Consider the following 144,179-nt stretch of genomic DNA (forward strand, 5'->3'; position numbering starts at 1 on the left):
CAGATTCGGACTGCCATAGCCAATCAGGGCATTTTACTTGGCCAACATGATACCTTGTTTAAGACTATTTCGGAGAACAGTCAGGTGCTGCTTAATCAGGTTCAATTACTCACCAATCAAGTGTCTGCCCTTACTACTCAAGTTAATAATGCACCCCTCGTGCATGGCATACAAACTGTTCCTTCTCCTGCTCCGCCTGTTTTTCCTGCCCCTCCAGCCCAGATCAGAGAGCCTTTTGTTCCTGCTCCAGAGCGCTATGATGGGAACATGGGAACCTGTGGTGATTTTTTGACTCAATGCTCGTTGGTGTTTGAACAACAGCCCCTCACCTACGCCTCCGAAAGAGCCCGTATTGCCTACCTTATCAACTCTACTAGCGGTTCCGCTTGTTCCTGGGGATCCGCGGTCTGGGAGAGCCAGTCGGACATTTGCAACGCTTACGTTGCCTTCACCACTGAGATGAGGAAGGTTTTCGACCACCCCGTACGGGGCAAGGAGGCTGCTAAACGTTTGTTGTCTCTTCGGCAGGGGTCTCGCAGTGTGGCGGAGATGGCAGTGGAGTTTCGAACTTTAGCGGCAGTGAGTGGTTGGAATGACGAGGCATTACAAGGAGTGTTCATTAATGCTTTGGCTGAGACCTTGAAGGATGAATTGGTGTCATATGATGAATCGCCTACGCTGGATAATCTTATTTCACTCACCATCAGGTTGGATAATCGGATTCGGGAGCGCTGCCGGGAGAGGAGTGGTAGTTCCAAGCAACCTGTCTGTCGTCAACCAACTCCTCCCCGCCTCTTCCCTACGGAGAGGGCCGAGTCTTCCCGAGTCGATACTAGGAGCACTGAACCCGACGCCATGGAGGTGGGTCGTGCACGGTTGTCCTCAGAGGAGCGTGCACGTCGTATTCAGGCTCGGGTCTGCCTGTATTGTGGAGAAGCTGGTCATTTCGTTCCTTCCTGCCCAGTTCGTCCGGGAAAAGGGCCGGCTCATCATTAATGGGAGAAGTTTTGGTGAGCCGAGCAGCGGATTCTTCCTCTTCTCCCCGCATTCTGCTCCTGGCATCCCTCCAGTGGCAGTCCCAGGATTTCTCTGTTAGTGCACTGGTTGACTCTGGTGCCGATGAAAGCTTTTTGGATCGAGAGTTGGCTCAACAAATGGATTTAGAGACTGTACCTATGGACCGTCCGCTGCAGGCTAAGGGTCTAAATGGACAATTGTTGACCCGTATTACTCATCAGACTGTGCCTGTTTGTCTCAGAGTGTCGGGTAATCATCAGGAGAACATTCAGTTTCACATCATCGACTGCCCTCAGACTCCCCTGGTCCTTGGTATCCCCTGGCTCATAAGACACAATCCACATATTACATTTCACATTTACATTTTAGTCATTTAGCAGACGCTCTTATCCAGAGCGACTTACAGGAGCAATTAGGGTTAAGTGCCTTGCTCAAGGGCACATTTACGTCATTTAGCAGACGCTCTTATCCAGAGCGACTTACAAATTGGTGCATTCACCCTATAGCCAGTGGGATAACCACTTTACATTTATTTTTATTTTTTTTAAAAAAAATTTTGGGGGGTAGAAGGATTACTTTATCCTATCCCAGGTATTCCTTAAAGAGGTGGGGTTTCAAATGTCTCCGGAAGGTGGTGAGTGACTCCGCTGTCCTGGCGTCGTGAGGGAGCTTGTTCCACCATTGGGGTGCCAGAGCAGCGAACAGTTTTGACTGGGCTGAGCGGGAACTATGCTTCCGCAGAGGAAGGGGAGACAGCAGGCCAGAGGTGGATGAACGCAATGCCCTCGTTTGGGTGTAGGGACTGATCAGAGCCTGAAGGTACGGAGGTGCCGTTCCCCTCACTGCTCCATAGGCAAGCACCATGGTCTTGTAACGGATGCGAGCTTCAACTGGAAGCCAGTGGAGTGTGCGGAGGAGGGGGGTGACGTGAGAGAACTTGGGAAGGTTGAACACCAGACGGGCTGCGGCATTCTGGATGAGTTGTAGGGGTTTAATGGCACAGGCAGGGAGCCCAGCCAACAGCGAGTTGCAGTAATCCAGACGGGAGATGACAAGTGCCTGGATTAGGACCTGTGCCGCTTCCTGTGTAAGGCAGGGTCGTACTCTCCGAATGTTGTAGAGCATGAACCTGCAGGATCGGGTCACCGCCTTGATGTTAGCGGAGAACGACAGGGTGTTGTCCAGGGTCACGCCAAGGCTCTTCGCACTCTGGGAGGAGGACACAACGGAGTTGTCAACCGTGATGGCGAGATAAGGGAAGGGCAGTCCTTCCCCGGGAGGAAGAGCAGCTCCGTCTTGCCAGGGTTCAGCTTGAGGTGGTGATCCGTCATCCATACTGATATGTCTGCCAGACATGCAGAGATGCGATTCGCCACCTGGTTATCAGAAGGGGGAAAGGAGAAGATTAGTTGTGTATCGTCAGCGTAGCAATGATAGGAGAGGCCATGTGAGGATATGACAGAGCCAAGTGACTTGGTGTATAGGGAGAAAAGGAGAGGGCCTAGAACTGATCCCTGGGGGACACCAGTGGTGAGAGCACGTGGTGCGGAGACAGCTTCTCGCCACGCCACTTGGTAGGAGCGACCGGTCAGGTAGGACGCAATCCAGGAGTGAGCCGCGCCGGAGATGCCCAGCTCGGAGAGGGTGGAGAGGAGGATCTGATGGTTCACAGTATCAAAGGCAGCAGACAGGTCTAGAAGGACAAGAGCAGAGGAGAGAGAGTTAGCTTTAGCAGTGCGGAGAGCCTCCGTGACACAGAGAAGAGCAGTCTCAGTTGAATGACCAGTCCTGAAACCTGACTGGTTTGGATCAAGAAGGTCATTCTGAGAGAGATAGCAAGAGAGTTGGCTAAAGACGGCACGCTCAATAGTTTTGGAAAGAAAAGAAAGAAGGGATACTGGTCTGTAGTTGTTGACATCAGTGGGATCGAGTGTTGGTTTTTTGAGAAGGGGTGCAACTCTCGCTCTCTTGAAGACGGAAGGGACATAGCCAGCGGTCAAGGATGAGTTGATCAGCGAGGTGAGGTAGGGGAGAAGGTCACCGGAGATGGTCTGGAGAAGAGAGGAGGGGATGGGGTCAAGCGGGCAGGTTGTTGGGCGGCCTGCAGTCACTAGTCGCAAGATTTTATCTGGAGAGAGAGGGGAGAAAGAAGTCAAAGCATAGGGTAGGGCAGTGTGAGCAGGACCAGCAGTGTCATTAGACTTAACAAACGAGGATCGGATGTCGTCAACCTTCTTTTCAAAGTGGTTGACGAAGTCATCCACAGAGAGGGAGGAGGGGGGGGGAGGATTCAGCAGTGAGGAGAATGTGGCAAAGAGCTTCCTAGGGTTAGAGGCAGATGCTTGGAATTTAGAGTGGTAGAAAGTGGCCTTAGTAGCAGAAACAGATGAAGAGAATGTAGAGAGGAGGGAGTGAAAAGATGCCAGGTCGGCAGGGAGTTGTGTTTTCTTCCATTTCCGCTCAGCTGCCCGGAGCTCTGTTCTGTGAGCTCGCAATGAGTCATCAAGCCACGGAGCTGGAGGGGAGGACCGAGCCGGCCGGGAGGATAGGGGACACAGGGAGTCAAAGGATGCAGAAAGGGAGGAGAGGAGGGTTGAGGAGGCAGAATCAGGAGATTGGAGGGAGAAGGATTGAGCAGAGGGAAGAGATGATAGGATGGAAGAGGAGAGAGTAGTGGGAGAGAGAGAGCGAAGGTTGCGGCGGCGCGTTACCATCTGCGTAGGGGCAGAGTGAGTAGTGTTGGAGGAGAGCGAGAGAGAAAAGGATACAAAGTAGTGGTCGGAGACATGGAGGGGAGTTGCAGTGAGATTAGTAGAAGAGCAACATCTAGTAAAGATGAAGTCAAGCGTATTGCCTGCCTTGTGAGTAGGGGGGGACGGTGAGAGGGTGAGGTCAAAAGAGGAGAGGAGTGGAAAGAAGGAGGCAGAGAGAAATGAGTCAAATGTAGACGTAGGGAGGTTGAAATCCCCCAAAACTGTGAAGGGTGAGCCATCCTCAGGAAAGGAACTTATCAAGGCGTCAAGCTCATTGATGAACTCTCCAAGGGAACCTGAAGGGCGATAGATGTCAAGGATATTAAGCTTAAATGGGCTAGTGACTGTGACAGCGTGGAATTCAAATGAGGAGATAGACAGATGGGTTAGGGGAAAAATTGAGAATGACCACTTGGGAGAGATGAGGATTCCTGTGCCACCACCCCTCTGACCAGATGCTCTCGGGGTATGCGAGAACACATGGTCAGACGAGGAGAGAGCAGTAGGAGTAGCAGTGTTTTCAGTGGTAATCCATGTTTCCGTCAGCGCCAGGAAGTCGAGGGACTGGAGGGTAGCATAGGCTGGGATGAAGTCAGCCTTGTTGGCAGCAGAACGGCAGTTCCAGAGGCTGCCTGAGACCTGGAACTCCAGGTGTGTGGTGCGTGCAGGGACCACCAGGTTAGAGAGGCAGCAGCCACGCGGTGTGAGGCGTTTGTGTAGCCTGTGCGGAGAGGAGAGAACAGGGATAGGCAGAGGCATAGTTGACAGGCTGTAGCAGATGGCTACAATAATGCAGAGGAGATCGGAATGAAATGAACTAAACATCTGGGAAAGGAGAGAGCAGGGCCTCCCACACCAAAAAAATATAACTCTCCCAACTTCCACCTCAGAAACTATAATTGTTTCACTGAACCACCCGAATAAAACTCTCCCAACTTCCACTTTAGAAATTAGAATTGTTGTAAACTACAGCGGTTCAATGTTTCAAGGAATGGACTCAACTTACTTTATTCAGCTAGCTGACTATGACGCCATAGCTAACTAGCATGCTAGCATCCAATAACACACAGTTTAGCACCAATACTTGGTTACAACAAACTACCAATAGTGTGTTAACACACTAAACAGATAATTCGTGTCCGTGTCTAGTTCTTTCATAACGCAGCAATAATTAAACGTTGGCTAGCTAGCACAAAGATATTGTATTTAGCTACTACAGTACAGCTAGCTGGTAGTGTTGGCTAGCTAGCAATGGCTGCTGTGTTGACTTTGTTTGAAAAATGGCGTCGCTGCGAACGAATGTAGCTGGCTAAAAGGATATTGTATTTAGTAGCTACCGTTGCTAATAGCTACTCGCCAGCTAGTTCAGGAGGTGAGTTAGCTAGCTAGCTTCGTGCTACACCCGGCACCGCCGAATACAAAAGTAACCTACAATAACTACATACAACAACTACCCACAACAGCCCACGATGCCTACCTATAATACCTAATAATATACAGCCCACGATGCCTACCTATAATACCTAACTACAATCTAAATGCATAGTTTAAGCCTTACTCGACAAAGCCCAAGCTATGTATAAAGCCAAACTTAGCTGTCTGGGTGGCAGACTTCAATCAGTAGCTGTAATTAAGTACAGCAGCTACCAACCACCTAACGTTAATGCCTCGGATAATGAGGTTAGAAACACAGTTGAATGGTAGGCAGCTAGCTGGCTCAATCACAGGTACTCTTAAGCGTGAAATAACATTGGAAACAACTAACCACAGTTGCTAAAAGTTACCAGTAGCTACCCGCTAGCTAGCTAGCTTTGTTGGTCCAAGTAGTGGGTTAGCTAGCCTCGTGCTTCGCCGGGGTCCGCCGAATACAATACTTACCTACAATGATTACCTACAATAACCTACAATAACTACCTAAGTAAGCTACCTATAATACCTAACTACAATACCTACCTAACAATCTAAATACATGGTTTAAGCTTTACTCAACACCATATAAGAAGCCAAGCTTACCTCCTGCTAGAGAAAACAAACTACCTCACTGGTATTGATTGGGTGACAGGTAGAATTGTTTCATGGAGCACATTTTGTCATGTGAATTGTTTGTGTTCTGCTCAGACCCCTGCCAGCACTGTGCCTCAACCTCCACTGGAGTCCATGGATCTCTCTGCTGTCCCTGACGTGTATCATGACCTGGCATCCGTTTTCTGCAAACACAGAGCTACTTCTCTTCCTCCTCACCGGCCTTACGACTGCGCCATTGACCTCCAGCCAGGAGCCCCTCTCCCCAGCAGTCGCCTGTACAATCTCTCCCGCCCGGAGACGGAGGCTATTCGGGACTCCTTGGCGGCAGGTATTATTCGTCCTTCCTCGTCACCTGTAGGAGCGGGATTCTTTTTTGTTGGAAAGAAGGATAAGACCCTCAGACCCTGTATTGATTTCCGTGGACTTAACATCACCATTAAGAACAAATATTCTCTGCCTTTAATTAATTCTGCTTTTCCCCTCCTTCATGGTGCAACTATCTTTACCAAACTGGATCTACGAAATGCGTATCACCTGGTGCGCATTCGTAAAGGTGATGAATGGAAGACTGCCTTCAACACACCCTTGGGACATTTTGAGTACCTGGTTATGCCTTTTGGGTTGTCCAATGCCCCTGCTGTTTTTCAGGCACTAGTCAATGATGTCCTTCGGGACGTTGAATCGGTTTGTTTTTGTCTATCTGGATGATATCTTGATTTTTTCAGAGTCCTCCCAGGAACATGAACTGCATGTGCGCCAGGTGTTGCAAAGGTTGTTGGAGAACAAACTGTTTGTGAAGATGGAGAAATGTGAATTTCATGTGTCTGAGACCTCTTTTTTGGGTTACATAATAGCTCAGGGGGAGTTGCGGATGGACCCAGCTAAGATCTCTGCTGTCACGGACTGGCCAGCCCCCTCCACCCGCAAACAACTTCAACGTTTCCTGGGGTTTGCGAACTTCTACAGGAGGTTCATCAAGGACTACAGCCGCATTGCGGCGCCACTCACCGCTCTCACCTCCATCTCACGACCGTTCGCTTGGAATGAAGGGGCCGAATCAGCGTTCGAAGAACTGAAACATCGCTTCGCCTCGGCTCCCATTCTGATGCAGCCGGACCCCGACCGCCAGTTTGTCGTGTAGGTGGATGCATCCGACACTGGGGTAGGTGCGGTGTTGTCTAACGTTCTCCTGAAGATAACAAACTGCATCCCTGTGCTTTTCTTTCACGGAAACTTTCTCAGGCAGAGAGGAATTATGATGTTGGCAATCGTGAACTGCTCGCCGTTAAGCTGGCTCTCGAGGAGTGGCGGCATTGGTTGGAGGGGGCGGAACAACCCTTCATCGTTTGGACGGATCATAAAAATCTGGCATACATCCAGTCAGCGAAGCAGCTCAACCCCCATCAAGCCAGGTGGGCACTATTTTTTGGGAGATTCAATTTTTCTCTGTCTTACCGTCCTGGGTCACGCAACATCAAGCCTGACGCCCTGTCTCGTGTTCATTCGGCTGTTGATACTGGTAGTAACCGTGAACCCATCTTGCCTCCTACCTGCATTATTGCGGCCATCACATGTGACATCGAAGGGATTGTTAGACAGGCTCAACATCATCAAGCTGACCCTGGGAGGGGTCCTCCTAACCGGTTGTTTGTCCCTGAGTCTGCTCGCTCCCAGGTACTTCAGTGGGCTCACTCGTCTCCCCTTACCTGTCACCCTGGAGTTACGCGGACCCTGGACTTTGTGCGACGGAAGTTCTGGTGGCCCAGGATGGAGGCGGACACTCGAGCCTTCATTGCTGCTTGTACAGTATGTGCACGAAGTAAGAACTCCACCCAGGCCAGCGCTGGTCATCTACGACCTCTGCCAATACCCAGCCGGCCCTGGTCGCACATTGCTATGGATTTTGTCACTGGACTTTCCCCCTCGTCTGGAAAGACTGTCATTCTTACTGTGATTGATCGTTTTTCTAAGTTCGCTCATTTTTTGGCCCTACCTAAACTGCCCACTGCCAGAGAGACGGCTGATATTTTGGTTGAACATGTGTTCCGCTCTCATGGTCTACCCACTGATATTGTCTCTGACAGGGGTCCCCAGTTTGTCTCCCAGGTATGGAAAGCTTTCTGTAAAGCTTTGGGCATCACATCCAGCCTGTCCTCTGGATATCACCCCCAGACCAACGGGCAAGCCGAGAGGGCGAACCAGGAGATGGAGACCGCTCTCCGCTGTGTCACAGGGTCTAACCCTGGGTCATGGAGCTCCATGCTCCCCTGGGTGGAATATGCTCATAACACCTTGACTAACGCTTCCTCTGGTTTGTCTCCCTTTCTGTGTGCTCTGGGTTATCAACCTCCCCTGTTCCCTTCTCAAGAGAGGGAACTGGCGGTACCCTCGGTGCAGTCCCACATGCGCCGCTGCTTCAAGGTCTGGAGGAAGGCCAGGGTAGCTCTGTCCCGAGCTTCGTCGTACATGCAGAGGCAAGCCAACCGTCACCGGTCCCAGGCTCCCGGTTACTCTCCTGGTCAAGAGGTATGGCTTAAGTCACGTGATCTTCCATTGAAAGTGGAGTCTAAGAAGATGGCGCCACGTTTTATAGGACCGTTCAAGATACTGTCTATTGTTAACCCCTGCACAGTTAAGCTACAGCTTCCTGCCTCCCTACGGGTTCAATCCACTTTTCATGTTTCCCAGATTAAGCCTGTGTCGGTTAGCCCTCTGTGCCCGCCCTCTCCTCCCCCTCCTCCGCCCAGGATCGTGGGTGGGGGTCCTGTCTACACTGTCCGGCGACTTCTGGATGTTCGCCGCCGGGGTCGTGGTTTCCAGTACCTGCTGGATTGGGAGGGTTATGGTCCTGAGGAACGTTCCTGGGTGCCCAGGAGCTTCATTGTGGATCCTGCTCTGGTCCGTGAATTTCATAGGTTACATCCCGACAAACCCTGTCGGCCGCCAGGTGGCGTCCGTAGAGGGGGGGGTACTGTTAGGCCTACTGCTGCTAGGTAGCTCTCTCTCTGCTCTCCCCCTCCCCTCTGTCTGTCCTTGATTGCAGGAGTGAAGTCTGGTGTGCGGGAGTCAGGGTTCCAGCTGCAGCTCATTCACCATAATCACCTCAGCCTTTAAGACCCGGTCAAACTTGCCACTCATCGTCAGATCATAGTCAAGACGACCATGTTAGTCTCGCTGTTGACTCAACCTGCTTGTTTTCGCTCTCTGTGTTTTTTGGCCTGTTCTATTTACTTTTTCCCTGTGCCACAGATTATTGGAACCTGACTCCTGCCACCACCATCCTGCTTTCCACTACCGGACCTCCCTTTTGGACTCACCACGGACACTAGGACGTTACGGTACCACTCCTGCTCAGAACCTGGATCTGTTACCATCCCTGTAAACCTGGACTTGCTCTTCCCCTATTTTTGGAAACCTGGACAATTGCACGTTGTAAATAAACCTGTTAAACCTTCTCTGGCTCGGTGTAGTTGTCTGCATTTGGGTTCATATCTAGTTAAATCGTGACAATATAGGTCTGTAACAGTTTGAATCTAGAGTGTCACCCCTTTTGAAGAGGGGGATGACCGCAGCAGCTTTCCAATCTCTGGGGATCTCAGACGTTACAAAAGAGAGGTAAAACAGGCTAGTAATAGGGGTTGCGACAATTTCTGCGGCTAATTTTAGAAAGAAAGGGTCCAGATTGTGTAGCCCAGCTGATTTGTAGGGGGCCAGATTTTGCAGCAAACGGGAGCAGTGGTCGGGAGAGGTTGTGTTTTCTCTAGCAGGAGGTAAGCTTGAGGTAAGCTTGGCTTCTTATATGGTGTTGAGTAAAGCTTAAACTATGCATTTGATCGTAGGTAGGTAGTTGTAGTTAGGTATTGTAGGTAGTTTATTTAGGTAGTTATTGTAGGTTTCCGTAGGTAATTATTGTAGGTAAGTATTGTTTACGGCGGAGCCCGGAGAAAGCACGAGGCTAGCTAGCTAGCGGGTAGCTACTGGTAACGTTTAACAACGGTGGAGAGTTGTTTCCAATGTTAATGTGCTAGCTAGCCAACGTTTAATTTTTGCTGCGTTATGAAAGGAACTAGACACGGACACGAATTATCTGTTTAGTGTGTTGGTGCTAAACTGTGTGTTATTGGATGCTAGCATGCTAGTTAGCTATGGCGTCATAGTTATGGCGTGGTCCTCTGTAGCTCAGCTGGTAGAGCACGGCGCTTGTAACGCCAAGATAGTGGGTTCGATCCCCGGGACCACCCATACACAAAAATGTATGCACGCATGACTGTAAGTCGCTTTGGATAAAAGCGTCTGCTAAATGGCATATTATATTATTATTATTATAGTTAGGCATCGTGGGCTGTTGTGGGTAGTTACTGTAGGTTGGCATTGTCTTCGGTGTAGCACGAAACTAGCTAGCTAGCCGTTTTTCGAACAGAGTCAACACAGTAGCCATTGTGTGCAGTACTGTGGCAGCTAAATACAATATATTTGTGCTAAGCTAGCCAACGTTTAATTATTGCTGCGTTATGAAAGGAACTAGACACGGACACGAATTATCTGCTTAGTGTGTTAACACACTATTGGTGGTTTGTTGTGACCAAGTGTTGGTGCTAAACTGTGTGTTATTGGATGCTAGCATGCTAGTTAGCTATGGTGTCATAGTTAGCTAGCTGAATAAAGTGGGTTGAGTCTACTCCTTTAAACATTGAACCGCTGTGGTTCACAACAATTCTGATTTCTAAAGGTGGAAGTTGGGAGAGTTTTTGTTCGGGTGGTTCAGTGAAACAATTATAGTTTCTGAGGTGGAAGTTTTGGTGAGGGAGGCCCTGCTCTCTCTTCTTCCAGATGTTTAGTTCATTTCATTCCGATCTCCTCTGCATTATTGTAGCCATTTGCTACAGCCTGTCAACTATGCCTCTGCCTATCCCTGTTCTCTCCTCTCTGCACAGGCTACACAAACGCCTCACACCGCGTGGCTGCTGCCTCTCTAACCTGGTGGTCCCTGCACGCACCCCACACCTGGAGTTCCAGGTCTCAGGCAGCCTCTGGAACTGCCGTTCTGCTGCCAACAAAGCTGACTTCATCCCAGCCTATGCTAACCTCCAGTCCCTCGACTTCCTGGCGCTGACGGAAACATGGATTACCACTGAAAACACTGCTACTCCTACTGCTCTCTCCTCGTCTGACCATGTGTTCTCGCATACCCGAGAGCATCTGGTCAGAGGGGTGGTGGCACAGGAATCCTCATCTCTCCCAAGTGGACATTCTCAATTTTTCCCCTAACCCACCTGTCTATCTCCTCATTTGAATTCCATGCTGTCACAGTCACTAGCCCATTTAAGCTTAATATCCTTGTCATCTATCGCCCTCCAGGTTCCCTTGGAGAGTTCATCAATGAGCTTGACGCCTTGATAAGTTCCTTTCCTGAGGATGGCTCACCCCTCACAGTTTTGGGGGATTTCAACCTCCCTATGTCCACATTTGACTCATTTCTCTCTGCCTCCTTCTTTCCACTCCTCTCCTCTTTTGACCTCACCCTCTCACCGTCCCCCTACTCACAAGGCAGGCAATACGCTTGACCTCATCTTTACTAGATGCTGCTCTTCTACTAATCTCACTGCAACTCCCCTCCATGTCTCCGACCACTACTTTGTTTCCTTTTCTCTCTCGCTCTCCTCCAACACTACTCACTCTGCCCCTACACAGATGGTAATGCGCCGCCGCAACCTTCGCTCTCTCTCTCCCACTACTCTCTCCTCTTCCATCCTATCATCTCTTCCCTCTGCTCAATCCTTCTCCCTCCAATCTCCTGATTCTGCCTCCTCAACCCTCCTCTCCTCCCTTTCTGCATCCTTTGACTCTCTGTGTCCCCTATCCTCCCGGCCGGCTCGGTCCTCCCCTCCAGCTCCGTGGCTTGATGACTCATTGCGAGCTCACAGAACAGAGCTCCGGGCAGCTGAGCGGAAATGGAAGAAAACTAAACTCCCTGCCGACCTGGCATCTTTTCACTCCCTCCTCTCTACATTTTCTTCATCTGTTTCTGCTGCTAAGGCCACTTTCTACCACTCTAAATTCCAAGCATCTGCCTCTAACCCTAGGAAGCTCTTTGCCACATTTTCCTCCCTCCTGAATCCTCCCCCCCCCCCCCTCCTCTCTCTCTGTGGATGACTTCGTCAACCACTTTGAAAAGAAGGTTGACGACATCCGATCCTCGTTTGTTAAGTCTAATGACGTGCCGTCTTTAGCCAACTCTCTTGCTATCTCTCTCAGAATGACCTTCTTGATCCAAACCAGTCAGGTTTCAGGACTGGTCATTCAACTGAGACTGCTCTTCTCTGTGTCACAGAGGCTCTCCGCACTGCTAAAGCTAACTCTCTCTCCTCTGCTCTTGTCCTTCTAGACCTGTCTGCTGCCTTTGATACTGTGAACCATCAGATCCTCCTCTCCACCCTCTCCGAGCTGGGCATCTCCGGTGCGGCTCACTCCTGGATTGCGTCCTACCTGACCGGTCGCTCCTACCAAGTGGCGTGGCGAGAAGCTGTCTCCGCACCACGTGCTCTCACCACTGGTGTCCCCCAGGGCTCAGTTCTAGGCCCTCTCCTTTTCTCCCTATACACCAAGTCACTTGGCTCTGTCATATCCTCACATGGCCTCCTTCCTCCCGGGGAAGGACTGCCCGTTCCATGATCTCGCCATCACGGTTGACAACTCCGTTGTGTCCTCCTCCCAGAGTGCGAAGAGCCTTGGCGTGACCCTGGACAACACCCTGTCGTTCTCCGCTAACATCAAGGCGGTGACCCGCTCCTGCAGGTTCATGCTCTACAACATTCGGCGAGTACGACCCTGCCTTACACAGGAAGCGGCACAGGTCCTAATCCAGGCACTTGTCATCTCCCGTCTGGATTACTGCAACTCGCTGTTGGCTGGCCTCCCTGCCTGTGCCATTAAACCCCTACAACTCATCCAGAACGCCGCAGCCCGTCTGGTGTTCAACCTTCCCAAGTTCTCTCACGTCACCCCCCTCCTCCGCACACTCCACTGGCTTCCAGTTGAAGCTCGCATCCGTTACAAGACCATGGTGCTTGCCTATGGAGCAGTGAGGGGAACGGCACCTCTGTACCTTCAGGCTCTGATCAGTCCCTACACCCAAACGAGGGCATTGCGTTCATCCACCTCTGGCCTGCTGGCTCCCTTCCTCTGCGGAAGCATAGTTCCCGCTCAGCCCAGTCAAAACTGTTCGCTGCTCTGGCACCCCAATGGTGGAACAAGCTCCCTCACGACGCCAGGACAGCGGAGTCACTCACCACCTTCCGGAGACATTTGAAACCCCACCTCTTTAAGGAATACCTGGGATAGGATAAAGTAATCCTTCTACCCCCCCAAAAAAAAATTGTAAAGTGGTTATCCCACTGGCTATAGGGTGAATGCACCAATTTGTGAGTCGCTCTGGATAAGAGCGTCTGCTAAATGACGTAAATGTGCCCTTGAGCAAGGCACTTAACCCTAATTGCTCCTGTAAGTCGCTCTGGATAAGAGCGTCTGCTAAATGACTAAAATGTAAATGTAAATGTTTCAGAACATCAGCTGTCTGAATTTGGGTGAAGGAGAAGAGGGGGGGGCATGGGCAAGTTGCAGCAGAGGGTGCAGAGCTGGTGGCCGGGTTAGGGGTAGCCAGGTGGAAAGCATGGCCAGCCGTAGCAAAATGCTTGTTGAAATTCTCAATTATCGTAGCTTTATCGGTGGTGACAGTGTTTCCTAGCCTCAGTGCAGTGGGCAGCTGGGAGGAGGCTCTTATTCTCCATTGATTTACAGTTTCCCAAATATTTTTGGAGTTAGTGCTACAGGATGCAAATTTCTGTTTGAAAAAGCTAGCCTTTGCTTTCCTAACTGATTGTGTATATTGGTTCCTGACTTCCCTGAAAAGTTGCATATCGCAGGGGCTGTTCGATGCTAATGCAGTACGCCACAGGATGTTTTTGTGCTGGTCAAGGGCAGTCAAGTCTGGGGTGAACCAGGGGCTATATTTGTTCTTAGTTCTGAATTTTTTTGAATGGGGCATGCTTATTTAAGATGGAGAGGAAAGCACTTTTAAAGAACAACCAGGCATCCTCTACTGACGGAATGAGGTCAATATCCATCCAGGATACCCGAGCCAGGTCAATTAGAAAGGTCTGCTCGCTAAAGTGTTTTAGGGAGCGTTTGAGGGGTGGTCATTTGACCGCGGACCCATTACAGACACAGGCAATGAGGCAGTGATCGCTGAGATCCTGGTTGAAGACAGCGGAGGTGTATTTAGAGGGTAAATTAGTCAGGATGATATTTTACATTTTAGTCATTTAGCAGACGCTCTTATCCAGAGCGACTTACAGTTAGTGAATACATATTTTTTTATACTGGCCCCCCGTGGGAATCGAACCCACAACCCTGGCGTTGCAAACACCATGCTCTATCAACTGAGCTACATCCCTGCCGGCCATTCCCTCCCCTACCCTGGACGATGCTGGGAAAATTGTGCGCCGCCCATGAGTCTCCCGGTCGCGGCCGGCTGCGACAGAGCCTGGATTCGAACCAGGATCTCTAGTGGCACAGTTAGCACTGTGATGCAGTGCCGTAGACCACTGCGCCACTCAGGAGTGATATCTATGAGGGTGCCCATGTTTACGGATTTAGGGTTGTACCTGGTAGGTTCCTTGATAATTTGTGTGAGATTGAGGGCATCTAGTTTAGATTGTAGGACGGCCGGGGTGTTAAGCATATCCCAGTTTAGGTCACCAAGCAATACGAACTCTGAGGATAGATGGGGGGCAATCAATTCACATATGGTGTCCAGGGCACAGCTGGGGGCTGAGGGGGGTCTGTAGCAAGCGGCAACAGTGAGAGACTTATTTCTGGAAAGGTGTATTTTTAGAAGTAGGAGCTCAAACTGTTTGGGCACAGACCTGGATAGTATGATAGAGCTCTGCAGGCTATCTCTACAGTAGATTGCAACTCCGCCCCCTTTGGCAGTTATATCTATCTAGACGGAATATGTTGTAGTTTCTGAATTTTTGGTGGCCTTCCTAAGCCAGGATTCAGACACTGCTAGAACATCAGGGTTGGCGGAGTGTGCTAAATAAAACATTAAATCAGAGACTCAGATAAATAGAGAAAGATAAACATTTCTCAATGAGCTTTAATCAAAGTTTTCAAGGCAGGCGGCCAGACTGGGCCAGTTCCTCCACCTCCTTGCAGGCCTCGTTGAGTGCCCGATCTCTGGCCTTGGAGATCTTCTCCTGCTTTGCAGACATCTCAATCTCCAGCTTCTGTCCTAGTCTGTTCCGCTCCCTGGCAAACGCATCACACTGCACCACCTCCTGTAGGAAGGACAAAACCGGTATACACAGACACAGGTCGGGTACACACACAAGTGTCAAAGGGAGGACGATACTGCAAAAAATAAAAGTCTCACAAAACAAAATACTTTTCTTATTTTTACCACTGCTATATTTCTGAAACAATGTACGGCATCTTATAAACCTCACTGTTGCAAAATAGAGTTTATAGTTTCATATACAGTGCATTGCAAATGTATTCATATCCCTTGCATTTCTTCACATTTTGTGGTACAAAATGGGATTCAAATGGATTTAATATATATATATATTTTTTTAAGGTCAACAATCTACACTAAATACGCAAATGTCAAAGTGAAAGATTATTATATTTTTTTTAAAGATTGATAAAAATTAAACAATAAAAATATTGTCATTGCATAAGTATTCAGCTCCCTGAGTCAATACATGTTAGAAACATATTTGGAAATGTCTTCTTGGGTCAGTCTCTAAGAGCTTTACACACCTGGATTGTGTAACATTAGCCCATTATTGTTTTCATAAATCTTCAAGCTCTGTCAAGATGTTGGGGATCATGGCTAGACAGTAATGTTCAAGTCTTGCCATATACAGTATTTTCAAGCAGATTTAAGTCAAAACTGTAACTTGGCCACTCGCTGTCTTCTTGGTAAGCAACTCCAGATAAAGGCTTTGTGTTTTAGTTTATTGTCCTCTTCCAGTGTCTGGTGGAAAGCAGACTGAAGCAGGGTTTCCTCTAGGATTTTGCCTGTGCTTAGCTTTCCATCCCGATGTCAAGCATACTCATACCACGATGCAGCCACCACCATGCTTGAAAATAAGGAGGCAGTTACTCAGTGATGTGTTGTGTTGGATTTGCCCCAAACATAAGGCCAGAAAGTGTATTCCTTTGCCGTGTTTGTTTGCAGTATTACTTTAGTGCCTTGTTGCATGTTTTGGAATATGGCCACGCATTGGTCTCTAGGCTACAATGTTACACAAACCATAAACCTGGGAAGGCCCAAAATGAATACATTTTTTGAATATCAGGCACTTTTTCACATGACATAGTTTAGGGGGTAAGTGAATTACAGAGGAGGCAACTTGAATTAACTGATTTGTTTCATTCTATATATTTGTATTCCTCTTTGTCATTTAAGTCATTATTGTTGATCCATCCTTAGTTTTCTCCCATCACAGGCATTGAACTCTGTAACTGCTTTAAAATCACCAATGGCCTCATGGTAACATCCCTGAGCAGTTTCAGTCCTGTCCTGCAGCTCAGTTCAGAAGGATGACTGTACCTTTGATGTGTCTGGGTGGTTTAATACATAATCCACAGCATAATTGACCATACTTAAAGAGATATTCAATGTCTGCTTTGTTATTCTTACCCATCTACCAATCACTGCCCTTCTTTATGAAGCTTTCAAAAAGCTCCCTGGTCTTTATAGTTGAATCTGTGCTTGAAATTCAATACTTGACTGAGTTACAGATGTTGTACGTATGGGGGACAGAGGAAGGGTTAGTCTTTCAAAAATCATGTCAACCCCTATTATTTCACACAGAATGAGTCCATGTAACTTATGTGATTTGTTAAGCTAAATTTGACTCCTGAAGTAATTGAGCCTTTCTAAAATAAAGGGGCTGAATAATTATGCAACAACTATTTTTAGTTATTTAATTTCTAATCATCTTAAAAATAATAATACTTATTACAATTAAATTAATTTGAATCCCACTTTGTAACATAACAAAATGTGAAGAAATCCAAGGGGTATGAATACTTTTGCAAGGCACTGTATTCTATTATGTACAGAGGGGTCAAAGCCATTAATGTGTGTAGTTGAGGAGCCGGACCAGTAGATGTCGCTGTTGCTCAGTAATGTTCCATCAGTGAGTGGTTGTCTGACACCCTGGTTTTCTCCAGGTTGGCCTCAGCCAGTTTGACCTGCTGGTAGGCAGCCCACTCCCTCTGCTGGGCCTCGCTCTGACTGGCCCTCAGAGAGCACAGCACATTCATCAGCTCATCACACTCTATGTGGGTAACACACACACACACACACACACACACACACAGTATTGTACAACTAACCTTGTGGGGACACACAATTCAGTCCCATTCAAAGTCCTATTTTCGCTAACCCCTAACCTTAACCCGTACCCTTACCCTAGCCTGAAAACCTAACCTTAACCCTAACCCTAGCTCCTAACCCTAACTCCTAACCATAACCCTAATTCTAACCTTAACCCCCTAGAAATAGCATTTGACCTTGTGGGGACCAACAAAATGTCCCCAGTTGGTCAAATGTTTGTTTGTTTACTATTCTTGTGGGGACTTCTGGTCCCCACAAGTATAGTTAAACACGTACAAACACACACACACACACACACACACACACACACACACACACACACACACACACACGCAGATTTCAATGTGGGCAAATAAAATATCTGTTCATCAATAATCATTCTGGTGTAAGGATGCTTGTTTTCTAACAATGTCACTTGTAGACATGCCATGCCCTATCAAAGCCAGATGTATAATTTGTGATTGACATGGAGACTCAATTCTTGACAACCTTGCTAAAGGGGGGCGATAATTGATTGCTTTATGTCAGATGCCAACTAGATTGGTTGAGATGACATCTCAATGTGAACATCCTTCACATTCAGTGTGATCAATGGCAAAGCCTTAGGCGTCAATGGACAGGAAAAATGTCCCTTGGTAGTTTGCTGTTATGAGGGGGAAGAAAGCTTGAAGGAACCCAAATACTCTAATCAATAAAGAACAAAAGATCAGGAGACAAATCCATGATCACACTGACTTGGTGACTCTCTAGCCTGGATGTGCATGTTGGAGTGTCTCTGCCAGCACCACCTCGTTCTGGGTACACTTCAGACAGAGGTCGCCTATGCACTGCTTGGCACTGCCCGCCGCTGCCATCGCCTCCTTATGTCTCAGACGACCTTTCACCTCCTCACACTCCTTCTGACTGTTGGCCAGGTCCTTCCTGAATGGAATGATCAAAACAACATAAACAGGATGTACGAATAGAGGATGATGAAAAATGAAATCCTGATTCATCAGATATGTAAGATCTCTGTGCATTAATGCTCATCTCTAAAGTCATACAGTTCACTTGCTTCAGTGACCTTATTTGAGCCTCCAGTGTCCCTGTCTGGGCTAGATAGAGGGATTTGCTCCTGTGGCCAGGTTGAAAATGTGATGTTAGAAAGGAGATTAGCTGTGAACTCACCTTAACATGCAAATCCTAGGTAATAAAGGCTACATTATCAAATGCTGGTAGCTTTATCACTGTACTCAGTATGGAAGGAGAGAGATGACAGTATGGAAGGAGAAAGGTGACAGTATGGAAAGAGAGGTGACAGTATGGAAGGAGAGAGATGACATTATGGAAGGAGAGAGGTGACAGTATGGAAGGAGAAAGGTGACAGTAAAGAAAGAGAGATGACAGTATGGAAGTAGAGAGATGACAGTATGGAAGGAGAGAGGTGACAGTACGGAAAGAGAGATGACAGTATGGAAGGAGAGAGGTGACAGTATGGAAGGAGAGAGATGACAGTATGGAAGGAGAGAGGTGACAGTATGGAAGGAGAGAGATGACAGTATGGAAGGAGAGAGGTGACAGTATGGAAGTAGAGAGATGACAGTATGGAAGGAGAGAGGTGACAGTATGGAAAGAGAGATGACAGTATGGAAGGAGAGAGGTGACAGTATGGAAGGAGATATATGACAGTATGGAAGGAGAGAGATGACAGTATGGAAGGAGAGAGGTGACAGTATGGAAGGAGAGAGGTGACAGTACGGAAAGAGAGATGACAGTATGGAAGGAGAGAGGTGACAGAATGGAAGGAGAGAGATGACAGTATGGAAGGAGAGAGGTGACAGTATGGAAGTAGAGAGATGACAGTATGGAAGTAGAGAGATGCCAGTATGGAAGGAGAGAGATGACAGTATGGAAGGAGAGAGGTGACAGTATGGAAGTAGAGAGATGACAGTATGGAAGTAGAGAGATGACAGTATTGAAGGAGAGAGGTGACAGTATGGAAGGAGAGAGATGACCATTGTGATACAGGCCCACCAGTTCATTCTTCCACTTGTGTTCCTCTGCTTGTGGAAAGACACTGAGCTGGTATGGATGTTGGTGTTTGAGCATTGTCTGCTCTAGGCTCGTTTACCTGGGAGGGAATACAATCATTCATTGCCATGACAATTTGAACAACAAATAATTGGGGGGTAGCTGTATGGAAGAGACATTTCAAACAAAAGCCAACTCCTGTTTCTCTTTGGCAGCTTTAGTCACCTCCATTTTTCCTCTCTCAGCTTTGTGCTACACATCAAATCCAATTGGTATCAGTACTGTTAAAATTTGAACTCAATTCCGTCAACACTTTCAATTATTTTGATTTCTCTATTCAAGGTCCTGTATGTAATAATCCCTTCTTCCTTCCAGCTGAACTGGATTCAGCTTTTAGGCTGTGGCAGAGGAATGGCCTTACTACGTTTTTTTACCTCTAGATTGATGGCATCTTTGCCAATTTTGACGACTTTGCCATTAAAATGTTATCTAACCGTTTAAGTTTATTTAGGTATTTCCAAATTAGCCAGTTTATTCGCACTCAAAGCCCCACCTTTCCAATTCTACCACCCGGATCGGGTTTGGATGCCCTTTTGAAAACACAATTTCAACTAAAGGGACTCATATTTTTTAGATAATCATGTCCCTTGACAACTCATCACTTAGTAAAATCTGATCTGAGAGGGAAAATAAACTTGGTGGAGAGATCTCTGACGACGTCTGGAATAGTGCCTTCCTTAGGGTAAATGGAAGTTCTACTTGTGCCCAGCTCAGCCTTGTACAGTTGAAGGTACTTCACCGTATCCATTACAGTAAGGCCAGATTATCCAAATTCTACCCAAATATTGATGGTACATGTGACAGGTGTAAAAGCTCCTTGGCGGACTTGACCCCCACTGCATGTTCTGGTCCTGTCCCCGTCTGGCAGATTACTGGTCCACTACATTCATTCTTATGTAAAGAAGGTATTTCTGTTTTTTTATACATTTGCAAAAATGTCTAAAAACCTATTTTTGCTTTGTCATTATGGAGTATTGTGTGTAGATTGATGAGGGGGAAAAAAAGTATGTAATCCATTTTAGAATAAGGCTGTAACGTAACACATTTTTGAAAAAGGGAAGGGGTCTGAATACTTTCCGAAGGCACTGTATATCAAATACTTCAGAAAGTACTGAGAAACAGCAGAAACAGAGCAGAAACAGCTATTTGTGGAGTACCAGCAGACAACCTTCCCAGTCCAATGGACAGCTAGATGCCATTGCCTTTGACTCCTTGTTAGCCCACAGAAGGATTTTATTGGATTGGAAATGTGTCAATCCTCCCTTAACCTCTCTTTGGCTCAAAGATTTGATGCTATTCCTAAAGTTCGAAAAACGTATACCATTTGAGGGTCACCAACATTGTATTCCACCTGGGATAAGATGGTATCCTATTTTGACCAGCTCCAAAGACTTCCTCTAGATTAGTACTCTTGGCCCCACCCAGATACAGCTACAGTGACAAACAACAACAGCTACAGTCACAAACAGATACACAGTCCCAAACAACAACAGATACACAGTCATAAACAACAGATACACAGTCCCAAACAACAACAGATACACAGTCATAAACAACAGATACACAGTTACAAACAACAACAGATACACAGTCATAAACAACAGATACACAGTCCCAAACAACAACAGATACACAGTCATAAACAACAGATACACAGTCACAAATAACAACAGATACACAGTCATAAACAACAGATACACAGTCATAAACAACAACAGATACACAGTCATAAACAACAGATACACAGTCACAAACAACAACAAATACACAGACCTACAAACAACTTTGGTTTCTTAGGACAGTAGACACTGGTAGAATCTTTGTGGGTTATAAATGTCCAACAAGATGAACATCTACCACTGTAATTCATTACATGTCATGAATATCCATTGGTGAATAAATTGAGTAAGAAGAACTTTCATGAGAGTCAGTGGTAACGAGACTCTTAGGTGCGCTCATCAGACAGACAGACCTTGCAGAACTTGACCTCTGCCTCCAGGTGCTGGATGTACTCTGATTGGTTGTGCAGAATGGGGACCAGGTCTTGAACGGCAGGCATGCTAGAGCTCACATCATCTTGACAACTCTGGTAAAATTGATTAAAGAGGGATTGCCTGTGTTAGTCATGAACACGTTCACAGTGGGCCAATAACACTGCTGCACCCACCAAAATCGGTGGAAAAACCTAGTTAGTCTGCCACACCACCAGTGTCTGAACTCAATAATGCAGTGTTTTTTGGTGATCAATAAATATATTGCCCTAGGATGGAATTGATTAAGTTGAGTTCATCTGATCTATGTAGGCTAATAAAGGGAAAGGACATCTAGACATTTGTGTTGTGTTAATTGTCTTAAGTCTTATCATAGATGCTTATGCATAGTCTTGAAGATAGTACCTTTGGAAAATATTTTCTCTTTGGAGGAAAAGTTTCTATTTTTGTTTCTTTTGCAGGAGTGATCGCAGCTGATTGACTGAAACACAAAATAATTCATTAGTATATGTACCTGTACAAATACAAAGGTAAAACTAGTTACAAAACATCCATGGAGATGTATAATGAAGTGAGCATGTTATTCTGGGAAATCAGTGCTGATGGATGATTCCACGCCAGCATGGCCAGAAAATATTTTTGGTATCTCAGACTGTTCTGGTAATTCTCACATAAAAGCTTCTGCAAATAAAGTACACTATGAGCAGCACAATGACACCAAGTTGTTGTCTTTATCATGTATGGTTCACAGATCATTGGGTTGTACAGGAAACATGTATAGATCTAAAAGGGGCCGAAGATGGCCACTTTATTAATTATTTTCTCAAAAATGGTGTGTTACAAATGTAAAAGGCATATCAAACATCGATACACCCAGTGAAGTTTCTACACGAGAACTCTCAGAACAATCCGATATACCAAAAATATTTTCGGTCTATCCTGGCATGGAATTGCCCTGATCCATGATGCTTTGTGTCTATTGCAGGGTTCTCCAACTCCAGTCCTGGAGAGCAGCAATAGGGGAGCAGGTTTTTGCTCCAGCCCATCCCTTACACATCTGATTAAAGAATTCAGCTAACCATAGTCCTGAGTATGGAGTATGAGACTCCTCAATCTGGACTATGATTAGTTAAATTAGCTAGGTGTGTTACTGCACGGCTGGAATGAAAGCCTGCACACCCAGTAGCTTTCCAGGACCGGGGTTGGAGACCCCTGGTCTATGGGACTGAAGTGATGACATTGATCACAGGCAGTGAGTGGGGTTGTGGTTCCTGAGTCCTCTCCAGCCGTGCTGTCTGTGTCTCCAGCCCTGCCTGGTTGCATGCCTTCTGCATCGGAGCTGGGCTCTGCCAGTGCACTGCTGAGCTGCTGGATGCTGCGGTTGGCTCTCTGTGGGGGTCAAATCAAATATTTCCGTAAACCAAGCAATGGTTCTTGGAACTTGTAGTTTTATGTGATGCCCAACTTTTGTTGAACGGTTTAAAATAAAAATAAACTACAACCACAATATCGCGTTGGTAAGCCTATCAGATTGGTATGATCGCGAGATCAGCCTTCACATATCACATAAAATAGCTTTTATTCGGCCAAAACAATGTACACTAATACATATGTATCGAATTTATTAGCAGAATGTCACAATATTTTGGAACATCTTTGGTTTTTCATAGTTGCATTTATTGTATTTTCCAATCAATCTGGAAAAACACGCCCACCGGGTCGAGCTGGAGCTGCAGACGCTGGCGACTCGTGGAGGATGTTGGAAACTGCTATTTGTAAGGAAAAGCGTTATAGCTGAGCAACTGAGAGAAGACCAACGCACATAGGCTACTAGGTCTGGGCACCGAGATCAATGTACAGTTCCATTGGATATTGCAAGCCTCCACCATAAAAGCCAGCCAAATAGAGCAGTAAAGAAAGGGTAAGTGAGAAATGCATGATAATAAAACGTTTTCCACAGCTGTATGATTGTCTTGGAGAGAATGTTGTATTGCTTCCAAGTAAACCAACTGTACAAATGAATAAATAAATGCAGATCTTGGAATTCCCACTCTACCTTTTCTGTTTTTAGGCCTACTTTCTGACAATGTAACTGGAACCATGATAAAATAGGCTACAACGTTTTAATTCCAGGGCATATTTGTGCATTATGAAAGAACAGTTGAAAGTAAGGCCTAAATTATACAACTCAACATTCACAATGGACCTGTGCAGAATGATTAGCCTATAAAGGCTGATGTTTTATTGGCTAACGATATGTAGAGAGAGAAAAGGTAGTGAGACTGGCTAGGCTAGTGGCAGTGTATTGTCATGCTGCATGCATGACCACTTCTCCAGCTTTTGTGGGCTTGCTGCATTGTTGCAAATATCCCTAGAAGTAATAAAGATAACGCTGAACTGTAGCTACTGTAAAGTTTAATTATTTGCTACATTTCCTTTAGTTGATACAATTTGATAGTCTAACGCTTGCCTTTAGCTTTAGCCAACCAGGCTATGCTCAGGCTAGGCAGTGCTGGACCGGTCGGGAATCGGAATGTCCTGTAGTTCCCAGTTAATCAGTGGAGGTTACGGCCCGGGGCTTTCATCAGATTGGTTCGTCTATTTGTAATGTCAGAGGGTTTTTCTGGGAATAGCCATTTATTTTCGGTTAGTTGTTTCTTTCCCGAGATGTGTTTTCTGTAGTGTGGGGGCTTTATTTTCAAGCCAGACAGCTTGCCTCAGTGACCTGGTTTACTTCGCATCCGCTCTCTTTGTGTAATGTATATTTTTTTTCACCACACAAGACTTCAACTTAAAAAGTGCTGCCAATGCATCTGAATAGTCCTCTCCATGAGACAATCTCGAACCTCTTTCAAGATGTCACCTAATGTCAAACTCCCATGAATTAATTAGAGGGGTGTTTTGGTTAGAGCTCTCTCTTTTTTTATCAGAAAAGCTCGAGATTTTGCTTTGTCCATATGCTCATGAAAAGTGATAAACTAATGTGAATCAGGCAGGCGGTGGTCTGTGAAATAATACTATATAAACCTTTTATAAACACAATAGTCAGACAAATTGATTGGCAATAATAGCTAGAACCTTAAACCGATTTATTAAAGCTATACAGCACTTCTGGTACAGCTCCTGCATTAAACAGCCATTTGTCTGTGTGAAACAGACTGGTATTCTTTGAGAGCGGGACAGTGATCATCTGCTTTTGGATGGTTGTCTCTTCCTGCAGGAATTCAAGTGTTGGACCTGTGTCACTGATAATCATAGCCAGCACTCCTCCAACTGTAACCGCTTGTTGTAGGCAGATGTGTCAGACTCATTGGATGACAGGACAGGCAGCACACAGAAGTAGCCTATGCCTAAGTACTGACACATTTGACCATGCTGTAGTTAGAATACTTTAAATATAGTTCTGCATCAATTATACAGTATACTGTACATTATTATCAAGGTTATCATGCCACTCATGAAGCTCTTTTTGGAGTCTAGTCTCAATGACCTCCTGGTAACAACAATGTTTATGGAGGGTGTTTAAAAAAAATAATAACTTAATTTTTTTCTGTTTGAGGACTTTGTTGTCCGGCCCTGCCATTGTATCTTAATAGCCAAGAGGAAGCTTGGGAAATGAGTTCACTTTACTACGGCATTTTGTATGTTGTTCATGAAACCCTGCCTGCTTCACTCTACCATAGACACTGCCATGAGGCCAGTTCCCTTTTCAGTGTTGTTATATTAGTGTTGTTATACACACTAAGAATAGAACTGAAGCTTCTACCAGGTCTGTATTTAATAGAGGTTTATGGGCTAATTGCCTGAAAGAATAATGGCCTCTTGTTTTCAAGGAGAGGGATCATTTGAGTTATACCATAGGTAGGCTACTTTTCATCTATTTCATCAGCTATGTTATAGAACAACAACAGCGTCCACTTTTTCCACATGTAGAATAAGTGTCTCAAATAATATGCAATCTACTTCACATCCGTTTTGGGGTGTGACATTGGCCTATTGTCTTTGCCAGTATGTAACTCTGTGTTGTTTTTATTGCACTGCTTTGCTTTATCTTGGCCAGGTCGCAGTTGTAAATGAGAACCTGTTCTCAACTGGCTTACCTGGTTAAATAAAGGTGAAATAAAAAAAAAAAAGTATGGATGATATCTTTCCATGTGCCAGTCTCTGTTTCTGTGTGAGCGACATGGCTATTTTTATTGTTCTGTGAAAATAGGAAGGTTATCTCTGGACAACATTATAGGTGGTGTCATAGTTAACTTGGCATGGCTAGTGAAGTGCTAATGTCACTAGTAAGGTAGAGTTAATGTTTCAGCCTCACTGGCTGTGGTCAGTGTGTTTACTGAACCAACATACATGTACTTTTGTGTCTGGAGAAATTTCGCCTCCTTTCACTGCTACCGCCCTGTATGGACCAGATCCTAGATGGTGCATGACCTAGATGGTGCATGACTGTGACCAATGAATTCAGTGTCCCATGTTAACTATTGATAAAATAAATCCTTGATGTCCACATTGATGCTTATGTCTGGCACCATTAGTGCATGTTCCTCATATCCCTAGAAAATTTTATGATTAAATCCAGCATGACAATGATGCATGTGTGCTACATCACCAGTGACCTATATCAATATAGCTTATAATAATAATAAGATGATTAATAATAGTAATAATAATGATTATTATATAATATATAGCTAATAGCTCATAGCTGGTCATTTTTCCGTGCTGCTTTTCAGAAGGCTACCACTACTTGAGGCAGTATGTTATGTTAAACGGTTGAATTAGGGATTTCTATGAACATCTATCAATGACATTGTAAAAGGACAATGGGGATCTATTGTTTGATGTGAATGGATTTGAATGGATGTGAATGGATGCCCAATTGGGACTCAGTTGAATATAAGTTTTCATTGCTATTTGTAATGTAAACAAGTAAGCCGTGCTGCACCTAAACATGTACTGTAAGACATGTTAGTATCAATAGTATTACAGGCATCAATTAAGTCTATACAGTGAAGCCTATCTGAGTAAAACAGTACTTCCAGCATTTATTTCCATATGTAGGTCATATGGATCATTAAGTTCAATGAGCATGTGCATTAAATAAGGCTTTACATACTGATCAAAATCAGGCTGAGTTTAGGATGCAGGATTATTGCAGGGTTTGGTTTTTCTCACCAGCTGCTAAAGTGATAGATGTCTTGTCTATGTGCTGTCTGGGTGCTGTCTATGTGCTGTCTGGGTGCTGTCTATGTGCTGTCTGGGTGCTGTCTATGTGCTGTCTGGGTGCTGTCTACGTGCTGTCTGGGTGCTGTCTACATGCTGTCTGGGTGCTGTCTACGTGCTGTCTGGGTGCTGTCTGGGTGCTGTCTACGTGTTGTGTATGTGCTGTCTACCTGCTGTCTGGGTGCTGACTATGTGCTGTCTGGGTGCTGTCTACAGTGAGGGAAAAAAGTATTTGATCCCCTGCTAATTTTGTACGTTTGCCCACTGACAAAGACATGATCAGTCTATAATTTTAATGGTAGGTTTATTTGAACAGTGAGAGACAGAATAACAACAACAAAAATCAGAAAACCGCATGTCAAAAATGTTATAAATTGATTTGCATTTTAATGAGGGAAATAAGTATGTGACCTCTGCATAACATGATTTAGTACTTGGTGGCAAAACCCTTGTTGGCAATCACAGAGGTCAGAGGTTTCTTGTAGTTGGCCACCAGGTTTGCACACATCTCAGGAGGGATTTTGTTCCACTCCTCTTTGCAGATCTTCTCCAAGTCATTAAGGTTTCGAGGCTGACGTTTGGCAACTCGAACCTTCAGCTCCCTCCACAGATTTTCTATGCGATTAAGGTCTGGAGACTGGCTAGGCCACTCCAGGACCTTAATGTGCTCCTTCTTGAGCCACTCCTTTGTTGCCTTGGCCGTGTGTTTTGGGTCATTGTCATGCTGGAATACCCATCCACGACCCATTTTCAATACCCTGGCTGAGGGAAGGAGGTTCTCACCCAAGATTTGACGGTACATGGCCCCGTCCATCGTCTCTTTGATGCGGTGAAGTTGTTGTGTCCCCTTAGCAGAAAAACACCCCCAAAGCATAATATTTCCACCTCCATGTTTGACGGTGGGGATGGTGTTCTTGGGGTCATAGGCAGCATTCCTCCTCCTCCAAACACAGGGAGTTGAGCTGATGCCAAAGAGCTCGATTTCGGTCTCATCTGACCACAACACTTTCACCCAGTTCTCCTCTGAATCATTCAGATGTTCATTGGCAAACTTCAGTCGGCCCTGTATATGTGCTTTCTTGAGCAGGGGGACCTTGCGGGCGCTGCAGGATTTCAGTCCTTCACGGCGTAGTGTGTTACCAATTGTTTTCTTGGTGACTATGGTCCCAGCTGCCTTGAGATCATTGACAAGATCCTCACGTGTAGTTCTGGGCTGATTCCTCACTGTTCTCATGATCATTGCAACTCCACAAGGTGAGATCTTGCATGGAGCCCCAGGCTGAGGGAGATTGACAGTACTTTTGTGTTTCTTCCACGTGCAAATAATCACACTAACTGTTGTCACCTTCTCACCAAGCTGCTTGGCGATGGTCTTGTAGCCCATTACAGCCTTGTTTAGGGCTACAATCTTGTCCCTGACATCCTTGGAGAGCTCTTTGGTCTTGGCCATGGTGGAGAGTTTGGAATCTGAAGCTGTCTGGGTGCTGTCTACATGTTGTCTATGTGCTGTCTGGGTGCTGTCTATATGCTGTCTGGGTGCTGTCTATGTGCTGTCTGGGTGCTGTCTATGTGATGTCTACATGTTGTCTATGTGATGTCTGGGTGCTGGCTATGTGCTGTCTGGGTGCTGTCTACGTGCTGTCTGGGTGCTGTCTATGTGATGTCTTTGTGCTGTCTGGGTGCTGTCTACGTGTTGTCTATGTGCTGTCTATGTGCTGTCTGGGTGCTGTCTATGTGCTGTCTGGGTGCTGTCTATGTGCTGTCTGTGTGCTGTCTGGGTGCTGTCTGGGTGCTTTCTATGTGCTGTCTATGTGTTGTCTATGTGATGTCTGGGTGCTGTCTATATGCTGTCTATGTGCTGTCTGGGTGCTGTCTATGTGCTCTCTACATGTTGACTATGTGCTGTCTATATGCTGTCTATGTGCTGTCTGGGTGCTGTCTATGTGCTGTCTACATGTTGTGCTGGGTGCTGTCTGGGTGCTGTCTATGTGCTGACTACGTGTTGTCTATGTGATGTCTGGGTGCTGTCTATGTGCTGTCTACGTGCTGTCTACGTGCTGTCACAAATTAACTTTTAGCAAGGCACACCTGTTAATTGAAATGTATTCCAGGTGACTAACTTGAAGCTGGTTGAGAGAATGCCAAGAGTGTGCAAAGCTGTCATCGAGGCAAAGGGTGGCTATTTGAAGAATCTCAAATATAAAATATATTTAGATTTGTTTAACACTTTTTTGGTTACTATATGATTCCATATGTGTTATTTCATAGTTTTGATGTCTTCACTTTTATTCTACAATGTAAAAAAATAGTAAAAATAAAGAGAAACCCTTGAATGAGTAGGTGTGTCCAAACTTTTGACTGGTAGTTTATCTCACCTAGACAACCATCTAAGTGCTATGATAGTTATTTTGTTCTGTCACCAAATAATAATCATTGAATTTATGAATATAACCATGTTATTACGGATCCATAGTCTAACTGAGATCATATAAGGATATGCTGATTAAAATACTATTCTATGTGAGCAGTAGGCATAGTAAAACATTGTGGTTTGGTAAGTGAGTGACACATCAATATGCTTTTCATGTATGAGCACAGGAAAAGTAGGCCATTCTGGTACAAACGTCAAAGTGAATGACGACTACTAACAGAAGAGTACTATATAAAGGGTGTGCAATCAAGGGAGTAATGAAGTCCAGGTGTGACTGATGATGAGACGGAGGTGTGCGTAATGAGGGTTGCCAGGTGTGCGTAAAGATGGGTTACCAGGACCGGTGGTTAGTAAACCGGCGACGTCGAGCGCTGGAGCGGGGGAGCGGGAGTAGACATGACACCTATTTAATTATTACATTTATGGATCAAGGCTTAGCAGTCATTCTGATCTTGTTCCCAGTTATCAGTGCTTTAGTTTATTATGTTGCTGTCCAGCGGTTCTGAATATGCGATGCACACGACTGTCCACGTTTTTCTGTGCAATAAGCTTTTGATTTGAACATTTGAAAAGTTTTAGCGTGTGTACTAGGCTATTTGATTTAATTTATATACAGTACCTGTCACGTTCGTTCATGGACGGGTCAGACCAAGGCACGGCGTGATATGCATACATGTTTATTTAAACTTAATAAACGCTCGACAAAACAATAAACGAAACGAAACGTGAAGTCCAAGGTAGACACCAACAACATACCTCATACGGAACAAGATCCCACAACCCACTAGTGCCAATAGTCTGCCTAAGTATGGTCCCCAATCAGAGACAACGAGCGACAGCTGCCTCTGATTGGGAACCACACCGGCCAACATAGATCTAGACATACTAGATCCAAACATAGTAAATACAACATAGAAAATCACACCCTGACTCAACAAATAAGAGTCCCCAGAGTCAGGGCGTGACAGTACCCCCAAAGGTGCGGACTCCGACCGCACAACCTTTACTTAACAGGGCGGATCCGGCTCCGGGCGTGACAACCACCTATTCTCCGCCTCCCTGTTGCGCCCCTGGTCTGGTCTGGACCTCGGCGTGCTGCTTCCCCTCTCCTTCCTCCCACTATACTCCAAGCCCTGTCTGGACCCTGGTGTGGGAGACCCCGAACCTGGAGAGGGGCTGACGTCTGGGTCTGGACTGGAGCCGCTGACCGGAGCTGGACCGGGCACCGGTGGAGCGGACTCCTCAGGCTCCGGACTGGAGCCGCTGACCGGAGCTGGACTGGGCACCGGTGGAGTGGACTGCTCTGGCTCCGGAGTGGAGCCGCTGACCGGATCTGGACTTGACCCCGTTGGAGCGGACTGCTCTAGCTCCGGAGTGGAGCCGCTGACCGGAGCTGGATCAGGCACCGTTGGAGCGGACTGCTCTGGCTCCGGAGTGGAGCCGCTGACCGGAGCTGGACTGGACCCCGTTGGAGTGGACTGCTCTGGCTCCGGAGTGGAGCAGCTGACCGGAGCTGGATCAGGCACCGGTGGAGCGGACTACTCTGGCTCCGGACTGGAGCTGCTGACTGGTGCCGGACCAGGCACCGGTGGAACGGGCACGGGCCGTGCCGGACTGGACACACTCACCACTGGTCTGGTGCGAGGAGCAAGCATGGGCCGAACCGGACTAGGAACATGCACCACTGGCTTGGTGCGAGGAGCAGGAACAGGCCGGGCCGGGCTGGGAACACGCACCACTGGTTTGGTGCGAGGAGCAGGAACAGGCCGGACCGGGCTGGCGACGCGCACCACTAGCTTGGTGCGAGGAGCAGGAACGGGCCGGACCGGACTGTGAAGGCGAACTGGAGGTCTGGAGCGGAGAGCTGGCACAACCCGTCCTGGCTGGCTGCCCACTTTCGCACTACACGTGTGGGGCGCTGGCACAGGCCGCACTGGGCTGTGCACGCGCACTGGCGGTACAGTTCGTAGAACTGGCGCAGGATATGCGGGACCGAGGAGGCGTACTGGAGACCAAGAGCGTTGAGCCGGCACACCCCGTCCTGGCTGGATGCCCATCTTCGCACGGCACGTGCGTGGTGCAAGCACAGGACGTACAGCTCTGTGCCGGCGCACTGGCGACACAGTACGTAGCTCCGCATAACACGGAGCCTGCCCAGTCATACGCTTCCTCGCGTGAGTACGGGGAGTTGGTTCTGCTCTAACCCTAGGCTCCGCCAACCACCCCGTGTGCCCCCCCAACATTTTCTTGGGGCTGCTTCTCGGGCTTCCTCCTCGACCGGCCTCCTCCGTGTTGCCGTTGCTCCTCTCCTGCGTGGGCATCTATCTACCTTAGCCCATGGTCCTTTCCCCGCGAATATCTCTTCCCATGACCACAATTTGCCCACCTGTGACATGGCTATTTGCTCCGCCTGGGCACGCTGCTTGGTCCTCGTTTGGTGGGATCTTCTGTCATGTTCGTTCATGGACGGGTCAGACCAAGGCGCAGCGTGATATGCATACATGTTTATTTAAACTTAATAAACACTCGACAAAACAATAAACGAAACGAAACGTGAAGTCCAAGGTAGACACCAACAACATACCTCATACGGAACAAGATCCCACAACCCACTAGTGCCAATAGTCTGCCTAAGTATGGTCCCCAATCAGAGACAACGAGCGACAGCTGCCTCTGATTGGGAACCACACCGGCCAACATAGATCTAGACATACTAGATCCAAACATAGAAAATACAACATAGAAAATCACACCCTGACTCAACAAATAAGAGTCCCCAGAGTCAGGGCGTGACAGTACCAGTCAAAAGTTTGGACAAACGTACTCATTCAAGGGTTTTTCTTTATTTTTTACTATTTTCTACATTGTACAATAATAGTGAAGACATCAAAACTATGAAATAACACATATGGAATCATGTAGTAACCAAAAAAGTGTTAAACAAATCAAAATATATTTTATATTTGAGATTCTTGAAAGTAGCCACCCTTTGCCTTGATGACAGCTTTGCACACTCTTGGCATTCTCTCAACCAGCTTCACCTGGAATGCTTTTCCAACAGTCTTGAAGGAGTTCCCACATATGCTGAGCACTTGTTGGCTGCTTTTACTTCACTCTGCGGTCCAATTCATCCCAAACCATCTCAATTGGGTTGAGGTCAGGTGATTGTGGAGGCCAGGTCATCTGATGCAGCACTCCATCACTCGCCTTCTTGGTCAAATAGCCCTTACACAGCCTGTAGGTCTGTTGGGTTATTGTCCTGTTGAAAAACAAATGATCGCTGCAGAATGCTGTGGTAGCCATGCTGATTAAGTGTGCCTTGAATTCTAAATAAATCACAGACAGTGTCACCAGCAAAGCACCCCCACACCATCACACCTCCTCCTCCATGCTTCACGGTGGGACCCACACATGATCATCCGTTCACCTACTCTGCGTCTCACAAAGACACGGCACTGGTTGAGTGAATGCCAAGAGTGTGCAAAGCCAGTGTCTGCGATATCTGTTTGTATTGTTATCAGGTCTAATATTAGCAAGGGATGGTGTCTGAGGCCATGACACCCTCAATGAATGGATACACAAGATCAATCGATTTTGTGGTTATATAAAATGTAGCCTGCTAGTGATGAGTAATCACTTCCATACCAAAAACATAAAAGAGTTAGATGGGAGTGCTGTGCAGCCTAGCTGTACGTCGTTTAAAGAAAGGATCCTTGTGTTTGATCTCTCCTTTTGTGAAGAGTCAGATATATACCTCTCTGTCTGCTGGTCTGGTCTGGCCTGGTCTGGCATGTCTGTAAATAATATTGCAGTCATCTGGGACCAGAATACTACCTTGTTTTATCCTGGTTGATGCAGTCCTTTTTGTTGTTTAAGGCCTGGGCTTGCCTCCCTATGCTTTCTGACTGTCGATGCAGCCATTTATCAAAGTAAAGGGCTCTCATTGGCTCTGGGCCTGCTGAATCAAAGAAGAAGATCAGACAAGTCATTTACTTTATGACGTTTTACAATCTAGTTCATTTTAGTTGACAATAGGCCACATTTTACATGGCAGCCTTTACTGAAACACCTGCCTCAGCATCTTGGATATACAGTGGGGGAAAAAAAGTATTTAGTCAGCCACCAATTGTGCAAGTTCTCCCACTTAAAAAGATGAGAGAGGCCTGTAATTTTCATCATAGGTACACGTCAACTATGACAGACAAAATGAGATTTTTTTTTCTCCAGAAAATCACATTGTAGGATTTTTAATGAATTTATTTGCAAATTATGGTGGAAAATAAGTATTTGGTCAATAACAAACGTTTCTCAATACTTTGTTATATACCCTTTGTTGGCAATGACACAGGTCAAACGTTTTCTGTAAGTCTTCACAAGGTTCTCACACACTGTTGCTGGTATTTTGGCCCATTCCTCCATGCAGATCTCCTCTAGAGCAGTGATGTTTTGGGGCTGTCGCTGGGCAACACAGACTTTCAACTCCCTCCAAAGATTTTCTATGGGGTTGAGATCTGGAGACTGGCTAGGCCACTCCAGGACCTTAAAATGCTTCTTACGAAGCCACTCCTTCGTTGCCCGGGCGGTGTGTTTGGGATCATTGTCATGCTGAAAGACCCAGCCACGTTTCATATTCAATGCCCTTGCTGATAGAAGGAGGTTTTCACTCAAAATCTCACGATACATGGCCCCATTCATTCTTTCCTTTACACGGATCAGTCGTCCTGGTCCCTTTGCAGAAAAACAGCCGCAAAGCATGATGTTTCCACCCCCATGCTTCACAGTAGGTATGGTGTTTTTTGGATGCAACTCAGCATTCTTTGTCCTCCAAACACGACGAGTTGAGTTTTTACCAAAAAGTTCTATTTTGGTTTCATCTGACCATATGACATTCTCCCAATCCTTTTCTGGATCATCCAAATGCACTCTAGCAAAACTTCAGACGGGCCTGGACATGTACTGGCTTAAGCAGAGGGACACGTCTGGCACTGCAGGATTTGAGTCCCTGGCGGCGTAGTGTGTTACTGATGGTAGGCTTTGTTACTTTGGTCCCAGCTCTCTGCAGGTCATTCACTAGGTCCCCCCGTGTGGATCTGGGATTTTTGCTCACCGTTCTTGTGATCATTTTGACCCCACGGGGTGAGATCTTGCGTGGAGCCCCAGATCGAGGGAGATTATCAGTGGTCTTGTATGTCTTCCATTTCCTAATAATTGCCCCCACAGTTGATTTCTTCAAACCAAGCTGCTCACCTATTGCAGATTCAGTCTTCCCAGCCTGGTGCAGGTCTACAATTTTGTTTTTGGTGTCCTTTGACAGGTCTTTGGTCTTGGCCATAGTGGAGTTTGGAGTGTGACTGTTTGAGGTTGTGGACAGGTGTATTTTATACTGATAACAAGTCCAAACAGGTGCCATTAATACAGGTAACGAGTGGAGGACAGAGGAGCCTCTTAAAGAAGAAGTTACAGGTCTGTGAGAGCCAGAAATCTTGCTTGTTTGTAGGTGACCAAATACTTATTTTCCACCATAATTTGCAAATAAATTCATAAAAAATCCTACAATGTGATTTTCTGGGTTTTTTTTCCTCATTTTGTCTGTCATAGTTGACGTGTACCTATGATGAAAATTACAGGCCTCTCTCATCTTTTTAAGTGGGAGAACTTGCACAATTGGTGGCTGACTAAATACTTTTTTTCCCCACTGTATGTGGGAGTGCACAGATTGCCTATGCATTATTGTGTGTGTGTGTGCAGCTGGCTGTGATAGGTGGGCTGAGTCAGTAGCCCTGGCCTATGATGGGGTAAGGTGGCTGAGGGACTATTGCATCATGTGGCCATGGCGCTACGTGGAGGATCCATGGTCACAGGAGGGAAACACATTAGAGACACCCGGAAGAGAACGCTCCCTTCCAATGTCACTTCCTCTCAGAGGGAGCCTGACATCTGATTGGCTTAAAGAGGAGGGAAGGATTTTGAATGGCTGGAATGAGAGCACCATACTACATTTACATTTACGTCATTTAGCAGATGCTCTTATCCAGAGCGACTTACAAATTGGTGCATTCACCTTATGATAGCCAATGGGACAACCACTTTACAATTAATTTTTTGTATAGTTTTCAAAGTTTTATTTTTTTTAAATTTTTAGAGTATATTTTTAATTTTCATTTGTTTTATATATATATATATTGTTTTTTTATTTTGTTTTTTAAAATTTATTTATTTATTTTTGTGGGGGTGGGTAGAAGGATTACTTTTATACTATCCCAGGTATTCCTTAAAGAGGTAGGGTTTCAAGTGTCTCCGGAAGGTGGTCAGTGACTCCGCTGTCCTGGCGTCATGAGGGAGCTTGTTCCACCATTGGGGTGCCACTCTAAGCGTTTGTATAGCCTGTGCGGAGAGGAGGGAACAGGGATAGACAGACACATAGTTGACAGGCTACAGAAAAGGCTACAATAATGCAAAGGAGATCGTAATGAAATTAACTAAGCATCTGGGAAAGCGAGAGAGCGGGGCCTCCCTCACGTTTCACTGAAACACTCAAATATAACTCTCCCAACTTCCACTTTAGATTAATAGACTTTAGTTAGTGTCTGATCGGTTAGCGATGTTACCAAACAGACTAGTTCTGTCTCTTACCTCTAGTTAGTGTCTGGTCTGTTAGCGATGTTACCAACATACTAGTTCTGTCTCTTACCTCTAGTTAGTGTCTGGTCTATTAGCGATGTTACCAAACAGACTAGTTCTGTCTCTTACCTCTAGTTAGTGTCTGGTCTATTAGCGATGTTACCAAACAGACTAGTTCTGTCTCTTACCTCTAGTTAGTGTCTGGTCTGTTAGCGATGTTACCAAACAGACTAGTTCTGTCTCTTACCTCTAGTTAGTGTCTGGTCTGTTAGCGATGTTACCAACAGACTAGTTCTGTCTCTTACCTCTAGTTAGTGTCTGGTCTGTTAGCGATGTTACCAAACAGACTAGTTCTGTCTCTTACCTCTAGTTAGTGTCTGGTCTGTTAGCGATGTTACCAAACAGACTAGTTCTGTCTCTTACCTCTAGTTAGTGTCTGGTCTGTTAGCGATGTTACCAAACAGACTAGTTCTGTCTCTTACCTCTAGTTAGTGTCTGGTCTATTAGCGATGTTACCAAACAGACTAGTTCTGTCTCTTACCTCTAGTTAGTGTCTGGTCTGTTAGCGATGTTACCAAACAGACTAGTTCTGTCTCTTACCTCTAGTTAATGTCTGACTCTGAATTGTTTAAAAGGGTGTGTTTATCTGCCAGAGGAAGAAATATGTAACAGCTAATCATACACATTGTGAAATCTTATGAGAGTACCTGGCTTAGTGGAAAAGAGGGGGGAGATGGGCTTTCTACCAGCCAAAACCATGAAGTTATTCCTTAAAGGTCCAATGCAGCAGTTTGTATCTTATTATCAAATCATTTCTGGGTAACAATTAAGTACCTTACTAGCTAGGTTTCCATACAATTGGCGATAGATTTTCATAAAAACAATATGCACATTTTCCCATGTGTTTCCATCAATTTGAGTTCTTGCAGATAAAAGGCTGTGCGTGATGACGCAGTGCACATAAAAATAACTTTTGCGCTGAAATTCCCATGTACTGAAAAAAAATACAAGTGAAATGTGTTTTCAACTCTAGTGATGATTTTGTCACAAAAACCTTTGCGTGATATAAATGAGTCATTGCAGATGGCACGGATAGACATGGCCGCCTGGTTTCAGGCTCCTAAGCAACTTGACAATATTATTTTTAATGTTATTCCTCAGGTTATTAGCCCAGAACGTCCTTTGCATTATTACATACAGCCGGAAATAACTTTTGGATATCAGAAAGGCGGTAACTCACCAGCATTTCGACCAGGAATACGACTTTCCTGAATTGGATCCTTTGTTCGTACCTTCCAAGGCGATTGAACTTATCCCAGAGGCAGCTCCAAGACACCATCGGCGGAGAAGAGGTATTTGGAGTGGACTTTTAGTCCGACTCTGGAGGCGTACACACCATCCACCGCTTCCAAGTATATTACTCGCTAATGTTCAGTCCCTGGACAATAAAGTTGACGAGCTCAGGGTGAGGATCTCCTTCCAGAGAGACATCAGGGACTGTAACATACTCTGTTTCACAGAGTCATGGCTCTCTCCGGATATACTATCCCCGTCCATTCAGTCAGCTGGGTTTTCAATACATCGTGCGGATAGGAATAAAGAACTCTCCGGTAAGAAGAAAGGCGGAGGTGTATGTTTCATGATTAACTACTCATGGTGTGATTGTGGTAACGTACAGGAACTCAAGTCCTTTTGTTCACCCGACCTAGAATACTTCACAATAAAATGCAGACTGCATTATCTCCCTAGAGAATCTTCTGACTGAGTTCATCAGGAAGTGTATAGGGGATGTTGTTCCCACTTTGACGATTAAAACCTATCCAAACCAAAAACCGTGGATAGATGGCAGCATTCGCGCAAAACTGAAAGCGTGAACTATCGCATTTAACCACGGCAAGGTGAATGGGAATATGATCAAATACAAACAGTGCAGTTATGCCCTCCGTAAGGCAATCAAACAGGCAAAACAGTCAGTATAGAGACAAAGTGGAGTCGCAATTCAATGGCTGAGACATGGCAGGGACTCCAGACAATCACGGATTATAAAGGGAAAACCAGCCACGTCGCGGACACCGATGTCTTGCTCCCGGACAAGCTAAACACTTTCTTCGCCCGCTTTGAGGATAACACAGTGCCGCCGACACGGGCCGCTCCCGAGGACTGTGAGCTCTCGCTCTCTGTGGCCGACGTGAGTAAGACGTTCAAGTGTGTTAACCCTCGCAAGGCTGTCGGCCCAGACGTCATCCCTAGCCGCGCGTAGACGGCATCCCTAGCCATGCACAGACCAGCTGGCTGGAGTGTTTACAGACATATTCAATCTCTCCCTATCCCAGTCTGCTGTCCCCACTTGCCTTAAGATGTCCACCATTATTCTTGTACCCAAGAAAGTGATGGTAACTGAAATAAATGACTATGGTCCCGTAGCACTCACTTCTGCCATCATGAAGTGCTTTGAAAAGCTAGTTAAGGATCATATCACCTCCACCTTACCCAACACCCTAGACCCACTGCAATCTGCATACCACCCCAATAGATCCACAGATGATGCAATCGCCATTGCACTGCACACTGCCCTATCCCATCTGGACAAGAGGAATACCTATGTAAGAATGCTGTTCATTGACTACAGCTCAGCCTTCAACACCATAGTACCCTCCAAGCTCATCATTAAGCTTGGGGCCCTGGGTCTGAACCCTGCCCTACGCAACTGGGTCCTGGACTTCCTGACGGGCCGCCCCCAGGTGGTGAAGGTAGGAAACAATACCTCCACTACGCTGATCCTCAACACAGGGGCCCCACAAGGGTGCGTGCTCAGCCCCCTCCTGTACTCCCTGTTCACCCATGACTGCGTGGCCAAGCACGCCTCCAACGCAATCATCAAGTTTGCAGACGACACAACAGTGGTAGGCCTTATTACCAACAACGACGAGACAGCGTAAAGGGAGTAGGTGAGGGCCCTGGCGGAGTGGTGCCAGGAAAATAACCTCTCCCTCAACGTCAACAAAACGAAGGAGCTCATCGTGGACTTCAGGTGACAGCAGAGGGAGCACCCCCCTATCCACATCGATGGGGCCGCAGTGGAGGTAAAAAGTATCAAGTTCTTCGGCGTACAAATCACTGACAATCTAAAATGGCTGAAGACATTTGGCTTGGCCCCTAAGACCCCCACAAAGACCCTTTACAGATGCACCATTGAGTGCATCCTGTCAGGCTGTATCACCGCCTGGTACGGCAACTGCACTGTCCACAACCGCAGGGCTCTCCAGAGGGTGGTGCGGTCAGCCCATTGTATCACTGGGAGCACACTGCCTGCCCTTCAGGACATCTACAGCACCCGGTGTCAATGGAAGGCCAAAAAGTTCCTCAAGGACCTCAGCCACCCGAGCCACGCCCTGTTCACCCCGCTATCATCCAGAAGGCGAGGTCAGTACAGGTGCATCAAAGCTAGGACTGAGAGACTCAAAAACAGCTTCTATCTCAAGGCCATCAGACTGTTAAATAGCCATCACTAGCCGGCCTCACCCAGTACCCTGCCCTGAACTTAGTCACTGTCACTAGCCGGCGAACACCCAGTTACTCATCCCTGCATCCTAGAGGCTGCTGCCCTATGTACATAGTCATGGAACACTGGTCACTTTAATAATGTAACACTGGTCACTAATAATGTTTGCATACTGTTTTACCCATTTCATATGTATATACTTTATTCTAGTCAAGTCCATCCTATTTAACTATTGCTGTACATATACTATTCTATCCACGTATTCTACAGATATACTATATATTCTATCCACATACTGTCCATAATGTCTATACATCCCATCACATATATATATATTTCTACTCCGGACTCCGACATTGCTTGTCCTAATATTTCTATATTTCTTAATTCCATTATTTTACTTTTAGATTTGCATGTATTGTTGTGTATTGTTAGATATTACTGCATTGTTGGATCTAGGAACACAAGCATTTCGCTACACTCGCAATAACATCTGCTAAATATGTGTATGCGACCAATAAAATATGATGTGCCCACTTTGGTCTTGGCACGTGCGCTCTAGCGAACAGATCGCCAGATACAGTGCGGCTATAGCCTACATGATGATATTATTATGGACAAAAGAGCCAGATTATTTTTATTTGTCAATTGGTAGTCAAAACATCGATCACCATGTCACCAGTATAAGACCCTCAATATTTATTGGAAAGGAGCATCAAGCTCATCACCATACACTTTCACCACCCTGTGAAGTTCATCATCATTTATTTAATCTGTAGCCTAATCAACTGCATGGTTTCCTGAGTCGTGGGAGGACCACACAACATATCATCGCGTGACTCCAAGTTTACTTAGATATGATGGTTATTATATCAATATTTGCGTTTCCACCGCCACCCCTCCCACCAAAACAGGCTGACATTTCAGCCGGTCTTTTCAATCAGCTCTTACACTAAAAGGGCATTATCATAATTTTCACAATTTCACAGTATTATTCCAAACTCATAGTGTAGAAATATACATGAAACACAAGGAAATCACATTTTTGACTGCACTGGGCCTTTAAACCACAACAAGGATGTTACAGGATGATAAGGGGGCAGAGATGAGGATTTTGCAACAACTCAGCTGTTTTGAAATGGCATGAAATTGTCTAGCAATCCACAGTCCTCACAGGACATTACAAACAAGACCAACATATTGTACAGAATCAGTGTTAGAAGTCTTGCAGTGTAGAGGACTACTCTGCCAGAGATCCACCTGGCTTGCAGGCCTGCCTCATGTCTCAGCCTTTGAAACATTCTCCCCCCAGATCCAACCACTTTAAGCCAATGGCAAATCAACATTGGCATGCATGCAGTGGGTTGTGGGTTGTAGGTTAGGCGTTTAGCAGGGATTGAGTCCTGTCAGAGCTGCATGTGTGCTGCAGGAGAGATACAGACAGACAGACAGGCAGACAGCTCTAACCCAGTACAGATGTTGGACCTTAATTTGATCACTCGCTGAGAATTTTCCTGCACCACAGGAAATGCAGATGAGCTTTGTGATTTACCTAAATTCACTGAAAACCCACATTAACACATGGTTATATTAACAGTATTGCACTTTTCATGTAGCCTACTTTTGGCCAGCTAATAGCCTTACCACTGATCAAACAACATTATGGACTAAACATTCAAATCCTGTTGCTGCAGGATTATTTTGCTATGACAATACTGGTCAAATTAAGATCCTACACCTGTATATTCCCCAGCTGTGAAGACTCTTTCATGTGGGATTAAGAGGCTTTTCTTTATGGTGGTTGTATTGAGCCTCCTGGTTGTACTGAGCCTCCTGGTTGTACTGAGCCTCCTGTTTGTACCTCCTGGTTGTACTGAGCCTCCTGGTTGTACTGAGCCTCCTGGTTGTACTGAGCCTCATGGCTGTACTGAGCCTCCTGGTTGTACCTCATGGCTATACTGAGCCTCCTGGTTGTACTGAGCCTCCTGGTGATACCTCCTGGTTGTACCTCCTGGCTGGACTGAGCCTCCTGGCTGTGCTGTGCCATGTTATATTCTCTATAACCCTGGATTCTGCGCTGGCTTCTCCTGGACTAATGACTCCCTGTGGTTAGGCCTTTGATTCCTGGGCTCCAGTGGGGAGAAACACTACACAGTCATGCTATCCTGCTACAGTCTATGTAGGCTACAGAAAAGGTTATTCCGTCATTCTTAATCCCAATTGGTGATTTTAATCTTCCTTTGACCAAATAACTCGACATTGAAACACTCTTACTAGGATATGCCTTTTATATGGGCTCTTATGCAGTATATTTTTTGGGAAATTACAGAAATTCATTAAAATTGTATGAAATGGGAGACTAACTGGCAAGCACATGCACACATATTTTCTACTCCATCCAAAGCAATGTGAATTACTTTGAATACAGAACAAAATGTTGAAGGTCAGGTAATATTACAATAAAACCCTTTGGTGCAGGATGGGCACCCAATAAACACTTTCTACAGTGTGCCAAAGCTTCTTCTTTGATCGGGATAGTAATTGATCGGTACAGTAATTGATCGGTACAGTAATTGATCTGTACAGTAATTGATCGGGACAGTAATTGATCGGTACAGTAATTGATCGTGACAGTAATTGATCTGTACAGTAATTGATCGGGACAGTAATTGATCGGTACAGTAATTGATCGGGACAGTAATTGATCTGTACAGTAATTGATCGGGACAGTAATTGATCGGTACAGTAATTGATCGGGACAGTAATTGATCTGTACAGTAATTGATCGGGACAGTAATTGATCGGTACAGTAATTGAAAACCCATGACCACATCCCAGATAAAACCTACAATACTGTTTCGTCCATTCTGGAGATGTGGGAAAACAAGCCGTGTGTCAAGGGGTTTGTCTCTGAAACATGATCAAATATTAATGGCACTCTTTCATGAACACTCCAACAAATACCGAAGCAGTAAATCGTTTGAGGAATATTTTACAGGCTAATCTGTAGGCAGACATATAATCTGGGCTCATGTTCTGCAAACACTCTGACGTGGGAGATGCACTCATAACTCAGATATAAAATATGATACTGCATGCTGTCACAGTGATACACCATTAAGTTGTGCATTCACTGCATGCTTATTTGATGGTCAGGGGTGGATAGGGGGGTCTATGAGGGATTGGGAGGGATTGGGAGGGAGCGAGATCTATCAGTTTTAGCACTATACAATATTTGGCAGAGCAGGAGAACAGTGTCTCATCACTAAGTGTGAAGAGGGGCTGTCACATTGTCACGGTTACTTGGCTCTTGTTTCAATGCCTTTGTTTATAAGAGGAATGCATGAATAAAGGATTTTAAATTGTTTATTTTGCTCTTGCTGTGCTAATTGAATTAGCCCTTCGTGTATTTTTAATGAGCATTTATTAAGTAGAGTTACTAAAGAGGTCAGAGAAGTAAAAGTTGAGATAATTATTAAGTGTTTAATCTATCCTATGATTGACGTTACTTGGCATTAGAGGCTGCAAAATGGCAGTGAGCTCTTCCAGTTTCTGGTGTCAGCATGCAACCCTCTCTGTAGCCGGACATTTCTGTTTAAACAAACAGTTAAACACAGCACGCAGAAGGGAGTATGGAACTAACAATGGTAAGTTGGGTACCTTTCCCATAGTCACGGTAAATTAAAGATGTTTCACAGTGTTGTGACTTTCAAGAGGTCATGGAGGAGGGGGTTTGTACATTTGTATGTCAGGCAGTTGTGCCCTAAACCCTGAACAGTTGGAACTTGGAACTGCTCTATCTGACCTCCTTTTCAGTCCAACAGAAGAAGAAGAAACAGCATCTTGGGGTGGGTTGCTCACGCTCAGCCAAGATTCTTACATTACTTACTGTAGCATCTGGCAATGATCAGGGCCAACCAGGGTAGACACAGCTAGGAGGATGTATCTTTCTCAGACTGACCTAGCGCCCGTCAACACATGGCTACTCCAGACCCTCTCTGCTTGAGGGGGATGCAAGAATGTTTTTGGGACAGAGCTGTTTTGTATATACATTTTACTTCTTCTCTCTCGCTCTTCTTCTTTCCTAATTTACCCCTATATTTCCGTCTCTCTCTCTCTCTCTCTCTCTCTCAGTTTGACATATGGTTGGAGTGAGTAGCGTAGAGCCGTAGCAGAGATGAGTCTCACATCATGGTTCCTGGTAAACAGCGGGGGCACTCGTCACCGTCTGCCCCGGGAGATGATCTTCGTCGGCCGAGACGACTGCGAACTCATGCTGCAGGTGAGCATGGCTCCAATTTATACAACACAATATGATACAACACAACATGATACAACACAATATGATACAACACAACATGATACAACACAACATGATACAACACAACATGATACAACACAACATGATACAACACAAAACAACATGATACAACACAACATGATACAACACAACACGATACAACATAACACGATACAACATGATACAACAAGATACAACACAACACAACCTGTTACAACACAACATGATACAACACAACATGATACAACACGATACAACATAACACAACCTGTTACAACACAACATGATACAACACAACATGATTCAACACGATACAACATAACACAACATGATACAACACAACACAATACAACACAACACGATACAACATGATACAACAAGATACAACACAACACAACCTGTTACAACACAACATGATACAACACAACATGATACAACACAACACAACATGATACAACACAACATGATACAACACAACATGATACAACACAACACAACATGATACAACACAACACAACAAGATACAACACAACATGATACAACACAACATGATACAACACAACACGATACAACACAACATGATACAACACAACATGATACAACACAACATGATACAACACAACATGATACAACACAACACAACATGATACAACACAACATGATACAACACAACACAACATGATACAACACAACATGATACAACACAAAACAACATGATACAACACAACATGATACAACACAACACAACATGATACAACACAAAAACAACATGATACAACACAACATGATACAACACAAAACAACATGATACAACACAACATGATACAACACAACACAACATGATACAACACAAAACGACATGATGCAACACAACATGATACAACACAAAACAACATGATACAACACAACATGATACAACACAACATGATACAACACAACACGATACAACACAACATGATACAACACAACACAACATGATACAACACAATGTGACACAACACAACACAATGTGACACAACACAACACAACATGATACAACACAAAACAACATGATACAACACAACATGATACAACACAACACACCATGATACAACACAACATGATACAACACAACACAACATGATACAACACAACATGATACAGCACAACATGATACAACACAACATGATACAACACAACATGATACAACACAACATGATACAACACAACACAACATGATACAACACAAAACAACATGATACAACACAACACAACATGATACAACACAACACAACATGATACAACACAACATGATACAACACAATGTGACACAACACAACACAATATGATACAACACAACATGATACAACACAATGTGACACAACACAACATGATACAACACAACACGATATAATACATACACCCTAGTGTGTGTGTGTCTACGTCTGTGTGTGTGTGTCTGTTTGTGCATGTGTGCGTGTGCAAGTGTGCGTGTGTGTATGTGTGTGTGTCAGACAGATATTTATAGAAAGTGGGGCAGATACATGTTGAGTTAGGTCCATCCAGACAGGAGGGCTCCATAGGAAGTAGAGTGGCTGCTGGAGAATGGGTGTAGTGTAGCAGCATATATCATAGAATATTATTAGAGCTCTATTCAATCCATATCGCGGAAGATCCATGGTATTGCACGAGTCAAATTTAAAGGCAAGAGACTGCATTCACTGTAAACGCTTCATATGTCAACTCATTTGGGAAATTACCTATCAATTTAAATTGCGCTACAGTGTGGATCTTCAGCGTTACGGATTGAATCTAGGCCTTAGACATACACTACCGTTCAAAAGTTTGGGGTCACTTCGACATTTCCTTGTTTTCGAAAGAAAAGCAATTTTTTTGTCCATTAAAATAACATCAAATTGATCAGAAATACAGTGTAGACATTGTTAATGTTGTAAATGGCTATTGTAGCTGGAAACTGCTGATTTTTAATGGAATATCTACATAGGCGTACAGAGGCCCATTATCAGCAACAAACAGTCCTGTGTTCCACTGGCACATTGTGTTTGCTAATCCAAGTTTATCATTTTAAAAGGCTAATTGATCATTAGAAAACCCTTCTGCAATTATGTTAGCACAGCTGAAAACTCTTGTGCTGATTAACTGGCCTTCTTGAGACTAGTTGAGTATCTGGAGCATCATTAATTGTGGGTTAGATTACAGGCTCAAAATGGCCAGAAACAAATAACTTTCTTCTGAAACTCGTCAGTCTATTCTTGTTCTGAGAAATGAAGGCTATTCCATGCGAGAAATTGGTAGAAACTGAAGATCTCGTACAATGCTGTGTACTACTCCCTTCACAGAACAGAACAATTCTGGCTCTAACCAGAATAGAAAGAGGAGTGGGAGGCCCCGGTGCACAACTGAGCAAGAGGACAAATACATTAGTGTCTAGTTTGAGAAACAGACGCCTCACAGGTCCTCAACTGGCAGCTTCATTAAATAGTACCCACAAAACACCAGTCTCAACGTCAACAGTGCAGAGGCGACTCCGGGATGCTGACCTTCTAGGCAGAGTTGCAAAGAAAAAGCCATATCTCAGACAGGCCAATAAAAATAAAAGATTAAGATGGGCAAAAGAACACAGATACTGGACAGAGGAAGATTGGAAAAAAGTGTTATGGACAGACGAATCGAAGTTTGAGGTGTTCGGATCACAAAGAAGAACATTTGTGAGACGCAGACCAAATAAAAAGATGCTGGATGAGTGCTTGATGCCATCTGTCAAGCATGGTGGAGGCAATGTGATGGTCTGGGGGTGCTTTGGTGGTGGTAAAGTGGGAGATTTGTACATGGTAAAAGGGATCTTGAAGAAGGAAGGCTATCACTCCATTTTGCAATTCCATGCCATACCCTGTGGACGGCGCTTGATTGGAGCCAATTTCCTCCTACAACAGGACAATGACCCAAAGCACAGCTCCAAACTATGCAATAACTATTTAGGGAAGAAGCAGTCAGCTGGTATTCTGTCTATAATGAAGTGGCCAGCACAGTCACTGGAGCTCAACCCTATTGAGCTGTTGTGGGAGCATCTTGACCATATGGTACGTAAGAAGTGCCCATCAAGCCATTCCAACTTGTGGGAGATGCTTCAGGAAGCATGGGGTGAAATCTCTTCAGATTACCTCAACAAATTGACAACTAGAATGCCAAAGGTCTGCAAGGCTGTAATTGCTGCAAATGGAGGATTCTTTGACGAAAGCAAAGTTTGAAGGATGGTAGTAAAGCAAAACGTTTGAATGGTAGTGTAGGTTTCAAAGCAACAGCAATGGTAGTAAAACAAATTGTTAAACCTATTGGTTGTAGGTCAACCCTTAAAAAAGTAGTCACAGTACAACTTAAATAGAAGATATGAATGTACTTTCCGTGCTCCTTGATGTCAACTCTGAATCTAACTAAATTACACATTCCACGGCAACTTAAGTAGTTGATTACTCACTGGCCAGGTTTACTTATTGCCTGTCCTCTTTCTGCCAGGCCCTGACTCTGTATAACGACGAGTACATTTATTTTCAAGGAACTGAGTTGCCTGTGTGTGGCAATACCGACAATGCTTCAGTCCTTAACTCTGAGACACTTGAAACCCTGCTTTCACAAACCCTGGCTTCACAAACCCTGGCTTCACAAACCCTGGCTTCACAAACACTGCCTTCACAGACCCTGGCTTCACAAAGCCTGGCTACACAAACCCTGCCTTCACAAACCCTGGCTTCACAAACCCTTTCTTCACAAACCATGCCTTCACAAACCCTGGCTTCACATACCCTGGCTTCACAAACACTGCCTTCACAAACCCTGGCTTCACAAAGCCTGGCTACACAAACCCTGCCTTCACAAACCCTGGCTTCACAAACCCTTGCTTCACAAACCCTGCCTTCACAAACCCTGGCTTCACAAACACTGGCTTCACAAAGCCTGGCTACACAAACCCTGCCTTCACAAACCCTGGCTTCACAAACCCTTTCTTCACAAACCCTGCCTTCACAAACCCTGGCTTCACAAACACTGCCTTCACAAACCCTGTCTTCACAAACCCTGGCTTCACAAACCCTGGCTTCACAAACCCTGGCTTCACAAACACTGGCTTCACAAACACTGGTTTCACAAACCCTGGCTTCACAAACCCTGGCTTCACAAACCCTGGCTTCACAAACACTGTTGGAGACACTAATCAAAGAGTCCTCATTCAACCTCCTCAAACCTCAGTTTGTCCCTGTCTACTAATAAGTCTATAATTAAGCAGCAGGTCATTAATACATCAGCACATCTCCAATAGGAGTTAGAAGGTACCAATGGCTAAATGGCTTCTAAAGAACAAGCAGTTCAGAGTGCCAGCACTACTAGTTAGTAACAGTCAAATCTGGACTACTCCCACTAGGCCACTACTAGTTAGTAACAGTCAAATCTGGACCACTCCCACTAGGCCACTACTAGTTAGTAACAGTCAAATCTGGACCACTCCCACTAGGCCACTACTAGTTAGTAAAAGTCAAATCTGGACCACTCCCACTAGGCCACTACTAGTTAGTAAAAGTCAAATCTGGACCACTCCCACTAGGCCACTACTAGTTAGTAAAAGTCAAATCTGGACTACTCCCACTAGGCCACTACTAGTTAGTAAAAGTCAAATCTGGACCACTCCCACTAGGCCACTACTAGTTAGTAAAAGTCAAATCTGGACCACTCCCACTAGGCCACTACTAGTTAGTAAAAGTCAAATCTGGACTACTCCCACTAGGCCACTACTAGTTAGTAAAAGTCAAATCTGGACCACTCCCACTAGACCACTTCTAGTTAGTAAAAGTCAAATCAAAGGGTCATGTTTATGTTTGAAATGATTTATTCCACGAAGGCATTCATCTCTCATGCTGTTTTCTACAATAGGCTATGCTATCTACAGTAGACTTATGTTAGTATAAACACTGTGTTATATTTTACACTTATATATAACAAGTCATTTTCACCATGACACTTAGTTACTTCAAATCCAGCACTGACATGCATGCTTTAGTATACACTCCCTCTCGCTTCATTCTCCTGAATCACATGTTTTCATGCTCTGAACAGAGAGAGAACAGAGAAGATTCCAGTAGGCCTGCGTGTGGATGATGTAGCTCTCTGTGTGGATGCTTGATATGATATCTCCTCTGCAGTGTGGAACTGGGAGAAACTGTAGGTGAGCGGTTGCATGCTTGCAGGGCTGTGTGTCTTCATTACAGATAGGCCAGATCAAACGAGCCCTGATATCAGACATGCAGTGTGGCACACAGAGATTAGTTGCAGGGGGTTGGAGATGAAGCTCCCAGCAGGCCTCTCTTTTTCTCTCAGTTCAGGTTGGGATCCTTATTCCAGATATGTGAGCTTACAGTAACTTGATGATTGTGAGTCATGCATTGATGTCAATGGAAGATTTGTGTGAAAACTCGAGTTATGCACACAGAATTTTGGATATCTGCCACACATCGGTTAGCCATACCTGCAGTTAAACATATAACCACTTATTTCCTTACAGCTTCGAAACGGACTGGTTTATAAAGACCGTATTATTCAGACCTAGGCTACTTGGCATGGAGCGACATCAGAAAGGCCTCTTCTCTCTGTTTGTATCTGCTCTGTGTGAGAACTCTCCATGTGTCCTTCATCCATAGTGCTATTATGATGGTGCCATGACTCATGACAATTTGAATTGTGAGCTGAATTTGGCATTGAATCTAGAGATGCTGATAATTTGGCATTGAATCTAGAGATGCTGATAATTTGGCATTGAATCTAGAGATGCTGATAATTTGGCATTGAATCTAGAGATGCTGATAATTTGGCTTTGAATCTAGAGATGCTGATAATTTGGCATGGAATCTAGAGATGCTGATCATTTGGCATTGAATCTAGAGATGCTGATAATTTGGCTTGAATCTAGAGATGCTGATAATTTGGCATTGAATCTAGAGATGCTGATAATTTGGCATTGAATCTAGAGATGCTGATAATTTGGCGTTGAATCTAGAGATGCTGATTGTGTTGTTTAGTGCACATCCCTGATCCATTCCATAAAGGTGGTAGTATAGACGCTTTAAATAAATCCCACTCTACTGAGCTGATGAGGCGCTCTCTGGAGAAAACATCTATACTATCTCTCTTCCTCCCTCCACTTCCCCTACATGTTGTATCTGTCTTGGTGTGTGTTTGTGCTTCCATCTCTGTCTGTGGGAGAATAAAACAGGGCCTAACTGCCTTATAAATGGAAATATACATACCTCTGTGTTGCAAAAATATAATCTGACCTCAAAGCAGAATTGTGTTAACAATAAATGTTATTCCTCCTCCAAACACTGACATTGCCACAAGGTTGATGTTTAAACTATCACAGCACACACTGTTATCATCATAGCAAAAACATTTCAAGTTCAGCATTGATATCAAGTTACCATTCAACAATGTGTAACACCATTACTGACTGGGACTGTTGGGTTTGTGTTTACAGTCGCGGAGTGTTGACAAGCAGCATGCAGTCATCAACTATGAGGTGATCAGCGATGAGCACAAAGTCAAGGACCTGGGCAGCCTGAACGGGGTGAGTTAAAGAAGGGTGAACGGGTAGAGGAGGAGAAGGCATGTAAAAGGGTCAGAGGTTGTGCTACATCTTTAGGCCAATACATTTTGCTCCAGCTTTGACTTGAGAGGAATTGACAGGGCTGTTTATTACCTCACCTGTAAATGTGTGTCACATGGCATTAACATAATGCATTTTCAAATGACGTGCCCCTTTATTCTACACCATAAACTTTTCACGGTAGAGTTAAACCATGTTTTAGAGCTCTTCCTGTCACATGGTGTGTGTGAGTCATGTGTTAGTTGTCCTAGTTCTGCTGATTGCTCAGTGTGTAGGCTAACCCACTAGCCTGGAACAACTGTGAAGCATTCTCCCAAGCAGGAAGCTGGAGTCATAAGCTCTTCCTCCTGAGTCATGCTTCAGGATTCCTCCCCCGCCATCCGAGGGCCCGTGGCGACAGGAAGTAGCACTACATCCCATGCTGGGCCAATCAGAGCCTGACTGCTGAATGCCCTGCACATCTTACTCATCTTTAGGATAGATCTTGAATCATAAGGGAAGTCAACAGTGTATGTTCAATCTGTCTGTCCAGGACACTGTTCTGATAAATTCTGATAGCAACAACAGCTAGTATACAGTCATAACTGTATCTTCTAACTATACACTGTAACCACCTCTCAGCTAACACTTAGACTACCCAATTTAGTTTAACTTTTAGAGTGACTTTAAACAGGACTTGTGACTATTTAAAAAATATGGTGATTTTTCTTTTTATACTCTCCATGAAGGACCCAGGTAGAAAAAAGTACCTCTTGTCCCCTTCATCAAATTCTGTCACACTATTTAGAGGTCAGACAGAGACAGGCACAGAGTCAGGAAACTTAATCAGTGTCAGTGATGATTGAAAATGCTTGGTCAGTGAGGCCAGAGCTGCCAGTGTTTTCCTGGCTCTGCTCTGCACCCATCATCTGACATACCTTCCATAAATAGGCCCCATCAGCCGACATACCTTCCATAAACAGGCCCCATCAGCTGACATACCTTCCATAAACAGGCCCCATCAGCGGACATACCTTCCATAAACAGGCCCCATCATCTGACATACCTTCCATAAACAGGCCCCATCAGCTGACATACCTTCCATAAACAGGCCCCATCAGCGGACATACCTTCCATAAACAGGCCCCATCATCTGACATACCTTCCATAAACAGGCCCCATCAGCTGACATACCTTCCATAAACAGGCTCAATCATCTGACATACCTTCCATAAACAGGCCCCATCATATGACATACCTTCCATAAACAGGCCCCATCAGCTGACATACCTTCCATAAACAGGCCCCATCATCTGACATACCTTCCATAAACAGGGCCCATCATCTGACATAACTTCCATAAACAGGCCCCATCATCTGACATACCTTCCATAAACAGGCCCCATCAGCTGACATACCTTCCATAAACAGGCCCCATCATCTGACATACCTTCCATAAACAGGCCCCATCATCTGACATACCTTCCATAAACAGGGCCCATCATCTGACATAACTTCCATAAACAGGCCCCATCATCTGACATACCTTCCATAAACAGGCCCCATCAGCTGACGTACCTTCCATAAACAGGCCCCATCATCTGACATACCTTCCATAAACAGGCCCCATCAGCTGACATACCTTCCATAAACAGGCCCCATCATCTGACATACCTTCCATAAACAGGCCCCATCAGCTGACATACCTTCCATAAATAGGCCCCATCATCTGACATACCTTCCATAAATAGGCCCCATCATCTGACATACCTTCCATAAACAGGCCCCATCAGCTGACATAACTTCCATAAACAGGCCCCATCAGCTGACATACCTTCCATAAACAGGCCCCATCATCTGACATACCTTCTATAAACAGGCCCCATCAGCTGACATACCTTCCATAAACAGGCCCCATCATCTGACATACCTTCCATAAACAGGCCTCATCAGCCGACATACCTTCCATAAACAGGCCCCAGCTGACATTTTTCACATCACCTGAGTATTTAAGGCAATCTTTCCTTTTATAATGGCACTATGGCTGGTTGTTATGGGAGGTTGGAGAGACCTGCAAGAAAGCCAGAAATCACATTTACTTAAGATTTTTACAGTCCTGATGTAATACAACCCTGATCCAATTTCTAGCCATCACCTTTTGCCTGCAGGTTTGTGATGATTTGTAACTGAGAATGAAAGGTAATTTGATTATATTCTGGATTAAGTGTAGCCTGAAATGAAGTGTAATGGGAACAGTTTCCCTAAATTCATTATGTAACTCAAGTCTGAGCCACAAGGGTTTTAAGCAATGAAAACTGGGCTGGCCCGCCTTGCACTGGAGAAAGTCAAAGGGCAGTGAATTTATCATGTGCTATTTATAATGTGCCTCAAATCCTTACAAACATGTTTTTCCTATTTTCTCTCCACACAGACATTTGTGAATGATGTCCGAATCCAGGAGCAGATGTATATCACTTTAAAGATTGATGACAAGCTGAGGTTTGGATATGATATCCTTTCAATCATTCAGTCCTTAAAACTTTAATGACACAACATTACTGCAATCTAAACAGACATGAAGCATCTGTTCATTTAATTGCTCTTGTCCACTGATCATTTGTCAAGATGTATAATCTGTAAATGTCAATCTGTCATCCACTGTGGCTTCGGCCTGACTGTTGTGTGTATAATGAAGTGGCTGTGAGGATAGATGCAAACAGTGTGAAAGTGTATTCCCTTAACCTGTTTCACATATCAACCTGTTCACGGTGGTGCGAGGGGAGATGACTGTCCCAGACGAGGCTCTGCAGGTAGGACACTACACACAATATACGACAAACTACATACAACCCTTTACATGTTGTGCTGGGATTGCATGTATGTAACCTTTTCACACTTTGTAACACATCAGAATGTGGAAAAAGTAAAGGGGTGTGAATACTATTTGAAGGCGCTCTATATCATAATATATATGTTATACTCAATACCAGGGGTATCAGGGGTGCTAATTTCTGATAAATATGAAATAGCAACAGTTATACCATAGTATAACAACATGTCTGTAAGTACAGTGTCTTCAGAAAGTATTCACACCCCTCAACTTTTTCAACATTTTTGAATGACTACCTCATCTCTGTACCCCACACATACAATTATTTGTAAGGTTCCTCAGTCGAGGAGTGAATTTCAAACAGATTCAACCACAAAGACCAGGGAGATTTTCCAATGCCTCGCAAAGAAGGGGACCTATTGATAGGTAAAAAGTTATTAATTACATGCTGAAGTTATTAATTACACTTTGGATGGTGTATCAATACACCCAGTCACAACAAAGATACAGGCGTCCTTCCTAACTCAGTTGCCGGAGAGGAAGGAAACCGCTCAGGGATTTCACCATGAGAATAATGGTGACTTTAAAACAGCTACAGAGTTTAATGGCTGTGATAGGAGAAAATATTCCAAAACATGCATCCTGTTTGCAACAACTAAAGTAATACTGCAAAGAATGTGGCAAAGCAATGAACTTTTTGTCCTGAATACAAAAGTATTATGTTTGGGGCAAATACAATACAACACATTACTGAGTACCACTCTTCAAATTTCAAGCATAGAGTGGCTGCATCATGTAATGGGTATGCTTGTAATTGGTAAGGACTGAGGAGTTTTTCAGGATAAAAAACAAACGTAATGGAGCTAAGCACAGGCAAAATCCTAGAGGAAAACCTGATTCAGTCTGCTTTCCACCAGACACTGGGACTTGCTTACCAAGAAGACAGTGAATGTTTCTGAGTGGCCAAGTTACAGTTTTGACTTAAATCTATTTGTAAGTATGGCAATACATGAAGAATTTTGAAAATAATAATGGGCAAATGTTGCACAATCCAGGTGTGGAAAGCTCTTAGAGACTTAACCTGAAAGCTCACAGCTGTAATCGCTGCCAAAGGTGCTTCTACAAAGTATTGACTCAGGGGTGTGAATACTTATGTAAATGAGATATTTCTGTATTTCATTTTCAATACATTTTCACTTTTTCATTATGGAGTATTGTGTGTAGATGGGTGAGAAAAATATCAATTTAATCAATTTTGAATTCAGGCTGGAACACAACAAATTGTGGAATAAGTCAAGGGGTATGGATACTTTCTGAAGGCACTGTAGGTTCATGAGATTATATCATGCAAATATAACTTTGAGCTGTGTGTGTGTCAGCATTAGATGAAATATGATATTTTGGGCTCTGACGGTGTTCCCCCCTCCCTCCCTCCCTCCCTCCCTCCCTCCCTCCCTCCCTCCCTCCTTCAGCATGAGAAGTTCACCAGCCAGCTCCAGCTGGCTATGAAGCCCTCCAAGGTTGAGCCTTCCAAGTCACCTGCCAAGTCCCCTACTAAGACCCCCAGACCAGCCGAGAGCAAGGCAGCCGAGGGGACCACCATGGAGCCATCGGCCAAACCTGCTGAATCACACAAGGGAGATGACAAGATGGCAGGTGAGAGCAGGAAGCACATATAAGAGATGACATGTATATTGTACGGTATGACCCAGTCATTTCAGGGAAATAATGAATGGGATATTTCAGGGTATTCAATCATGACACAGTATTTGGAAATAAGAAATATCTGCATCCGAGTCGTGACTAGATTCATAATTCCATTTTATAAGGATAGCATTTTAGAATCAGTATTCTGAATGAGGAAGCAATGAATGTCCTGATCCTACCATAGATTGGACAGTAGATACACATGAATGGACTGTCAGTCATCTAAAAGACTAATAAACATTTCACTGCCTGTCTCTTATGGAGACTTTTCTGTTGATCTATTGTCTGTAATAAAAGAGTGAGGGTTTAGGGCACATTGTCATTAAAAACATCACACTAATCTGAGCTACTGTCCTGGACCACTGGGGTGTCGTATCTGATTGGCCAGCCCAGCATGCTCCTGGTCCCACTATCAGTAGCCACTGGGCAAAGACGGCAATTCAACGTCTTTTGGTTCAACGTAATTTCATTGAAATGACGTGGAAACAACATTGATTCAACCAGTGTGTAAAGAGCTATATGTGTAAATAGCTATATTTATCTACAGGATGCAGTAGAGAGGCTGCAGGTGCTCCCATCTCTCCCTGTGCAGTAGACAGGCAGAATGTCTCCTACACTTGCATCGTTTATGCTCTATAGTCAAGTCACTCAGCTGGAGGGAGAGCTTATGCTGGTGTTGGTGTGGGTAGCAGTGGATATTTTTGTGGTGTTCAGTACGCTTACAGTAGTTAGTACAGCTGTGGGAGTTGAATAGCTACTGTATTACAGAAGGACTTTAACAGGGGAACCATGGCTTTTGGATTGTGACATACAGTACATGGTTCATTGTCATTACATTAGGAATGTCAGAGGGCTCCTTTGCTATGCATTGGCCTTTTAGGTTACCTGAGGCGGCAGTAGTGGGGCAGTGCCCCCCTTTGGAATTAGAGATTTTTGTGTTTTTGAACACCTGTAAATCCCATTTCCTGCAATCTAGAGCAAGACATTTGCTTAAATTATAACAAATAAAGTGGTGCAGCCAGTCCACAAGGTGGTGCAGCGCCCTCTTATATTCTTTGGGGAAAACCCTAGTCGCTGGTTCGAATCCCTGAGCTGACTAGGTGAAAAATCTGTCGATGTGCCCTTCAGCAAGGCACTTATCCCTAATTGCTCCTGTAAATCGCTCTGGATATAAGCGTCTGCTAAATGACTAACATTTAAAGGAACATCCAAACGGTTTGATCCCTATGGATTGAGTAGTTTGTTCTGATACATGAGAGGATGTCCTTAATTAATGACTTTAGCCATGGCCATAGTCTCTAGATCATCACCTAGATTCAGCCACGGGCTGATTTTTTTCTTGAGCGGATGGTCAGGGGGCTGGAAAATAATTACAAATCATTTGTAGACTGCAACTTCACCGCAAGAAGCCCAAACAGATATAATATTTGACTAAAACATAATCATTTCAAACCTTGCTTACATTTGTATACGATCACGTGTCTCTCTATTATGCGTGGGAATAATTGGGAACATATTTCCAAAATAAGAATCACTTGGAGATGATTTCCTGGTGTTTTTACAGTCTTTTATGTCCAACAATGAAAATTATCTCTAAAAATAATATACACTACCAGTCAATAGTTTGGACACACCTACTCATTCAAGGGTATTTCTTTACTTTTACATTGTAGAATAATAGTGAAGACATCAAAACTATGAAATAACCCATATGGAATCATGTAGTAACCAAAAAAGTGTTAAACAAATCAAAATATATTTTATATTTGAGATTCTTCAAATTAGCCACCCTTTGCCTTGATGACAGCTTTGCACACTCTTGGCATTCTCTCAACCAGCTTCACATGGAATGCTTTTCCAACAGTCTTGAAGGAATTCCCACATATGCTGAGCACTTGTTGGCTGCTTTTCATTCACTCTGCGGTCCAACTCATCCCAAACCATCTCAATTGGGTTGAGGTCGGGGGATTGCGGAGGCCAGGTCATCTGATGCAGCACTCCATCACTCTCCTTCTTTGTAAAATAGCCCTTACACAGCCTGGAGGTGTGTTGGATCATTGTCCTGTTGAAAAACAAATGATAGTCCCACTAAGCGTAAACCAGCTGGGATGGCATATCGCTGCAGAATGCTGTGGTAGCCATGCTGGTTAAGTGTGCCTTGAATTCTAAATAAATCACTGACAGTGTCACCAGCAAAGTACCCCCACACCATAACACCTCCTCCTCCATGCTTTACGGTGGGAACTACACATGCGGACATCATCCATTCACCCACACCGTGTCTCACAAAGCCACCGCGGTTGGAACCAAAAATCTCAAATTTGGACTCCAGACCAAAGGACACATTTCCACTGGTCTAATGTCCATTGCTCGTGTTTCTTGGCCCAAGCAGGTCTCTTCTTATTATTGGTGTCCTTTAGTTGTGGTTTCTTTGCAGCAATTCGACCATGAAGGTCTGATTCACACAGTCTTCTCTGAACAGTTGATGTTGAGATGTGTCTGTTACTTGAACTCTGTGAAGCATTTATTTGGGCTGCAATTTCTGTAGCTAGTAACTCTAATGAACTTATCCTCTGCAGCAGAGGTAACTCTGGGTCTTCCATTCCTGTGGTGGTCCTCATGAGAGCCTGTTCCATCATAGCGCTTGATAGTTTTTGCGACTGCACTTGAATAAACTTTCAAAGTCCTTGACATTTTCCGGATTGACTGACCTTCATGTCTTAAAGTAATGATGGACTGTCGTTTCTCTTTGCTTATTTGAGCTGTTCTTGCCATAATATGGACTTGGTCTTTTACCAAATAGGGCTATCTTCTGTATACCCTCCCCTACCTTGTCACAACACAACTGATTGGCTCAAACGCATTAAGACGGAAGTAAATTCCACAAATTAACTTTTAAAAAGGCACACCTGTTAATTGAAATGCATTCCATGTGACTACCTCATGAAGCTGGTTGAGAGAATGCCAATAGTGTGCAAAGCTGTCATCAAGGCAAAGGGTGGCTATTTGAAGAATCTCAAATATAAAATGTATTTTGATTTGTTTAACACTTTTTTTGGTTACTACATGATTGCATATGTGTTATTTCATAGTTTTGATGTCTTCACTATTATTCTACAATGAAGAAAATAGTAAAAATTTAGAAAAACCCTTGAATGAGTAGGTGTGTCCAAACTTTTGACTGGTAGTGTATATTTTAATTTTTTTGCTCAGAATCTTGGGGGGGGGGGGCAAAAATAAGACCACCCGTGGGCCGCCAGTTGGGGAACCCTGGTCTAATATGATCAGGATCAAAACAACAGATGATCTAACACTATCATATGGGGCATCAGGCTTAACCCATGAGTCCAGTGTACCAACATTACATTTAACCCGCCTTGCCACCCACTATGTGTTTAATTACAACATCTGCAGTGGGGGCCTCCAGCAGAGGGCCTATAACGATAGGGGAGCCACATCCACCCATATGTCTCCTTTATTACCCGATGCAGGAAGCGTTTACATGTGTTCCTCCTTCTCTTCTTCTCTGCCACCTGGATATTGTAGCCTGCTAATTTTCCTTTTAATGCTAATGTGTTATTCCCCCCTGCCGATTCAGAGGCAGGCAGTCACCGTATGTTCCCTTTCCTCTCTGGAGTCAGACAGTCACTGTATGTTCCCTTTCCTCTCTGCAGTCAGACAGTCACCGTATGTTCCCTTCCCTCTCTGCAGTCAGTCAGTCACCGTATGTTCCCTATCCTCTCTGCAGTCAGTCAGTCACCGTATGTTCCCTTTCCTCTCTGCAGTCAGACAGTCACTGTATGTTCCCTTTCCTCTCTGCAGTCAGACAGTCACTGTATGTTCCCTTTCCTCTCTGCAGTCAGTCAGTCACCGTATGTTCCCTATCCTCTCTGCAGTCAGTCAGTCACCGTATGTTCCCTATCCTCTCTGCAGTCAGACAGTCACCGTATGTTCCCTATCCTCTCTGCAGTCAGTCAGTCACCGTATGTTCCCTTTCCTCTCTGCAGTCAGTCAGTCACCGTATGTTCCCTATCCTCTCTGCAGTCAGACAGTCACCGTATGTTCCCTATCCTCTCTGCAGTCAGTCAGTCACCGTATGTGCCCTATCCTCTCTGCAGTCAGACAGTCACCGTATGTTCCCTATCCTCTCTGCAGTCAGTCAGTCACCGTATGTTCCCTTTCCTCTCTGCAGTCAGTCAGTCACCGTATGTTCCCTATCCTCTCTGCAGTCAGACAGTCACCGTATGTTCCCTATCCTCTCTGCAGTCAGTCAGTCACCGTATGTGCCCTATCCTCTCTGCAGCACACCACCATAGGTTAACTGGAGATATTATGCAGGCAGGCAAAGCTCCTCACCAAGCTTGCAGCAATAATAGGCATTTCTAGGCATTTTGAACACAGTCCTCTGTGAATGTGCACTGCAATTAGTGCATGCTCTGGGTTTTGTTCATATGCAAAGTCAGTGCTTGCTTACACTGCCAAACCAGTGCTCCAAGTCCCATCATCCAGGACAGATTAATTAAAAGACACAGTGCAGCTGCTCAGGAACAATCACAGTAGCTACTGGCCAGTTACTGTGTCGATTGACTTCATTCATTTATCTTGTCAAACATCCCTTGATGAATGTCATACATTAAATCTACATTTAGTGAAACCTCTTGTGTTTGTGTTATAGGGGACATAGCAGCATCGCACCGGGGAACACCTCTGTATGGACAGCCATCTTGGTGGGGGGATGGGGACGCAGACGACGAGAACTCCTTCAAGCAGGAGACCAAGACGTGTGGGAAGAAGCATGACAGCTCTGCAGCAGGTAAGAACCAACATAACCTCATCATATCTCAAGTATGAAATGATATGTTTCAAATGTTGGCAAAATGATCAGATACATGCACACATGTACAGTACATTAGATGAGCTACTCTAGGACATGATTAAATGACATTCCTGATGGCTTGAGGTCAAATCAACATAAACTATCTTTTTACCTGGGATCTCTTTTTCTGAAGTGGCAGATGTTCCTGGATGATTATTGTCCATCCAGACCTCTTAGACTACTAGACCATAGAGCTGTCCTTACACTAACAACAGTCAGAGTGCAGTGCAGTCAGTCCTCTGCAGCCCTTAGGAACAACAACATTTTGGAATACATTGAGGCTTGTGATCGGAAAGCCTGGAGGACTTTTATTTTAATTCAAGTATTCAAGAGGTTGCATCTACCATGGAGCTCAGTAAGTTGAAGCAATTTGATAGTTTATTTGTGTGATCATTGACATGTGTAGACAATATGCATAGTGTAGGCCCTACCAGAGCATGTGAGCGGAGTGGAGCGGGAGCGGGTGGATTTTGGACAGAGCGCAGAGCAGCATTTTTAAAAGGACGGAGCGTTGCCCTATGGCCCGCTCCAATTTCGCACCGCTCACACCACGAGTCTGAAGCATGCTCAAGCCTGACTCAGAATCCATCTGTGTCTTGCACAGTCATCAACAGTAGACTATTTTCAGTCAAAATTGGGCTCAATAATGGAGTTCACCAAGTACTTCAAAAAGGAAAATGAGAAGTCATACAGGTGTACTATTAATATAAAACTAACTAACAATGATAATGTGGTACAAGAAAAAGAATGTGGTGACATCGTTTCAGTCAGTAAAGATTCATTTTGGAATCTAAAAAGACACATCTCTCGAAAACACGAAAGTGTGCTACGTGAACACGCTGGGAAGAAAGCAAAAGGTTAGCAAGTTGAATACGGTAACTTGTAACAAAAGTGTAAAGTAAATATAGCCTAATATTCAAACAAATTAGTTTTGTCATTCAAAGTAGGCCTAATATATGGTTCGTTTAATTTAATTTGTGTCGTCCATGAATTTGTATTTTATAGAGCGAGAGGAGCAGCAGCAGCAACAAGAGAAAAGGGTTGAGGAATTCAAAAGTGTATTCACTGCACGCAAAGGCCCAACCATAACAAGGGAGAGAAAAAGAGAGCTGGATGTAGCATTTTAAAAAATGATTTACATGGACTATGAACCGCTGAGTAAAGGAGAATGCGAAGGGATGCAACTCTTCGCCAGCGCAGCTCAACCGGGCTACACCCCCCCATGCTACAACACCGTACGGGACACGCTCATGCCACATGCCCTGGAAAAAATGGAAGCCAAACTGCAAGTCCTACTGCAAAATGGTGATGGGCTCGTTCTGTCAGCGGCCATTTGGACCAGTAGAAGAGGGCACAGCTTCCTTGGCATCGTAGCCAGTTTCATTGATGGGACGTTCTGGGGGCACACGGTTTTGTTGGGCTGTGAGCACATACAGGGGCACCATACCGCAGATCGTATTTACCAAAAGTATGAAAGTGTACTGAAATATTGGAATGTGCAACGACGTGTGATTCGGGTTGTCACTGACAGTGCCAGCAACATGATCAATGCGTTTAACCTCCTCCCTGGCACTGAAGAGGAGGCGGAGGGTGAAGTGACCGCGGATGCCAGCAGCAGCGCAGAACATGAAGAGGAGGATGAGGGACCACCTGCGCCCTCGCAAGTCCATGTGGAAGTGATAACCACTAATGTAGAAGGTATGATAAATCAGTACTTTACTGTGTCAAATTTACATCTGAGATGCCCCATTCACATGCTTCAGCTGGCGATCAAAGACGCCGTTAACGAGCACGCCAACATGAATTGGCTGTTAGTGAAAGTCGGGCACCTGGTGAAAAGTGTACGCAAGAGCACCCTGAACACAGAGGAAACCGACCAATTAGGTGTCCGCCCCACAAATGCCTGCGCCACTCGATGGAGCAGCCAGCTGCGGATGATTCAGTCGTTCATCCGGTTGTTCCAAAAAGACCCGTTATGGCAAAACAAACTCAAGTCTAATGTTGCTAACATCACCCTGAATCAAGTACGGCAGCTGACGCACCTTGTCAGTGTGCTGACACCACTGGCAGACCTCACAGACAAAATGCAGAAGGAGCTGGGGAACCTGGGTATGATCCTCCCTGCTGTCACAGAAATCAAATCCCTGCTCACCGATGACACTCACGCTGCACTTCCAATGGGCATCGCTGCTTTTGCAGAAACATTGGCAAACAACGTGTCAATTCGCTATGGAATATACTATACTGATAAACATCTAATTTTAGCATCAGTGTTAGATCCCCGTTTCAAGACAGAATGGATAATCCGAGATGAGTCTGTCCGCGACCTCCTCATAAAAGAAGCTGAGGAAATGAACGCTCCCAGCGGGACACCCGAGACCGACACCCCACCCGCCGCTGACCTGAATCCCGAGCCTGAACTAAAAAGAGCTTGCCTGTTCGGGTCATACTTCAGCGAGCAGCTACGCATAACCGGAGACGCCAAAGGTGAAGTCGAAAATTACCTCTCATCCCCGAGACAGAACCCGGACGCAGATGTTATTCGATTTTGGAAAGAAAACTCCACGTCGTTTCCCTGCCTGGCTAAAGTAGCTCGCATTGTGTTCAGCATCCCAAGCGGGTCTGCGAGCGCAGAGAGGGTTTTCTCCGCTGCTGGCCTGCTGTCAAGAAACCACCGCATGAGTCTGAAGCCTCAGACATTGGCCAAACTTGTGTTCTTGAAGGTGAACTCAAAAGAACTGTAGATAAGAAAAGCAATTAATTTTTGTTATTTTATTTTAAAGTTTGACAATGGATATAAGCCAATTAAAATTTTAATCCACGTGCACGCTGCGCAAAAGTTCAGTTATCAGAATTTTGGCCTAATAGTTCATTTACTTTTAAAACTTTGATGTATATTTTTATTTATATAATTAGGCCCATTGATTCATTTAATTTTACAGGACTTTTTGTGTATTCCTTCTTACATAGGCTAGGCCTAATTTGTAATTTGAAATAAAACATTTATATTTGGAAAATGTTGTCGTTGCTCTTTAGTTCTTTGGGAGGTAAGGCTGTGGTTTAAGCTAAAAGTGAAATACATGCAGATTTTTTTCATTTTTTGGAGCAAGCGGGGGGGGGCGATTTGAGTGGAGCGCGATGCAAACTGTGTTGAGCGCTGAGCGATAACGAGCGGACTGGCCTGATGTGGCTTTGAGCAGGGGGAGCGGAAGGGTAAACAGCTCCGTGAGCGAGGAGCTGAGATTCTCACCGCTCCACTCCGCTCATATGCTCTGGAGGCTACCTTTGAATTAAAGTTTTTTTACATTTACATTTTACATTATTTAGCAGACGCTCTTATCCAGAGCGACTTACAGGAGCAATTAGGGTTAAGTGCCTTGCTCAAGGGCACATCGACAGATTTTTCACCTAGTTGGCTCTGGGATTAGAACCAGCGACCTTTCGGTTACTGGCACAACGCTCTTAACCACTAAGCTACCTGCCGCCCATACGTTAATCCATTAAATTACAATGGATTAACGTATGGATGTTGGTATTACTACTGTGTTCATTTTACTTATTGAAGCAGTGCTCTAGGTAGGTAGCATGTAGTGACCCACTGACCTCTCCTTATCTCGGTTATTGAGAGGCCCACAGTAGAGGACAGTGGACTGGTCTGTCAGACGTTGTAAATATGGACAGCATCCCCAAGGAATGTGTCACACACAGTGGGCCTACCTGACCAGTCTTTCACAGTGACAGCCCTTATGGGTCCCAAGTGTCAACAGAGTACACAGCCATGTTATGTAATTGTAAGCCATGTCTCCATGGTGGCATTAAAACAGATCTGGCGTTATAATCATGGTCATTAAATGGAAATGATATGTGTGCAATGCAGACAGCTTGCAATGAGCTTGGGTGGTATGGTATTATAAGGTAGTATTGGGAGCTGAAGTCTGTAGGATGCATAGATAATGTTAAGAAGTTCTATATGATTAGATATAAACTGCCCCATCTTCTCATTCAAACTGCACTGAATCTGAACACACTCACACCCTCCGCCTCAAGTGCCTCTTGAGTTTATCTAGTCAGGGAATCTTCATAATGAATCAGCATTATAGTCTCTTGGGAGCCCAAATAAAGCACACAATCAGGGTACAGTTCCCCACATCAAAGAGCCAGTGTTACACGTTACAGTTCCCCACATCAAAGAGCCAGTGTTACACGTTACAGTTCCCCACATCAAAGAGCCAGTGTTACACGTTACAGTTCCCCACATCAAAGAGCCAGTGTTACACGTTACAGTTCCCCACATCAAAGAGCCAGTGTTACACGTTACAGTTCCCCACATCAAAGAGCCAGTTTATTATCTTCTCCCATAGCTATTTTTAGTAGTGTGAGGAGGGCATATGTCCCCCACTAGTAGAGAGACTTAATTTGAGCCAGTTTGCTACAGAAGGAAAATAATCCTGCAGCAACAGGAAAATGTGTATTATTATGTGGATTATAATTAATGGACATTTTCATAAGGGAAAATCAAGACTGAAATTCCAAAGTGGAAATTATACACTTCAGAAGCCTCAAATACACTGCATTACAGGAAAGCTATCCTGCAACAGGGTGATCAAATTAAGATTCTACATCTGTAGTGTAAAGGAACGGTCTCATGTCCTGTTGAATAGGCTCTGTTGTAGCTGGCCCCAGCCCCCCTCCTTATGTATTGTCACTCTGGGCTATTGGGTTACGCCATTGCACCAGCTTTCACATAGCGCTGAAACAAACCGCTTTCTCCAACACTGGAACTCTCATTACCTAGATTGTCTGTAGTAAGTATCTTGCTGAAGTCCTTTCTTTAGCTAATTACTCAATTTAAGGACATAGTTTGCTGGGATTCCAAACTGAGGCTTTCATTTTGAAGAGGGAGCCACCTCTGCCTGAACTTTGGTCACCTGTGGCTTTTCAGGAGGATTTTCAGTCATACGTATAAACCAGATGGTCTACACATCCCATAGTGCCTTGCCACATAATCAAATGAAGTCACACAATCATTATTAAGTAAGTAGCCTAAAGGGTTTTGATTGGCTTCCTCATCAGTTCTTCTCAAAGTGACACTACATGGCTTTGTGCCTGTCTGCCAGTGCCACAGCACAGCCTGACCTGTTTTGTTTAGAGGGCTGTGTTCTGCCAGTGCCACAGCACAGCCTGACCTGTTTTGTTTAGAGGGCTGTGTTCTGCCAGGGCCTCAGACACTGATTCAGACTAATGGTGAGACTCAGAACAGACACAGCTGAATGGCCCATGTGGGGCCAGTGACCTCTGACTGCTAAATACTGATCCCCAGTGTTCTCCTCTCCTCTCTATGAATCTACAGACGACAGAGAGCCTAAGAGGAGTGAGAGGCCTATGGAGGATGGCCTGGGTCCTGAGCCCAGCTACTTTGAGATCCCCACCAAAGAGGCTCAGATGGCAGAGGACAGCATTCATGAGATCCCCACCAAAGACATTGAGGGGGCTGCTGCTACCCCCTCCACCCCCACCAGCGCTCAGGGCCACGCCTCACCTCACGCCTTCACCATCGAGTTTGATGACACCTCCCCTGGCAAGGTCAGGATCAAGGACCACGTGTCCAACCTGACTCTAGACCACCGGCCCCGGCCTAAGAAGGCCCCCCAGCCGGGCAGCAAGGACCTCAGCACCCTGCAGGCCGCCATGATGGCCTCTGAGAGCAAGGTGGCTGATTGGCTGGCCCACAACGACCCCCCCATGGTGTGCAGTGAGTCCACGGAGGAGGACAGAAAGAGCATCAAGAGTGATGTCCCCATCCACTTCAACAGGCTCAAAGGTGAGGGCCACAGCCTGCCTGCTCTCCTCCCTCTATCCCTGCCTGTCTTTCTCTCTCCCTCAGTTTCTGTTGCCAGATCAGCACTTATTTCCTCCCTATAGCAACACTACAGTATCCTCTACTAACTGTTGTACATCTGGCCTTGCTAACCTCACAATTAAGCTGATCTGATCAACATGTGTTTTACTGCTAAGAGCCGTGAGCGTTTAAGTTAATTTGGGTGTTTTTTTGGGAGATCCTGTAAAATGCATCCTCTTAATAAAGCTCATCCCTTACTCGCTAAAAACAGAGCCTAAAATGTTTTGTTCTTTTTGTATCTTATCATCTAAAATAAGACTAGTGTTTGACCCAGTAACTCCTAGAATAGCGGCTCATTAGATGCAGTAATGACCATTAACCATCAACCAGACTTCACTGACCCATACCTGTCGCTGTCCTCAGGCTGGTCATGGAACCTACTCTATGGTCCATACCTGCCACTGTCCTGATATGATGTCATTATTTAAAGGTTGCTTATATCAAATAGTGTCTATTTATGTACAGTAATTCAATAAAAGTCCCTTTTATCAAATATTATCTGTTTATGTAATTCTATAAAGGTCACTTATATTAAATAGTGTCAGTTTATGTAATTCTATAAAGGTCCCCAGCCTGAAGCAAATATAAGTCCAACCCTCCTGTGTACTGTATATCAGTGACAGAGACACACCCTTATGACTCTCTATGTACAACCTACCACTCTGATTCTAGTGATTCTTCATACTTAAATCTCTCAGCCCTCCATGTGGTCCTCTGTAGCTCAGCTGTTAGAGCACGGCGCTTGTAACGCCAAGGTAGTGGGTTCGATCCCCGGGACCACCCATACACAAAATTGTATGCACGCATGACTGTAAGTCGCTTTGGATAAAAGCGTCTGCTAAATGGCATATTATTATTATTTACAGTAAACCGAGAGAGACTAGACTCAGCAGTCAGAATTTTCTGCCACATTTGCTACTTCCTCAGGATTAGTCCCCAGCCGTCTCCCAGCTCTGACACCCATTGACTGAGCTTTGCATGGATGGCACAGTAGGCTACCTGTGTGCCTGCCTGCCTGCCTGCCTGCCTGCCTGCCTGCCTGCCTGCCTGCCTCCCCATTCTCCATTCTGCCTGCCTAAGGCACTCATTTTCTGCTGTACACCAAGGAGCCAAGCCACATCCATCCCATCTCCTTAATGATTCATCCACATAGTTGTGCTTTTCCTTTGTTTCATATTTTAATTGGAGCCTGGACACTATCTCTGTCTGGTAAGGCACTTTTCAGGTAGGTCTCTCTCTCTCTCTCTCTCTCTCTCTCTCTCTCTCTCTCTCTCTCTCTCTCTCTCTCTCTCTCTCTCTCTCTCTCTCTCTCTCTCTCTCTCTCTGTGTGTACCTCTTCTAACTGCTGAGTATGGTCATTTTGCTGTGGGACGCTGTTTGAAAGAACTCAGGAGAGAGTGCTACTCTTTGGAGCTGGCTAATTAAATGGGTGCTAATTTGTGGTGTGCGATAACTGTGTCTGGGGGGTGGGGTGCAGACAGAGTGGAATAAATGGAGATTTATGAAGCACATAGCACATATAAAGGTGAAGTCAGAGGCTGAGCTACACTACATACTGTTTTAGGCTCCTGTTTATTCTGAAGCTGTATCTTCCAGAGGCTGTTGTGGGAGTCTAGCTGTGGGATCAAGGGGAGGGAGAAACAGGGGTCGGTGTTGAGGTTGGAGTTCTCGTGCTGCAGGCGGTCAGGACTGTGAGCTTTGGAGGTGTGTGTGAGGCATGCTCAGTGGTGCTCAGTGCAGCCATCAGCCCCAGGGACAGAGAACTCTGTGTGTGAAGCAGGTTCAGTGCAGCCATCAGCCCCAGGGACAGAGAACTCTGTGTGTGAAGCATGCTCAGTGCAGCCATCAGCCCCAGAGACAGAGAGCTGTGTGTGTGTGAAGCATGCTCAGTGCAGCCATCAGCCCCAGAGACAGAGAGCTGTGTGTGTGTGAAGCATGCTCAGTGCAGTCATCAGCCCCACGGACAGAGAGCTGTGTGTGTATGTGAAGCATGCTCAGTGCAGTCATCAGCCCCAGGGACAGAGAGCTGTGTGTGTGTGAAGCATGCTCAGTGCAGCCATCAGCCCCAGGGACAGAGAGCTGTGTGTGTGTGAAGCATGCTCAGTGCAGCCATCAGCCCCAGGGACAGAGAGCTGTGTGTGTGTGACGCATGCTCAGTGCAGTCATCAGCCCCAGGGACAGAGAGCTGTGTGTGTGTGAAGCATGCTCAGTGCAGCCATCAGCCCCAGAGACAGAGAGCTGTGTGTGTGTGAAGCATGCTCAGTGCAGCCATCAGCCCCAGAGACAGAGAGCTGTGTGTGTGTGTGGACGGGAAAGCAAGACGAGCCTGAAGCTGCTGAGTGTTAATATTCATGTTCTCAGGTGGGTCTCTGAAACACAATGGATGGAGAGGGGGCCGGTCGGTGCATGGGGACCGCTTGAAGATACTGTGTAGCTTTTACACTACAGAGTAAGGGTTAACTTTGTTGTTTGTGACGTAAATGAACCAACAGGTTAATAACTGTTACGTTTTGGTGGTTTTAGTCTCTGTTAACCTGTTTGTGTTGTGAATGTTGTGTGTTTTAAAACTGTGATGGAGATTTGACATTTGACAGTTGTCTGTGTGTTAGAGTGTTTACTCTGCTGTGCTGTATACTATGGTTAACTGTTGTTTTGTTGACTGTCTTCTACATTTTATATTACAGTTAACTATGTTATTTGTCGGTAAATTGTATATAGTATGTATAAGCTAGAAGTAGAAGCCTAAGTGTTGTTGTCCATTAGTTTACTCCAAATTAGGAGAGGGATGGTAGGGTTAGGGGAACATACTAAAGAAGGAAAAATGATATATACAGCACCAGTCAAAGGTTTGGACACACCTACATATTCAAGGGTTTTTCTTTATTTTTACTATTTTCTACATTGTAGAATAATAGTGAAGACATCACAACTATGAAATAACACATATGGAATCATGTAGTAACCAAAAAAGTGCTAAACAAATCAAAATATATTTTAGATTTTAGATTCTTCAAAGTAGCCACCCTTTGCCTTGATGATAGCATTGCACACTCTTGGCATTCTCTCAACCAGCTTCACCTGGAATGCTTCTCCAACAGTCTTGAAGGAGTTCCCACATATGCTGAGCACTTGTTGGCTGCTTTTCCTTCACTCTGCGGTCCAACTCATCCTAAACCATCTCAATTGGGTTGAGGTCGGGTGATTGTGGAGGCCAGGTCATCTGATGCAGCACTCCATCACTCTCCTTCTTGGTCAAATAGCCCTTACACAGCCTGGAGGTGTGTTGGGTCATTGTCCTGCTGAAAAAAAAATGATAGTCCCACTAAGCGTAAACCAGATGGGATGGCGTATCGCTGCAGAATGCTGTGGTAGCCATGCTGGTAAAGTCTGCCTTGAATTCTAAAAACCATCACACCTCCTCCTCCATGCTTCACGGTGGTAACCACACATGCAGAGATCATCCGTTCACCTACTCTGCGTCTCACAAAGACACGGCGGTTGGAACCAAAAATCTCAAATTTGGACTCATCAGACCAAAGGACAGATTTCCACCGGTCTAATGTCCATTGCTCGTGTTTCTTGACTCAAGCATGTCTCTTCTTATTATTGGTGTCCTTTAGTAGTGGTTTCTTTGCAGCAATTCGACCACGAAGGCCTGATTCACGCAGTCTCCTCTGAACAGTTGATGTTGAGATGTGTCTGTTACTTGAACTCTATGAAGCATTTATTTGGGCTGCAATTTCTGAGGCTGGTAACTCTAATTAACTTATCCTATGCAGCAGAGGTAACTCTGGGTCTTCCTTTCCTGTGGCGGTCCTCATGAGAGTCAGTTTCAAAATAGCGCTTGATGGTTTTTGCGACTGCACTTGAAGAAACTTCTTGAAATTTAGTAGAGTTAACTGTGTTGATTGTCTCTGTACTGTGTAGTAGAGTTAACTGTGTTGTTTTTGCTAGATGTGTCTGTGTGCTGTGTGTGATGAGGTGGCGTGGAGGAGATGCAGTCTGACTCATGTGGGGCCGGCGGGGTTGGTCATTCAGAGACAGGCAGCGCTGTGAGGCTCCTAACAGACTGTTTGTCTGCTGCTGCATGAAAGGCCTCTGTCTCCAGAGTGGCCTGGTGATTTCTGTCTCTGAACCCACCACTGTCATGTCTGATTGCATGCTCTGAGCCACCGCTAAAGAATACTCCCTTCCTTCACCTGCTCCACCCTCAAACATCCTCCTCTCTCCCCCTTCCTTCTCCTATTCCAGCCTCCAACCCCTTCCTCTCTCCCCCTTCCTTCTCCTACTCCACCCTCCAACCCCCCCCTCTCTCCCCCTCTACCCACTGAGGAGGCAGGGCTAGTAGTACTGTGGCTGGGTGAAGTCTGGAGACATTAGATTCCATCATAGAGGGCTATGGAGGTCTATCTGTCCATCTCTCTCTAGGTCATGATTAGCAGTTGAAAGGTCAGAGGTTATAGGTTGTGTGTTTCCTGTATGTGCAGTAACTCAGGTCTGTGCTTTCCTCCTGTCTTGGTCCTCCCAGGCAGCAAGCATGAGGACGGTACCCAGAGTGACTCTGAGAACGGGATTGGCCTGCGCTGCGACAGCCGGCATCTGGCTGTGGAGGAGAGGCTGAGGTCGGCGCAGGGAGGACAGGGGGGTCAGGGAGGACAGAGGGGTCAGGGGGGCCGGACCAACAGGACTACTTTCATGATCGAATTCTACGACGATGACAACCCCCGCAAGCGACGCTCCTACTCCTTCTCCCAGACTGCACCGCTGCTCAGGGGCGCGGCCGGGGAGGCTCTGTGCCCCACACCCCCCTCCCACTCTAAGGCCCCCACCATGACCACAGCCAGTGACTTCAGTAAGGCCCCGTTATCAGCGGCCCTGATAGCGGGAGCCCCCACGGCCGCTCGAGTGCTGATGAAGCAGCGGTCTGAGGACCACAGCATAGGGAGGAGCTCGGTCAGTGCAGGCCACCAGACCACTGAGCCCAGCCCCAGTGAGGAGGGTCAGAGGACCCCTCGGTCCCAGGGGGACAGGGAGCAGGAGGACAGGGAGCAGGAGGACAACCAGAGTGATAAGGGAACCTACACCATCGAGCTGGAGAACCGCAACCCTGAGGAGGAGGAGGCAAGGCGCATGATAGACAAGGTATGGTCAGCTTTCTGATGTATATTCACAGTCAGCTCAAGGATTTATCATTGTGGGTTGGGTTGCTGTGAAAAACGTAAGGAATACGAATGTTATTTAATTTTTTATATTATCTGAATTGCATGTAGGAAAGCTGACTTGGTTTGAATGTAAGAATGGCCAAGTTCTACGTGTCTTGAATTAACGTAATTTAATTAACTTTATTGAGCAGGGCATTCAAAGGGCATGTTATTTTTCTTCAGTTTTCTGAAATATCCGCCCACTAAGCATGCTGAGCATTTGAGCTGTAATGATCTGTCATAATGATTTATTACATCGCTATTTTCCATATGAAAAGCATTTGACTATGTCCTCTGATCCTCTGTGACCCATGGGTAAAGGGAAATTGGATTTCATTTTGTAATGTATTTAATTTCCAACTGAATGTGGTCATTACGAGACTATTTAAAATACAATTACAATATTTAATCAAAAAATCCTTTCAAATTTTTGTACACTGAAGGTCTTGATCAGGCACTTTCACTAATACACACATTTTCAATGGTATAGAAATAAAGAGATGTTACTGTTAGGATTAGGAAATGGTATGTCTCACCCTGAGATGGAGATCTATTTCCCTCAAGTCTCTCTGTTCTAATTAGGATTAGCTCATTTGAACAGCCATACACATTGAGAGTGGGCTATCATACACTCTTAGAAAAAAGGTGCTATCTAGAACCTAAAAGGGTTCTTCGGCTGTCCCCATAGTAGAACCCTTTTTGGCTGGCACAATCCAGTGTAACAGCTGCCATCATTAAAAAACACAATTAAAACCACATAAGACTCATTCATAAATCCTTTAAAGGAATAATCCACTCAAAAATTATATTTTTGTATTTTTTTCATTAGTCCACTGTTCATACAGTCCCAAAATGTTTTGCATGTCAGCAATCAAGCTGTCAAGATATAAGTACATTTGAACTTGCCACATCATCATGCGTTTTTCATCATATGATGCATTTTGCATCATCATGTGGCAAGTTACAATTAGCTTTTTGAAAGTCCAATATCTTGAAAACTTGATTGCTGACATGCAAAACATTTTGGGACTGTACCCCTTTAAAAGAACCCTTTTGGGTTCCCTTTCCACAGAGGGTTCTACATAAAACCAAAAAGGGTTCTACCTTGAACCAAAAATAGTTATCCTATTGGGACAGCCAAATAACCCTTTTGGAAGCTTTTTTCTAAGAGTGTAGTGCTCAGTCTGATCACAGCATGCCATGTTACATACTGCTGTAGAGCTAATCTAATGGGCTCCAAATGGCATTTTGAGGCTCACCATCAAGCTCTCTCCATGATTCGATAGTGCTCCAGGGATTTGCTCATGTTACAACTACCTGCATGCTTTCTCATGCTGAATGAAAATATTTCTAAAAGGGAAAGTCTCGGAAGTAGAGAAGGGTTTACTGCTGGGGCGGGGCTTAAGATTCCCCCAAATAAACTCAGTTTAAACTCTTAAACATGTAGCCCTGATATGTAAAATTTAAATTCATTAAACATGTATATGGGACTTAAAATATGGTATTTGGGGCCTGGATTGAGGGGAGTGGGTTGGGGGGGGGCAGGCATTGGTTGTCAGTTTTATGTAGAGCTTAGACTGGGTAGTCTTCTCTAAACTAGAAGTGTGATTATGGTAATTCCTATAATTAGCTAACACACTAATTGGCACACTGCTCCCTGTCTTTCTACATGGCTGTAATGTGTGTTGTTTCCAGTGCCGTTACCATAGCACTGGCCTTGTGTGGATGTATGAAGTGTGTGGGGCAGTGCTTTAATCCAACTGGCCCTCATGTTGGTCCAATATCAGCCACCTTTGTCTATGGAGTAGACTACACTGAAAAGTCATGTAGCCCTTTATTACCTTGATACTCAGGTGTTTGGGGTGGAGCAGAACCAGGATCCGTCTGTCTCAGGACCAGTAGAACTCCAACAGGGAGGAGGAGGAGGGAAGGAGAGGAAGGCCACAGAGACGGGAGAAAGTGTGAAACCAAGCTGCCTTCCATCCAAGGTAAAACACCCCTTCCATAGAGACAATAATGATTACACCCAATCTCATCATCTCATCATAGTCACCAGGCTACCAAAACCTGATAGCATGTATCTCATTCAGTGACGTGATGCTTGAGAAATGGAACCATCACTGAGATTCATTATTATGGCCCTGACATACTTGGGTAGAGTCACTCGCTGTCTCTTTCCCTGACCCTCAGATTCCTTCTCAGGGACGGGACAGCCTCTGAAGACCATTGTTTAAATTTTCTGAGGAGAATGATGCACAAACCACCCACTGGACACACAGTGGTTGAATCAATGTTGTTTCCACGTATTGTCAATGAAATTACGTGGAACCAGTGTGGAATAGACGTTGAATTTGACGGCTGTGCCCAGTGGGCAGGAATGAGAGGCAGAGATCACAAAAAGTGACCAATGCTAGTGCTGATTTCCTCATAACAGAGCAAAAGAAGCCTGTCTAAAGAGGCCTATGTATACTGAACAAAAATATAAACGCAACATGCAACAATTCATAGAAGGAAATCAGTCAATTGAAATAAATTCATTAGGCCCTAATCTCTGGATTTCACATGACTGGGCAGGGGCGCAGCCATGGGCGGGCCTGGGAGGGCATAGGCCCACCCACTGGGGAGCCAGGCCCAGCCAATCGGAATGAGTTTTTCCCCACAAAAGGGCTTTATTACAGACAGAAATACACCTCAGCACCCCACCTCCCCTCAGACGATCCCGCAGTTGCAGAAGCCGGATGTGAAGGTCCTGGGCTGGCGTTGTTACACGGGGTCTGTGGTTGTGAGGCTGGTTGGACGTATTGCCAAATTCTCTTAAACAACATTGGAGGCGGCTTATGGCAGAGAAATTAACATTCAATTCTCTGGCAACAGCTCAGTTGGACATTCCTGCAGTCAGCATGCCAATTGAACGCTCTCTAAAAACTTGAGACATCTGTGGCATTGTGTTGTGTGACAAAACTGCACATTTTAGAGTGGCCTTTTATTGTCCCCAGCACAAGGTGCACCTGTATAATGATTATGCTGTTTAATCAGCTTCTTGATATGCCACACCTGTCAGGTGGATGGAGTATCTTGGCAAAGGATAAATGCTAACTAACAGGGATGTAAACAAATTTGCGCACACAATTTGAGAGAAATAAGCTTTTTGTGCATATAGAACATTTCTGGGACCTTTTATTTCAGCTCATGAAGCATGGGACCAACACTTTACATGTTGCATTTATATTTTTGTTCAGTATATTTACAGTTGACCAGTTTCTCACAGGAGGATAATAATCCTGCAGCAACAGGAAATGTGAATTATTGTGTGGATTATAATGAATGGACATTTTTGTAGGAGTTTATACATTTTTAGTTGGTGCAAAGGAAGTCTGACATTTTAAAGTGGAAATTACAAACTTTAGAATCCTTTTTAAAACGTGAATGCCCTACAGAAAATGTCCTGCAACAACAGGGTGATCAAATTAATATCATACATCTGTACTATAAACATAGGAAAGCAAGAGCTCCAGATTGCATTAAGATGACTCTGTTGGAAGGGGAGTAGTGGAGTGTCAGCCAAGCACTCCCCGCTTCCTTGTTATTCACAGAGTAGGCCACTCAGTGTCTGACCTAGTTCATAGAGAGATGAGAAAGGATGCTCTGTCCCCTCCTGGCAAGTTCTATACAAGCACAAGGGGAGGAAGGAGACTGTATATAGTCTACAACAGTCTAGTATAGTCCACAATAGTCTAGTATAGTCTACAACGGTATAGTATAGTCTACAACAGTCTAGTATAGTCTACAACAGTATGGTATAGTCCTCAACAGTCTAGTATAGTCTACAACAGTATGGTATAGTCCTCAACAGTCTGGTATAGTCTACAACAGTCTAGTATAGTCCACAACAGTCTAGTATAGTCTACAACAGTCTAGTATAGTCTACAACAGTCTAGTATAGTCTACGACAGTCTAGTATAGTCTACAATAGTCTACAACAGTCTAGTATAGTCTACAACAGTATGGTATAGTCTACAACAGTCTGGTATAGTCCACAACAGTCTAGTATAGTCCACGACAGTCTAGTATAGTCTACGACAGTCTAGTATAGTCTACAATAGTCTACAACAGTCTAGTATAGTCTACAACAGTCTGGTATAGTCCACAACAGTCTAGTATAGTCTACAACCGTCTGGTATAGTCTACAACAGTCTAGTATAGTCTACAACAGTCTAGTATAGTCTACAACAGTCTAGTACAGTCTACAACAGTCTAGTATAGTCTACAAAGTCTATCTGATATATATTGGGATCCATTTGTGGTCGGTGCCGTTTAAGATGAGGGAGGACGATCATTTATTTTTTATGAACATGGCCTTATTTCTATTACAGCATATTGGATGACTGTCATTCATATTCCATTCACCCAGTTCAATGTAACATCGATAGGTTTAGGCTACGACATGATACTCAAATCTTCCCTATACACATCATAAGGTTGCTACAACCTAGCCTATGAATGAAAGTTTACAACGTAGTTGCACACAGGTTGAGAGAAAGATTTGAGGTATTTAGCGCCTCCATCATTCCTTCAATTCTGACCAGTTTCCCAGTCCCTGCCGATGAAAAACATCCCCACAGCATGATGCTGCCACCACCATGCTTCACTGTGGGCGGCCCTCTCTTGGCAGGTTTGTTGTAGTGCCATATTCTTTCAATTTTTTAATAATAGATTTAATGGTGCTCCGTGGGATGTTCAAAGTTTCTGATATTTTTTTATAACCCAACCCTGATCTGTACTTCTCCACAACTTGAATATGATAACTCCTCAGGCTCATCACTTAAACATAAGACCATTCGGAAGTGAACGAATGGCAGAAGAGTTGTCGTCTGTGTTCTCCGCTACATGTGAATACTCCCTCCAGCTCTAGGTGACCAGTAGCAGTGATCCGGTTGATTTGCTAGGTTAACTGTAGTCTTTTCCCACAGCCGCTGTTTCTCTAAATGAGTCTGACAAGAGACTAGGCTAACTGTGTCTGCGCTCTCTTCTCTCCTGTCAGAGTATGTCTGAGGACCCGGTGGCAGTGGGCAGTAGTCACTGGGTGTCTCAGTGGGCCAGTCCAGCTGCTAACAACACCAGAACCGACCCAGAGGGGTCTGGTGCGGAGTCACCTGCCTTCGTCCATCAGCAGAGAGGTACAGTAGGGCTCCTATATTTACCAAAATCAGGCTAATGTGGATCTGCATCAGTCTTAGCTAAGGTGTATTTTCTTCACATAATGACACTAAATTACTATGGTTGAGTTGGGTGAAATATTTATTTAATTTGATTAAGAAATGTAGCTTTACTATTTCTTCCAGAAGCGGATGCCTTTGAGTCGGGCGTGTCCATCCGAAGCGCCAGCTCTGCCACCTCCAGTCTCACCGAGCGTAAACGCAGGACCCTCCCCCAGCTCCCCATCGACGACCCCCGGGCCAAGCCAGGGAAGAGCTTGTGTGGCCTGGGCCTGCATCGCTCAGAGATCGGGGAGAAACAGGACACGGAGCCCCAGGAGAAGGAGAGGCAGGTGGAGCATAAAGGAGTCGGGGCGTGCTTCACCTCCATAGAGGAGGGGGATATGATGAACCAGACCAAGGCCCCGCTACAGGCATCCTCCAAGCCCTCTCTCAGACCTATGAGCAGCAGTGAGAAGAGGTCAGAGGAGAGGAGGAGGCGGGCGGAGGACAGGATTCAGCACCATAGCAAAGGAGGAGGGGACGGGGGGGAGAGGTCAGGGGTCAAGCCCCTGGTCCGCCAGGGCAGCTTCACCATCGAGAAGCCCAGTGGTGTGGTGCCCATCGAGCTGATCCCTCGGATCAAAGGTGGTGCCGGTAACCTGGGCCACGAGCGCAGCATGGACACAGCCACCCTGCTGAAGGACACAGAGGCTGTCATGGCCTTCCTGGAGGCCAAGCTGAGGGACGAGAACAAGCTGGACAGAGCCAAACGGGCAGGCTCCATCTCCCCTGAGTCAGACGTGGACACGGCCAGCACCTACAGCCAGGCAGCAGGAGAGGGAGAGAAGAAAGCAGCCCACCAGAAACGCCGCTCCCTCAGCAGCCTGCACAAGGAGAAGAGCCACCTGAGCTCATCCTCCAAAACCGCTGCCAGCACCAACGCCCGCGAGCGCCTGGAGAGAAAAACCAAAACTAGCCGGCCAGATGCCCGCCGCTCCGTCCAGCCTGCCTCCTCGCGGGCACGCCAACCCTCCCAGGACCTCACAGATGACGACCAGACCTCTTCCTTCCCCATCTCTGACATCCTCTCCTCTGACCAGGAGAGTTTGTATAGTCACTCGCACGGCCGCAGCCACTTCACCTCTACTGATGACCTGCTACATTCCAAACTGGAGGCCAAATCCAGCAGCAAGACCAGCTCCAGTAAGACCAGTAAGACCCTCCAGGCCGCCACAGCTTCCTCCCTGGGGAAACAGGCCTCTCTGCCCCAGCCACGGCCTACCAGAACCTCCCTGCTCCGCCGGGCCCGGCTGGGGGACACATCCGACACGGACCTGCCCGATACAGACAGGATGTCTGTGGCCTCCGAGGTGTCCACCACCAGTTCCACGTCCAAGCCTCCATCCGGTCGTAAAACCACCTCGCGGCTAGACATGCTGGCCCAGCCCAGGAGGACGCGGCTGGGCTCCATCTCTGCCCGTAGTGACTCAGAGTGTATAGTGGGCCGGAGCAACACATCCTCCCCTCGCCTGTCTGCAGAGACCGCCCTGCGCCTGGGCCTCCGCTCCTCCACCCCCACCGACAACAAACTGGCTCATCGCATGAGGGCCAACAGTGTGTCCAAGCTGACCGAGGCCAAGGCCAGAATCAGCTCCTCCGTCCACAGCACTCCCTCAGGTGAGATCATGTTCTCATCTCCTTGTCCATGTGTGTGTTGTGGTCAGTGTTTGTCCTTGTCCGTGTGTGTGTTGTGGTTAGTGTTTGTCCTTGTCCATGTGTGTGTTGTGGTCAGTATTTGTCCTTGTCCGTGTGTGTGTTGTGGTCAGTGTTTGTCCTTGTCCATGTGTGTGTTGTGGTCAGTGTTTGTCCTTGTCTCTGTGTGTGTTGTGGTCAGTGTTTGTCCTTGTCCATGTGTGTGTTGTGGTCAGTGTTTGTCCTTGTCTCTGTGTGTGTTGTGGTCAGTGTTTGTCCTTGTCCTTGTCCGTGTGTGTGTGTTGTGGTCAGTATTTGTCCTTGTCCATGTGTGTGTTGTGGTCAGTGTTTGTCCTTGTCCGTGTGTGTGTTGTGGTCAGTATTTGTCCTTGTCTCTGTGTGTGTTGTGGTCAGTATTTGTCCTTGTCTCTGTGTGTGTTGTGGTCAGTGTAAATCACTCTCATTGTCTGAGTCCTGTTCAGAGAGCCCTCAGCCTGAGCCTGACCCTTCAGAGGAGGAGCTCATGGGTACTGTACCAAAGAGAGCTCTGTGTGTTTAGTGTGTGTGTGTGGTGTGGTGGTGTTTAGTGTGTGTGTGTGTGTGTGTGTGTGTGTGTGTGTGTGTGTGTGTGTGGTGTGGTGGTGTTTAGTGTGTGCTCCCTCCCCTCAATCTGCCACTACAATGATGAGCCTAATGCTGTACTCCAACCTTAAAACTTATTGGAACTGTCTAAGTCAGTTAGACTTAGTTAGCCTAAACCAGGGCTCTCCAACCCTGTTCACGGAGAGCTACTGTCCTGTAGGTTTTCACTCCAACCCTGTTCCCGGAGAGCTGCCGTCCTGTAGGTTTTCACTCCAACCCTGTTCCCGGAGAGCTACCGTCCTGTAGGTTTTCACTCCAACCCTGTTCCCGGAGAGCTACCGTCCTGTAGGTTTTCCACTCCAACCCTGTTCCCGGAGAGCTACCGTCCTGTAGGTTTTCACTCCAACCCTGTTCCCGGAGAGCTACCGTCCTGTAGGTTTTCACTCCAACCCTGTTCCCGGAGAGCTACCGTCCTGTAGGTTTTCACTCCAACCCTGTTCCCGGAGAGCTACCGTCCTGTAGGTTTTCACTCCAACCCTGTTCCCGGAGAGCTACCGTCCTGTAGGTTTTCACTCCAACCCTGTTCCTGGAGAGCTACCGTCCTGTAGGTTTTCACTTCAACTCTAATCTAGCACACCTGATTCTAATAATTAGCTGGTTGATAAGCTGAACCAGGCTAGTTACAACTGGGGTTGGAGCGAAAACCTACAGGAGGGTTGCTCTCCAGGAACAGGGTTGGAGAGCCCTGATCTAAATACTATGGCCACAAGTTTCAAATTGGCTAGAAGTGACATTGTTATTGGCCAAAAGCTGACTGATCTTTTAGTGAATATTAATTGGCGATACAGAGCCAAACAGATTAAGCCACTTGTTACTGAGGGAATCTAACCTCATTGCTGATGCAAGACATGAGCAATGTTGTGATCAGCACTGGGCTCTGTTGTTTAGGGACTTGTCATGTAGTTATTAATATGTTATTACAGTGAATCCAATTGATATATTTGAAATCTAGAGAGAGTGCATTTGGTCAACACTGTCCAGGATACATTTGGCGCAGATGTGACTTTGTAAGAAACAATGGCTTAATATGTTATCCAAGATGTCCATCCCTTCCTGTTTGATGCTTGGGTAAGGGGGCGCCAGATGACCATCCCTTCCTGTTTGATGCTTGGGTAATGGGGGCCAGATGATCATCCCTTCCTATTTGATGCTTGGGTAATGGGGCGCCAGATGACCATCCCTTCCTGTTTGATGCTTGGGTAATGGGGCGCCAGATGACCATCCCATCCTGTTTGATGCTTGGGTAATGGGGCGCCAGATGTCCATCCCTTCCTGTTTGATGCTTGGGTAATTTTTATTTATTTTTTACCTTTATTTAACCAGGTAAGCCAGTTGAGAACAAGTTCTCATTTACAACTGCGACTTGGCCAAGATAAAGCAAAGCAGTGCGATAAAAACAACAACACAGAGTTACATATGGGGTAAAACAAAACATAAAGTCAAAAATACTACAGAAAATATATATACAGTGTGTGCAAATGTAGCAAGTTATGGAGGTAAGGCAATAAATAGGCTATAGTGAAAAATAATTACAATTAGTATTAACACTGGAATGATAGATGTGCAAGAGATGATGTGCAAATAGAGATACTGGGGTACAAATGAGCAAAATAAATAACAATATAGGGATGAGGTAGTTGGGCGGGCTAATTTCAGATGGGCTGTGTACAGGTGCAGTGATCGGTAAGGTGCTCTGACAACTGATGCTTAAAGTTAGTGAGGGAGATAAGTGTCTCCAGCTTCAGAGATTTTTGCAATTTGTTCCAGTCATTGGCAGCAGAGAACTGGAAGGAATGGCGGCCAAAGGAGGTGTTGGCTTTGGGGATGACCAGTGAGATATACCTGCTGGAGCGCATACTACGGGTGGGTGTTGCTATGGTGACCAATGAGCTAAGATAAGGCGGGGATTTGCCTAGCAGTGATTTATAGATGGCCTGGAGCCAGTGGGTTTGGCGACGAATATGTAGTGAGGACCAGCCAACAAGAGCGTACAGGTCACAGTGGTGGGTAGTATATGGGGCTTTGGAGACAAAACGGATGGCACTGTGATAGACTACATCCAATTTGCTGAGTAGAGTGTTTGAGGCTATTTTGTAAATGACATCGCCGAAGTCAAGGATCGGTAGGATAGTCAGTTTTACGAGGGCATGTTTGGCAGCATGAGTGAAGGAGGCTTTGTTGCGAAATAGGAAACCGATTCTAGATTTAACTTTGGTAATGGGGCGCCAGATGACCATCCCTTCCTGTTTGATACTTGGGTAATGGGGCGCCATCGTTGGATGCTTTTGTTGTCTGTCAGCTGACGGAATCAGTCTGACTTTTTAACTGGTGTTTATCATTGTTCCTAATAATGACATTATTAACACGAACTCGTCAAATGATAGCCTTTCATTTCAGATACAGTCTCGAAATTGCATCATTTATATTATTTGCATCATTATGGAAATAGAACACCTTCAACTGAAAAGCCTACAAACTATTACGAACACGATGGTGTTCTCCATTTTACTCTACGACCCCCACAAGTGTCACGGGACTCGTCTGAAGGTAACCCATACAAATGAATGGAAGTATGGAGGTAGTTTTGTGACAACAAAAGTAATGGGTTAAATATGTGTCCAAAAAAACAAAAATATTTCCTGAGCTTTCTTATATCTCCTAGATAGAGGACAGACACTTCAAAATGAATGTGTTATTCAATGCGTTTCTATGGGCTATAGTAGTAAAGGCCAATGTGAGCATCCGGTGCTTTCTGAATGACTGAAATGACCTCAAATGCAACACAATTATCTCTTGATAACGGTATCTTTCTCCCTGACCTTAGCGTCTAACAGGTGGAGACGGCTGCCCCCAGAGTATGGATCCACCTCCGAGGAGGAGTTTGGCTCCAACAGGAACTCCCCCAAACCCGGGCGCCCCCTGCGCCCACACCCGGTCCTGAGGGGTACCACCAGCAGGCTTAACTCTGGTCAGGATAGCCCTGGAGGCGTGGTCCTCAAACACCGCATGAGAGAACAACAGGAGGAGTACGTCAAGGACTGGAGTGCTCACAGCGAGGAGATCGCCAGGTACTCATCTACTGAAACGTATACAAACTCACACATGCATACACACGACTGCATGGGTACACACACACAAACACACAGAAAATAACCCACCTACTTTTACTCATTCATATTACAAATATTTGTATTTTAATCCACAAGGAAGCTCAGTTCAGTTTATATGCCTCATGGACATGGCACAATTGGTAAATATGATCTGGAGATGCGGCAGCCCAACGAATAGGTTAGTGTTTTCTCTCTCATTAAACAACTGTTATCTTTAGTTAGTCCACTCTAACTGAGGTGCTCTGTTTTGTCAAGCTGTAATAAATGGTTCCCAACTCACTTGGTACTTTCACATAGTATGATGTTCATGAGATTGAACCATCACACTGGGCAAAAACTAGTTGAATCAACATTGTTCCCACAAAAAAAAGTTACGTGTGATAACGTTGAATCAACGTGGAAAACTGATTGGATTTTTTCAGTCATCAACGTAAGGGAATCTCCTCTTTTTTTCACCCAAGCTATAACTTAAATGACATGGTGAAATGTTTTGTTGAGTTCACGTTGAATTCATGTCAGTTGACAACTCAACCAAATGTAAATCAAAACTAGACGTTGAACTGACATACAGTATGTGCCCAGTGGGATGCCACCTTAGAAATACAGCTCCTTCATGGGAAGGCTGGCTTCTCGTCAGCCACGGTCTCTCCTCTCTCCCCTGCACCCTTCCTCAGCCTGCATATCTTCCACTTGACCTAGTAGTCACAGGGTGACTGAACTGGGCAGTGAGAAAAGGATAGATTCATACTGCCTCGTAGAGCAAGCACAAGGCATTTCTTACAAAAGAAAGGACCTGCATCAGATAAGGGTATTGAAGGTAATGGAGGCTAACATTATGTTGTCGTGAGCAGCTCTTAAACATTTTGAAGTTCAGGTTCCTTGCATAAAATGCTTGTGTAAGATATTGTCATTTACAAGTGAATATTGTCAATTCAAATTGAAAATGGTCTTACCTCCATCTAGTGGCCAATCTTTAGAATGGTTCTATGTGCTGCGTCAATTCATTATACAGTAGGCTATGTGCTTTTTGATGAGGCTGACACGCAGACGTTCCTCAATGTCTAATGAGTACTCTTAGGTAATAATGTATCATTGTGAGTTATCCGTTTGTGTGTACTGATTTAGAGAAGTGTTCCAGCAGCCCTGATGTATCATAGGTTATTTCCCTGTGTGCGTAGGATCAGTCAAGACCTGACCAAGGACCTGGCCATCCTCGCCCGTGAGATCCACGACGTGGCCGGCGAGATCGACTCGGTCAGCTCCTCTGGCACGGCTCCCAGCACCACGGTCAGCACCGCCGCCACCACGCCCGGCTCCGCCATCGACACCCGCGAAGAGGTAGGCCGCACGCAGGGGGGAATGGAGGAGGGCATTCAGGAGGGCTTTCAGGAGGGAACGCAGGAGGGAACTCAAGAGGGCATGCAGGAGGGATTTCAGGAGGTGTTTGACTTTATTCCTTCCTTCCTTCCTTCCGTCCACTACTAACGCTCAACATACTGCTTCAGCTTCACTTTGGCTTTGACCTGCTGCAGAAGGTGTGGACTGTGAACTGGCATAATGCTTTGAGCTTTCCTCAATCCCATTTTGAGTATGCTATATACTGATCAGATATAACTAAAGGGTGTGTGTATTTACATTTTCTTAACAAGCTTTCATTGACCTTTCTCTGCTAACTTCTTTAATACCTAATTCATCCAACTCATCACTATGATAACCTGGATAATCTGTAGCATAGTGATAGTACACATGAATACAGAGTAGAGACAGTATAAATGTTCCAGTCATGGTTAAGTTGTGGAAACCACAGCAATCATACAGCTGCCACATATAACTGACCCCCTCTTCCCCTCATAGCTGGTTGACCGTGTGTTTGACGAGAGCCTCAACTTCAGGAAGATCCTTCCCATGGTGCAGAACAAGGCCTCTGAGATAAACGGACACCCTGTGGAGCTCCGCCCCCGCGCCCCAGACAGCCTGGACTCTGCCCTCCGCAGACGCACATGGAACAGAGATGAGGCGGTGTTGGACAGTCTGCTGCTCACATCTGTCTCTCAGCTGTCAGCCAAAATCAGACAGTCTGTTGACAAAACAGCAGGAAAAATACGGTAACAGTCAAGCTCTTTAATGTTGTTTATATCTGTATATCTGACATTCACAAGAGATCAAGGAGATATTAGCAAAGCAAGTCTTACCTCTATGAACTATGATTTTTCCAGGATATTGTTCAAAGACAAGGACAGGAATTGGGATGAGATTGAGAGCAAACTCCGATCTGAGAGCGACATACCACTCCTCAAAACCTCCAACAAGGTAAGTAAAAAACAGCTTGTAAATGTATTTTTTCATTAATTTTATTTTATAAATAATGCATCATAACAAAGCAGCTTTTATAAGGAAGAAACGTATATTCCTCTCTCATGCAACGGACTTCCCCTTACATCTCTTGGAATAGGAGATCTCCTCTATCGTCTTGGAGCTGAAGAGAGTGGAGAAGCAGCTACAAGGTGAGATAGCACGGCAGACCAAGGTGAGATAGCACGGCAGACCAAGGTGAGATAGCACGGCAGACCAAGGTGAGATAGCACGGCAGACCAAGGTGAGATAGCACGGCAGACCAAGGTGAGATAGCACGGCAGACCAAGGTGAGATAGCACGGCAGACCAAGGTGAGATAGCACGGCAGACCAAGGTGAGATAGCACGGCAGACCAAGGTGAGACAGCACGGCAGACCAAGGTGAGATAGCACGGCAGACCAAGGTGAGACAGCACGGCAGACCAAGGTGAGATAGCACGGCAGACCAAGGTGAGACAGCACGCAGACCAAGGTGAGACAGCACGGCAGACCAAGGTGAGACAGCACGGCAGACCAAGGTGAGAGGAGTGTGCATTGCTAATAGATTCAGACTTATACACACATTAGTTTCACAACATGCATTCCACCTGCTTCAACATATATGATCACAACCAAACACAAGCTCATATTTTTCAACCATTCTCCTGTATTTCTCATACAGTGATAAATGTCATGGTAGATCCTGACGGCACCCTGGATGCCCTGAGCAGCCTTGGCCTGACCAGCCCCCTTACACCCAAGCCCTCTCCTGGTTCTCAGGGGCCCCAGAAGAGCCTCCCAGGCCCTGCAGCCAAGGGCCACACCGCCTCCTCGGCCCCCACTGAGGGGTCAGGATCTGGGTCAGCCAGAGACCTGGGAAGCCTGCACTTCAACCACATCCACCCGAGTGGAGAAGAGAGTGCCATCACTCAGAAGTGAGGAGGTTCCCACCCTCTGCGATGCTTCGTATATAGAACACCTGCCTCAAATAACAATTTCCCCTCTTTTTAAATATTTCTGAATGAACACCCACCACCCTATAGCCAGTAACCTACCAAAGCTAACAGTAAATCGTTTTTTTTTTATGTGAACCAAGTTTCTAAAAGTGAAATAAGTGTACTGTGGAGCAAACTCATGAAATGTTACTTATTGTATTTTGAATTTCTGTTTTGCAGGTAATCTGTTTTCTATCTATTTTCTGCACAAATTTGTCTTAAATACTACATTTCAACTTCTCTGAGCATTTCTGTACCCAGAGAATCATATATATTGTTATGGTGAAATGCAATTCACACAAAAACATTTTTTGATACGGTTTGAAACTGTTTAAGACTGTTACAGTACCATTTTAAACTATGTTACAGTACAGTAATGCTTGTATGTAGCCTAAAGGGGTCTACACAGGTGAAACAGAGCCGATTTTTGGAACGCGACGCAAACAGACCTCCGTTGGCTCCGTTTGTGTAGACTGTGTAGAGCCCTTAAGCCTGGTCCTTGACCTGAATAACATATTTCATATTATTTGCATTACTTTATATTTTTCCTGTTACGACTATGCGGTATCTTTGTAAACTGGAAGTGAAAACGAAAATCTGACGATGACCGGATCTTTTTCAGCTTGGGCTGTTCTGAATCCCTCCTCTTTACTTTAGTACTTCATACAGTAACATGCTCTTCTGGAGTACATAATAGTTTATAAGATGTACACCCTGAATGGCCTTGGTTGGAGAGAGCTGGTGGGTCTTCTATCAAAAGGACCTCTGTCTGTTTAGTGTTGATTTACAAGGACTTTAAATAGGTATTTGAAATTGTATCAGACAACATGACTGGAACGAAGTTACCGTCAAAGGTTCATTAGCTGTAACCACTGTCGTTAAAGAAAAAAGTTACTGCCAAAGCTTCAACCACTGTCATTACTACATGTATGAATGATGATCATAAGTCATTTGACTTCTATAGCAAGCCTTTTGCTGACATTGAATCGCTCACTATTCTACATTTCCATAAGGGAGGGTGTTTTCATGTACTCATACAGTATGTGTGTTTAGACTAGACATCCTCATTGAGTTTGCTGCTTCTCTTTAGTTCCTTATTGAAGGGTTAGCCTGACCATTTTACAAGCCTTTCCATGTAAAGTTATGTGTCGTAGTATAAAATGTATTCAAGATAGTGCAACAGTATTTAGATACTTTAGCAATAGTGAAGTTAGGTACCAGAAGACATGCTCTCCAACTTTTCTGCTTCATATACAGACCTTGATGTCACTAAGTGCCAAGTTTGAATAGTAGAATGGCATGATGTTTTTAAAGATGAGGAATCATCAAGTAGTGGGCTGAAATTGTATAATTTGTGAAATGTGTCAAAGGCTCTTCAAGAGTGGTTTTAGGATACAAAAGGACAAAAGCAACATTGAACAGCTGATATCAGAATGAGATGCCTCTGTACCTATCCTCTGTTTGTCAGTATATTACATTTTAAAAAGAAAGTTATGGGAATAATGAAGTGCTCGGTACACTTTTGTTGTTAATTTGAAAGTTTACACATTTATCTTATCAGTGTTTTACTTTTCTGTTTCATGTTTTGTATAAACCACCATTTTATTTATTTTGTTGTTAATTCAATGTATTTTATTGTTGCAATTCATGTGTTATGTTTTTTGTTATGTTACTTATTTTCAATTAAATAAAACGTTGTGATTCTTTCCTTATTTACATGGATTTTTGCTGGAGAAACAAGACAGGTTGGTATTCAATGAGTTATAATTTGCACACCTATTTCATGGTGACTCATGTGTTTTTCATACTCAACAGTTTTTAGACTCACCTTTACACTGATGATGATTTGTTTTCACCTTTTTCTTTCATTAGTCCATTGTTGACATAGTCCCAAAATGTTTTGCTTGTCAGCAATCACGTTTTCAAGATATGTAACTTTCAAAATACAGATATCATACAGAAATCTTCGGCTTATGATACAAAATGCATCATAAGGGGAACATTTCTGTATTTTGAAAGTTACATATCTTGAAAACTTGATTGCTGACTTGAAGACTTGTGTTAGCTCCCAGAGCTACTGCCTGGGATTTAGCTCAGCAGGCTAACCCTGTACTCTTTGAAGACTCAGGTTCGTAACTGGCTCTCGAAAACTATAGGCGGTATTCTGCCTCCTCCTTACAATTCTCAGCCACTAGCTTCGTCCACTACTGCCTCATGTGAACTACAATCCCGACGCTGTGTTTGAACTTTTAATAACAATCATCGCTTGCGATATGGCTTTCGAAACATATGGCCCTTATTTTTCATCAGCGAGAAAGAATCCTTCAAATAAAAAAGATACACTTACCGAAGCAGTTACAGATACATACAGATATGGGTGCCTCCAACCGACAAAACTACGCTTAGACACAAGTGTTCGTAACATGCTAGATAGCGAATTAGCACAGGTGGTCGCCTCTTGTCTTCCGCCTGTTTTCCTTGAACAAGAGCTGTAACATGGAGACCTGGCTGTGTGGGAACACTAACCCTATCAAGGTGTGTATCAATTTAACCTTCTTTTTGAAAGATAAACCGTACCGCAAGCCATGCATGTTAATGTTCAGACCGAACGTGGGGCATTTTAACAAACCCCTACTGTCGTAGTAAATATGACCCATTTTAATGTTAGGAGCTTGTTTTCAATCAATGCTGTTCCTATGCAAGAACAATGGACAGAGCCAATATCTTCTCAAGGACAACACCCACGCCACAGGCCACAATCTGGTTGCTCCCCACGAGTCTTTCCTTTGAGAACATACACACATTCACACACACATCTCCATGCATACGCACACTCATCCTCATGCCTCACGAGTTACGCACACACACAAACTGCACTTCTTTCTACTGGTCGGGTGCCAAGGGCAGAGGACTCTGCCGTGCACCAAAGGGGCTTCTACTCTGGACAGAGCAGACCCGCCTCCTACGCCTCGGGAACCAATCAAGGGACTAGAAGAAGGACCCCTTCCTTTGTGTTACATTGTATAAAGTAATGCTGTAAACTCTGTTTTTGATCCCTTTTCAACTGTCTCCATAAGAGGCAACTGAATGGGTCCATGCATGTAGCTTGAGCAGTACCAGCTATCTCTGTTGTTTAATAAACTGCCTTTTGCTTAAGCATATTCCTCTCTGTCTAGCGTCGTTGGTTTGTACTTCCTCTCCTTATGGTTCCACCAACACTACAGAAGACGCCTTCATCAAATGACTCTTATTTGTAATGTAATGGAACCGAGAGTCATGATGAAGGGCTAGTTCTTACCCAGTCTGTCACACTAATTATTGATCTGCCCAGTAGGCCTCAATTCTTCTGCAATTTCTAGATGGAATAGGACCTTCCATCACCAAAAAGTACAGAATCACTGTGGATCATCCTGTAAATTATTATATATATATAATGATATATTTTTTGTCTCTGACACTTTGAAACTGCCTTTCCCACAAACCCTTTGGGCACAAGGGCTAAATGACATCATCGAACTGCGACGTTGCCCAGCGCAACCTGTACCGATCCGAGGCGACTGACATGTAAACATCAAGCTAAACCTTCACATTTTCAAACAACGTGGCAATCAAACTCAAGTCTTTACATTTAATTTAAACGTAGTCAATGCCAAAGATAAGGTAAGATCTTGTTTGCCACTTTGGTCTTCCAATTTTGCATATTTTTCAAAACTAACGTTAGCAAACTAGCTAGTAGCAGCAGAGAACCGTCCTTTAGAAAACAATTTAACCACAGACAAACGGGGGTTAGCTAGTTACCAGTATATTTAATATAACGTTACGCTAGCTAATGTTAGCTAGCTACCCAGCTATTAACAACGTTGTTTTGGACGACAACAAACGATCATAATAAACAAATAACGTTATATCGAAACGTTTGTCTAGTAGTGACACGCTATGGGAGTTGGCCTCTGCGGAGGTTCAGAGTCGGGAGGACTGGACAGGAGGGGAGGAGGATGGCGGAGTTGATCCAGTGTCACTCAACGAGAGAACCGTGTTCTTTATTGGGAATAAAGCAGGGGTAAGCCATTGCCATCTTTATGACAGTGTGTCTGGATAAACTAGCTAACAGTCCTCCAATAGCGAGATCCGGGGTCTCTAAATCTGGTCCTGGAGAGCTAATGATGGTGCAGGCTTTTGTTCCAGCTCAGCACTAACCTACAAATAATCATATTCCCCCCTCTTAGGGTAAAACTACAATTTTGCTCCGGTGCCTCGACAGGTGAGTTTAATCTCATTTTTACATTTTAGTCATTTAGCAGACGCTCTTATCCAGAGAGACTTACAGTTAGTGAATACATATATTTTTTTTTTTATACTGGCCCCCCTTGGGATTTGGAACCCACAACCCTGGCGTTGCAAACGCCATGCTCTATCAACTGAGCTACATCCCTGCCGGCCATTCCCTCCCCTACCCTGGACGACGCTGGGCCAATTGTGCGCCGCCCAATCTCAGTACCACTGATGTATTTTTATAGTAAGATATTAGCATAGCTGTCTCTCTTACTTTTTCGTTATATGTTGTTCTCTTCTAGGGATGAGCCTCCTAAACCAACTCTAGCGTTGGAGTACACCTTTGGCAGACGGGCGCGAGGACACAACACAGTATGACACCTCTTTCACTTGTACAATTCCAGGGAGCTGATAGTGTGTGATCATCAGTTTGACCTGTTGTTCTCCTCATCCAGCCCAAAGACATAGCTCACCTGTGGGAGCTGGGAGGAGGTACCTCCCTATCAGACCTGGTTCAGATCCCCATCACTGCCCAGAACGTCAGGTCAGTCCCACCACCTAAACTGTTTCTTAAATGAGTAGTTCATCACATGCCCTCTTCTCTAAAGCCACTCTGCAGAGACATTGTGCTGATGAAAGTAAAGATGTCTGTCTGTGTGTGATTTCTCAGGTCTCTGTCTGTGGTGCTAGTTCTGGACCTGTCCAAGCCCAACGCTCTGTGGGGAACCATGGAGAGGCTGCTTCAGACAGCACGGACCCAGGTGGAGAAAGCCTGCTCCAAGCCACAAAGGTCAGTAGAGTCCAAAGCTGGGTCCAAGCAGCAGGCCCAGAACAGACCCCCAAGGGTCCTCCCTAAAGACCACCCGGTAAGACAACAGCTTTCTTCTAGTAGTTATGATTTTTTAAAAGCACAGCATTATTAATGTAAAAGGAGTCTTTGCTACATAGGATATTAACTCTGAGTCCCCCAACAGGACAGAGAGCTGATCAACCCCTTCCCTGTTCCACTGCTGATTATTGGCAGCAAGTTTGATATATTTCAGGTGATGTGTTTTCTACTCATCTGAGAGGTATTGATAAGTATATTCACCTTGAAGAATCTAGTTGTTGGATTTGTGTTTACAATTTTTGGCTATTTCTATTAATTTCTGGTTTTGTGGAAAAGTGAGCATATTTGACAGATAAATACATTTTCTTTGTAGGACTTTGACTCTGAGAAGAGGAAAGTGATCTGCAAGACCCTTCGGTTTATTGCTCATTACTACGCAGCTTCTTTAATTGTAAGACCCGTAGGCCTAATAGTCAACATCACATTTGCCAATGTGCCTATGAATATCAGTATTTCACTGTAGCCTATCTCATACAAGTATCTCAAATGCTATGAGTGTTGGTACAGTTTCATTACACAAGATGCTGCCTTTTATTTTCAGTGCTGTCTTTCTATCTTCTGTTCACCTGTCTATTCTCTCTGCCTCACAATCTGTCCATCCTTCCACCTGTAGTTTACCAGCAGCAAGTCTGAGAGCTTGATGTCCAAAACTAAGAGCTTATTCACACAACTAGCATTCGGGACAGAGAAAGGGTAAGAGCTGTTGTATCCTCTATCTGTCAATGCCACAGTCTGTCAATGCCACAGTCTGTCAATGCCACAGTCTACAATGCCACAGTTTGTCAATGCCACAGTCTGTCAATGCCACAGTTTGTCAATGCCACAGTTTGTCAATGCCACAGTTTGTCAATGCCACAGTTTGTCAATGCCACAGTTTGTCAATGCCACAGTTTGTCAATGCCACAGTTTGTCAATGCCACAGTCTGTCAATGCCACAGTTTGTCAATGTCACAGTTTGTCAATGCCACAGTCTGTCAATGCCACCGTTTGTCATCATTTGAGAGCACTAGACTTAGGCCCAGTGTAATTAATGTCCACTGTCATTCAATATTAACACAGATTTACATGTTTCCTCCTATTCTGACAGGAAATCTATGTCCTCTGACCTCAGTAAACCTCTGATCATTCCTGCTGGGATGGACTCTCTCAGCCAGATAGGTGAGTTGTGTTGTGTCTAGCAACCCCCTGTGGTAACAATCATTACTTCAGTGTTAAAGTGCTCTACTGTTTATGAGACTGATACTGAGTGTGTTATTGTAACATGACACAGTTGATGTCACTCTACTTTCCAGGTTCTCCCCCAACCACAGATGTGGACATTGGGACTCTTCATGCTAAAAACCCTCTAGATCTGTGGAAGAAAGTGTTTGAGGTCGTTTTCCCTCCTGAGGTAATTCCTGCACTACGAACAAACACACACACACACACACACACACACAGGTTAATATATGTGTGTGTGATACTGATCCATTACTCATGTCTTACACCAGAACACCAGTGAGCACCACAGAGAGCTGAAGGACCCAGCCAAGGACCCCCAGTATAGTGAGCCCCAGATTGACTCCATGAGGGCTCAGAAAGACACGGTATGAACCCTGTCTCAACTCCAATGTTTCTGATCTGATTGGTCAAAAGAAAAAGTGGGGGGAAAATCTGAATTGGGCTGCATGTATAAACGCAACCCTAGGGTTAGAAGAGTTGGCTACAGCACACACTGTATGGGTCCATGGAGATTGTCAACATTATCATGTTCTTCTAATCTAGCTCAACCATCTCTACAGTTACACTGCATTGCCTTGTAGTAACCCTGAACTAAAGTAATCTGGCTGCAGCCAAGAGTCCAGATTATGTTTTATTGTCACTGAATCAGATAGCACTCCCATTGGACAGGGATATGATGGGTGGAGTCAGCCAATAGGAGTTGAGAGGCTGGGGTACTCCATGCCAATATACAGAATGTGGATACTAAAGACTCAAACACGTGCCTTGATAGATGAGTCTAGGAACCCAGACAGAGCCATTTGGTGGAACTTGCTTCAGATGCACCCTTGATAGATGGGTTTTTATGAGGTCAGAATTCAGTTCCGGGTCACGCTGAGTTCATAAGTTTTTACCAGAAATACTGATTGACTCTCTGTCATATACAGCTAACTGAATCGGTCAGCTGGACCCTGAACAACTTTCTGTTATACCAGCTTACATTGTTTGACAGTGATCTTGCATGGTATCCTGACATGGTTTTAACACTATATGATCCAAAGTATAGATAAACTATATAGAATGAACCCCAAACACTCATGATAACATTTTGCCCTCTGTCTTTTCTAAAGGAACTGGATCAGTACAAGAGAAACGTGACCAAGTCTTGGAAAGGCCTGGAACTGGAGACCTAACTTAATTGACTCATCACCTCTCTCAGCCAATGAGATCAACAGAACAGAATGTTCTAGAGCACAGATAGACTTCAGCCATGGCAGAGTCCTGTACTCTTTTAATAAACCGCACAGACTTCAGCCATGTCAGACACCTGTACAGTCATTTAATAAACCCAGAGAACTGCTCCCATTATCATATACTGTAGAACGTACTATATTTCAGGAATCCTATTCTACAATAGGCCTAGTTGTAGAGATTGTCTCTGTACAATACGTTTCATATCGATTGTTTTGGATTCATACATAGATTTTCCTATTCATACATACAAATGTTGTATGGTTAGTCTTAATTTAAAAAATGTAGGCTATTTTGAAAAAAATATTGTTTACTTTACATTTTTACAACAAGAAAGCAAAACAAATGTTTATTTTTATAAGGAGATTGCAACATACTGGCATGTCACTTTCTGCGAGCGTAGAAAACACATTAGATATCCAACAATAAGTAATAACATTACAGTAGTACTTTATCATTCACTAGATTTGTTGCCATACTGCCATCAGAGACGTCACACCTATCACTTGCTTTGCTCATGACACTCCTAGTAATTGTGATACCCATGAAAGTGGTTCTTGAGTTGGACTATCTTTACAGGTCCAACTTTACTACATAAGGAAGTCCAGTATTCAATAACAGCAGAAATGACTCCTCCATTTCTCCATCCTAAATGGGCAGGGAATATAACTCAATTTCTTTTGTTTCTTACTTTCATTTAGACAGTGAAATGAGAACGATGGAAGGGGAGGGACTGCATAGAAGGTGCAGCACCAAAGATTCGTAATGACTGGAGCGGAATGAATGGTATCAAACACATGGTTTTGATACCATCCATTCCAGCCATTATGAGCCGTCCTCCCCTAACCAGCCTCCTGTGCTCCCACAGCCCTTTCAGTCTATGATGATACTGTTGGTGTCAGGATCTGTTACAGTGTTGGAAGAGGCGGTCTCTGTTTCAGTGTTACATTTACATTTGTCATTTAGCAGACGCTCTTATCCAGAGCGACTTAGTGAGTGCATACATTTTTTTTCCCATACTGTGTTGGAGTTCATGTTACTCAGGCATGGTTTGACAACATTGGACCATTTTGATGTTATTGTAACTCAATATTAGTTTCCCCGCAGATGTACAATATAAAAATCAGCCTGATCTGACTTACTGAGTGATTATCTACTACTGCAGATTTGAGACAGTCGGTCACCTGTTACAGGGAATAGGGTGTCAGTTCAGACAGACCAAATGTGACTGACTGGCTCAAATTGCTCTTATGTAGCAACATTTAAAATTGTGTTTTTTACATTGGATAAAAGTAGAGGCTCAGTGCTACAAATTGTATGTCATACACTGCATTTGAGGAACAATGGTAAAGTAATTCTGCTTTGAAAGTTGATAAACTTGTAACCTCACTTTTGAGAAAATGGCCTTTGAATGTTTTGGTACCTACTGTAGAGCTCTTCTTTGTCTACACCAATTCAGCATCATTCACACACTCTTAAGCCTTAGCCCCACCCATCTCTTTAAGGATTCACATTTTTAGTCATTTAGCAGACGCTCTTATCCAGAATAACTTACAGTTAGTGAGTGCATACATTCACATGTGAAGTCATGTGCTAAACAGTGAGTAGTGTAGTAAAGATTAAGACTAAAAGTAGTAGCCTACAACAAGGAAACATTCCAGGTAAACAGAAATAATATTTATTTTATAAATATTAGATGACCCAGACACACTTGTCTAAATTGATGGTCATGTGAAATAAATGCTATAATCCCCAGCCACATCTTGCTAAGTGGATGGGTCTCTACAGAAGGTGTAAACGGTACAGCCAAATGGTTACTTGCATAGTAGTAATATAAAGAAAATAATACACAGTATGTACAAGAACAATATCAATAACGATAGTGATAGATGAAGTAGTTATATGCATACAATCAGGGGTAAAGTGGCACTGCAGGTAGTGCTGATGACTGGTCCGTCTGAACCACGCATGAACAAGGGAATCTATTTCGGAGAGCCTGTTTCTGTCCTGCCCTTGACTTTGGTGCAGGGCATGTGATGTCCATAGCCTCTTCGTCGCAAAACTCACTGATCTTCTCAAAAAGATACGTTTGTCTAGCTGTGTCCAGTCCAGGTGGTGCTTGTACAGGCAGACCATCTATGGGAGGAAGGACGTCAGCGTTGCGCAGCAGCTGAAACCTGGTCCTGACTGAGTCCGAACGCTCCTTGGTGACAACAACACCAGGCTCCACAGCATCGAAGCTGTAAAACAGGAAATAACAAAAATAGAGGACATTACAACCTCGCACAACATCAATTCACCTCCGAAGTTTAGATTAGAATAATAACCTCATACAATGCAATGAAAATGATTCAAAAGTTTAACACCTACTCATTCAAGGGTTTCTTTATTTTTACTCTTTTCTACATTGTAGAATAATAGTGAAGACATCAAAACTATGAAATAACACATATGGAATGATGTAGTAACCAAAAAACATGTTAAACAAATCAAAATATTTTATATTTGAGATTCTTCAAAATAGACACCCTTTGCCTTGATGACAGCTTTGCACACTCTTGGCATTATCTCAATCAGCTTCATGAGGTAGTCACCTGGAATGCATTTCAATTAACAGGTGTGCCTTAAGTTAATTTGTGGAATGTCTTTCCTTCTTAATGCATTTGAGCAAATCAGTTGTGTTGTGACAAGGTAGGGGGGTATACATAAGATAGCCCTATTTGGTCCATATGGCAAGAACAGCTCAAATAAGCAAAGAGAAACCAAGTGTAGTGCACTGTTACAGGGAAGACCAAGCAGAAACAACAAGCTAACTCACACAGAACTTCAGCATGCCAGTGTAAGATGACGCCCCCATGACTTGGTAGATGATTCCAATCCAGTCCTGTACCGCTCCCTTGGTAATGTCATCATCCAGCCTCATGACAAAGGCCACAAACAGGCCATAGATTAGGTTCTGGGACAGACGCATCAGGACCCATCTTGTCTCGAGACAGGAGGACTGTGAGGAACCTACAGAAAGAGAAAGCGAGAGGTTAGACAGGTGGACTGAGCCAGACAGTAAATCAGGAGGTGCCATCACACTACCACATCATAGGCTACTATACCCTTAGAAATGAACCTTATATTTATTTTCCTTCATAATCAATAGCAGTACAGCAGATACAATAGATGAGGTGGGTTAGCAAGCCAAGTGTGGCAGAGTAGTTTGACCACTGACCTGAGAAGCACAGCCAGTTTGGCCAGGCAGCTGGGCGACTCCTCGCTCTTGAAGGGATCCTGGGTTTGTCTGTCCGCTGGCAGCTCTGCTCAATTTGTCCAAGCATGCTCTGGTAGATCTGAGTCCTGACCGGACGAGGTGATCTCGTGCATGCGGCTGTAGGTGATGGCCTCTCACTGCAGCGTGTCCACCGAAGTCAGATCCACTGTTGGTCAATCCATAGGACAGACCAGGAGGGAGGGTCAATAGAGAGATAGGGGCGGTACATTAATACATTGTGTGAAGTTAATATATTACTGTACCATAGATATCCAGGATATCTGCCAGGACCTAGGATCAATGGAGACAATCCTGTATCTCTTGACACATTCATGAAAATAGTCATGGCCTCTAAACCTTCAAGCTGCATACTGGACCCTATTCCAACTAAACTACTGAAAGAGCTACTTCCTGTGCTTGGCCCTCCTATGTTGAATATAATAAATGGCTCCCTATCCACTGGATGTGTACCAAACTCACTAAAAGTGGCAGTAATAAAGCCTATTGAAAAAGCCAAACCTTGACCCGGAAAATGTAAAAAAAACTATCGACCTATATCGAATCTCCCATTCCTCTCAAACACCTCGCCTAAAACTTTTGCACAGCAACTCACTAATTATAGAGGCGAAAGAAACACACACCTATTTAGGCGAGGTGCTGGCTAACGGAGTAAAACACTTGAAAAAGAAAAGGAGAGCCGCACACTCTAGTAGCTCAGATGCAATAATTTAATATACTAATAATCAACGTTTCGACAGACAAGCTGTCTTCATCAGGGTATAATGACAAACACTGCGGGTCACTAGTTTATATAGTGTCAAAGGACACACGCAGATGTCTGTAATCATGGCCGGGTGTGGCCTAATAGCATTGGTTAATTCACAGATAAACAGAACATACAAAAAACATGGATAGCATACGATCATAGATACAACTTGGCTACATAGGCCCATAAACATTTACAATGAATAGCAAAATCACAAGAATGGCTTCAAATCAAAGTCTAAGTTGAGACCGAAGGGAGCAAGGGTCTTTAAATTAAAGATCCAGGCAGCCTCTCGTTTTAACAATAAATTGTCGAGGTCACCCCCTCTCCTAGGGAGGGTGACATGTTCGATGCCGATATAACGTAGGGACAAAATCGAGTGGTTCGCTTCCAAAAAGTGGGCAGCGACTGGGTATGTCGAGTTTTTGCACCTAATGGTGCTACGATGTTCCGAGATTCATACTTTTAATTCGCGCTTTGTTTTACCCACATAATGTTTACCACAAGGATAAGTTATAAGATAAATAACTGCCTTAGTGGAGCACGTAATAACACCTTTGATTGGGATCTGTTTCCCTGTTTGGGGGTGTTTAAAGGATCTACATTTGTAAGTGCCATTGCATTGAGCGCAGCCGTTACACTTGTAGTTTCCATCCGATAGAGGCGCAAATAGACGTTGTGCAGGGATATTTAGGGGTGGTAAATCCGAGTTTACCAATTGTTCTCTAAGGTTTCTGCCCCACGAGAATACTGTAGTGTATTAAGATTATGACTTGGTGAATGTTTTTCAGTGGAACCTGAGAGGATGTTTATTTTAGTGTCAGAGGGAATTGTTTTAGTGTGACGCCACATACAACAGACAGGAAGTGTGTGTTGTAGACAGGGGATTGGACAGTAGAGGGAGCCACCCATATCTTGGGAAGATTATATATACTGGGTAAAAACGAAGAAGAGGTTAGAACAGACATATTATCTTTGGACACTGTTCTCCAGCCCCTGCAGGGTCTGTAAACTTATGCTGACATCTTGTGATATAAATAAAACTTATAATCAAAGAACAGCCTAAGCGGACTCTTTGTTTGACAGCAATAATTACCAGCATTGACTCGATACTACAATACAACCAAGGGAGGGTCCGAAAAGACATTACCAATACTGTCATCGGATCTTAGAATGTGCCAATGTTCGTGAACGATTCCCTTAATTTGTTCAGAGCACTTTGAATAGCGTGTAGTTAGAAAGCAAGAATGCTTCTTTTTGCGAGACTGTCCCTGAAAGAGGTTAAATCTCGATTTGTTTTGAATTTTCTCAATGGCAGTATTAATCTGACCATTTTTGTACCCTCTCTCCTTGAATTTTCTTTGCGTGTCAGCCATATTTCGGTCGAAATCTGATTGTTTTTTAACAAATGATTTTAATTAGACAGAATTGGCTGTAGGGCAAACTGTTTTTCAAGGGAAGCGGGTGACAACTATCAGCCCTCAACAAACTGTTACGATCAGTAGGTTTCCTGTAAAGATCAGTGTTTCCTCACACAAAATCAGAAGATCAAGGAAACTGATTTGACGTGTGTCAGATTGCATAGTAAATCTCAGGTGCTCAGAACAAGAGATAAGAAAAGCATAGAATGCCTGGAGCTGTTTTAAGTCACCCCTCCATAGAACAAAAATATCATCAATGTACCGTTTCCAAATAATAATGTTAGGCAATAAAACATTTTTGAGAGGATTGAAAATTGACTGTTTCTCAATGTAACCCACATACAAATTAGCATAGTTAGGAGCCATAGGAGATCCCATAGCAGTACCTTTCGTCTGAATAAATAAATAATTTAGAAACATTAAGTAGTTGTGTGTGAGTACTATTTCAGCCAGTGTTATAATGCATGCACTGGAAGGTAGTTCATTTGGGTCACGTTGCAGAAGAAAATGTTCCATGGCTTCAAAACCGCCCTCTTGTGGAATATTTGTATATAACGACTCAACATCAAAAGTAACTAACAAGGTATTATCAGGGAGAGGCTCAAGAGATTCAATAATAGAGATCATACTGCTGGTGTCCTTTACAAAGGAGGGGAGCTGTTCTGCGAGAGGTCTAATAAAAAAGTCAACAAAGGTCGATAAAGGGGCTGCTACTGCATCAATGCCCACTCCAATAGGGCGCCCTGGAGGTTTTGTAACATTCTTGTGTAATTTTGGCAAAGTATAGAAAGTGGCAATTTTAGGGTGTTGAATAGGCAAAAAATCGTCTTCATTTTTGGTGATTTTACCAGAACTTAAATACCCATCTAGGACAGTAAAGATAGTGTTCTGAAATTGGTAAGTGGTGTCACTTCTGAGTTTCTTGTCAAAGGTGTTGTCAAGCAGCAACTCACTGCCTTCCTGAAGACAAATCATGTATACGAAATGCTTCTGTCTGGTTTTAGACCCCATCATAGCACTGAGACTGCACTTGTGAAGGTGGTAAATTACCTTTTAATGGCGTCAGACCAAGGCTCTGCATCTGTCCTCGTGCTCCTAGACCTTAGTGCTGCTTTTGACACCATCGATCACCACATTATTTTGGAGAGATTAGAAACCCTAATTTGTCTACAAGGACAAGTTCTTGCCTGGTATAGATCTTATCTGTCGGAAAGATATCAGTTAGTCTCTGTGGATGGTTTGTCCTCTGACAAATCAGTTGTAAGTTTCGTGATTCCTCAAGATTCCGTTTTAGGACCACTATTGTTTTCACTATATATTCTACCTCTTGGTGATGTCATTCGGAAACACAATGTCAACTTTCACTGCTATGCGGACGACACACAGCTGTACATTTTGATGAAACATGGTGAAGCCCCAAAATGTCCTACCCTGGAAGCCTGTGTTTCAGACATAAGGAAGTGGATGGCGGTATATTTTTTACTTTAAAACTCAGACAAAACAGAGATGCTAGTTCTAGGTCCCAAGAAACAAAGACATCTGCTGTTAGATCTGACAATTAATCTTGATGGTTGTACAGCCGTTTCAAATAAAACTGTGAAGGACCTCAGCGTTACTCTGGAGCCTGATCTCTCTTTTGACGAACATATTGTCGTGACGTGACTTACTTTAATGTATGACTGTTATTTATCGAATCACCTAACTATGTTTATTGTCACTCGATTAAATTAATCATGTAACAATTAACTCATTAGGAATTTGGGGCACCACGGAAGAAGTTGTTTAACGAGTTACCATCTCCCGAATAAACTCTTAGAAGATATATGTTATATATATTGAAAACAGTCACTTATTAAATAATTACCTCTTATCAGTCTCATTCTGAATGTTGCATAATCCTTGAACCTGCAAGAACCCTAACCTTATTGATGAATCAGCAAAACACAAATTGGCTTAATTATTTATTTACTAACTAACTAAATAATAACACAATACAAACACACACACACACACACATAGGTTATTGATTACTAACGTAATACAATGAAAACAGGTCCCTAGTGAACTGGACTAACAATAGCATGAATGCTTGGAAGGGAGAGACATAGATTAAAACTATTGTGGTTACTTTGGAAATTATGCTCACGGTAATCATAATACTTATGCACCCTAATAACGCTAATTCGGATTAGAAATGCAACATGCATTTACGTGTAGCTGTCCTCGATAATTGAGTTGATGATGGACAGTAGGACTCTGGTTTGCCTTGGTAGAGTTTTTTAGTCTCCCGAGTGGCGCAGTGGTCTAAGGCACTGCATCGCAGTGCTAGCTGTGCCACTAGAGATCCTGGTTCGAATCCAGGCTCTGTCGTAGCCGGCCGTGACCTGGAGACCCATGGGGCGGCGCACAATTGGCCCAGCGTCGTCCAGGGTAGGGGAGGGAATGGCCGGCAGGGATGTTGGTAGAGCATGGTGTTTGCAACGCCAGGGTTGTGGGTTCGATTCCCGCGGGGGGCCAGTATGAAAAATAAATACAAATATGTATGTACTCACTAACTGTAAGTCGCTCTGGATAAGAGCGTCTGCTAAATGACTAAAATTTAATGTAAAAATGTTGTAGTGCTGGTTAGAATGAATACTTCAGATGTACCAGCGGTTGTCTGAGAGGGATTGTCCACTCCACCTCCTGTCTTAGTGAAAGTTCTCTAGACGACTATACATGCCAGCTGCAGACTGAAATGATAAGGTCTAGTGCATTGTCTTCTTCTTCACCTCGTGTAGAGGTTGAGAGTTTGAGAGTTTCTCCATTTCAAACGTTTGGACTAATGTCTCATGTTTTCTGGGCTTCCTGGTCTGCTGGTCTGTAGAGTTTCAACCATTTTAAGCCGTGAGTTTATGCCATGTTTGTGCTCATCTGGGCATGGCCACTGACTGAGAACAAATCAATATGGAAAACAATCATCTCATCTAGAATGCTACAATCACATTGTTATCTTCACAAAAGTATTATTATACTTAATCATTCGTTTTATACAACCATTAGATGCAAACCTCATAACTGGGAAGTGTACACCCCCAGAGATACAGTTATGTTGTTCCACCATCTTTAATGACATCACAACATAGTAACACATTTATTTTCTTCATTATTTTAAGTAGGAATATTGTTTCATTATCCACTTTTAGATGTTGGAGTCTTGGCGGGAAGACATCCTTTGTCTCACAGGGAAATTCCCTCTCCCAATTCTGCATGGCACGGAAAATAAAGTTTCTGCAAGGAATTTACGACCGGTCATAAAACTGTCCCCCAAGAAAGGGGGTGTTCAAACCTTTGCCTAGCCGGAATCTTTGATCCTCAGCCCATGAGGGCAAGTCATGACAATATGAAGAATATTTCAAGGGATGCTTTTTTCCATCTTCGTAACATTGCAAAAATCAGAAACGTTTTGTCCAAAAACGATGCAGAAAAGCTAATCCATGCTTTTGTCACTTCTAGATTAGACTACTGCAATGCTCTACTCTCCAGCTACCCGGATAAAGCACTAAATAAACTTCAGTTAGTGCTAAACACGACTGCTAGAATCCTGACTAGAACCAAACAATTTGATCATATTACTCCAGTGCTAGCCTCTCTACATTGGCTTCCTGTTAAGGCTAGGGCTGATTTCAAGGTTTTACTGCTAACCTACAAAGCATTACATTGGCTTGCTCCTACCTATCTCTCCGATTTGGTCCTGCCGTACATACCCACACGTACGCTACGGTCACAAGACGCAGGCCTCCTTATTGTCCCTAGAATTTCTAAGCAAACAGCTGGAGGCAGGGCTTTCTCCTACATTTACATTTTACATTTTAGTCATTTAGCAGACACTCTTATCCAGAGCGACTTACAGTTAGTGCATACATTTTTTATTTATTTTTTCATACCCCCCGTGGGAATTGAACCCACAACCCTGGTGTTGCAAACACCATGCTCTACCAACTGAGCTACATCCCTACAGAGCTACATTTTTATGGAATGGTCTGCCTATCCATGTGAGAGACACAGACTCGGTCTCGACCTTTAAGTCTTTACTGAAGACTCATCTCTTCAGTAGGTCCTATGATTGAGTGTAGTCTGGCCCAGGGGTGTGAAGGTGAACGGCAAGGCACTGGAGCGACGAACTGCCCTTGCTGTCTCTGCTTGGTCGGCTCCCCTCTCTCCACTGGGATTCTCTGCCTATGACCCTATTACGGGGGCTGAGTCACTGGCTTACTAGTGCTCTTCCATGACGTCCCTAGGAGGGGTGAGTCACTTGAGTGGGTTGAGTGACACACGTGATCTTCCTGTCCTGTTTTGCAACCCTCGGGCTCGTGCGGTGGAGGAGATCTTTGTGGGCTATACTCAGCCTTGTCTCAGGGTAGTAAGTTGGTGGTCTGTTGATGTCTCTCTAGTGGCGTGGGGGCTGTGCTTTGGCAAAGTGGGTGGGGTTATATCCTGCCTGGTTGGCCCTGTCCGGGGGTATCGTCGGACGGGGCCACAGTGTCCCCCGACCCACCCCTGTCTCAGTCTCCAGTATCTATGCTGCAATAGTCTATGTGCCGCGGGGCTAGGGTCAGTCTGTTATAGCTGGTGTAATTCTCCTGTCTTATCTGGTGTTCTGTGTGAATTTATGTATGCTCCCTCTAATTCTCTATCTCTCCCTCTCTCCCTCCCCTCCCGGAGGACCTGAGCCCTAGGATCATGCCTCAGGACTACCTGGCCTGATGACTCCTGGCTGACCCCAGTCCACCTGGTCATGCTGCTGCTCCAGTTTCAACTGTTCTGCCTGCGGCTAGGGAACCCTGACCTGTTCAAGGGACATGCTACCTTGTCCAGGACCTGCTGTTTTTGACTCTCTCTCTACCGCACCTGCTGTCTCGACCTCTGAATGCTCGGCTATGAAAAGCCAACTGACATTTACTCCTGAGGTATTGACCTGTTGCACCCTCTACAACCACTGTGATTATTATTTGACCCTGCTGGTCATCTATGAACATCTTGAAGAACAATCTGGCCTTAAATGGCCATGTACTCTTATAATCTCCACCCGGCACAGCCAGAAGAGGACTGGCCACCCCTCAGAGCCTGGTTCCTCTCTAGGTTTCTTCCTAGGTTCCTGCCTTTCTAGGGAGTTTTTCCTAGCCACAATGCTTCTACATCTGCATTGCTTGCCGTTTGGGGTTTTAGGCTGGCTTTCTGTATAGCACTTTGTGACATCTGTTGATGTAAAAAGGGCTTTATAAATACATTTGATTGATTTAATTTGATTAATATCAAAGGGGTTCTAGTATTCTGGACACTTGTAGCCACAGGTGCTGAAAAAGTCCACCATCTCCCCGGCCACAGAACACCCGTTCTCTTTTACTCATTATGGCTATTCTACTGAAGAGCAGGGGAACACACAGGGCTGGAGTTAGTCCCCACCCATTAACATAACAGAACTAAACAACAACAGAATACAATGCATTAACAGACTATTCTCATGGATGAAAACAGCCTGAATGATTGATATAACCACTGAACATAAAGACATAACACTAAGTAGCTTCATTCTTGTTCCCTCACCCTGAAGAGTTCAGAGCGTGGCTGGTGGATGGTCACTATGATGATGCGCTCCCTTCTGGCCAGCTCAGCCAGTAAAACAACAATCTGATTGGCCGTCATGCTGTCGAGGCCCATGGTTGGCTCGTCCAGAAGGATGACCTCTGTAACGACATCACATGTCCCAAAGTCACACATCAGGAAATATCTAACATAGGGGGAAAAAATCCTAATTAATTTGTATAAATGTTAAAAACAAAGTTGAACTTTTTAAAATGGCAAAGTCCCTCTCTAAGGGACAACTCTAAGATAAGTGTGTTCTTTTCCGTTAATTTCTCAAATTAACACAATTAAAATATTGCCTCTTTATAAAGGATGAGTGGAATTAAAAGATGCATTAATTGTGTGATGATGAACTAATTTCCTGGTTGATTGGCGAGGCAGCGGATGGGAACCCTTCATTAATGTGGCCCAGTGTTTGGGTGGAGAGTGGTCCATCTAATCCGAATGAGGCCTGAGACCTCCTCACCCCCCTGGGTGTTCACAGGCCCTGATAAACTTCACCTGGGACCCCCCCACAGGATTCACTCAGCTTAATCCTGAGTGTATGATAACCCTGCCTTTCATTACCCCCCACCCCCATCTCTCCCCGCGCCTCTGTCCATTCCTCTCTGTTTCTAGTCTATTATTACTTTGTGAGGACTTTTGATGATCAACTTTTTCCTCTGCTCAAGGTGACATACTCTTATCCTAACAATGCACAGTATAATCCATGATGTTGAAAATGAGTTTTCTTTGTTTTGTAAAACAGCCTGTATTTGTCTTCACATATTTTGGTCATGTATGGTATAGCTAGCTATGTTTTTGTTTAAGGGGCCTTTACATGCATGTCGCCTGAAATTCTGCACAGACAATGACCAAAGACAGCTTCTTTGTTCTCACTAGGTACCTGAAGCAACTGCATGGCAATGGACACCCTCATCCTCTGTCCCCCAGAGATCCCTGCAAAGATGCGTCCTCTGATCACACTGTGGGTCATGTGACCTAGACTCAGCTCCGCCAACACTTGCAGGCCAGGCCAAGAGGTCAGGGGTCAACACCCTATCACAGTTGACACCAGAGTCGCTTGAAAAAATCTAATCTAGTGTATCTTCTTTTTTATTTTTACCCTTTTTCTACCCAATTCCGTGATATCCAATTGGTAGTTACAGTCTTGTCCCATCGCTGCAACTCCCGTACGGACTCGGGAGAGGCGAAGGTCGAGAGCCATGCATCCTCCGAAACACGACCCTGCCAAGCCACATTGCTTCTTGAAACACTGCTCGCTTAACCCGGAAGCCAGCCGCACCAATGTGTCGGAAGAAACACTGTAGCGTGCATGCGCCTGGCCCGACACAAGGAGTCACTAGAGCGGGACAAGGAAATCCCAGCCGGCCAAACTCTACCCTAACCCGGACGACGCTGGGTCTGTAGTGACGCCTCTAGCACTGCGATGCCCTAGTGTATCTTCTTTAATGTGTCTCTGTTGTAGGCCATCCCTGGTCTAGAGGTCATCTCTAGTCTGTCTCTGTTGTTGGCCATCCCTGGTCTAGAGGTCCTCTAGTCTGTCTCTGTTGTTGGCCATCCCTGGTCTAGAGGTCGTCTCTAGTCTGTACGACTTCCACCTTCTTGTGGATGACGTCTGCTGAGAGTCTCCTCCACTGTCAGGTAACTCAGCAAGTTGTCCCTCTACAGAGGAAGACAGAAAGCCAGGGATAAAGAGAGGTTATGAGATCAACAGCTCAGTAGTCCATGTGTCCATTGTGTATGTATCAGTGGTCCATGTGTTGTGTATGTATCAGTAGTCCATGTGTTGTGTATGTATCCGTAGTCCATGTGTTGTGTATGTATCGGTAGTCCATGTGTTGTGTATGTATCGGTAGTCCATGTGTTGTGTATGTATCGGTAGTCCATGTGTTGTGTATGTATCAGTAGTCCATGTGTTGTGTATGTATCAGTAGTCCATGTGTTGTGTATGTATCAGTAGTCCATGTGTTGTGTATGTATCCGTAGTCCATGTGTTGTGTATGTATCCGTAGTCCATGTGTTGTGTATGTATCGGTAGTCCATGTGTTGTGTATGTATCAGTAGTCCATGTGTTGTGTATGTATCAGTAGTCCATGTGTTGTGTATGTATCAGTAGTCCATGTGTTGTGTATGTATCCGTAGTCCATGTGTTGTGTATGTATCAGTAGTCCATGTGTTGTGTATGTATCAGTAGTCCATGTGTTGTGTATGTATCAGTAGTCCATGTGTTGTGTATGTATCGGTAGTCCATGTGTTGTATATGTATCGGTAGTCCATGTGTTGTGTATGTATCGGTAGTCCATGTGTTGTGTATGTATCAGTAGTCCATGTGTTGTGAAAAATTTTTTTTATGCACTCACTAACTGTAAGTCGCTCTGGATAAGAGCGTCTGCTAAATGACAAAAAATGTAAAAAATGTAAAATATGTTGTGCATGTATCAGTAAACTTTCTACAATCCTTCAGAGATCATACTCAGAGCACCATGTGTCCTCTGGAAAATGGTCTACTAACTCTGCACAGATAGAGGACACTGTCTGTTACCTCAGTGACCTGTGTTACAGGTGAGGAGGTCTGTGTGAGCTGTGAATGTATGGCAGCTCTATGTGCAGGTTGACGTTTGTTGTGATGAATCTTGCCCAGGAGGCAGAACTGAGTGATTTCCGCTAGATGCGCAAGCTACAAAGTAAAACCTTTCTATAGAGTAAAAATACATTTTTAAAAAATGTGCTTTTTGGTCTTAATTTAAGGTTAGGGTTAGCAGTGTGGTTAAGGTTAGGTTTAAAATAAGATTTTATTTGTATTTTTATTTTTTTTTCACCTTAATTTAACCAGGTAAGCCAGTTGAGAACAAGTTCTCATTTACAACTGCGACCTGGCCAAGATAAAGCAAAGCAGTGCGATAAAAACAACAACAACACAGAGTTACATATGGAATAAACAAAACGTACAGTCAATAACACAATAGAAAATGTATATACAGTGTGTGCAAATGTAATAAGTTATGGAGGTAAGGCAATAAATAGGCCATAGTGCAAAAATAACTTTGTGGCTGTGTCAGCTAGTGACCACTCTGCAGAGCTGCCTCCAGGGCAAGATTCATGACAATAAATGCCAACCTGCATATAATGTTGTCTGTTTATTGTCTGCTCCTAATATGGATTAAATGGGCTAAACGTTAATGATTGACTGACAGCACAGCCCTGCTCCTAATATGGATTAAATGGGTTGAACGTTACCGATTGACTGACAGCACTGCTCCTAATATGGATTAAATGGGTTGAACGTTACCGATTGACTGACAGCACAGCCCTACTGGATTTTGGAACTTCGAGGTGCTCATGCACCGTGTGTGTGTGTGTGTGAATGACAATGTATAGTACTCTATCACACAGTATATGCTTCCAGAGCAACACTACCTGTAACGACTATAGCCTGAACCTCATGAACCTGGAGTTTAAAACCAGAACTCTCCAGCTCCTCCTCTTAATTACTGAGAGATTTAATATCACCATCTCATCCAAGGCTTAGGAGGGACATTTAATGACTGGATTAGTTTATGGCCCCGGTGAGCATGGAGGATTTTATCTGCAGTAAAAGGAGAGATTATTTCAAAGGACTGGGGTATAAACTCAGTGATTTAATTTAGCTGTGGATACACATGAACACCCCCAAGAAAGCTTCTTCATACAGCAATCTGTAACTCTTCTGCTGCCACCCTGGCTGGTCACCCTTCCCCTACTTGAACTGAGTAGAGTTTATGTGAGTGTCTTCGTGCACATTCCCTCTGTTTACCCCATGCTAGACATTTCACCGACTCTGTCACTTTCTCATGCAGCAGTTCACAGGACAAAGCTCAACGTAATGTCAGCCAGCAAGAACACACACGTTTATACTGCTAGCAAATATGATATGCTAAGCACAATATTTATGGCGGTCTGTGAGTAGTGAGTGAGAGGTGAGACTGTATTAGTGTGTTTACATCCCGTTGACAGATATCTCCCAGAAGAGTGCCTGAGTCCCCAATCCTCCCAGAGATAGCATCCAGGAGAGTGGTCTTCACTGAGCCTGGCACACACAGAAAGCCAAGGGCAGCACAGTATGAGACAAATATGATTCTAGTAGAAGTATGCAGTATTTCACAAACATTGCATGGTAAAAGGAGGCTTTGTACTATACAATGTACTCTAGGCCTATGTCAGGTATGATTTGTGCATTTATGTTCAACTGTGGTAAATATTTTAAGTTACTGATTATGTTAGTAGTCTCAGCACCCAGAACCCAGGGCCGGATTACCGACCGGGCACGCAGGGCATGTGCCCTGGAGCCCCGACCTCCAGGGGGCGCTGAACCATTTTTCTTTAATAGCATATTAGCATATGTACACGTCGGTTGGGGGACCCTGGAGGTCGGGCCTCCCCCAGACAGCATATGAACACGTCATAAGCCATGGCAAAATGTGTAGAATTGCAGAAAATTAGCTTTAAAACTGCAAAATGTTCTCTCAGCCTCATGTTAAAATGTGCAGAATAGCATGAGAGTAGGTATAATAATTTGGCGGGCCTGGAGATGGGGGCCCCGGGGCCCCAGATGTGATGGTAGTCCGGCCCTGCCAAACTAAATGTTTAATCTGTCACCAGCTTGTCAGCTATACTGGCGTGTTTGTGTCCCCTGTCTGAGTTCCCCAGTATGCCCACGATGTGCCCACTGTTCACATGGAAGGAGACGCCATTGAGAATCTGTCTGGTCCATTTCTTTTTGAAGGTGGGGAGGTCCCACCAAGGCCCCACACGCTTACTGACACACACAGACACCGTTTACTGAATCTGTATTATGAGTATAATTCCTGTAATGACCTGTACAGTAGGTACACAGATAGACATGCACTGCTGCTCTGCTTTGGATGAGCTGATACACTGTTTCAATTTTTACCTCACTGTTACTGTACCAGAATAGTACATAGAGGCACAAACCCTGCTGCTGGATGCAAGGGTTTACTGGTATAACAACCTCTGTTTTATGTAATGATTTTGACCTAAATGTAATATTTCTGTAAGATTTCCTGCTGTTTAATGGTTAATTCACAGCTTACTTGTTGTGTTTCAAACCAAGTGACAGCAGGGCTTCCGTTAGGCTGAAACATATCACGTATGACATTTGTAACATCTTTCTATCTTGTAAATAACATTAGCTCACCTGACGCTGTAGGAGACATTACTAACGCTGAGGCAGCAGGAAGGCTGTGATTGGTCAGAGGGTCCTGATCCATCCCTGTCTCCTCTGTTGTTGCCTCCATAGAGTAGGAGCCATTCATCATGGTTTCACAGCTCCGCTCATCCAAGCCTGTCTGTTATGTCTCTATATGTCTTCCTTCTCTGGTCAGCTCTTTGAGGCCATCCATATATCTTCCTTCTCTGGTCAGCTCTTTGAGGCCATCCATATGTCTTCCTTCTCTGGTCAGCTCTTTGAGGCCATCCATATGTCACTATATGTCTTCCTTCTCTGGTCAGCTCTTTGAAGCCATCCACACGTCTCTATATGTTTTCCTTCTCTGGTTAGCTTTTTGAGGCCACCCTTTATAGGTGGATGATGTCTTTGCGTAGCTGCGTCTGCAGCAGTGTGCCCACATCCGGATGGGTAATGACTATGTGAGAGGGGTGTCTGGGGGAGAGAGGAGGGTCAGCATCGCTGTGCAGCTGCTCTGGAACCCTGGTGAGAGCTAGAATGAGGGCGGGCAAGAAATGTAGCAATAGGACTTATTTTGATATGAGTTGATATAATCCACATGGGGATATTTGCTCCCCTCAGTACTGTAATTAACCCTGGTTCCTTCACGCAATCTTACTGTACTACTTCAGTTGATCATTGTACCCAGAGCCCTATATTGAGCACAGTAAAATGCACTAATCTTATCTCATTCTCTGTGTGCAGTTACCCTGATCCTAGACGAGCCCATGTCGGGGCTGGAAAGCTTCACGACCCATATCCTGGTGATCACTCTGTACTGACTGGTACTGCTGTCTGTCCACCAGCCATGCTCAGACATCTTCCAGCTCTTTGACCTGGTGGTGCTGCTCTCTGGCTCAGCTGTCTACTGTGGGCCTGCTAAAGACATGGTGCCAAACTTCACAGCCCTGGGATACCCCTGCCCCCTCACACCACTCCCCCTTCACACCACACCCCATTCACACCACTCCCTCTCAGTGGTGTAAAGTACTTACAGTGGGGAAAATAAATATTTAGTCAGCCACCAATTGTGCAAGTTCTCCCACTTAAAAAGATGAGAGAGGCCTGTAATTTTCATCATAGGTACACGTCAACTATGACAGACAAAATGAGAAGAAAAAAATCCAGAAAATCACATGTAGGATTTTTAATGAATTTATTTGCAAATTATGGTGGAAAATAAGTATTTGGTCAATAACAAAGGTTTCTCAATACTTTGTTATATACCCTTTGTTGGCAATGACACAGGTCAAACGTTTTCTGTAAGTCTTCACAAGGTTTTCACACACTGTTGCTGGTATTTTGGCCCATTCCTCCATGCAGATCTCCTCTAGAGCAGTGATGTTTTGGGGCTGTCGCTGGGCAACACGGACTTTCAACTCCCTCCAAAGATTTTCTATGGGGTTGAGATCTGGAGACTGGCTAGGCCACTCCAGGACCTTGAAATGCTTCTTACGAAGCCACTCCTTCGTTGCCCGGGCGGTGTGTTTGGGATCATTGTCATGCTGAAAGACCCAGCCACGTTTCATCTTCAATGCCCTTGCTGATGGAAGGAGGTTTTCACTCAAAATCTCACGATACATGGCCCCATTCATTCTTTCCTTTACACGAATCAGTCGTCCTGGTCCCTTTGCAGAAAAACAGCCCCAAAGCATGATGTTTCCACCCCCATGCTTCACAGTAGGTATGGTGTTCTTTGGATGCAACTCAGCATTCTTTGTCCTCCAAACACGACGAGTTGAGTTTTTACCAAAAAGTTATATTTTGGTTTCATCTGACCATATGACATTCTCCCAATCCTCTTCTGGATCATCCAAATGCACTCTAGCAAACTTCAGACGGGCCTGGACATGTACTGGCTTAAGCAGGGGGACACGTCTGGCACTGCAGGATTTGAGTCCCTGGCGGCGTAGTGTGTTACTGATGGTAGGCTTTGTTACTTTGGTCCCAGCTCTCTGCAGGTCATTCACTAGGTCCCCCCGTGTGGTTCTGGGATTTTTGCTCACCGTTCTTGTGATCATTTTGACCCCACGGGGTGAGATCTTGCGTGGAGCCCCAGATCGAGGGAGATTATCAGTGGTCTTGTATGTCTTTCAAATCAATTGCTCCCACAGTTGATTTCTTCAAACCAAGCTGCTTACCTTGCTCACCTTACCGATCACTGCACCTGTACACAGCCCATCTGAAATTACCCCACCCAACTACCTCATCCCTATATTGTTATTTATTTTGCTCTTTTGCACCCCAGTATCTGTATTTGCACATAATCTCTTGCACATCTAGCATTCCAGTGTTAATACTAATTGTAATTATTTTGCACTATAGCCTATTTATTGCCTTACCTCCATAACTTGCTACATTTGCACACACTGTATATATATTTTCTGTTGTATTTTTTTACTTTGTTTTTTTTACCCCATATGTAACTCTGTGTTGTTGTTTTTCTGCACTGCTTTGCTTTATCTTGGCCAGGTCGCAGTTGTAAATGAGAACTTGTTCTCAACTGGCTTACCTGGTTAAATAAAGGTGAAAAAAAATAAAAAAAATAAAAATATTGCAGATTCAGTCTTCCCAGCCTGGTGCAGGTCTACCATTTTGTTTCTGGTGTCCTTTGACAGCTCTTTGGTCTTGGCCATAGTGGAGTTTGGAGTGTGACTGTTTGAGGTTGTGGACAGGTGTCTTTTATACTGATAACAAGTTCAAACAGGTGCCATTAATACAGGTAACGAGTGGAGGACAGAGGAGCCTCTTAAAGAAGAAGTTACAGGTCTGTGAGAGCCAGAAATCTTGCTTGTTTGTAGGTGACCAAATACTTATTTTCCACCATAATTTGCAAATAAATTCATAAAAAATCCTACAATGTGATTTTCTGGAAAAAAAATTCTCAATTTGTCTGTCATAGTTGACGTGTACCTATGATGAAAATTACAGGCCTCTCTCATCTTTTTAAGTGGGAGAACTTGCACAATTGGTAGCTGACTAAATACTTTTTTCCCCCACTGTAAGTAAAAATACTTTAAAGTCTTCTTAAGTTCTAAGTAAAAAAAATGATATTTGTGATGCTTTTAATAAGCATTTCATCTCTGCTGGTTTTTTATTTGAAAAGAAAAGTGGCCATTGTGGTACTGGCCAGTTAGTTGATTTTTCGTCTTGCTTTTCAACCGTTACTCTGAAAAATGGTAACCCTGTTTTTAGTTTCCAGAAAATAACTGAAGCAAAGGTTCTAGCTGCCCTGTGTGCCATTGATACTAAGAAATCCTTAGGCGCTGACAATTTAGACCCGCACTTACTTAAGTGTGCTGCACCTATCATTGCTGGTTCAGTGACACACATTTTTAATCTAACATTAAGCACAGGAAATATCCCTAAGGTGGGGAAAGCAGCTTTTGTTCTGCCATTACATAAGGGAGGTGACGGTAGTGATTTGGATAACTATTGACCCATCTCTAGGCTCCCTTGTCTGGCAAAGATCCTAGAATCTATAGTCAACAAACAGTTACAATCTTTTCTTTCTGTTAACAGTATTTTTAGCACCAATCAACCTGGTTTTAGATCTAAACACAGGACCACATCGGCCACTATGCTTGTTGTAAATGATATTGCAAATGCCTTAGATGATAGAAATCACTGTGCTGCGTTGTTTGTAGATTTGTCAAAAGCTTTTGACACTGTAGACCATGCTATCCTTTTGAGTAAGCTGTCATCTATAGGACTGGGCACTGATGCCTGTCGATGGTTTTATGACTATCTTAAAGATAGAACTCAGGCCGTCATGGTCGACGGGGTCAAGTCTGACCCCTTACAGTTATTTAAAGGGGTCCCTCAGGGTTCAATAATTGGCCCACTTTTGTTCTCACTTTATATAAACAACATTGTTGATGATATCAGATATTGTAAATTCCATTTATATGCAGATGACACAGTGATGTACTCTATTGCTCCAACAGCGGACCAAGATTTAATGCAGTTGGAGTCTGATTTTAGGATACTACAGGGGTCTCTTTTACAGCTTAAACTTGTTTTAAACGCTAAGAAAACAAATGTCATGTTTTTGTATAGGTCTAAACTCTCAATTAGAAACACTTTTGTAATCACTAGCTTGGATGGTACTCAAATCAAACAGGTCTCTGCATATAAATACTTAGGGGTATGGTTAGATGATAGGCTTTCTTTTAAAAAAACATGTTACTGAATTGGGAAAAAAGCTCAAATTCAAGATAGGGTTCCTTTACAGATACAGGGCTTGTCTGTCCTCCGTAAATAGAAAACAAATTATGCAGGCTACTTTTATGTCCGTTTTAGATTATGGTGAATTTATCTATATGCATGCATCGGCAAACACATTAAAACCACTGGATGCTATTTACCATTGTGCACTCAGGTTTATCACGGGTGATAGTTACAAAACTCATCACTGTTTCATATATCAACATGTGGGTTGGGCCTCTCTATCTGTGAGGCGAGAGCAACATGCTCTCTTGTTTATTTATAAAGCACTTCTTTTAAAACTACCTCCATATATATCATCATTAATTTCCACTAAATATATTAATTTTAAAACCAGATCACATATGTGGATTACATTAGAAACTCCTGTGGTCTCCACAGAGTTAGGTAGGACTGCCTTCAGTTCCTTTGCACCTTATTTATTGAACAAACTGCAGATCCAACTTAAGTTAGACACGCTCGTGTCCCTTGCCCATTTTAAAAATGTTATGGAGGATCAATATGATGTTGTCTGTGATTGTTTCTGTTGAATTGTGTTTTTGTTTTGTATGTTTGAAATGTTGTTGTCTGTATGTCTAAAACTGTACATGTCAACATGTTTACACAGGGCACAGCCGTAAAAGAGATCCAGGTCTCAGTCTGTTTTTCCCTGTTAAAATAAAAGACTTAAAAAAAAAAAAAAAAAAGTTGTTTTTTGGGGTATCTGTACTTTACTTTACATATTTTGGAAACTTTTACTTCACTACATTCCTAAAGAAAATAATGTACCTTTTACTCCATACATTCTCCATGACAACCAAAAGTACTCGTTACATTTTGAATGCTTAGCAGGACAGGAAAATGGTCCAATTCACTCACTAATCAATTCACACACATCAGTATATTTTAGCAATTACATTTACTTTTGATACTTAAGTATATTTAAAACCAAATACTTTCAGACTTTTACTCAAGTAGTATTTTACTGGGTGACTTTCACTTTTACTTAAGTAATTTTCTATTAAGGTATCTTTACTTTTACTCAAGTATGACAAGTGGGTACTGTTTCCACCACTGCTCCCTCTTAACACTACTTCTACCCCAAGCCAGTGGTTGTCAAAATGTTAGTTTCCACATGAACCACTAGAGATCAGTATAGCTCCATGCTTGCCTTACCTCAGTGAGGATTTCATACCATTGTTTTAAAACCCTTTGCAGTAACAAAAGCAATGTAGCCACATGCTATTTAAACTGTGGTCCAGTGTAAACAGGTGTTAGTGAGAATATCAGTTAATGTGATACAGAAACATAAAGAAACCATTTCACTGTTAGTCTACACCTGTTGTTTTACAAAGCATGTGATTTGAATGTGTGTGTATGCCTCACCCAGGTCCTGGGGGAGCTTCCGGAGCACTGTGTTTTCACATTGGTGTACGGCCTGCCCATCTGTTGGCTGGCTGGCCTGAACCAGGCCCCAGACCTCATCCTGCTCAATTTCTTGCTGGTTTGGCTCATGGTGTACTGCAGCATGGCTGTTTGTGGCTGCAGCCCTGCCCTGCAGACTTCAGCCGTCATTGGCAACGCTCTGTTCACCGTGTTCTACCTCACTGGAGGCTTCGTCATCAGCTTGGAGAACATGTGGTTAGGTGAGAGAGGAGGACAAGTCTCTGCTGTAGTCCTCATACATTGGGCGCGTTCTATGCCTTTTTTTGCCAGAAGATTCTGTGGTGCAATTCTAGCAATCCCAATCCCTCAGAAACATATGACAGTTTACATGAGAATGACAATATGTGACCCTTCCTTGTGTGTAATGTGTTTCTGCAACATCTGTGACCTCTGACCCATGTCGCTCTCCTCAGTGGCGTCCTGGTTCTCCCATGGCTCAGTCATGTACTGGGGCTTTGAGGGAATGCTGCTGGTCAGATTCAGTGGCCTCAAGTACCCAGTCTCCATCGGCAACTTCACCCTCAACATCGACGGAATACGTGAGTCATTAGATAAATAGCTCTCCAATGTAAGACGACTAGTACCCTCTCTACACCCGCTTCCTGGTTCTCATCGCTGTCGTAGTCTGTTTCATGCTGTTCTAATTCATCAAGCAGAAGTCCAGCCAGGACTGGTGAAACCGTGCGCATTCTAAACAGACTGTAAACGAACCAATGCTCTTGTTGCAGTACCACCCTCTGCTGCTGGATGGCAGCAAAGTACTATATTATGTAAATTATTTAAATGACAGATTTATTTTTATTTTTATCTTGGCCAAAGTTTAGAGCGCCACTCTGGCAGATAACCATCAACAGCTTTTGCTTGTTCCATTTTCAATCTCTTTCTCTCCTTATTTTTGTTTCTACAGCTCTTAATCTGTTTTGTATATGCCAGGTTATTAAAGCACAACAATGTGTGTGCCAGTAGAGGGTATCGTGAAAAGCTTCTGAAAGGTTTAGTAAGTCACACTCAGAAAAGGGGTTGGCGTTGAAGAAGATGTAAAGATTATGTACGTTTTGCACTGGTGATTAAATCAACTGAAGTAGATCCGCTTGAGGTACAATATGTTCATTGTGCTCCTAATTACTATTCCATACATGAACTCATACCCAGACTAATGCTGCCATGGACTCATACCCAGATTAATACGGTCATGAAATCATACCCAGACTAATGCTGCCATGAAATCATACCCAGTCTAATACGGCCATGAAATCATACCCAGACTAATGCTGCCATGAAATCATACCCAGACTAATGCTGCCATGGAATCATACCCAGTCTAATACGGCCATGAAATCATACCCAGACTAATGCTGCCATGAAATCATACCCAGACTAATGCTGCCATGGAATCATACCCAGTCTAATATGGCCATGAAATCATACCCAGTCTAATACGGCCATGGAATCATACCCAGACTAATACGGCCATGGAATCATACCCAGTCTAATACGGCCATGGAATCATACCCAGACTAATGCTTCCATGGAATCATACCCAGTCTAATACTGCCATGGAATCATACCCAGTCTAATACGGCCATGAAATCATACCCAGTCTAATACGGCCATGGAATCATACCCAGACTAATACGGCCATGGAATCATACCCAGACTAATGCTGCCATGGAATCATACCCAGTCTAATACGGCCATGGAATCATACCCAGTCTAATACTGCCATGGAATCATGCCCAGTCTAATAATGCCATGAAATAAACCCATGTCTTCCTTACATACATGTATGCAATTTTGGGGTTAAGAGTTGAGAGATCTGAGGAGTATTTAAACTAATATTCTTAATTCAAGTTGAGAGAGAGAGGTTAGTGAATGTCTTAGACTAGTTATAAATGTGTGTGTGTGTGTGTGTGTGTGTATGTATGTATGTGTGTGTGTGTGTGTGTGTGTGTGTGTGTGTGTACGTGTGTGTGTAACAATTTCTTAGGACATAATCCTGCAGAATAGAACACATAGGGTTAAAATACTACATGATGGAGAGGACAAGAGCATGTGAAGAAGAGGACAGAAACATCATCTGGTGTCAGCTCTCTGGAGAGACCGGTTCAACATGTTGGAACACTGCTGCTGCCTGTCACACGATAGTTTTCTGATGTCCTGTACAATCCAAACTCAGGTGACTGACTGGATACAGACACCTAACCTATCACATCTTTACCCATAACCGCAAAAAACAAACACCTAACCTATTATATCTTTACCCATAACCCCAAACACAGACACCTAACCTATCATATCTTTCCCATAACCCCAAACACAGACACCTAACCTATCACATCTTTACCCATAACCCTAAACACCTAACCTATCACATCTTTACCCATAACCCAAACACAGATACATAACCTATCACATCTTTACCCATAACCCCAAACACAGACACCTAACCTATCACATCTTTACCCATAACCCCCAACACAGACACCTAACCTATCACATCTTTACCCATAACCCCAAACACAGACACCTAACCTATCACATCTTTACCCATAACCCCAAACACCTAACCTATCACATCTTTACCCATAACCCCAAACACAGACACCTAACCTATCACATCTTTACCCATAACCCCAAACACCTAACCTATCACATCTTTACCCATAACCCCAAACATAGACACCTAACCTATCACATCTTTACCCATAACCCCCAACACAAACACCTAACCTATCATATCTTTACCCATAACCCCAAACACAGACACCTAACCTATCACATATTTACCCATAACCCCTATCACTGACACCTAACCTATCACATCTTTACACATAACCCCTATCACAGACACCTAACCAATCACATCTTTACCCATAACCCCTATCACAGACACCTAACCTATCACATCTTTACCCATAACCCCAAAAACAGACACCTAACCTATCATATCTTTACCCATAACCCCAAACACAGACACCTAACCTATCACATCTTTATCCATAACCCCTATCACTGACACCTAACCTATCACATCTTTACCCATAAACCCTATCACAGACACCTAACCTATCACATCTTTACCCATAACCCCTATCACAGACACCTAACCTATCATATCTTTACCCATAACCCCAAACACAGACACCTAACCTATCACATCTTTACACATAACCCCTATCACAGACACCTAACCTATCACATCTCTACCCATAACCCCAAACACAGACACCTAACCTATCACATCTCTACCCATAACCCCTATCACCTACATCTACACCCTATAGACAATCACACAGTGTCTCCATACTAATAGTGTCTCCATACAAAAGACAGTCACACAGTCTAGTTCCATTTATTGCATAAATACTTATGTACATTCATTTTTTTGTGTGATCATCGGCAAGGTGGATAGAATTTAACATCCAAAAAACAACCCGGTATTCCACAAGATGTTTCCACAGCTTCTATAAAACAACTATAACAAAAGGACAGTCTTATACCTCTGCTGCGGCGCTCGATTGAGATCCTTTACACTTCTCTTTCAGCTTGTCTGCAGAAAACTTAAATGTCTCCTGGAAAGAGAGTGAGTCAAAAAGAAAGAGTTATCTGATAGTAATATAATATAGTAATATAATATATACTGAACGAAAATATAAACGCAACATGCAACAATTTCAAAGATTTTACTGAGTTACAGTTCATATAAAGAATTCAGTAAATTGAAATAAATTGCTTAGGTCCTAAACTATAGATTTCACATGACTGTGCACGGGTGCCGCCATGGTTGGGCCTGGGAGGGAATAGGCCCACCCACTGGGGAGCCAGGTCCACCCACTGGGGAGCCAGGCCCAGCCAATCAGAATGAGTTTTTCCCCACTAAGGGGCTTTATTACAGACAGAAATACTCCTCATTTTTTATTTCAGCTCATGAAACATGGGACCAAAACTTTACATGTTGCGTTTATAATTTGGATCAGTGTAGTAATATAATATGATAATTTAGCAGACAGTTCATATTGACATATATTCAGTATATGCTACAATAGGGAACAACCACAGCCAAAGTCGGTACTGTTGGAAGTGTATTTGTTTGTTTGTGTGTGTGTGTGTGTGTGTGTGTGTTTGTGTTTGTGTTTGTACATATCGCAGGTGTAGCCAGGGCTCACCGCACCCCTGGGTCTAACTCAGACTTCTCCATCCAGTCACGGGCTCTAGCCTCATCTCTAAATCCTGACTAATACACAAATAAGGGATTTCCATGTTGCCTTGCCTCCCTCTAGTCCCCTGATTAAGCCCTGCTATCAGGCTGAGAAGTGGGGCTTTTTTGGGAAGGTGAGTGCTTTCAGGAGATTAACGTTGATGTAACATTGTACATACCTATATTAACCGTGTAATTAAAGTCGATAAATAGCCGTAGCTGTATTGGCGAGAGGGGCCCGACGCAGGCCGCGCCTCAAATCTCCCCTTATCTGCTCTCTCAGGAGACTGCTTTGTACTCCGGCTAGAACAGCAGTATGAGAACAGGAGAGGGGAAGAGGGCGTAGGGGAGGGGGGACTACCTGAGATTGGTTTGTTGAAAGGTGATTTGAGAGCTCTGAAGGCAGGAGGAGGTGATGTTTGACATCCTCCTATCCCCTCCTCTCTCCCCTAGTGTAGCACTTCTGAAACGTGGCTGTACCTTTCCGACAGGTAGTGATTCATGCATTGAGTCTGTGATGCAAGTTCTCTGTGTATCTCTGTGGTTAGGGGGTTCAGGTTGAATCTACACCCCCCTAGGGGCCAAAGCATTGACAGAGCGCTTGCATGCAGGTGTGTGTGTGTGTGTGTGTGTGTGTGTGTTATGTGATGTAAACAACTCAAGTGGTTAACCTAGTCAATGAGAGAACTCCTTGAGTGCATTGTGAATACTTTGGCTGATTGCCAATTTGCCGGTGCTGTGTTGATGTACTATAATGTCCTATGATTCAAGTTCAGTACCTACTAAATCACTACCTCTTACCATGCAGTATCTACTAAATCATTATTATTATTTTTTTTCACCTTTATTTAACCAGGTAAGCCAGTTGAGAACAAGTTCTCATTTACAACTGCGACCTGGCCAAGATAAAGCAAAGCAGTGCGATAAAAACAACACAGAGTTACATATGGGGTAAAAAACATAAAGTCAAAAATACAACAGAAAATATATATACAGTGTGTGCAAATGTAGCAAGTTATGGAGGTAAGGCAATAAATAGGCTATAGTGCAAAATAATTACAATAGTATTAACACTGGAATGCTAGATGTGCAAGAGATTATGTGCAAATAGAGATACTGGGGGTGCAAAAGAGCAAAATAAATAACAATATAGGGATGAGGTAGTTGGGTGGGCTAATTTCAGATGGGCTGTGTACAGGTGCAGTGATCGGTAAGGTGCTCTGACAACTGATGCTTAAATTTAGTGAGGGAGATAAGAGTCTCCAGCTTCAGAGATTTTTGCAATTCGTTCCAGTCATTGGCAGCAGAGAACTGGAAGGAATGGCGGCCAAAGGAGGTGTTGACTTTGGGAATGACCAGTGAGATATACCTGCTGGAGCGCAGACTATGGGTGGGTGCTGCTATGGTGACCAATGAGCTAAGATAAGGCGGGGATTTGCCTAGCAGTGATTTATAGATGGCCTGGAGCCAGTGGGTTTGACGACGAACATCTAGTGAGGACCAGCCAACAAGAGCGTACAGGTCACAGTGGTGGGTAGCGTATGGGGCTTTGGAGACAAAACGGATGGCACTGTGATAGACTACATCCAATTTGCTGAGTAGAGTGTTGGAGGCTATTTTGTAAATGACATCGCCGAAGTCAAGGATCGGTAGGATAGTCAGTTTTACGAGGGCATGTTTGGCAGCATGAGTGAAGGAGGCTTTGTTGCGAAATAGGAAGCCGATTCTAGATTTAACTTTGGATTGGAGATTCTTTATGTGAGTCTGGAAGGAGAGTTTACAGTCTAACCAGACACCTAGGTATTTGTAGTTGTCCACATACTCTAGGTCAGACCCGTCAAGAGTGGTGATTCTAGTCGGGTGGGCGGGTGCCAGCAGCGTTCGATTGAAAAGCATGCATTTAGTTTTACTAGTGTTTAAGAGCAGTTGGAGGCTACTGAAGGAGTGTTGTATGGCATTGAAGCTCGTTTGGAGGTTTGTTAACACAGTGTCCAATGAAGGGCCAGATGTATACAAAATGGTGTCGTCTGCGTAGAGGTGGATCTGAGAGTCACCAGCAGCAAGAGCGACATCATTGATATACACGGAGAAAAGTGTCGGCCCAAGAATTGAACCCTGTGGCACCCCCATAGAGACTGCCATAGGTCCAGACAACAGGCCCTCCGATTTGACACACTGAACTCTATCTGAGAAGTAGTTGGTGAACCAGGCGAGGCAGTCATTTGAGAAACCAAGGCTATTTAGTCTGCCAATAAGAATGCGGTGGTTGACAGAGTCGAAAGCCTTGGCCAGGTCGATGAAGACGGCTGCACAGTACTGTCTATTATCAATCGCGGTTATAATATCGTTTAGGACCTTGAGCGTGGCTGAAGTGCACCCATGACCAGCTCGGAAACCGGATTGCATAGCGGAGAAGGTACGGTGGTATTCGAAATGGTCGGTGATCTGTTTGTTAACTTGGCTTTCAAATACTTTCGAAAGGCAGGGCAGGATGGATATAGGTCTGTAGCAGTTTGGATCTAGAGTGTCACCCCCTTTGAAGAGGGGGATGACCGCGGCAGCTTTCCAATCTCTGGGGATCTCAGACGTTATGAAAGAGAGGTTGAACAGACTAGTAATAGGGGTTGCGACAATGTCGGCGGCTCGTTTTAGAAAGAAAGGGTCCAGATTGTCTAGCCCAGCTGATTTGTAGGGGTCCAGATTTTGCAGCTCTTTCAAAACGTCTGCTGTCTGAATTTGTGTGAAGGAGAAGCGGGGGGGTCATGGGCAAGTTTCAGCGGAGGGTGCAGAGTTGGTGGCCGGGGTAGTGGTAGCCAGATGGAAAGCATGGCCAGCTGTAGCAAAATGCTTGTTGAAATTCTCGATTATTGTAGATTTATCGGTGGTGATAGTGTTTCCTAGCCTCACTGCAGTGGGCAACTGGGAGGAAGTGCTCTTATTCTCCATGGACTTTACAGTGTCCCAAAACTTTTTGGAGTTAGTGCTACAGGATGCAAATTTCTGTTTGAAAAAGTTTGCCTTTGCTTTCCTGACTGCTTGTGTATATTGGTTCCTAACTTCCCTGAAAAGTTGCATATCGCGGGGGCTATTTGATGCTAATGCAGTACGCCACAGGATGTTTTTGTGCAGGTCAAGGGCAGTCAAGTCTGAGGAGAACCAGGGGCTATATCGGTTCTTAGTTCTGTATTTTTTGAACGGGGCATGTTTATTTAAGATTGAGAGGAAATTACTTTTAAGGAACAACCAGGCATCCTCTACTGACGGAATGAGATCTATATCCATCCAGGATACCTGGGCCAGGTCAATTAGGAAGGCCTGCTCGCTAAAGTGTTTTAGGGAGCGTTTGAAAGTGATGAGGGGTGGTCGTTTGACCGCGGACCCGTTACGGACGCAGGCAATAAGGCAGTGATCGCTGAGATCCTGGTTGAAGACAGCTGAGGTGTATTTAGAGGGTATGTTAGTCAGGATGATATCTATGAGGGTACCCATGTTTACGGATTTAGGGTTGTACCTGGTAGGTTCGTTGATAATTTGCGTGAGGTTGAGGGCATCTAGTTTGGATTGTAGGATGGCCGGGGTATTAAGCATATCCCGATTTAGGTCACCAAGCAGTACGAACTCTGAGGATAAATGGGGGGCAATCAATTCACATATGGTGTCCAGGGCACATCGGGGGGCTGAGGGGGGTCTGTAGCAAGCGGCAACAGTGAGAGACTTATTTCTGGAAAGGTGGATTTTTAGAAGTAGAAGCTCAAACTGTTTGGGCACAGACCTGGATAGTATGATAGAGCTCTGCAGGCTATCTCTACAGTAGATTGCAACTCCACCCCCTTTGGCAGTTCTATCTAGACGGAAAATGTTATAGTTGGGGATGGACATTTCAGAATTTTTGGTGGCCTTCCTGAGCCAGGATTCAGACACTGCTAGAACATCAGGGTTGGCGGAGTGTGCTAACGCAGTGAATAACTCAAACTTAGGAAGTAGACTTCTGATGTTTACGTGCAAGAAACCAAGACTTTTGCGATTACAGAAGTCAGCAAATGATAGCGCCTGGGGAGTAGGAGTGATACTGAGGGCTGCAGGGCCTGGGTTAGCCTCTACATCACCAGAGGAACAGAGGAGGACTAGAATAAGGATACGGCTAAAGGCTTTAAGAACTGGTCTTCTAGTGCGTCGGGTACATAGAATAAAGGGGGCAGATTTCCGGGTGTTGTAGAAAAGATTCAGGGCATTATGTACAGACAAGGATATGGAAGGATATGAGTAAAGTGGGGGTAAACCTAAGCGTTGGGTAACAATGAAAGAGATAGTATCACTAGAGGCATCAATTGAGTCGGTCTCTGCGTGTATGGGGGGGTGGGACAAAGGAGCTATCTAAGGCAGGTTTAGCTGGGCTGGGGGATCTACAGTGAAATAGTACAATTAGAAATAACCGAAACAACAATAAGCTAACCATGTTTGGGCTGAGGCTAAACATAAACAGGATGTAGTACCGTAAAAAGGAACAGTCCAGCAGACATCAGCTGTATAGCTGAGTTATCATAAGGTCCGGTGAACAGCAATAGGATAGTTCGGAGGCTGCTAAAGCACTAGCAGGTAAGAGGCCACGGCTAGCGTGTGCTAGCGGGCCGGAGCTAGCAGATGGAATCTTCGTGGTCGACGTCGTCGCAACCACATCAGACGATTTCGTCGGCAGACCAGTCGTGTAGGATCGACGGGGCTCCGTGTCAACACTAGGTGGTCCCGTCCGGTTGACAGAGAGGTAGATAGCCGAGAGATGGGCCTAGCTCAGGATGATTAGCCAGACCACAGCGTCCATTTAGTTGAAGCTAGCTGGTAGCGAGGAATCCGGAGTTAAAGGTCCAGTGATTCAGTGATTCCGGCAGAAAAACTGATATGTTCTGGGTCGATAACGTGCTGTGCAGACTGGCCGAATATCCGGTGATTAATATCCAGTGATTGAATTAATCCCGCAGAAAAAAAAAAATCCAATGTTCTGGGTGAAATACCGCTAACTGTGGCTAATAGCAAGTAGCTAGTTAGCTGGCTAGCTAGTTTCAACTGGAGATTCTAGATAAAAGGTATGTCAATAATAGAATCCGTTCCACATTGAGTGAGGCGGGTTGCAGGAAAGTATATTTTGTAGAAGGATGAAAAGTCTGATAGGGAAATGTGTACGAAAAATACAAAAAAACAGGGTATTTACAGGCTATTTACAGACACACGACAAAAACAGAACTGCACTACTTCGCCATCTTTAGTAGTTACTACCTCTTACCATGTAGTAACTACTAAATCACTACCTCTCTTACCACGCAGTAACTACTAAATCACTACCTCTCTTACCATGCAGTAACTACTAAATCACTACCTCTCTTACCATGCAGTAACTACTAAATCACTACCTCTTACCATGCAGTAACTACTCAATCACTACCTCTCTTACCATGCAGTAACTACTAAATCACTACCTCTTACCATGCAGTAACTACTAAATCACTACCTCTTACCATGCAGTAACTACTAAATCACTACCTCTTACCATGCAGTAACTACTAAATCACTACCTCTTACCATGCAGTAACTACTAAATCACAACCTCTTACCATGCAGTAACTACTAAATCACTACCTCTTACCATGCAGTAACTACTAAATCACTACCTCTGTTATCATGCAGTAACTACTAAATCACTACCTCTCTTACCATGCAGTAACTACTAAATCACTACCTCTTGCCATGCAGTAACTACTAAATTACTACCTCTTACCATGCAGTAACTACTAAATCACTATCTCTTACCATGCAGTAACTACTAAATCACTACCTCTCATACCATGCAGTAACTACTAAATCACTACCTCTCTTATCATGTAGTAACTACTAAATCACTACCTCTTACCATGCAGTAACTACTAAATCACTACCTCTCTTACCATGTAGTAACTACTAAATCACTACCTCTTACCACGAAGTAACTACTAAATCACTACCTCTCATACAATGCAGTAACTACTAAATCACTACCTCTTACCATGCAGTAACTACTAAATCACTACCTCTTACCATGCAGTAACTACTCAATCACTACGTCTTACCATGCAGTAACTACTAAATCACTACCTCTTACCATGCAGTAACTACTAAATCACTACCTCTCTTACCATGCAGTAACTACTAAATCACTACCTCTCATACCATGCAGTATCTACTAAATCACAACCTCTTACCATGCAGTAACTACTAAATCACTAGCTCTTACCATGCAGTAACTACTAAATCACTACCTCTTACCATGAAGTAACTACTAAATCACTACATCTTACCATGCAGTAACTACTCAATCACTACCTCTCTTACCATGCAGTAACTACTAAATCACTACCTCTCATACCATGCAGTAACTACTAAATCACTACCTCTCTTACCATGCAGTAACTACTAAATTACTACCTCTCTTACCATGCAGTAAATACTAAATCACTACCTCTCATACCATACAGTAACTAGTAAATCACTACCTCTTACCAGCTCATTATAACCTAATAGTACATAACTCACTGACATCCTTCTATGCCAAACAAACCTGCTAAACAAACCTGCTAAACAAAATTATAGACATGCACCGAAAAACGAATGCCACTGCAATCAAAAAAGAGATCCCTGTAATACATAGTAATGTGTAGGTTATGACCGCAGACATAATCCAATGCAAGCCACAAAAACACAGAGAAAACACAAACATGCAGAGAATGGAGCAGAATGGAGCCGAACTGAGCAGAATGGAGCAGAATGGAGCCGAACGGAGCAGAATTGACCAGAATGGACCAGAACGGAGCAGAATGGAGCAGAACGGACCAGAATGGAGCCGAACGGAGCAGAATGGAGCCGAACGGAGCAGAATTGACCAGAATGGACCAGAACGGAGCAGAATGGAGCAGAACGGACCAGAATGGAGCAGAATGGACCAGAATGGAGCAGAATGGAGCAGAAAGGAGAAGAATGGAGCCGAACGGAGCAAAATGGACCAGAATGGAGCAGAATGGAGCCGAACGGAGCAGAATGGAGCCGAACGGAGCAGAATGGCGCAGAATGGAGCAGAATGGAGCCGAACGGAGCAGAATGGACCAGAATGGATCAGAATGGAGCCGAACGGAGCAGAATGGAGCAGAATGGATCAGAATGGAGCAGAACGGAGTAGAATGGAGCAGAATGGAGCAGAATGGAGCCGAACCGAGCAGAATGGAGCAGAATGGAGCCGAACCGAGCAGAATGGAACAGAACGGACCAGAATGGAGCATAACGGAGCAGAATGGAGCCGAACGGAGCAGAACGGAGCAGAATGGAGCCGAACGGAGCAGAACGGAGCAGAATAGAGCAATCACTACGTCTTACCATGCAGTAACTTCTCATTCACTAGATCTTACCATGCAGTAACTACTCAATCACTACCTCTCATACCATGCAGTAACTACTAAATCACTACCTCTTACCATGCAGTAACTACTAAATCACTACCTCTTACCATGCAGTAACTACTAAATCACAACCTCTTACCATGCAGTAACTACTAAATCACTACCTCTTACCATGCAGTAACTACTAAATCACTACCTCTGTTATCATGCAGTAACTACTAAATCACTACCTCTCTTACCATGCAGTAACTACTAAATCACTACCTCTTGCCATGCAGTAACTACTAAATTACTACCTCTTACCATGCAGTAACTACTAAATCACTATCTCTTACCATGCAGTAACTACTAAATCACTACCTCTCATACCATGCAGTAACTACTAAATCACTACCTCTCTTATCATGTAGTAACTACTAAATCACTACCTCTTACCATGCAGTAACTACTAAATCACTACCTCTCTTACCATGTAGTAACTACTAAATCACTACCTCTTACCACGAAGTAACTACTAAATCACTACCTCTCATACAATGCAGTAACTACTAAATCACTACCTCTTACCATGCAGTAACTACTAAATCACTACCTCTTACCATGCAGTAACTACTCAATCACTACGTCTTACCATGCAGTAACTACTAAATCACTACCTCTTACCATGCAGTAACTACTAAATCACTACCTCTCTTACCATGCAGTAACTACTAAATCACTACCTCTTACCATGAAGTAACTACTAAATCACTACATCTTACACTGCAGTAACTACTCAATCACTACCTCTCTTACCATGCAGTAACTACTAAATCACTACCTCTCATACCATGCAGTAACTACTAAATCACTACCTCTCTTACCATGCAGTAACTACTAAATTACTACCTCTCTTACCATGCAGTAAATACTAAATCACTACCTCTCATACCATACAGTAACTAGTAAATCACTACCTCTTACCAGCTCATTACAACCTAATAGTACATAACTCACTGACATCCTTCTATGCCAAACAAACCTGCTAAACAAACCTGCTAAACAAAATTATAGACATGCACCGAAAAACGAATGCCACTGCAATCAAAAAAGAGATCCCTGTAATACATAGTAATGTGTAGGTTATGACCGCAGACATAATCCAATGCAAGCCACAAAAACTCAGAGAAAACACAAACATGCAGAGAATGGAGCAGAATGGAGCCGAACTGAGCAGAATGGAGCAGAATGGAGCCGAACGGAGCAGAATTGACCAGAATGGACCAGAACGGAGCAGAATGGAGCAGAACGGACCAGAATGGAGCCGAACGGAGCAGAATGGAGCAGAATGGAGCCGAACGGAGCAGAACGGAGCAGAATAGAGCAATCACTACATCTTACCATGCAGTAACTACTCATTCACTAGATCTTACCATGCAGTAACTACTCAATCACTACCTCTCATACCATGCAGTAACTACTAAATCACTACCTCTTACCATGCAGTAACTACTAAATCACTACCTCTTACCATGCAGTAACTACTAAATCACAACCTCTTACCATGCAGTAACTACTAAATCACTACCTCTTACCATGCAGTAACTACTAAATCACTACCTCTGTTATCATGCAGTAACTACTAAATCACTACCTCTCTTACCATGCAGTAACTACTAAATCACTACCTCTTGCCATGCAGTAACTACTAAATTACTACCTCTTACCATGCAGTAACTACTAAATCACTATCTCTTACCATGCAGTAACTACTAAATCACTACCTCTCATACCATGCAGTAACTACTAAATCACTACCTCTCTTATCATGTAGTAACTACTAAATCACTACCTCTTACCATGCAGTAACTACTAAATCACTACCTCTCTTACCATGTAGTAACTACTAAATCACTACCTCTTACCACGAAGTAACTACTAAATCACTACCTCTCATACAATGCAGTAACTACTAAATCACTACCTCTTACCATGCAGTAACTACTAAATCACTACCTCTTACCATGCAGTAACTACTCAATCACTACGTCTTACCATGCAGTAACTACTAAATCACTACCTCTTACCATGCAGTAACTACTAAATCACTACCTCTCTTACCATGCAGTAACTACTAAATCACTACCTCTCATACCATGCAGTATCTACTAAATCACAACCTCTTACCATGCAGTAACTACTAAATCACTAGCTCTTACCATGCAGTAACTACTAAATCACTACCTCTTACCATGAAGTAACTACTAAATCACTACATCTTACCATGCAGTAACTACTCAATCACTACCTCTCTTACCATGCAGTAACTACTAAATCACTACCTCTCATACCATGCAGTAACTACTAAATCACTACCTCTCTTACCATGCAGTAACTACTAAATTACTACCTCTCTTACCATGCAGTAAATACTAAATCACTACCTCTCATACCATACAGTAACTAGTAAATCACTACCTCTTACCAGCTCATTACAACCTAATAGTACATAACTCACTGACATCCTTCTATGCCAAACAAACCTGCTAAACAAACCTGCTAAACAAAATTATAGACATGCACCGAAAAACGAATGCCACTGCAATCAAAAAAGAGATCCCTGTAATACATAGTAATGTGTAGGTTATGACCGCAGACATAATCCAATGCAAGCCACAAAAACACAGAGAAAACACAAACATGCAGAGAATGGAGCAGAATGGAGCCGAACTGAGCAGAATGGAGCAGAATGGAGCCGAACGGAGCAGAATTGACCAGAATGGACCAGAACGGAGCAGAATGGAGCAGAACGGACCAGAATGGAGCCGAACGGAGCAGAATGGAGCAGAATGGAGCCGAACGGAGCAGAATTGACCAGAATGGACCAGAACGGAGCAGAATGGAGCAGAACGGACCAGAATGGAGCAGAATGGACCAGAATGGAGCAGAATGGAGCAGAAAGGAGAAGAATGGAGCCGAACGGAGCAAAATGGACCAGAATGGAGCAGAATGGAGCCGAACGGAGCAGAATGGAGCCGAACGGAGCAGAATGGAGCAGAATGGAGCAGAATGGAGCCGAACGGAGCAGAATGGACCAGAATGGATCAGAATGGAGCCGAACGGAGCAGAATGGAGCAGAATGGATCAGAATGGAGCAGAACGGAGTAGAATGGAGCAGAATGGAGCAGAATGGAGCCGAACCGAGCAGAATGGAGCAGAATGGAGCCGAACCGAGCAGAATGGAACAGAACGGACCAGAATGGAGCATAACGGAGCAGAATGGAGCCGAACGGAGCAGAACGGAGCAGAATGGGCCAGAATGGACCAGAACGGACCAGAATGGAGCAGAATGGAGCAGAATGGAGCCGAACGGAGCAGAACGGAGCAGAATAGAGCAATCACTACGTCTTACCATGCAGTAACTACTCATTCACTAGATCTTACCATGCAGTAACTACTCAATCACTACCTCTCATACCATGCAGTAACTACTAAATCACTACCTCTTACCATGCAGTAACTACTAAATCACTACCTCTTACCATGCAGTAACTACTAAATCACTACCTCTTACCATGCAGTAACTACTAAATCACTACCTCTTACCATGCAGTAACTACTAAATCACTACCTCTCATGCCATACAGTAACTACTAAATCACTACCTCTTACCAGCTCATTACAACCTAATAGTACACAACTCACTGACATCCTTCTGTGCCAAACAAACCTGCTAAACAAACCTGCTAAACAAAATTATAGACATGCACCGAAAAATGAAAGCCACTGCAATCAAAAAAGAGATCCCTGTAATACATAGTAATGTGTAGGTTATGACCGCAGACATAATCCAATGCAAGCCACAAAAACCCAGAGAAAAACACAAACATGCAGAGAAGGGAGCAGAATGGAACCGAACGGAGCAGAATGGACCAGAATGGACCAGAACGGAGCAGAATGGAGTAGAACGGACCAGAATGGAGCAGAATGGACCAGAATGGAGCATAACGGAGCAGAATGGACCCGAACGGAGCAGAATGGACCAGAATGGAGCAGAATGGAGCCGAACGGAGCAGAATGGAGCAGAATGGAGCCAAACGGAGCAGAATGGAGCAGGATGGAGCCGAACGGAGCAGAATGGACCAGAATGGATCAGAATGGAGCCGAACGGAGCAGAATGGAGCAGAATGGAGCAGAATGGAGCCGAACGGAGCAGAACGGACCAGAATGGAGCAGAATGGACCAGAATGGAGCAGAATGGAGCAGAACGGAGCAGAATGGACCAGAATGGAGCAGAATGGAGCAGAACGGAGCAGAACGGAGCAGAATTCTGAATTGAGGCTCTCAGAGCAGGCAGACTGTAGGCTCTGCTTAAACCCAATGCTCCCACCAAGACACACACACTGTGGCCTACATTAGGTCACCAGTGGAAAAGATGCCAACCCCAGTTAGGGCTGGGGTGTGTGTGGCCTGGTATACTGCGTGTGTGTGTGTGTTGTTGTGAGAGTATATGTAAGTGTTTGATTTGTTGTTCTGTAGCCCAGTAGACAACACAAGCCCTCATCACTAGGACAGTCTTGTGGGTATGACACTGCAGTCAGGATTGGATCTTCTTTCCAACAACCAAATGATATTCGTAGTCTAACACACTCTCGTGACAGGCATACTATCATACCATTGAGCTGGCAAGCAGAGCACAGTATGTGTGTGTATGTGTACTCACGAGGGGCTCGGTAAAGGGGACGGTCTCTCCTGCATTCTTGTACAGCACGGCAAGTCTCTTCAGACACAGCTTATCAGCCTCCACTCCCTCCGTCTGCATCTGCTGGAACAGGACCTTAGCCGACGCCAGGTTGTTGTCCACACCTGGGTGTGTGTGTGTGTAGGGGGAGAGAGAAAGGAAAAACACCAGTAGAGTAACAGCAGAAGACAGAAAGAGGAGAACAGGGTTATTGTACCAATGTTCCCTCTGACCTCTTCTTGACCACCAGGAGAACTAGTTTTAATCAAATAGTCATGCGCTCTGCTCCCTCTCTGGTCCCTCTCTGCACCCTCTCTGGTCCCTCTCTGGTTCCTCTCTGCCCCCTCTCTGGGTCCTCTCTGATCCCTCTCTGGTCCCTCTATGCCCACTCTCTGCCCCCTCTCTGGTCCTCTCTGATCCCTCTCTGGTCCCTCTCTGCCCACTCTCTGGTCCCTCTATTATCCCTCTCTGCTCCCTCTCTGTTCAGTCTCTGGTCCCTCTCTGGTCCCTCTCTGCCACCTATCTGGTTCCTCTCTGGTTCCTCTCTGCTCCCTCTCTGCTCCCCCTCGGCACCCTCTCTGCTCCCTCTCTGGATCCTCTCTGCCCCCTCTCTGCTCCCTATCTACTCCCTCTCTGCCCCCTCTCTGCTCCCCCCCGGCTCCTTCTCTGCTCCCTCTCTGGGTCCTCTCTACCCCCTCTCTGGTTCATCTCTGCTCCCTCTCTGCCCCCTATCTGGTCCCTCTTTGCTCCCTCTCTGTTTCCTCTCCTCTCCCTCACTGGTTCCTCTCTGCTCCCTCTCTGGTCCCTCTCTGGTCCCTCTTTGGTCCCTCACTGGTTCCTCCATGCTTCATCTCTGGTCCCTCTCTGGTCCCTCTCTGCTCCCTCTCTGGATCCTCTCTGCCCCCTCTCTGATTCCACTCTGGTTCCTGTCTGCCCCCTCTCTGCCCACTCTCTGGTCCCTCTCTTCCCTCTCTCTGGTTCCTCTCTGCTCCCTCTCTGCTCCCTCTATGCTCCCTCTCTGGTCCCTCTCTGCCCCCTCTCTGGTCCCTCTCTGCCCCCTCTCTGGTCCCTCTCTGCTCCCCCTCGCCACCCTCTCTGCTCCCTCTCTGGGGCCTCTCTGTCCCCACTCTGGTTCATCTCTTGTTCCTCTAAGCCCACTGTCTTGTTTCTCTCTGCCCCCTCTCTGCTCCCTCTGGTTCCTCTAAGCCCACTGTCTTGTTTCTCTCTGCCCCCTCTCTGCTCCCTCTCTGCCCCCTATATGGTCCCTCTTTGCTCCCTATCTGTTCCCTCTCCTCTCCCTCACTGGTTCCTCTCTGCCCCCTCTGCTCCCTCTCTGGTCCCTCTCTGGTCCCTATTTGGTCCCTCACTGGTTCCTCTCTGCTCCCTCTCTGGTGCCTCTCTGGTCCCTCTCTGCTCCCTCTCTGGATCCTCTCTGCCCCCTCTCTGGTTCCACTCTGGTTCCTGTCTGCCCCCTCTCTGCCCACTCTCTGGTCCCTCTCTTCCCCCTCTCTGGTTCCTCTCTGCTCCCTCTCTGCTTCCTCTATGCTCACTCTCTGCTCCCTCTCTGTCCCCTCTCTGGTCCCTCTCTGCCCCCTCTCTCGTCCCTCTCTGCTCCCCCTCGCCACCCTCTCTGCTCCCTCTCTGGGGCCTCTCTGTCCCCACTCTGGTTCATCTCTGGTTCCTCTAAGCCCACTGTCTTGTTTCTCTCTGCCCCCTCTCTGCTCCCACTGGTTCCTCTAAGCCCACTGTCTTGTTTCTCTCTGCCCCCTCTCTGCTCCCTCTCTGCCCCCTATATGGTCCCTCTTTGCTCCTTGTCTGTTCCCTCTCCTCTCCCTCACTGGTTCCTCTCTGCCCCCTCTGCTCCCTCTCTGGTCCCTCTTTGGTCCCTCACTGGTTCCTCTCTGCTCCCTCTCTGGTGCCTCTCTGGTCCCTCTCTAGTCCCTCTCTGGTCCCTCTCTGCCCCCTCTCTGGTCCCTCTCCGCTCCCTCTCTGCCCTCTCTCTGCTTCCTCTCTGCACCCTCTCTGGTCATTCTCTGCTCCCTCACTTTTCACCTCTCTGTTCCCTCTCTGGTCCCTCTCTGCTCCCTCTCTGGTCCCTCTCTGCTCCATCTCTGCACACAAATCGGCTCCCTCTCTGCTCTCTCTCTGGTTCCTATCTGGGTCCTCTCTGGTTCCTCTCTGCCCCCTCTCTGCCCCCTCTCTGCCCACTCTCTGGTCGCTCTCTGGTCCCTCTCTTCCCCCTCTCTGCTCCCCCTCGGCTCCATCTCTGGACCCTCTCTGATCCCTCTCTGCCCCTTCTCTGGATCCTCTCTGACCCCTCTCTGCTCCCTATCTACTCCCTCTCTACCCCCTCTCTGCTCCCTCTCTGCCCCCTCTCTGCTTCCTCTCTGCCCCCTCTCTGGTCCTTCTCTGCTCCCTCACTTTTCACCTCTTTGTTCCCTCTCTGGTCCCTCTCTGCTCCCTCTCTGGTCCCTCTCTGCTCCATCTCTGCACACATCGGCTCCCTCTCTGCTCTCTCTCTGGTTCCTCTCTGGTTCCTCTCTGGTGCCTCTCTGCCCCCTCTCTGCCCCCTCTCTGCTCCCCCTCGGCTCCTTCTCTGCTCCCTCTCTGGGTCCTCTCTACCCCCTCTCTGGTTCATCTCTGGTCCCTCTCTGGTCCCTCTCTGGTCCCTCTCTGCTCCCTCACTGGTTCCTCTCTGCTCCCGCTCTGCCCCCTCTCTCCTCCCTCTCTGCGCCCTATCTGGTCCCTCTTTGCTCCCTCGCTGTTCCCTCTCCTCTCCCTCACTGGTACCTCTCTGCTCCCTCTCTGCCCCGTCTTTGGTCCCTCTCTGCCCTCTTTCTGCTCCCTCTTTGGTTCCTCTCTGCCCCCTCTCCATTCCCTCTCTTCTCCCTCTCTCCTCTCTCTCTTCCCCCTCTCCTGTCCCTCTCTGGTCCCTCTCTGCCCCGCTTTTTTCCCTCTCTTCCCCCTCTCCTGTCCCTCTCTGTTTCCTCTCTGGTCCTCTCTGCCCCCTCTCTGGATCCCTTCTGCTCACTCTCTGCTCCCTCTCTGGTCCCTCTCTACCCCTCTCTGCCACCTCTCTGGTCCCTCTCTGGTCCCTCTCTAGCCCCCTCTCTGCTCCCTCTCTGCTCCCTCTCTGCCCCCTCTCTGGTCCTCTCTGCTACCTCCCTGTTCCTCTCTGCACCCTCTCTGGTTCATGTCTGGTTCCTCTCTGCCCCCTCTCTGGTTCCTCTCTGCTACCTCTCTGGTTCCTCTCTGCCCCCCCTCTGGTTCATGTCTGGTTCCTCTCTGCCCCCTCTCTGGTTCTTCTCTGCTCCTTCTCTGCTACCTCTCTGGGTCCTCTCTGCCCCCTCTCTGGTTCATCTCTGGGTTCTCTGCCCCCTCTCTGTCCACGGTCTGGTTCCTCGGTTTCCCTTTCTGCTCCCTTTTTACCTTCTCTCTGGTCCTTCTCTGCTCCCTCACTTTTCTCCTCTCTGTTCCCTCTCTGGTCCCTCTCTGCTCCCTCTCTGGTCCCTCTCTGCTCCATCTCTGCACACATCGGCTCCCTCTCTGCTCTCTCTCTGGTTCCTCTCTGGTTCCTCTCTGGTTCCTCTCTGCCCACTCTCTGGTCGCTCTCTGGTCCCTCTCTGCTCCCCCTCGGCTCCATCTCTGGACCCTCTCTGATCCCTCTCTGCCCCTTCTCTGGATCCTCTCTGACCCCTCTCTGCTCCCTATCTACTCCCTCTCTGCCCCCTCTCTGCTCCCCCCGGCTCCTTCTCTGCTCCCTCTCTGGGTCCTCTCTACCCCCTCTCTGGTTCATCTCTGGTCCCTCTCTGGTCACTCTCTGGTCCCTCTCTGCTCCCTCACTGGTTCCTCTCTGCTCCCGCTCTGCCCCCTCTCTGCTCCCTCTCTGCCCCCTATCTGGTCCCTCTTTGCTCCCTCGCTGTTCCCTCTCCTCTCCCTCACTTTTCTCCTCTCTGTTCCCTCTCTGGTCCCTCTCTGCTCCCTCTCTGGTCCCTCTCTGCTCCATCTCTGCACACATCGGCTCCCTCTCTGCTCTCTCTCTGGTTCCTCTCTGGTTCTTCTCTGGTTCCTCTCTGCCCACTCTCTGGTCGCTCTCTGGTCCCTCTCTGCTCCCCCTCGGCTCCATCTCTGGACCCTCTCTGATCCCTCTCTGCCCCTTCTCTGGATCCTCTCTGACCCCTCTCTGCTCCCTATCTACTCCCTCTCTGCCCCCTCTCTGCTCCCCCTCGGCTCCTTCTCTGCTCCCTCTCTGGGTCCTCTCTACCCCCTCTCTGGTTCATCTCTGGTCCCTCTCTGGTCACTCTCTGGTCCCTCTCTGCTCCCTCACTGGTTCCTCTCTGCTCCCGCTCTGCCCCCTCTCTGCTCCCTCTCTGCCCCCTATCTGGTCCCTCTTTGCTCCCTCGCTGTTCCCTCTCCTCTCCCTCACTGGTTCCTCTCTGCTCCCTCTCTGCCCCGTCTCTGGTTCCTCTCTGCCCCCTCTCCATTCCCTCTCTTCTCCTCTCTCCTCCATCTCTTCCCCCTCTCCTGTCCCTCTCTGGTCCCTCTCTGCCCGCTTTTTTCCCTCTCTTCCCCCTCTCCTGTCCCTCTCTGTTTCCTCTCTGGTCCTCTCTGCCCCCTCTATGGATCCCTTCTGCTCACTCTCTGCTCCCTCTCTGGTCCCTCTCTACCCCCTCTCTGCCACCTCTCTGGTCACTCTCTGGTCCCTCTCTGCCCCCTCTCTGCTTCCTCTATGGTCCCTCTCTGGTCCCTCTCTTACCCCTCTCTGCTCCCTCTCTGCACCCTCTCTGGTCCTCTCTGCTACCTCCCTGTTCCTCTCTGCACCCTCTCTGGTTCATGTCTGGTTCCTCTCTGCCCCCTCTCTGGTTCCTCTCTGCTACCTCTCTGGTTCCTCTCTGCCCCCTCTTTGGTTCATGTCTGGTCCCTCTCTGCCCCCTCTCTGGTTCTTCTCTGCTCCTTCTCTGCTACCTCTCTGGGTCCTCTCTGCCCCCTCTCTGGTACATCTCTGGGTCCTCTCTGCCCCCTCTCTGCCCACGGTCTGGTTCCTCGGTTTCCCTTTCTGCTCCCTTTTTACCTTCTCTCTGGTTCCTCTCTGCCCCTCTCTATTTCCTCTCTGCTCCTTCTCTGCTCCCTCTCTGCCCCCTCTCTGCCCCCTCTCTGCTCCCTCTCTGCCCCCTCTCTGCTCCCTCTCTTCTCCCTCTCTGCCCCCTCTCTGCCACCTCTCTGGTTCCTCTCTGCCCCCTCTTTGCCCCCTCTCTGGTCCCTCTTTGGTCCCTCTCTGCTCCCTCTCTTCCCCCTCTCTGATCCCTCGCTTCCCCCTCTCTGGTCCCTCTCTGGTACCTCTCTGGTACCTCTCTGCCCCCTCTCTTTTCCTCTCTGCTCCTTTTCTACTCCCTCTCTAATCCCTCACTGGTCCCTCTCTACCCCCTCTCTGTTCCCTCTCTGCCCCCTCTCTGGTTCTTCTCTGCTCCTTCTCTGCTACCTCTCTGGGTCCTCTCTGGCCCCTCTCTGGTTCATCTCTGGGTCCTCTCTGCCCCCTCTCTGCCCACGGTCTGGTTCCTCGGTTTCCCTTTCTGCTCCCTTTTTACCTTCTCTCTGGTTCCTCTCTGCCCCCTCTCTATTTCCTCTCTGCTCCTTCTCTGCTCCCTCTCTGCCCCCTCTCTGCCCCCTTTCTGCTCCCTCTCTGCCCCCTCTCTGCTCCCTCTCTTCTCCCTCTCTGCCCCCTCTCTGCCACCTCTCTGGTTCCTCTCTGCCCCCTCTTTGCCCCCTCTCTGGTCCCTCTTTGGTCCCTCTCTGCTCCCTCTCCTCCCCCTCTCTGATCCCTCTCTTCCCCCTCTCTGGTCCCTCTCTGGTACCTCTCTGGTACCTCTCTGCCCCCTCTCCGTTTCCTCTCTGCTCCTTTTCTACTCCCTCTCTGCTCCCTCACTGGTCCCTCTCTACCCCCTCTCTGTTCCCTCTCTGCATCCTCGCTGGTTCTTCTCTGCTCCTTCTCTGCTACCTCTCTGGGTCCTCTCTGCCCCCTCTCTGGTTCATCTCTGGGGCTTCTCTGCCCCCTCTCTGCCCACGGTCTGGTTCCTCGGTTTCCCTTTCTGCTTCCTTTTTACCTTCTCTCTGGTTCCTCTCTGCCCCCTCTCTATTTCCTCTCTGCTCCTTCTCTGCTCCCTCTCTGCCCCCTCTCTGCCCCCTCTCTGCTCCCTCTCTGCCCCTCTCTGCTCCCTCTCTTCTCCCTCTCTGCCCCCTCTCTGCCACCTCTCTGGTTCCTCTCTGCCCCCTCTTTGCCCCCTCTCTGGTCCCTCTTTGGTCCCTCTCTGCTCCCTCTCTTCCCCCTCTCTGATCCCTCTCTTCCCCCTCTCTGGTCCCTCTCTGGTACCTCTCTGGTACCTCTCTGCCCCCTCTCCGTTTCCTCTCTGCTCCTTTTCTACTCCCTCTCTGCTCCCTCACTGGTCCCTCTCTACCCCCTCTCTGTTCCCTCTCTGCCCCCTCGCTGGTTCTTCTCTGCTCCTTCTCTGCTACCTCTCTGGGTCCTCTCTGCCCCCTCTCTGGTTCATCTCTGGGGCCTCTCTGCCCCCTCTCTGCCCACGGTCTGGTTCCTCGGTTTCCCTTTCTGCTTCCTTTTTACCTTCTCTCTGGTTCCTCTCTGCCCCCTCTCTATTTCCTCTCTGCTCCTTCTCTGCTCCCTCTCTGCCCCCTCTCTGCCCCCTCTCTGCTCCCTCTCTGCCCCCTCTCTGCTCCCTCTCTTCTCCCTCTCTGCCCCCTCTCTGCCACCGCTCTGGTTCCTCTCTGCCCCCTCTTTGCCCCCTCTCTGGTCCCTCTTTGGTCCCTCTCTGCTCCCTCTCTTCCCCCTCTCTGATCCCTCTCTTCCCCTCTCTGGTCCCTCTCTGGTACCTCTCTGGTACCTCTCTGCCCCCTCTCCGTTTCCTCTCTGCTCCTTTTCTACTCCCTCTCTGCTCCCTCACTGGTCCCTCTCAACCCCCTCTCTGTTCCCTCTCTGCTCCCTCTCTGCTCCCTCTTTGGTCCTTCTCTGCTCCCTCTCTGTTCCATCTCTGTTCCCTCTCTGCTCCATCTCTGTTCCCTCTCTTACCCCTCTCTGCCCCCGCTCTGGTCCCTCTCTTACCCCTCTCTTACCCTTCTCTGCTCCCTCTCTGCTCCTTCTCTGGTCCCTCTCTGCCCCATGTCTGGTTCTTCTTTGGTTCCTCTCTAGTCCCTCTCTGCTCCATCTCTGCTCCATCTCTGCTCCCTCTCTGCTCCCTCTCTGGTCCCTCTCTTACCCCTCTCTGCCCCCGCTCTGGTCCCTCTTTTACCCTTCTCTGCTCCCTCTCTGCTCCTTCTCTGGTCCTTCTCTGCCCCATGTCTGGTTCCTCTCTGGTTCCTCTCTGGTCCCTCTCTGCTCCCCCTCGGCTCCCTCTCTGCCCCCTCTCTGCCCCTTCTCTGTTCCCTCTCTGCCCCCTCTCTGTTCCCCCACTATAACCAAGACAGGCCAGGGAGCCCAGCACCGAGATCAAGCCATAATAAAGTCATAATACTACTCCAGAGACAGATAGATAGATGTCATCAAGTCATAATGCTGCTACAGAGAGACAAATGGATCGACGTCACCAAGTCATAATACTACCGCAGAGACAGATAGATGTCACCAAGTCATAACACTACTACAGAGAAACAGTTAGATAGATTTCACCAAGTCATAATACTACTGCATCGATACAAATAGATATCACCCAGAACACAATACTACTACAGAGACAGTTAGCTAGATGTCAGCAAGTGATAATAATACAACAGAGAGACAGATTGATATATGTGACCAAGTCATAATACTAATACAGAGATAGATATATGTCAACAAGTCATAATATTACTACAGACAGATAGATGTCACCAAGTAATAATACTACTATAGAGATACAGTTAGATATATGTCACCAAGTCATAATACTACCACAGAGATACAGTTAGATAGATGCTATCAAGTCATAATACTACTACAGAGAGACAGATATATGTCACAAAGTCATAATACTACTACAGGGAGACAGATAGATGTCACGAAGTCATAATAATACTACAGAGAAACAAACAGATGTCACCAAGAACATAATACCACTACAGAGACAGTTAGCTATATGTCATCAAGTCGTAATACTACTAGAGAGATAGTTAGATGTCACCAAGTCATTATGCTACTACAGAGAGACAAATAGATTGATGTCACCAAGTCATAATACTACAAAAGAGACATATACAGTGGGGAGAACAAGTATTTGATACACTGCCGATTTTGCAGGTTTGCCTACTTACAAAGCATGTAGAGGTCGGTAATTTTTATCATAGGTACACTTCAACTGTGAGAGACGGAATCTAAAACAAAAATCCAGAAAATCACATTGTATGATTTTTAAGTAATTAATTTGCATTTTATTGCATGACATAAGTATTTGATACATCAGAAAAGCAGAATTTAATATTTGGTACAGAAACGTTTGTTTGCAATTACAGAGATCATACATTTCCTGTAGGTCTTGACCAGGTTTGCACACACTGCAGCAGGGATTTTGGCCCACTCCTCCATACAGACCTTCTCCAGATCCTTCAGGTTTCGGGGCTGTCGCTGAGCAATACAGACTTTCAGCTCCCTCCAAAGATGTTCTATTGGGTTCAGGTCTGGAGACTGGCTAGGCCACTCCAGGACCTTGAGATGCTTCTTACGGAGCCACTCCTTAGTTGCCCTGGCTGTGTGTTTCGGGTCGTTGTCATGCTGGAAGACCCAGCCACGACCCATCTTCAATGCTCTTACTGAGGGAAGGAGGTTGTTGGCCAAGATCTCGCGATACATGGCCTCATCCATCCTCCCCTCAATACGGCGCAGTCGTCCTGTCCCCTTTGCAGAAAAGCATCCCCAAAGAATGATGTTTCCACCTCCATGCTTCACGGTTGGGATGGTGTTCTTGGGGTTGTACTCATCCTTCTTTTTCCTCCAAACACGGCGAGTGGAGTTTAGACCAAAAAGCTCAATTTTTGTCTCATCAGACCACATGACCTTCTCCCATCCCTCCTCTGGATCATCCAGATGGTCATTGGCAAACTTCAGACGGGCCTGGACATGCGCTGGCTTGAGCAGGGGGACCTTGCGTGAGCTGCAGGATTTTAATCCATGACGGCGTAGTGTGTTACTAATGGTTTTCTTTGAGACTGTGGTCCCAGCTCTCTTCAGGTCATTGACCAGGTCCTGCCGTGTAGTTCTGACCTGATCCCTCACCTTCCTCATGACCATTGATGCCCCATGAGGTGAGATCTTGCATGGAGCCCCAGACCGAGGGTGATTGACCGTCAACTTGAACTTCTTCCATTTTCTAATAATTGCGCCAACAGTTGTTGCCTTCTCACCAAGCTGCTTGCCTATTGTCCTGTAGCCCATCCCAGCCTTGTGCAGGTCTACAATTTTATCCCTGATGTCCTTACACAGCTCTCTGGTCTTGGCCATTGTGGAGAGGTTGGAGTCTGTTTGATTGAGTGTGTGGACAGGTGTCTTTTATACAGGTAACGAGTTCAAACAGGTGCAGTTAATACAGGTAATGAGTGGAGAACAGGAGGGCTTCTTAAAGAAAAACTAACAGGTCTGTGAGAGCCGGAATTCTTACTGGTTGGTAGGTGATCAAATACTTATGTCATGCAATAAAATGCAAATTAATTACTTAAAAATCATACAATGTGTTTTTCTGGATTTTTGTTTTAGATTCCGTCTCTCACAGTTGAAGTGTACCTATGATAAAAATTACAGACCTCTACATGCTTTGTAAGTAGGAAAACCTGCAAAATCGGCAGTGTATCAAATACTTGTTCTCCCCACTGTATATGTCACCAAGTCGTCATACTACTACAGAGACAGTTAGATAGATGTCACCAAGTCATAATACTACTACAGAGATTGTTAGATAGATGTCACCAAGTCATAATACTACTACAGAGACAGTTAGATAGATGTCACCAAGTCACAATACTACTTATATCATGATGCATTTCTCCAGACACTTTAAATAAAGGTAAATAATAGCCCAATGGTTCACATTTTTGTGCGCCTGCATGTTTTTGTAACCTTTACTGAGAATATAGTTGCTGTTCAGCCGGCTACTTCCACATTTATTTTTGTATATTAAAATACAATGTAGTTTATTTTGATACATTGATCTTCATGGAATTTTGTAATTGTATTTAGTTATTTTGGCCCATTGCTGACTACGTCATCAAGCCTTTTATCCGCAACATTTTATCGCATGAAAATCTGTCGCCAATTGGATGGAAGCCATTCAGGGACTTATTAAAGCAGGGTATATGTAGTGTAGGAGTGCATCTCTGCTTGAGAACAGGTTTCTATTTGCGGTGACGTGCATGTTATGGGCTCTTAAATGTTTCTGAATTGCTTAGGCCTCGGAATATATCACCCTGCACTCCATTTAGCGGTCTGCAGTTAAAGGTTAATTACACTGTTAATAGGCTGTCAGCCAGATAACTAGTTATTTCTTTATCAAATTAAATGTACAGTGCCTGTTCACTTTAAAGTATAATTATCTCCACTTAGCAACATAAAGGGCCTGATTTTTATCTGTATTCTAGTGGCCCATCACCACCTCCTTTCCTTTGTCATTATCAGAAGTAGGAAGTGAGGTAGGGGAAGTAGCTCTCAACGAGGAGAGAATGAGAGAAAACAACCAGGGTTCAAACCTGGAAGAATGTATGGAAACAGGCTCTTTATTTGAAGAAATCACAAAGCATTCAACCCAGCCATTTTAAATCCAGGGCTATGACTTACAAATACTTTTCATATAAAACAATTGAGAGTGATTCCCTTTGGGCTGAAAATGTAACCTTGAAAAATAGGTAAGAAGTAAAGGCTATGAAAAGTGTGTCTCATTAAACTGTGCCGTGCTCAGTCTTCTCTGGGTTCAGTGGCAATGAGGTCAACACTACAAGCCATTCATGAACGCTGAGTGTTTCTTTCCTTGGGTGGAATTAAAAGTGGAGGCCTCGGAGGCTTTTAACCGCAGCTCGGCGTAGCGGCGTATTAAACAGGGGGCGAATCACTCAGCGGCAGAATGGCTTCAGTCCAATCAGAACACTATTCTACTCTACTTCCACTCATCCACTCTCCAGTCTCTCTCTCTCCGCTAGAAACCGTTTTACCCAGAAGTCAGACTGGCAGTGATGCAACCTTCCTGTATCCCTGATCCCGGACGAGCATACTCCCTCACGGTTGCTTAATAGGTCTGGATAACCTACTCAGAGTAGGTCTGGGAGGACCCTGCCTCACTGACTTCTGGTTCGACTCACTTCTTAATGACATCATTCAACACAATTGTCATCTGCCTGGTTAAAAGCATTTCAGAGTTTAGCTAACAGTTTCTTATAGGATAGAATAGTTCCTCTTACCTTACAATAACCCTCTGGTACCTTACAATAACCCTTTGGTACCTTACAATAACCCTGGAAGAGGAGAAGCGAGTCAGTAGGCCTGCAGACATACCAGCCAAGTTGCTAAATATGCTCAAGTAGATGCATATTACACAAAACACGTATTCTTTTAATTTGACTTTAATTTCTTATGAACTTGGAGTAGTATCTGTGTTCATGTTCATGTCTCCGTTGGAATCAGCCATCTTGTTCATCATTGAGCAGCAGTATAACTACATGTCAATTCAACGGTGGAGTGTGGAACCAGACGTTCTCGTTTGACACGTATCTCTGAATGTTCATGCGGCTCGAGCTACATTTATATTAGACATAACGGAGCAAACCCATCTCTCTGGCATATTTTCAACATAATGATCCTCATTGACCTGTATGTGATCTATATTTCAATGTGACAGAGGGGATTTCTGAGGTCAGAAAGTAAATAACCTCAGCCTTTATTCAGATTGTGGAAATGAGGACATGGATATAAAAATATACTAATGAACACATTAATATATATTCAGCACACACATGACCGACCGACCACGCCTGAGCACACACACACACACACACACACAGAGAGAAAGAGACAGAGAGAGAGACAGACAGACAGGCAGACACGAGAGCTACACCCACTGACAAATAAATCAAACTGGCTGAATGTAGTGGGTGAGTGGGATACTTACGGTAAGCATAAACTTGGCGTCCTCTACCACATTAGCCTCCAGCAGCTGTAGGAAGAGGTCTGAAGCAGCTCTGTACGATGCAAAGTGATTGGCCAGCCTCTCTGCCATGGCACTCACTATAGAGGGACACACAGAGGTAGTCACAATCATCATAGGTCTCAGTCACCAAGGCTAATGACAAGATTTATGTTATAGGGTATACAGGTTGGTACACTGCTTGCTGATTTGATTTGCACGTGGAGCCAGTGTTGGACATTAAAGACACATTGTTCTATGGCATTGTCTGAAGGTGGGTGGGTGAGGTTATACGGGTGTCTGTGTTCCTTACATTTATCCAGAGCAGCGCCTTGTTCTCCTCCAGCACCTTCCTGAAGACGGAGGCCATGCTGGCTGCCGGACCCTGAGGCCCATCACCACCCTGTGTGTAGACAGCCTCCAAACCCTCTACTGCAGAATCCAGGTCTCCACTGAGAAACAGACAGAGAAAGAGAGAGAGAGAGAGAGAGAGAGAGAGAGAGAGGAAGTGACAGGGAGAGAGACAAAGAGAGAGAGACGGAGAGAGAGAGACGGAGAGAGACAGACGGAGAGACAGAGACGGAAAGACAGAGAGACAGAGACAGAGAGAGAAAGAGGGAAACAGAGAGGGAGAGAGAGACGGGGAGAGAGAGATGGAGAGAGAGAGAGAGACAGAGAGGGAGAGAGAGAGATGGAGAGACAGAGTGGGAGGGAGAGACAGAGAGAGAGACAGAAAGGGAGAGACAGAGAGGGAGAGACAGAGAGAGAGACGGAGAGACAGAGAGGGAGACAGCGAGGGAGAGACAGAGAGATGGGGGAGAGGAAAGAGGCCATTTAGTCAAAATTTGAGGAAAACAACAAACACTCCAATCTCTTCACTTATTAACTGAGACCTCAATGTATCGGCTGGGGGAGTTAGCAGCAGCAGAACTTTGTGGTAAAGAGAACCTGTAAAACACCACAATGACGCTGATAGAGAGGTCGATGAGGGCATACAGGGAGATATTATTGAGTATTCTCTAAATATGCGAGGAGCAGAGACCCTCCTCCCTCCTCCCTCCCTCCCTCCCTCCCTCCCTGCCTCCCTCCCCCCTCCCTCCCTCCCTCCCTCCCTCCCTTCTCATTCATCAAACACATAGAAAAACTAAGTGCATCAAACTTTTATGGGTCGTATTCTCTCTACTAACAGTGGGTTGTATTTGAATTCTCTCTTCTAACAGCGGGTCGTATTTGAATTCTCTCTGCTAACATTGGGTCGTATTTGAATTATCTTTGCTAACAGTGCGTCGCATTTGAATTATACTGCTAACAGTAGGTCGTTTTTGAATCCTCTCTGCTAACAGTGGGTCGTATTTGAATTATCTCTGTTAACGGTGGGACGTATTTGAATTCTCTCTGCTAACAGTGGCGTGGGTGTGTCTAGCTCCCAGAGCCCAGAGTCCAGAGGATAGGATAGCGGAAGTGAAAGGCGCTCATGCCCAACTAGGCCTGTCAGGATGAACTTTAATCCCCCCAATCGGCCGGTTGAGGGGCATGCCTGTGACGCGCTGGGCGGCGCGACTTGAGCCGAGCTGACTGATTAAGAGGGCAGGCGGAAGGGTCCGGAAAGCAGGCGTCAAATTTAGAGGGGCCCTTTGTAAATTATTCAGACTCAACAGTTACAGCGATCACAGTGGATTCAGGCC

The 144,179-nt window shown here is 45.1% G+C and overlaps 2 protein-coding genes and 1 pseudogene across 6 annotated transcripts; 2 read left to right on the plus strand and 1 right to left on the minus strand.

The window, feature by feature from the left end:
• The first annotated feature begins 22,872 nt into the window (after window positions 1-22,872).
• On the plus strand, window positions 22,873-86,165 carry LOC121578125 (centrosomal protein of 170 kDa-like). Of its 4 annotated transcripts, none has more exons than XM_045214046.1 (18): window positions 22,873-23,187; window positions 43,181-43,328; window positions 49,864-49,953; window positions 52,403-52,481; window positions 52,723-52,781; window positions 54,274-54,457; window positions 59,184-59,321; window positions 64,735-65,205; window positions 69,812-70,425; window positions 72,338-72,472; window positions 75,526-75,661; window positions 75,830-77,359; window positions 80,841-81,084; window positions 82,284-82,464; window positions 82,981-83,231; window positions 83,343-83,436; window positions 83,579-83,630; window positions 84,141-86,165. In XM_045214046.1, exons 2-18 carry the CDS (start codon window positions 43,224-43,226, stop codon window positions 84,395-84,397), a joined length of 4,620 nt encoding a protein of 1,539 aa, XP_045069981.1. In that variant the 5' UTR covers window positions 22,873-23,187; window positions 43,181-43,223; the 3' UTR covers window positions 84,398-86,165. The 4 variants fall into 4 exon arrangements, with proteins under 4 accessions (XP_045069981.1, XP_045069980.1, XP_045069982.1 ...); XM_045214045.1 differs by having other exon boundaries at window positions 22,875-23,187; window positions 75,827-77,359; XM_041892244.2 differs by having other exon boundaries at window positions 22,877-23,187; window positions 75,827-77,359; window positions 82,305-82,464.
• Window positions 86,166-87,969: 1,804 nt separating this feature from the next.
• dync2li1 (dynein, cytoplasmic 2, light intermediate chain 1) lies at window positions 87,970-93,202 on the plus strand. 2 transcript variants are annotated; one of them, XM_041892258.2, is made up of 13 exons: window positions 87,970-88,113; window positions 88,378-88,513; window positions 88,680-88,714; window positions 89,028-89,097; window positions 89,181-89,269; window positions 89,396-89,591; window positions 89,700-89,768; window positions 89,928-90,005; window positions 90,228-90,307; window positions 90,702-90,772; window positions 90,907-91,004; window positions 91,105-91,200; window positions 91,945-93,202. In XM_041892258.2, exons 1-13 carry the CDS (start codon window positions 88,100-88,102, stop codon window positions 92,005-92,007), a joined length of 1,095 nt encoding a protein of 364 aa, XP_041748192.1. In that variant the 5' UTR covers window positions 87,970-88,099; the 3' UTR covers window positions 92,008-93,202. The 2 variants fall into 2 exon arrangements, with proteins under 2 accessions (XP_041748192.1, XP_041748200.1); XM_041892266.2 differs by having other exon boundaries at window positions 88,381-88,513.
• Window positions 93,203-93,977: 775 nt separating this feature from the next.
• On the minus strand, window positions 93,978-108,766 carry LOC121571051 (annotated as a pseudogene).
• Between the last annotated feature and the right edge of the window lie 35,413 nt (window positions 108,767-144,179).

This window comes from Coregonus clupeaformis, unplaced genomic scaffold, assembly GCF_020615455.1.
Source record: "Coregonus clupeaformis isolate EN_2021a unplaced genomic scaffold, ASM2061545v1 scaf0192, whole genome shotgun sequence".
NCBI lineage: Eukaryota > Metazoa > Chordata > Actinopteri > Salmoniformes > Salmonidae > Coregonus > Coregonus clupeaformis.

What these genes read in the sequence shown, in the direction of transcription:
- LOC121578125 (XM_045214045.1), top strand. Translation starts at nt 43,224, where the DNA reads ATGAGTCTCACATCATGGTTCCTGGTAAACAGCGGGGGCACTCGTCAC. An exon ending in ACTGCGAACTCATGCTGCAG is followed by an intron (nt 43,329 to 49,863) that starts GTGAGCATGGCT and finishes TTGTGTTTACAG; the next exon opens with TCGCGGAGTGTTGACAAGCA. An exon ending in CACAGCGAGGAGATCGCCAG is followed by an intron (nt 81,085 to 82,283) that starts GTACTCATCTAC and finishes GATGTATCATAG; the next exon opens with GTTATTTCCCTGTGTGCGTA.
- dync2li1 (XM_041892258.2), top strand. An exon ending in GCAAGTTTGATATATTTCAG is followed by an intron (nt 89,769 to 89,927) that starts GTGATGTGTTTT and finishes TTTTCTTTGTAG; the next exon opens with GACTTTGACTCTGAGAAGAG. An exon ending in GCATTCGGGACAGAGAAAGG is followed by an intron (nt 90,308 to 90,701) that starts GTAAGAGCTGTT and finishes CTATTCTGACAG; the next exon opens with GAAATCTATGTCCTCTGACC.